Raw genomic sequence first — 128,319 nt, 5'->3', positions numbered from 1 at the left:
GATATTTATGCCTGATACGGCGGTGTGCAGGAGGGGCAGATTACAGCACAGCTCCCCACAGTGTGTGGACAGGCAGAATGCCTCATTACAAACAATTCACTTTTTCGCTTCATATCCAGCTTAAATCCCAATAAAGAGTTAAAACACACTAGAACACCAGTGATGGACAATGATTGGCTAGTCAGAAAAATACGCCCTCTGCTGGCTGATCGATAGTACTACACAGAGTCGGGAGATAATGGAGATCAGTGAGTGACTCTCTGTGCGCAATACGAGTCTCCGTATGTGTCGGAGGGGGCGTGTCTTAGTCACGACCCTCCTCAGACAGGATGGAGGTCTGCAGCAGTAGAGGGGAATACCATCAGGGAATCGGATATGACTAAACTGAGAGGAAAATTTATATCAGCACACAGGCTCCACCTATAATGCTTAACGAGACTTAATTAGGGGACAGTGGTCACCACTGTTGGGCCCCTGAGCAAGAATAAAAGCTGCTAAATGCCATAAATGTAATCATACTCATACTCAAGAGCACATGGTAAGGGATCTGTGAAGTCTGGTGGAGGAGGAATATAGATATGGGGTTGTTTTCTTGTTTGCTGTGTTTGATGTGAAGGAACGGACCTCAAAAACATCTACTGTTGGGGTCAATTGAAATGCAGATTATGAAGCAGGTACACCTGACTAGAGGTCCAGTGGAAGCAAATCCCCACAGTCATGTTGCAACATCTACTAGACAAGCTTTTCAGTAAAGCTAAACTCTATATTAATATCTGTGTTTCTATAGGATGTTTGAATGCGTATGGATGCACCTATTGACTGTTGTTATTTTGGCTCATGTTTTCGCACCCTCGCTCCTTTGTTCTCTGCCTCTTTTTGATGCTAGGTGCTCCAGGGAGCGCACACACAGCAGCTCGATGCTTCGCTTCCCTCTCATTACAGTCCGACCCCCCCCCCCCCACACACACACACACACCACCTCGAGCTATTGTGTTCGCTTGTTATTACAGCCTGAAATGTCTCTGACTCATCTACACTGGTGTGAATATCAGAATAAACTAAAATAATAAAATAAACGTTGTTGATAGAAACAAAGCAGCGTGTTTTAAAGCTCACTCTCTGGTGTGTACGCTGGTTTATACAGCTCCACAGACTCATGCAGACCGTATCTGTATGGATCTAATTCTAAAAGAGGAATGGGCCTTGTCCAAACTAATGAAAACAATTCTATCATTAAATTTGTGTACAAACTGATGTGGCTAAATCACCTGTACCTGTTAGTTTGAAGGTTTTTTTTCCCTACCTGAGAGCCCGTCCTGGTAAGCTTGTGCCTCTAGGAGCAGCTTGTTCGTTTACATTCCTCCTCCTGTATTTTCTTTGTGATTGATGGGTGTAGAGGCTGGACTGACTTTAGTTGTTCTGCTCCTATAATAAAACAGACGAGGTGAGAAAATCTGACTGTAAATATTTAATGCTGGTTATAATAAGACGTATTCATCAGTTTATCCTCATTACACTTTTGTATACGGACTGTAATGAACTTGCTGATCGTGCTCCTGTAAGCCGGCTGCTTTATTTAATCCTGTAATATATTTACACTGAAGTTTATCACTGTTCTCTCAATAATACAGTACTGTAATGTGAATAAAATAAAAGCTAAAATGACTGATAATGCTGAATAAAGGCTTTGACCTTTAAAACGGTTCCTCAGGTGTGGAACCTGACCTTTAAATCTCCTGTGCTGTTATATATAAAAGATTAAATATCCATGTGCTGACAGCTCGGGGATAATACCGTCCATTTTTTACTGACTGTACAGCATCCAGGACCCTGTAAAGGCTTTCATTATTCACCACACACCTTATTATTATTATTAACATTATTATTATAATTATTACCATTAATATCATTATCATTTATATTATCATTATTATTATAATTATTACCATTAATATCATTATCATTTATATTATCATTATTATTATAATTATTATCATTATTATTATCATTATTATTATTATCATTAATAGTATCATTTATTATTATTATTATATTATCATTATTTTTATCATTATTATCATTAATATTATCATAATTATTATTATTATCATTTACTATTATTATTAATTAAAATACAATGATTTAATGAAACTTCATGCACCAAAACAGCACAGTTAAATTCATTCATTGTTTTACCACGTCTTTATCCTGGTCAGGGTCTCTGTGTGGGTGCAATTCACTGGGCTCCAGTTCACCTGACTGCATGTTTTTGTACTGTTGGAGGAAACTGGAGCACCTGGAGGAAACCCACACCTTTCTTGCTGTGAAACAACAAATTGTAAAAGTCACAATTATAATCTATACATTAGGATTTCACTATTTGTACACAATTCGTTACACAGCACGTATTTTGAATTGTGATTTGTACACATTCTTAATTCATTTTCCCATAAGAAATCATGTAAACTGAATTAATCTGTTCCAGACCCCCAAATAATTACTTATTTAAACATTTTAAATAATACTTACCGCATAAAATCATACATTATAACTATTAAAGCAATAAATGTAGATAAATAAATGAGAGTGTAGCTGTACTGTACCTGTCCTGAGGAGATCTGATGATCTGAGGTAAAGATGGACACATGGAGAAACGTTATTTTTTGGAAAAGGGAGTCAGTTTCCATAAAAACATGAGGTAACGACCCCTCCGCTGTTCTTCCACTTTCATTATTTCAGCAATAACAGTCTCACCTCCTGCCACATCAGCTCCAGTTACTGCTTATATTACAGTAAAGTCGAATTGGTCCTCAGCATACTGACTGACTGAGGCACGAGCTCCACACAGCTTTTCATTAAACTTCTGAATAAAAGTTCTATTTTCAGCTCACTCGTCATTTAATTTTAAAGATTAATTGAATCGCTGATGTTTTAGACTCATATTTACTCTTATTTTCTATAAAAAGTAATAAAATAAAACGCTTCACTTGTACAAATATCGCGAGCTTTGGATAAATGCCGGGAATTTAATGTTTAAACTTAGCATTAGCTTCGTTTACGTTAATATTGTAATACATTTTACCTAAAATGTGCTTTTTATCATTTATTATTATTATTGTGTGTTTACTTCACACCACACTTTTTGCAGTTACAGTAAACCATGATATATTTATGCTTTCTGGTGTTTATTTCTGATTAAATATACTGCATTTACATTTTTAGCTTTTAGCAGACACTTTTATTACACTACAGTATACTGAATACGCAATTGAGGGTTAAGGGCCTTGCTCAAGGGCCCAACAATGGCAACTTGGCAGTGGTGGGGTTTGAACCAGCGACCGTTCGATTACTAGTCCAGTACCTTAACAACTAGGCTACACCTGCCCTAAACAATTTACGCTTAAAGACCTCACAGTGGTAACTTGGCCATAGTGGGGATTGAACCTACAACCTTTACAATTAATTAATACCCAGGGGGATTTGAGTAGCTGATACACCTTCTAAAAGGGTGACCACTTCCATAACCCCAAAAAGGAGAACATCAATCCCCAAAAAGGAGGAACATCAGATCAGAATATAATGACAAAACTAAAGAGATGCTTTTCTAATGTACTTATGTTATTATGAACTTCATAAGTCAGTAAAACTGACGGTATAAAAGCCACACTGACACAGGAAAACATGCCAAACTACTGAGCAGTAATGGACGCTTGGATGGTGCAGCAGTCTAATACAATAGCTTAGCACCGACGGATCTCAAGGTCAGCGCATTTAACAGAAACAGTTGGCAGTTGGCAGCAAAAGCAGCAGGAAATAACGGAGGCATTAATGTACGTTCTGAGGATATTTGTAGATGTTTTCAGCTCAGGGGGTAAAAATTTATAGTTCTTTATCACCAAGATCTTAGCTGAATAAACCGTACTGAACTAAAAACCTAAACACTGTTCTACTGTGCAGAGTAAAATGATTTTTTATAGCACTGCACCAGCAGGAAGTCTCAGGTGAGCTGAACCATGCTGAACCATGCAGGAAATCTATTTGTGGAACATGTAATGCAGCTGAGATGTATGGGAGACGTAAATGCAAGGTAACTTCTGGAATTAAATGACAATTTTTACTGCTGTAATAAATTGCTCATTGCAGGTCGCCTTTGTTTATGGACGCGGAAAATGTGGAATTTACATTTCATTTAAGCACTGAGCTGATCATTAAGGGTTTATGAGCTTTGCTTATGGGGCTTATAATGGCTTTCTGGAAGTGAAGTTCTAGGATTTAGCTTTAAAGCCATCCTGTCGTTAGCAAAGGATCCGACCTGGCTTCAGCTGAAATAAAAAAGAGAACTTGATTACACTGCATGACACTTCTTGTAACTTGCTTATTTATTTTTCTCTTTTGATTTTTAGATAGTAAAAAAGTTACCATTCTGTAGCAGCAACTTAATTATGGTCCAGGATGTGAAAGCCTATTCCTGAAACACCGGACGCGAGGTGATAAGGTACTCACACTAGGCGCCAACAACTGTAAGGCATTATGTAGAGTAATTACTGATTCACTAACTTATTTATGCCCAGGAGCAGCTGAGTCTTCTGTAACACTAACACAACGCTACCAACCTGGGAGGGTGAGGGCTAACATGTACTTCCTCCAAGACACGTGAAGCCAGCCATCTCTTTTTTCCACTCGATGTAACATCCCGCAGAACCAAATATAAGGGCCTGTTGCATAAACAGGACTCAAACTGTCGACCTCCTGACAGTAAATATAGAGAGGATATCTTGGGCAGTTGTAGGGTGTTTGGGAAATGTTGTAGCCTAGCGGTTAAGATACTGGACTAGTAATCGAAAGGTCGCTGGTTCAAGCCCCACCACTGCCAGGTTGCCACTGTTGGGCCCTTGAGCAAGGCCCTTAACCTTCAATTGCTTAGACTGTATACTGTCCCAGTTCTGTAAGTCGCTTTGGATAAAAGCATCTGCAAAATGCTGAAAATGATATTTATATATGGAAGCTGCTGAGATAGAGCTGTGGCGTTTTGCTTTGCTGCTTTTAATGCCGGATATGCACACACACACACACACACGCTCACACACACACACTGCTCATTTTTACACCTTCAGCTCGGCTGTGAGCATCACACCATGAGAAGCAAGCAGACAACTCACTCACTTGGTATTTCTGATTTGCCACTCGTGTTAGAACAAAAACAAACTGAAATGTTTTAATCCAGTCAATCGAAAGTTGAAAATGGCAGATCGGAGGACCGGTCTGTAAAGCTCAGACACATTCGATAAAGCCAGCTTTACTTTGGCGGCCCCCCATCGCTCAGACAAATGTACGCACTTGAAATGAAATACTGAAACACTAAAATCTATCTTTGCTTGTTTCTGTTGCCCTAAATCTATTTATATGAAGGGTACATACTGCGCCGCGAAGATAAATAGCTGCCCCGACTCTGTATGTATGAAATTGAAATGGAAATTACATGCTGTGGCAGTCTGCAGATTTTGCCTGAACCAGACAGCTAGGAGATGTTGGACTGATGTGTTGGACCACTTTCTATTTTCCACAGACCACCATCATTACAGCAGCAGTAAAAGGAACAGAATAGAAAGGTGTTCTATGTAGAATAGGAATAGAAAGGTGTTCTATCCCCCCAGCAGAGCTCCAGGGATTTGTAGGCTTCATAAAACGCTTCATTAAAACACTCATCGAAGGTTGTGATAACACACCGGCACTATATGTGTTGATTCCTCTCTGATCCGTATCTGCTGAACATTAACTGAGCGTCGGTGCTGTTTGCATGTTTCACCTTCATCATGTCGCTTTTATAAAGCAGCTACACGTTTCTTCTGCTAGGAAGCTAACGACCGGACGTCACTGGATTATCCCTAAAAGCATCAAGTCCATTAACGTTAGCTGCTCAGTGAAGCTTTTTAAACGTGTAAATGATTTAAACCTTTGCATCTTGCAAGCATGAATATTTTACAGCTTTTGCTTGATGCCTGCATGAAATTGCTTGTATTTAAATGACAGACATCAATCATCTCAAAGGTTGGACAGAAATCCAGAATGTAGCTCTCGGAGAGTTAAACAGCTGCGTGGTTATGGCGCGGGTTTCTTTATCTTCCGCAAAACACCTTCGGCTTCAGAACACAACAAACAGGACAACACACAGGCGCTGTGAAAATGAATAATTAATCGAACTCTATTCTCAGATTGACCTGATTATTAGGTTCCTCAAAACCCGTGACGCCACAGCGCAATTTTCCACAGGTCCCATCACAATGAGCATTATTATTATTAGATTGTGTGCAGCCGAGCACGATGCGAGAATATTAATCATTAATGAGAACGTACGAAGCCTGCTGGGTGATAAAATGCTGTAAAAAAACAACATCAGCCTCATATTATCATTAACTGTGCATAAACTGTGAGGAGCTCGGAACACTGTGAAATGAGCATGTTTAGGTTAATGCGCTCGTCTCTTAGCCTGAAATATTCATTTATGCACAAAAAGAGCAAAACATGATTAGAAAACGTACACGTCCTTATTTCTGTTTATCTGAGCTCTGCTGTATTAGATGCCTCAGGCCCTGCACTGCTTGTTTCACAGGTAACACAACCTTCCTCCGTCTCAAGTCTCAAATCTATAAAAAGTGGCATTTTTTAAAAAAGATTAGATAAAATAAATGTGCTCTGCAGATCCGCTGTTTTCTCCTGCAGTTGTGTTTTCATGATTCATCAGTGCCAAATTTAGCCCGCTCAGGTCGGATATTCAGGAAATTGCACCATTATTTTATTAAAAACACGTAGGACGGGAAGATTTGCCAAAGCCCTGAACTGTCAAAATATAATCAACAATCTTCGTTGCCACTAAGTGGATTGATGTGAACTATAAAAAAGTATGTGGACGCCCCCTGTTAGATTCCCTTTGCTTTAGCTTTTTCAGCAACACCCACTGATTACAGGTACGAGCATACAGGAAGTAAAGATTCGGGGTAGGATGGATCGTACTTTGTGACGTTCAGGGTCATACTGCTATAGACTCATCTCATTCAAATGCACACGATACGACCAAAAGTATTCGGACATCTGACCATCAGTGATTTGTGCCCTTTCAGTCAAAAGATGACAACATTTCTATAGCAGGGTGCTGCTGTTGGTCAAGAGAGTCTCAGTCGATGTTCCAGTTCATTGTTGAAAAATATACCACACAGAAATCTTCTGTCGTTGGTTGTAAAACGCACTAATAAATTCTAAACCATTTCTGGAAGCGAAGGAACATCAGCACCTGAAGTTTTCATTGGAGGCCTTATGGATAGATTTAGCACATTTGAACGATTGCACCCGAGCCTAAGATCATGCACAGTGCCAGGAGTCAGCTGGAGTGGAGTAAAGCACACAACCATTGAACTGTGGAGGAGGAGAAATGTGTTCTGTAATTACTGATTAAATTACTTTGCATTATTTAGCATCTGGTTGTCAGGTGGATGACAGGAGTGTGTTTGTTTCAGTGCTTTGTTGAAGGACAAAGATCATGTCAAGATCTTGGATGATTGTTTGTGGTTTAAAACACTTTGTTCCAGTAAAATCTTAAAGTGTTCAGTGACCTTGTAGAAAACCTTGAAGACCTCAAGTGCTTTTGCTTTTGTAGCACCGGTTTGAGAAACGCTTTTATTTGTTTCATCTTGATAATGCAACCGTACAGATCAAGAGAGATCAAACAAATAAAAAAAAACCCTTGGTGAGTTCGGTGAGGAGGAACGTGACTGGCCTTCAACCCAATCCAACACCTCAGGAGGGAATCAGAGCTCCGAATGGATCCTCAACACCAAAAACATCAAAGTCTGATCTAAATGGAATGGAAGCAAATTCTCCAGTTCTGCAGTTATGTTACAAAATCTTGAGGGAAGACGTCTCAGAGCACTGAAGGCTTTTACTGCAGTCAAAAAGGTATTAATGTGAGTGTGTACATGAGTGTCCATATACTTTTGCACTAGTTTCACCTACTAATAAACATAAAAATAATAAAAGATTTATTAGTTATTCAATAGTGTGGATGCTGCACTGCTCCAGGGTCCTGTGGATCTGTATTTAATCCCTGCTTCTGTTCACTGTATGTAGTACTCTTAACTGTCCCAGGCGTCAGTAAGTAAGTATTTGAGATGTGTGTGGTGCCCAGACGTGGATTGGCGTCCTGTCCAAGCATGAATGAATAAAACCATCTTTTAAAGTTCTATTTATAGAACTAAACTGCTTGCTCAGAGATTACATAAGTAACACAGACGTTCTGCAGGTATTCGCTGCATCTCGCCAAGCTTCATGGTGTCATTGCATCATTTCCTCTGGAGTTATCATTTAGCACTCCCGCTAATCCATTTCCCCCGTCTGACGTGCAGACTCCGAACCCTGAACCAGAAGCCAAATCTGCTTCTGCATTGGAAATTGGCGAGCATTAGCATGCAGAGCGCGTTCGGGTCAGCGCCAGCGTCTGCACAGAAAAGACCTTCAGAGAAAACGTCCGACGACAGCACGAGTAAATCGCACGGCTGTTTCGGCTGCCTGCCAATAACCTGTCCATGATCTTAATGAAAAAGACTGCAGAAATAAAAATGGACACCGGAGTAGAAACGTTACGGTTTTAATCTTTTTTAAAGTCTGGCATCGTTCCAGAGGCAACACTGATCGATTCTCAAGGGCCAAACACATTTACCTTCAGAAGAGTCCCTGCCATTTATACATAAATATCATCAATCATAAATTAATGTGTGGTCGATTCATCAGGAAGGTACATGAAGAAATAAAACTCATTTTAATGCAAACCCAACCAGAAGATTTGTTACGGTTCCTCTCTTTCAGTCTGAACTCTTACCTTCACGTTCAGAAATTCTGGATGTGATCCATTCTGAAGTGATCCTGTCCAGTCAAACCTGTTAAGATCCTCTCAGATGACTAACTTCAGATGAATTCCACTAAAATTTTACTACATATTTAATGAACATGTCCTGATTCTTGAGCTCTCACATCTCAGAATGAGTTTTGCTATTTGGATGATCCTCACGCTGTTGGAGAACCTCTGTAGAACAAAACAGAACAGTTGCTGAATGTGCATTGTGAAGTACACTCCGAATAATAACGTCTTTCTAGGATATTATGCTCACTTTTGGATTTAAGGGCTTCTAGAATTTCTAAGGGTTCTTTAACGCTGCTGGAAAATGTGACTCCAGGATCGAGTGGTTCCAGCAGGACTGCGCCCCTTCAGTACAAAGCAAGGTCTGTAAGGATGGTCTGGTGTGACCGGAACCTCGATGGACATCTTTGGGTTTGAATGGAATGTCAATTGTAAGCCGGGCTTGTCTGATCAGCTTCAATGTCTGACTTTGACTAAATGTCAAAAATAATCCACAATCATATGGAAAGCAAACCCAAAAGCCTTTAAATGGAGGGGGGAGCATATTAATAGCCAAGGATTTGATAAGATTTCCACATATTTTTGCCTCTAGGAGTTCATCTCTGCAACTCGGCATCTCATCATCAAACAGAGGCTCATCCTAATGCACAAACACACATGCATTAATGTAGAAGATTAAATCTGCATTACGCTTTCAGGAAATTCAGTTTTACGACTCTACCGATGCCTAACATGAGCGTTCTTTCATCAAAATCAACTTCCATCGGGCGGGTCACTCCAGAATAGATCACATCCATCATCTCACAGCTTTACTTGTGATACCGGGCTTATATCCTCCATCAAGGGTCATAATCAAGACTGAGCACTTGACTTTATACTGTAAATGAATGATTGTCAAGAATAATCATGAATTAGTTGTAAATAAAAATAATGTGGCCCTTATAAACCTCAGCGATGGACATTTACAGAAACGTAACCGGACATGTTTATAGTTTACAGTGTCTCTCACTCACGTACGCCGATCACAATCACGAGGATCCCGATACGCTCAACCCATGAATATAATTCTCAACCCTTTTTAATAGCTATATTTCCAAATGTACATCCAATGTACATAGAAATTATTATGTACAAAACAGTAGAGGACAGACGAGTACGGATTAAACCTGGCGTCTGGGTCGGGGCCGATCCCGTGTTCACGCGTTATCAAAATAATAAAAACAGAAATATGGCTCTCCCGTAAAATTGGTTCTGACTTTAAAGAAACAATCCCAGCAGAGCTGAGAGAATAAAAGGCTTTACTTTCATTATTGATCTTCTATCAGGTCCATGAGGGGAACCAGGAGCACGTCTGCCTCTGACTCCTAAATACATTTCTGCCAGGCCAGGGATTTTTCCACACCAGCATCAGCACTTGAAGTTAAATGTTCACATCATTTTCATTCTGATCTTATGGGTTTCCTCGGTCGGAGTGGCCTCTCCGTCGACTCTACGTGGCACATACTCGATCTCGATGTTTGGCTTGGCGTTACCTTTCCCTCGACTCCAAAGGAAGAGGAGAACAAGACAAAACAAAACCACTCCAAGGAAAGAAATAAATCCCATAGTAGTCGCAATGATGAGAGTCTTCATGTCGAAGGGAAATGGGACTGATCTTCCAGTCTCGTTGGCACCACTTTCATTGGGCTGGTTGGAGATGAAAGCGAATGTTTTATTTGGCTGATTGGGCCAGTTGGGGGAATAACTATGGACGTGTAAATGGGCGAGCTTGGTGTCGTTACCTCCGGCGTTGGTGGCTATACACGTATAAGTGCCGTTATCTTTCGTTTGGGCGTATCGCACCTCGAGGGTGCCGTCCAGGGACACCAACAGACGCCCGACACTTTTCATGGTGATGATTTGCTTCCTGGGAGTCTGCCACATGATCACGGGGGTGGGATCTCCGTCCGCTTGGCATGCGAAATGAACCGTTGTCCCTTCGTCCACGAATCTCTGGAGGGGTTTGTGGTCCCGGATCTTGGACTTCTGGCAGGTGAAGTAGTTAGCAGGGAGGATGTCTGGGAAGTCTTTAAACTCCTTGCCTTGCACGTACTCGGGCGTGGCACAGGACGGCTGCTGCTTGTTAAAGTTGAGCCTCCAGCGTCGACGGAAAACCCACAGCAGGCGGCAGTCGCATGCCAAGGGGTTGTCGTACAGGGCGAGCGTCTCCAGGTTCCCCACGGAGTGAAAGGCAGACTCCTCCAAAGTGCTCAGGCTATTGCTGGAAATGTTAAGCACCTTCAGGTAGTTCAGTCCCCGGAACGAGTAAGGCTCAATAGCGACCAGGCGGCCGCCTACCAGGTCGAAAACCTGCAGCCTCATCAGATTGTGCAGCTTGTTGCCCTCGACAGTTTCTATGGGGTTGAAAGAGAAGTTGAGGGAGCGAAGGTACACAAGATGCTGGATGGCCACATATGGAATGGCAGTAAGGTTGCAGTGTGTGATGCTTAAACTGGTAATGTTGAGCCCGTGCAGGGCTTTATCCGTCATGCTACTGAGGAACGGCCAGTTTGTGACCTCTAAGACTTTCAGCCGGTAGAGTCTCTTGAAGGAGAAGTCTTTAATGGTGTTCACATTAAAATGCCACAGCTTGAGCACCAGCAGGTTATGAAGGTGACTAAACGCCTCTGTGGGCACAGAGGTCAGGTTGCATCTCTCCATGGTGAGCTGCTCTAAACTACTGAGTCCATTAAAGGCTCTATGAGAGATGAAGACCAGCTCACTATCTCCCACCTCAAGCTCTTTGAGGTTGTAAAGGTCCTGGAACATGTGGTCTAAAAGGATGACTATTTTATTCTCACTAATATCCAGTTTGGTGAGGTTGCTCAGGCCGGTGAAGACCCCCAGCTGTATGAGCTTCAGCTTGTTGTTGCGCAGTCCTAACGTCCGTAACCCGAACAGATTGCTGAAGGCGCCCGGCTCGATGACGGCGATCACGTTCTCGTTGAGCTGCAGCTCCTCCAGGTGGGGGTAGTTGATGAACTCTTCGGGGTTGATGGCTTTCAGGCGGTTCTTGCTCAGGTCCAGCAGCCGAGTCTCGATGGGTATCCCCTCCGGGAGGGCGACCAGTTTCCTGCGGGGGCACAGGACCGAGCGCTCCTGGGCACTGCACTCGCAGCGGGACGGGCATCCTGTGGCTGAGCCTGAGAGCACAGTGCCCAGCATCAGGATGAGAATGGGCTGCCAGCATGCCACCAGGTAGCTGTGCCCACTCACCTCGCCAGCCACCATTCTGCTGGTTACCTGCCGAGACACAAGCCAGAGCGACATTTTAGTCTCGCTGAAGGAACTGGACCCCCAACAGAGACGTTTTAACATGCAATAAACACAGACAACAGACAAAATATCACCACGTCATGATGTTCCATATCTGATACAGGGTTACTGAGGTGTAATAAATTAATCATATCAAGAAAATATGCTTCCAACTTTGCTGCAACAGTTTAGGGAAGGTCCTTTCCTGTTCCAGCAAAGGAAAACTCAGTTTAAAAACCAAGCAACTTCAGTTTCCTGCACAGAGCCCTGACCTCAGCCCCACTCAGCAGCTCTGGGACGAACCGGAACACCAACTGAGCCTTTCTTGGGCACAAATTCCCATACACAGACACACTCCAACGTTTTGTCAGAAGCTTCTCAGAAGAGCGGCTGTTGTCACACAGAGGTATCTTTCGTTTTTGAAACGGGGCGTCCGACAAGCTCACAGTCGGGTGTCCAAATACTTTTGGCTGTACGGTGTACCTCGTATTGCTCTGTACTGCTCAGCATTTTTACACATTCAGTCCACAAAAAGTCGACTGTATTGATTTTGTAAATATAGGACGGCGCAGTGTAAGAAAGACTGAGGAACGATCCACAGCTGAACAGATTGTGACGTCATAATTGGCAATAAAAGAAGCATTAATAAAAGTCTCGGCTGTTTAGGAGCAGCGATGGGAAGACCTTCACCACTTTTTAAAGAGTCCAACGACATTTGCAAGGAATTTATGATTCCCTGTAATGCTCAGAGGTACACGTGCATTTTGGAGGAACATACTCCGATCTAGACGGCATCAGGACGTCCCTGCTCGTCTCAGCAATTATCTAACATTCATTAAAATCATGCGCTGTATTATGATGCATAATTTACCACGATGGAGAGCCCAGAATACTGAGCAGCTGAAGTGTTATCAAGCACAAACAGGGAGGAAAATCCACCTTCATAACTACAACCACCAGTGTCCTTTAGTTTCTAGAGTCCTGATCAGAGAGGATTTGGGTCACAAATTGCTTTCTGCAGACTGCATAGTGTCCCAATTATAATGACTCTATTGCTAGTGCACTATAGCAAGAAGGTCAAGAGTTCTTTCTGTGTGGAGTTTGCATGTTCTCCCTGTGTCTGTGTGGGTTTCCTCCGAGTGCTGCAGTCCAAAGACGTGCAGTCAGGTTTATAGGAGATACTAGAACTTACCTCGTGTGTGTGTGTGTGTGTGTGCTCTGTGATGGACCGACAACCTGCCCAGGGTCAATAAAACAGACCCACTGCATCCCTGACCAGGATGAATCGGTGGTAAAACAGACTGAATGAATGAATTAAAGATTCTGATCCTGAACCTGCACTTTGCTTTAATGGTCGGATCAATAAACATCAATTCATAATAAAATTTATATTTATATTTTAAATAAATATTTATGAGCTCTGGTCATTTCTAACATGATTAAGGTGTTTATGTTTGAACTGGTGTTTATATTCTTTCTATTTTTGTGATGATTTGAGCTCAAATGACTGTAAACATTCAGCAGCACACGGCCGGATCTCCTCACTGTATCTATATATACAGCAGCAGTATATATTACATACATATTTAATAGGAAGTGCATTTCCTGTGATGTGCTGCTGTTTTATATCTCAGGATCTGAAGTTAGAGGGAACGATATGAAAAATATCTGCTTGATATCAAAGCTGAGGTTTATATTAAACATCTAACAAAGTCTGAATGAAGAATAGATGTCAGATGTATACTGTATATATGATTAAAAAGCTGAATTTGCTGATCAGTCAGATCGGAGAACAGCCCGGGCATGGCCTGATTGATTGGCATCCTTCTGTCAGGGATAATGATATGCTTCAGATTTAAATTCTATTTAATTCTACACCAGCTCTGTGAGATGTGGCTGAACACAAGTGCATCCATTCTGCTGATCTGTCTCTTTATTTCATTTCATCTTCCATCAGGAAACATTGGGCACAGGGCAGGAAGACCCTGGTCCGGGTGCCAATCCATTGCAGGGCTTAGGACAGCCATTCCCTCTTAATCGCCCTTACATGCCTGACCGGCCAATAGCACAGATGAGATTCAGTCTTAGTGGTGGGTGGTGGGTGCCCGAGCGCTCAGTGCCCACATATATGAGGTGAAATCTCCTCCAGAATCAGATATTCTAAGCAGCTCTGTGTGGAGACGAGCCGGGAGAGAGGAGATATTAAATCCAGCCTGACTTTCACTCAAGGGTGTTTTTTTTTTACTTTCAAAATCCTTCAAGCTCCGCTTCCCAAAATCGATCCCACAATCCCCTTCTTTCTTTTCCACAGCTCTCGGGTTTAATAAAATAAAGATCTTGTGTCAGCGCTGCTAAAATGATTGATAAAATATTTAAAACAGTAATGTAAAACTACGACTTACTGCATGCAGCAGTTACTGCTAACGGCTTCAGATTCACGAGAGTCATTCTGGAAGATTGAGCTTTAATTTCTGCAGAATAAACTCAGAAGATCTGTGTGTGTGTGTGTGTGTGTGTGTGTGTGTGTGTGTGTGTCTGCACTCTGCATTCTAGACTGCTGGTCTAGAAAACTGTTTACTACTCATGTTGCTTTGCTAGTGACATGATTCCACTAATGGAATACACGTCTGTATTTACACACTACTGACTGATAACACAATATGAAAAGAAATAAATTGTGAACAGATGAGTTCTGTATAGAAACACTTCCACCTGGAGCGAATTAACACTTATTAAGATGGACTGACAGACACTATTGTCCACCTCTTGCAGGTGAAGAGAAGTGACCAAGTGTAGTCATTCAGGGCAGAGGGGGATTCAATCTACAAGTTACACTCAGGGAACTGGACATGATTAAATCTCATTTAAATAACTAGAAGTTTTTCTTCTCAATGGATGGACCAGCGTCTCAGATGAAACCACACGGGACCTCCATGAGAGCAGATCATCCAGAGATCATTTTATTTCCCGTAACACACACCGCATTCTCCTCAGCACATCATTAACAATATTAATACAAGGACACGATATTGATGTGAAGCTCCAGTGTTATACAACACCTCACTGATCCTACTGAGGAGCTCATCTCCATCTACATAATCTACATGAGTCTATCAGGTTTCACACACACCATCAGATCCACATCTAATAGATCCCTCACCCTCACACACACCATCAGATCCACATCTAATCACCATCAGATCCACCATCTAATAGATCCCTCACCCTCAAACGCACCATCACATCCACATCTAATAGATCCCTCACCCTCACACACACCATCAGATCCACATCTAATAGATCCCTCACACGCACCATCAGATCCACATCTAATAGATCCCTCACCCTCACACACACCATCAGATCCACATCTAATAGATCCCTCACCCTCACACACACCATCAGATCCACATCTAATAGATCTCTCACCCTCACACACACCATCAGATCCACATCTAATAGATCTCTCACCCTCACACACACCATCAGATCCACATCTAATAGATCCCTCACCCTCACACACACCATCAGATCCACATCTAATAGATCTCTCACCCTCACACACACCATCAGATCCACATCTAATAGATCCCTCACCCTCACACACACCATCAGATCCACATCTAATAGATCTCTCACCCTCACACACACCATCAGATCCACATCTAATAGATCCCTCACCCTCACACACACCATCAGATCCACATCTAATAGATCCCTCACCCTCACACGCACCATCAGATCCACATCTAATAGATCCCTCACCCTCACACGCACCATCAGATCCACATCTAATAGATCCCTCACCCTCACATGTACCGGTGCTGCAGAATAGGCGTCGCCCTGCACATTTTTGGGGGTGGTTTTAATGTTTTGGCTCATGTGTAGCGTTTTGACCTGCTCAGAATAAAGAACAGCGTTTCTAAGCTCTGTGCAGGTGACTGGATGACTGACTGGAACTTCAGCATCGATCTTCTCACTCAGTGCTCGATAAACAAAGATGTGAAAATCCAGTCCAGACTCGCTGAGTCTCTCAGACCGATAAACACCGCTCCGAGAGAAAGCACTCATTAATTTCATCTAACATTTATATAACTGTAGTGTCTCCACACTGAGAGGGTTTAATAAATCCCTGGAGGTCGGGTTAGGCTGGTTAGTATGTGGGAACACGTGTGTGTGTGTGTGTGTGTGTGTGTGTGTGTGTGTGTAAGAGTTAACCTCTCCTAATTAAAAGTGAACCAGTACCCACACACTGCTGCCTACAGCAATACGGTAAATCACTGTTCCACCCTGCAGCATGTACCCCCCCCCCCCCCCCCCCCCCCCCACACACACACCCCACACACCCCCACCCCTGCACCGTGGTAAATACAGTAAAAATTTGCACGCCTGTGCTCGTTACAGCATCGTTTCATTATTAAACATGTTTCCCTCGGTCGGTCGGGAGGGTTTCGCTCCTCGAGCATCGATCACAGTGAAGCTGAAGGAGCTTCTGAGGAGCAAAATGATGAAACGCTCGAACCGAAGAAGCTGCAGATCTGCAACCAACACCCTCCACATCACTCTCAGTACGACTGCTTCCATCATCCACAAGCCAACGGTTCATGAGACCGAGGTTTGCCTCAAAGTACAAACTTAAAGCGTCCAGATACTTTCCACACCAGTTATTTTACAACTAAATATATATATATATATATATATACACCGATCAGCCATAACATTAAAACCACCCCCTTGTTTCTACACTCACTGTCCATTTTATCAGCTCCACTTTCCATATAGAAGCACTTTGTAGTTCTACAATTACTGACTGTAGTCCATCTATTTCTCTGCATGCTTTGTTACCCCCTTTCACCCTGTTCTTCAATGGTCAGGACCCCCACAGGACCCCCACAGAGCAGGTATTATTGAGGTGGTGGATGATTCTCAGCACTGCAGTGACACTGACATGGTGGTGGTGTGTTAGTGTGTGTTGTGCTGGTATGAGTGGATCAGACACAGCAGCGCTGCTGGAGTGTTTAAACACCGTGTCCACTCACTGTCCACTCTATTAGACACTCCTACCTAGTCGGTCCACCTTGTAGATGTAAAGTCAGAGACGATCGCTCATCTATTGCTGCTGTTTGAGTCGCTCATCTTCTAGACCTTCATCAGTGCTCACAGGACGCTGCCCACGGGGCGCTGTCGGCTGGATATTTTTGGTTGGTGGACTATTCTTAGTCCAGCAGTGACAGTGAGGTGTTTAAAAACTCCAGCAGTGCTGCTGTGTCTGATCCACTCATACCAGCACAACACACACTAACACACCACCAAGGGATAACTCTGAACAGAAGGAAGCCCTTGGCAGCAGCGCTACCAGAACTCCACCGCCGTACTGACTGAACGCTTTCAGGGAGTCAGAGAGTTGGAGTCTAGATTTTAAAGCTATGCAGTGCAGGTAATGCATTCTGTCCCACTGAGCCCCCTTAGCATGGAGGGTCAGTACATTATGCACAGTCATGTTCCTGACCCTTCCAGTGAAGAGGGGCCCTCAACTTGAAACCAACATGAAGCCATTGCTAATCATAGCATGGCTGCAGAGACTCTGAATATGACTCCACCCAAACATTTCTGAGCCTGATGGGACTCGTTCCAGCGTCGGCGTGAAATGGAGCAGTTCACTCGAGTATCTAAGAAGAACGGCGCATTAGCACTACTTGGTTAGGCTCAACGAGGCGCCGCCGGCGTCCATGGTGCCTGACGGGCGTATATATCTGCTGAGTGTGATCGGCATGCATCTCCTGATCCTGTAGGGAGCGCTTCGACCGGCACGTGTGACTTACGGCATCGATTAAACGTCCAGAGTAGCAGGCGTGGTGGTGGTGGTGGTGGTGCGGTGGGGGGGTGTTGAAGGTCGTAAGGGAACAGACCTACTGCGCTGGTATCCACCGCTCATCTAACTCGCCATGCCGACACAAGCGTCGTAAATATAGCAGAGATATTTTGATTAAGCTGCTGTGTGATCGTCACTGTGATCTCCATCCTAAATAACTCAAACATCACTGCAGGGAGCCACGCCACACGAACACGGCCAAAAGTATGTGGACACGTGACCACGAGCTCGAGTTAGTAATTTGTTTCAAACAAGCATTTGGAACGTGTCTTTGGGAATTTGTGCACACTTAGTAAGTGTGAGTACTCATAAGGTCAGGCACTGGTGTTGATTGATGAGTCCTGGCTCACAGTCAGCATTACAATTCGTCCCGTGTTCAGGAAGGTTGAGGATCGGACGGGTTCCTCCACACCAAACCAATCAAACCAGACCGAGTCTTTATAGACGAGGAAACAGCTTCTCCTGAACTGCTGCCATGAGGTTGGAATGGTTTCGTTTCTTTTACTCGTTCGGCTGTAAATCGTTTCCAAAGAGACAAACAAACTAAAAAGCGTTTTATCTCTCCAGCTGGAAATAAATCCACATTTAGTTCATTTAAATTAATTTAGGCAGAAATAAACGGCGTGAACTCGCTCCAGAACAAGAGGGGACGTCTCTCTAGTGCAATCAAAAACTCTCTAATTAAAACCAGCCGCAAAATCCCAACCCTCTGCAATTAAGCACTTAGGTTTGCACCAAAACATGCGCCTGATTTACGCCTGATAAAAGCAGAATTAAAAAATAGTCCTGCCGCTGCTCAGCCTCTAATTCTCTCATTTACAACTTATTACGAGGCCAATCTGAACAGAAAGACCGAACGTTGACTGAATTAAAGACTCCATGTTTCCCTGCAGTAATTATTCTCTATAGCGTGAGCGCTGTAATCATCCAAATGATCTAGAATTCATCTCAATAATCTCAGGAACGGTTTTAGGCAAAATCGTATCAGAGTAAATGTATTCATGCTCATTTGGTTTCCTGGTCAACTGAAATTCTATTACTTAAAGTCTTAGATTTATTATCCAATTAAAAGATTAAATCGTTTTCCCAGAAGCTCTCAAACTGCAGAGTAGCGACTATAAATCAACGTAAAGATCAGTAAACAATCCCAAAATATTTCAATCACCAACAGCTCTTAATACTGAGGTCTGATCTAAATCATTCACTTTTATTATCATTTATAACAGAGAACACAGACGGAACGTTCCGGCCCTAGTTTATCCCACAGTGGAACTCTGATCTCTCCGAGTCGGCTGGGCACCCCCTAGTGGGCACAATCGCCAGTGCAAACAGTGCAACAGATAAAATGTAGCCACTAGTCTGCTGGGTGGGAAAAGACGGGACTAAAAAGTGGGTGGGGTCTTTGGCGCTGTGTTAGGACCCTGGTTAGTAGCCCGAGGCGCCTGTACAGAAGTGGAGGAACGTTGAGATCAGCGCGTGACTCTCCGTTATTTAATTATTATTATTTTTCTCTGTGGCTCGGCTCTACAGTATGAGAGTAATTATAGATGTGATTTATTTTCAGACGTCCCCGTCACCACAGAATTCCTGATGTGTGCAGAACTCTCAGGTCTGGTTGTTCTTCAGTACAGAATTAGTTCTGTGTTGTGCTGGAGCCTGACGGACTTAATGCATTTGTTTCCTCTGTATTTAAGAAGTAAATGAAGTGCATCGCCGGTCTATAGTCGACAGCACCGGCGGGGGGGCGGGGGACTCACTGGTAAATAATTACAAAACAGGAAAATCTCCAGCGATTTCTCATCGTCTGTGATTGTGTTTGCTACGTTACAGATCACGCTGAGTGGAATAAACGGCCTTTAAATGTCAAAAACACCCATTAGGTTTTACAATAAACGCTCTTCTCCTGCTCCATTAGTAAAACTCTGCTCGTTCTGGTGAGAGATCGTCTGACGGAGGCTTTAAACCGTTCACACGCATCTCTGAAGTAAAGAGAAATGATAGAAACCAATTTTTTGGTGTGATACTGAGTCTGAGAGAGATTCATGAATAACGAATGAAGCAGAACACCAGCAGCTCTCGGCGGCGCTGAGCTCTGGTTCAGGGCTGAAGATACGATTGAGAAGGTTCAGGTTGCACCAGAGCGCGTCAAGGACGAGACGTATTCTGGGTCCTGTTATATTATTCCTATTAATAATTTAAAAAATAAATAACACTCATCAAATGAAGCTACAAAAGCGTTTAGTGAAATTCATTTTAGCCACTTTGGCTTCTAAAATCGAAAAAAAAACCTCAGGTTAGATTCTCGAGCGCAGACAGAACCGATCGGCCGTGTCTGAGAAGTAAACGCCCGACTGGGTTCCACACTGCTGCTGCAACTGTGCCCTCTGAATCCACAGAGGAAATTTCAATCATTATAGTTAAGTTTAGAATAGAATTTAAAGGAGAGCTCAGCACTGTTTACAATGGACGTTGTCCTGGACCAAAAACCTTCTGATGAGCAGCCAAGGGCAACAGCGACAGGAAAAACTGCATTAAAAGTACCAGAAACCAGAATCAACTGGACCTCCATCGTCCTGGCCTAGAGGAGTTCATTAGAGAGACTGAAATAGAGTAGATGTGTAGAAATAAAACTAGAGAGGTGCTTTACCTCGAAATGCAAATGCAAGTGCATCTCAGCAGTGGTAAGTACAGATGTGTGATTGCGTGTATGCAAGCACGTAGTTGGTGGAAGTGTAAAAAGCATCCAATCTGTGGAGGTTTTATAACAGAGTCTCAGCTGCACGACTTCCCTCAGAAACAGAAACGATCCTTCTATTATATTACCGTCCACAGTACGAGGTCATAACCATTCATGCTCGCTCTGTAGCTGCGGGCGAGAGAGGAGCCGTCGCCGGTCAGCTCACATTTATTTAAACACGCCGTCCCTGTGAGACTCTCCTCCGCCGTGCTCCGCTCCCCGATGGATCGCCCTATATTTCCAGAACCCAACACTTCCTCTGTCATAGGAAATCTAACGACTGAAGCTGAAGGAAACCGGCACAGAGGAGCACGACCGACCCGCCAAGGTCAATCAGAACTGACCGGCCGTGCTGACATGGAATCATTAGGTTGATGCCGTCGCATGAGCTGAAGCCTTTAATTATCTGTTGATTGCGAGATTGACACAGACAGACAGACAGAGAGAGAGAGTGAGAGACAGAGAGAGACAGAGAGAGGTAATGAAAGTAAGAGAGAGAGACAGAGAGAGAGAGAGAGAGACAGACAGAGAGAGCGGTGGAAACTTAACGTCTTCGACACGTCCGCCGGTTTAAACGAGAAATAGATTTCTGTTAGATTAGCGCAGCATCACAACACTCAGGAAGTTCATAAGTGTGTTAGGTGTGGGATGTGTCCGCTTCCCCTCAGTTCGCTTCATCCAGCGCTATCAGTCAAGCCAGAGCGATAAATCAATTACAGCTCAGATGGAGGAAACGGCTTTTTTATTTGTTAAAGTGGAGAGAGCTGCGAGAGCAGAGGAAGCGAGAGATGCTTTCACTTACGCAGCCGCTCGGGCGCTGAACACACAACGTTACTCCTCTGTTTGAGTCCGGAGCCGCCCGGCGCAGCCATCCGAACACGCCCGCCTCTGTTATTTCCCACATAAACGACCAGCGGATTGATTTTTATCCGTCTACATTACGCCGCCCACGATTTCCAGCGCCAATCAGACAGAACTCCAGGCCTGCGACTGGAACTGGAACAGAAACCCGTCCTCCATCTCTCCCGGTTCTCCCGGTGATAACCTTGAGAGGGATAAACTCGCCCCGCTCGGCCCCGCTCGGTCCCGCTCTGTTTTGGCGAGTCTCCTCGGTTTCAGCGCCGGCTGTCGTTTCTCTTCTGACCTTGTAAGGCCTGAATGAAGCAGAACAGGAAGTGATGCAGAAATCTGACCCACATTCTCATTCCAATAAGAGAAACACGACTCCATATTTCAGACCAGCTCAGATCACCAGTTACCCTGCAGCGCTTTATAGTCCGAGCTGTGAGGGTGAGGGATCTATTAGATGTGGATCTGATGGTGTGTGTGAGGGTGAGGGATCTATTAGATGTGGATCTGATGGTGCGTGTGAGGGTGAGGGATCTATTAGATGTGGATCTGATGGTGTGTGTGAGGGTGAGGGATCTATTAGATGTGGATCTGATGGTGTGTGTGAGGGCGAGGGATCTATTAGATGTGGATCTGATGGTGTGTGTGAGGGTGAGGGATCTATTAGATGTGGATCTGATGGTGTGTGTGAGGGCGTGGGATCTATTAGATGTGGATCTGATGGTGAGTGTGAGGGTGAGGGATTTATTAGATGTGGATCTGATGGTGTGTGTGAGGGTGAGGGATCTATTAGATGTGGATCTGATGGTGCGTGTGAGGGTGAGGGATCTATTAGATGTGGATCTGATGGTGCGTGTGAGGGTGAGGGATCTATTAGATGTGGATCTGATGGTGTGTGTGAGGGTGAGGGATCTATTAGATGTGGATCTGATGGTGTGTGTGAGGGTGAGGGATCTATTAGATGTGGATCTGATGGTGTGTGTGAGGGTGAGGGATCTATTAGATGTGGATCTGATGGTGTGTGTGAGGGTGAGGGATCTATTAGATGTGGATCTGATGGTGCGTGTGAGGGTGAGGGATCTATTAGATGTGGATCTGATGGTGCGTGTGAGGGATCTATTAGATGTGGATCTGATGGTGCGTGTGAGGGTGAGGGATCTATTAGATGTGGATCTGATGGTGCGTGTGAGGGTGAGGGATCTATTAGATGTGGATCTGATGGTGTGTGTGAGGGTGAGGGATCTATTAGATGTGGATCTGATGGTGTGTGTGAGGGTGAGGGATCTATTAGATGTGGATCTGATGGTGTGTGTGAGGGTGAGGGATCTATTGGATGTGGATCTGATGGTGTGTGTGAGGGTGAGGGATCTATTAGATGTGGATCTGATGGTGCGTGTGAGGGTGAGGGATCTATTAGATGTGGATCTGATGGTGCGTGTGAGGGATCTATTAGATGTGGATCTGATGGTGTGTGTGAGGGTGAGGGATCTATTAGATGTGGATCTGATGGTGCGTGTGAGGGTGAGGGATCTATTAGATGTGGATCTGATGGTGTGTGTGAGGGTGAGGGATCTATTAGATGTGGATCTGATGGTGTGTGTGAGGGTGAGGGATCTATTAGATGTGGATCTGATGGTGTGTGTGAGGGTGAGGGATCTATTAGACGTTGATGTGATGGTGTGTGAGGGTGAGGGATCTATTAGACGTTGATCTGATGGTGTGTGAGGGTGAGGGATCTATTAAACGTTGATCTGATGGTGTGGTAAGTGTTTCTGAAGTGGTGTGGAATATCTGGAGCTTTCTGAACTGACAGGAAACATAATTAACAGGATAATAATTAACAGGAGTCCTGATTAGCTGAACGTTGGCAGTAAACATTATTAGTGTTTTTCGTCGGTTGGCAGTGCCCGGGGAGTCACGCAGCTCAGAGTTTCAACTCTGGTCATTTATTATGTTGACGCCCACCTGAAAGTATGAAGAACTTACAATAAAATATAAACCAAAGGGTTCTGACTTCAATCCATGATTTTACTTTAATTAAACACAGCTAAGAAAACCAGACAGCAGCGATCAGCAGCAAATCCTTCACAAAGACACGACATTTAAAGTTTCACCCACATTCCATCACACGCCACCTTTTAAACGTCCTTCTCCCGTTTGGCCCAGAGAATGTGCCATCCATCATTTCCAAAAACTGAAAGGTCTGCTCATCAGGTCACAGCATGCTTTTCTGCTTTGAGTCAGGCTGTCCTGGTTCTCGCCCAGTGAACGTCCCAGTACGATTCTTCTGAAGCTTTTTCTCGTGTTTCTGTGCATTTATCGGCTTTTAATCTTAATCACGGCTCGTGAGAAGGTGAAGAGTGATGGTGCTGAGCAGAAGAGGAAGTAAAGACGGAGATAATGGTGAAATATGAGAGCGGTGTTAGTGTTACTCATCTCACTAAGGAATACGTTGTTCCAGGATCAACCACGTAAGGAAACAATAAAGAAGTAAAACTAAAGTGCAGCTTTTATTGTATTTTTATTGATTTTTAATATTGATTTTAATTGTATTTGAGTGTGTTTATATTATATTTGTGTTATTTTCAGTGTTTAAGTATCAAAAACAACCTCATTATTTTACACGGGACCATGGACGCATTAACAGGTTTCTCATACAGTGTATCACAAAAGTGAGTACACCCCTCACATTTCTGCAAATATTTCATTATATCTTTTCATGGGACAACACTATAGACATGAAACTTGGATATAACTTAGAGTAGTCAGTGTACAGCTTGTATAGCAGTGTAGATTTACTGTCTTCTGAAAATAACTCAACACACAGCCATTAATGTCTAAATAGCTGGCAACATAAGTGAGTACACCCCACAGTGAACATGTCCAAATTGTGCCCAAAGTGTCAATATTTTGTGTGACCACCATTATTATCCAGCACTGCCTTAACCCTCCTGGGCATGGAATTCACCAGAGCTGCACAGGTTGCTACTGGAATCCTCTTCCACTCTTCCATGATGACATCACGGAGCTGGTGGATGTTAGACACCTTGAACTCCTTCAACTTCCACTTGAGGATGCGCCACAGGTGCTCAATTGAGTTTAGTCCATCACCTTTACCTTCAGCTTCCTCAGCAAGGCAGTTGTCATCTTGGAGGTTGTGTTTGGGGTCGTTATCCTGTTGGAAAACTGCCATGAGGCCCAGTTTTCGAAGGGAGGGGATCATGCTCTGTTTCAGAATGTCACAGTACATGTTGGAATTCATGTTTCCCTCAATGAACTGCAGCTCCCCAGTGCCAGCAACACTCATGCAGCCCAAGACCATGATGCTACCACCACCATGCTTGACTGTAGGCAAGATACAGTTGTCTTGATACTTCTCACCAGGGCGCCGCAACACATGCTGGACACCATCTGAGCCAAACAAGTTTATCTTGGTCTCGTCAGACCAAAGGGCATTCCAGTAATCCATGTTCTTGGACTGCTTGTTTTCAGCAAACTGTTTGCTGGCTTTCTTGTGCGTCAGCTTCCTTCTGGGATGACGACCATGCAGACAGAGTTGATGCAGTGTGCGGCGTATGGTCTGAGCACTGACAGGCTGACCTCCCACGTCTTCAACCTCTGCAGCAATGCTGGCAGCACTCATGTGTCTATTTTTTAAAGCCAACCTCTGGATATGACGCCGAACACGTGGACTCAACTTCTTTGGTCGACCCTGGCGAAGCCTGTTCCGAGTGGAACCTGTCCTGGAAAACCGCTGTATGACCTTGGCCACCATGCTGTAGCTCAGTTTCAGGGTGTTAGCAATCTTCTTATAGCCCAGGCCATCTTTGTGGAGAGCAACAATTCTATTTCTCACATCCTCAGAGAGTTCTTTGCCATGAGGTGCCATGTTGAATATCCAGTGGCCAGTATGAGAGAATTGTACCCAAAACACCAAATTTAACAGCCCTGCTCCCTATTTACACCTGGGACCTTGATACATGACACCAGGGAGGGACAACGACACATTTGGGCACAATTTGGACATGTTCACTGTGGGGTGTACTCACTTATGTTGCCAGCTATTTAGACATTAATGGCTGTGTGTTGAGTTATTTTCAGAAGACAGTAAATCTACACTGCTATACAAGCTGTACACTGACTACTCTAAGTTATATCCAAGTTTCATGTCTATAGTGTTGTCCCATGAAAAGATATAATGAAATATTTGCAGAAATGTGAGGGGTGTACTCGCTTTTGTGATACACTGTACATTCTTATGGGAAAAAATACCTCGAAACTCAACGTCTTTAAAACTCAACACCACTCCCAGAGCCGACTGACGTCCAGTTTCAGGGTACGGCTGTACTCTCCAGTCCATGTGGTTTTATTCATTACAGAAGCGTGTCGGGAGGGACGGTCAGAGCCTCAGTGCTGGTGTTCCAGATTCTATTAATCATTCAATAATATTATGGACTGTATATGGTGATGTTCCTACGCAGGGGCGTAGCTCCAAATTCTGGGCCCTATGCACAAGCAGTGCCCATGGGCCCTCCTCACCCCAGTCCAGACTCCTTCTAGACTCCTCAAGGGCCCTCCCCCGACTTGGGGCCCTGGTAACTCAGTCCCACTTTTCATTCCACTACGATGCCCCTGTTCCAAACTCAGCTGATGACGCTGGAGCAGAAGATCTGAGCAGCACGATTTCTTTAGGATCTCCTGATGTTCTAACATCACTTGGGGGGGGGGGGGACTGGTTGAGGACTGGTTGAGGAACACAGGAGTCAGCACTGGTTGGGTTCTGCGCTGCTCTCAACACAAAATAAGAGCATGTAAAGTGTGTGGAGGATCCAGAGTGGAATATGTTAATGTAATGGGCTCTAATGGTCTGTACTGGCCCAAAGGGAAGTATAACTTTTCCCCTCCTTCCATTAACCTTCACTCGTAACATCCTCCCTCGTCTCTGTCGGCTCTCCACACGTCGCGGGGCTAATAAACGCCGCGCCCTGGCAGATTTTTACACCACCGCGACTGTTTGCTAACTGCTTGCCTTATCCAGCTGAAGACTCGCGCCTGGTAAGTTTTACTGAATATTAAACGCTGGCGACCCCCCGTGAACCTCGTTCACTTCTCACGGCTTCGTAGACGCCGCAGCTCTGAATAAAATTTTATTTGCACGTTTTAAAGCTCATTATTTACTTTTAATAAGGGCACATTTTGTAGATTTTCCGTAATAAATGTAGTGCAGGGATGTAGCGTCAGCACTTTTTAAATTAGACGCTGTGGGTCCGAGCAGTGAAGGTGAAGTCAGGGGGGTCCAGCACTGAGGAGAAGAGTGCAGGTCCTAACGCTAAACATGAGGTCCAGGGTTCCGACAGTGACAAAAAGACCCAAAGCTCCACCCACGAGGTTCCCACAGTTCCTGTATTAATTCCACTTCACAATGACAGATCCAGCTATTTAAATCTGGTCGTGTTTATACTTGAAGTTCGATTCCCTTGGTCCAGACTAAACATGAAAATTATCCAAATGATTCTGATTCTAATATTGATTCTGATTCTGATTCTGATTCTGATTCTAATTCTGATTTTGATGAGTTATTTGCTGTTTGGTGATGATTTTGGGATCAGTTCTTAATTCCTCCCCTCAGTATCTCTTCTTGTTTGTGTTTTTTGGTCTGTTTGTGAAAAACGCTGCTTTATTCTTTTTTGCTCCTAAATTACGGTCAGGGTTCTGATTCATGTCGAAATGAAATGAGAGCGTTGGTGAGGCTACAAACTGCAGAAGCTGTTTTGTTTAGAAATCAGGCTCGAAAACCTGATCAGGGGGTTAAAATCCAGACAGATTTATAAGATTTAGCTGGGATGTGATTGGTGTGATGGGTTTGATTCAGGATTTTTTTGTTTACGTGAACGTTCGTGGCTGTTTCTGCTCACTGTCCTCACACACACGCTGTCTGAAGTGACGGAAACGCTCAGACGCTTAACACACGGACAGTAATTAGAGCTGCAGAAATCGTTAGGCTGATGATGAAGTCGTTACGTTAATCAGAAGGATTTACGCGGGAGGAGACGTTCAGAATGAAAGCGATAAACCCGGCCTGGTTAAGAACGGCAAATCCAGGAAGTGCCGTCCATTACAACATAAGCAGACGTCTTTATCTGTATTTACTACAGCACTTCATCAGGGACGATAGGGGCCCGATCAATAATCGCTCCCCTTTTCATTCATTTTTCTCCCTCCTCACACCACCCACAGAGGCGTACAGGAACCCGGTCCCGAAAATAAGGGTGCAGCGCTCAGGACTTTATTCTGTTTCCTTCAGCCGTCAGATCTGACTTCTGTTTCTACTGTAGTAACAGATCAGAGGTTTAGAGCACCGGGAATGTCAGACCTCACACGGTGGAAATATCATTCACTCTTTACTTATCCTGTTCAGGGTCACAGTGGGTCCAGTTCACCAGGCGAAAGCTGGGAAACACCCGGACGGGTCATCGGTCTAATTTTTATATCTCTTTGTACTGTGGGAGGAAACCGGAGCTCCCGGAGGAAACCCACACAGACACGGGGAGAACATGCAAACTACACACAGAAAGGACCTGGACCACTCCAGCTGGGAATCAAACCCAGGACCTTTTTGCTGTGAAGGGACAGTGCTACCCACCGAGCCACCGTAGCGTCCCAGACAAAGGCCACAGGAACAAACTCCTGCTTGTTCAAAGCCCCAACCTGAATCCCGTTCAACATCTATGAGATGAACTGAATACCAACCGTGACATCACTGCCCCATCTTACCAATGATTTGGAGCTGAACAGAAGAGCGGAGACTGTTATTGCAGCAAAAAAGCTCCAGACTTTATTGTAATACGTGCAGATTTAAATAAGACGGTCGGTCGAACTCTTTGCCACATAAATTCGTGTTTACTAATCCGCGAGACAGGACGAGGAAACGGCAGCAAAAACGCTGATTTATTTCGCCGCGCTCGGACGCCTAACGCGCTCATAAATAAAGCGAATCAGGCGCCGCAGCTAGCGCTAAATGTAATTAGTTTTGCGTGCTATTAATACACTCGGACTGAACGTCTATTCCGTGTAGCATCAGACCACAGGTTCAGATTAAACCGACGCCCGAGTGTCTGCGCTGACCGAACCACGTCCCACAGACGTTAAAATCACCGGACGAGCTCGCGGACGGGCCGCCGTAATAAAGACGTTAGTGCTGAGGTGCTGAATTAGCACCCGCCGTCGTCGCTCGTCAAACTTCCTGTCGCAGTGAGGAATCTAATTGGAAGCGGCTCGGCGCCGGACCGAAGCTCGACGGTCTGACGGTGGTTAATAAAACTCCCATAAACCCGTTCCTGGTTCCTCATTAAAGCTCCTCCAGATTCACTTGAAATTCACGGCTAGCGGTGGGACTAAGCCGGTAATTACTCCGACCTCTCCCCCCGCCGTACACACTGGCCTCTTTGTTTTGGTGTTAATTGAAAAAAGGAGAGGAGGAACGGACAGAGAATGTAGGACCCACGTAATCCCAAAAGCAATCTGGCTCTCGCCGCGCTGCCCGACGCTTCTTTGTCAAGGTTTCCATTATAAAGGATCTTATCTCACGAAATTAGCCAGGAGCTAGCGTGAGCTAACGGGAGCTAATCGCGCTCGGGCGTCCTGAATCGTCCCGGCGTCGTTCCTGCCACCAGCGTTCCATTTCAGTCGGATTATTTTATTACAGAAACCACGAGATCGATGATCCGTCTCTCCTTACACACGTGGAAACAAACGCACCCATTAACCGCGGCCCGGGGAACACGATCACCCCCCCCCCCCCCCCCCCCCCGGAGCAGGGCGTGTTATTTTAGGGTCCGTGTGCAGATTTAGAAGCAGATAATGGATGGATGGATGATGGATGGATGGATGGATGGATGGATGGATGGATGGATGGATGGATGAAGGATGAATGATGGATGGATGGATGGATGGATGATGGATGGATGGATGGATGAAGGATGAATGATGGATGATGGATGGATGGATGATGGATGGATGGATGGATGAAGGATGAATGATGGATGGATGGATGATGGATGGATGGATGGATGAAGGATGAATGATGGATGATGGATGGATGGATGATGGATGGATGGATGAAGGATGAATGATGGATGATGGATGGATGGATGGATGGATGGATGGATGAAGGATGAATGATGGATGGATGGATGATGGATGATGGATGGATGATGGATGGATGATGGATGGATGGATGGATGAAGGATGATGGATGGATGATGGATGGATGGATGAAGGATGATGGATGGATGGATGGATGGATGGATGGATGGATGATGGATGGATGGATGAAGGATGAATGATGGATGATGGATGGATGGATGATGGATGGATGGATGGATGAAGGATGAATGATGGATGGATGGATGATGGATGATGGATGGATGATGGATGGATGGATGAAGGATGATGGATGGATGATGGATGGATGGATGAAGGATGATGGATGGATGATGGATGGATGGATGAAGGATGATGGATGGATGGATGGATGGATGGATGAAGGATGAATGATGGATGGATGGATGATGGATGATGGATGGATGATGGATGGATGATGGATGGATGGATGAAGGATGATGGATGGATGATGGATGGATGGATGAAGGATGATGGATGGATGGATGGATGGATGGATGGATGGATGATGGATGGATGGATGGATGATGGATGGATGATGGATGGAAGGATGAAGGATGATGGATGGATGGATGGATGGATGGATGGATGATGGATGGATGGATGAAGGATGATGGATGGATGGATGATGGATGGATGGATGGATGGATGGATGGATGAAGGATGAATGATGGATGGATGGATGATGGATGATGGATGGATGATGGATGGATGGATGAAGGATGATGGATGGATGATGGATGGATGGATGATGGATGGATGATGGATGGATGGATGGATGATGGATGGATGGATGGATGGATGGATGGATGAAGGATGAATGATGGATGGATGGATGATGGATGATGGATGGATGATGGATGGATGGATGAAGGATGATGGATGGATGGATGGATGAAGGATGATGGATGGATGGATGAAGGATGATGGATGGATGGATGGATGGATGGATGATGGATGGATGGATGGATGATGGATGGAAGGATGAAGGATGATGGATGGATGGATGGATGGATGATGGATGGATGGATGATGGATGGATGATGGATGGATGGATGAAGGATGGATGGATGAAGGATGATGGATGGATGGATGGATGGATGGATGATGGATGGATGATGGATGGATGGATGAAGGATGATGGATGGATGGATGGATGGATGATGGATGGATGATGGATGATGGATGGATGATGGATGGATGGATGGATGGATGAAGGATGATGGATGGATGGATGGATGGATGATGGATGGATGGATGGATGATGGATGGATGGATGAAGGATGATGGATGGATGATAGATGGATGGATGAAGGATGATGGATGGATGGATGGATGGATGGATGGATGATGGATGGATGGATGGATGATGGATGGATGATGGATGGAAGGATGATGGATGGATGATGGATGGATGGATGAAGGATGATGAATGGATGGATGGATGGATGATGGATGGATGATGGATGGATGGATGGATGATGGATGGATGGATGAAGGATGATGGATGGATGGATGGATGGATGATAGATGGATGATGGATGGATGATGGATGATGGATGATGGATGGATATTAGATGGATGATGGATGGATGATGGATGGATGGATGATGGATGATGGATGATGGATGATGGATGGATGGATGGATGATGGATGGATGGATGGATGGATGGATGATGGATGATGGATGGATGATGGATGGATGGATGAAGGATGGATGGATGGATGAAGGATTGATGGATGATGGATGGATGAAGGATGGATGGATGATGGATGGATGAAGGATGATGGATGGATGATGGATGATGGATGGATGAAGGATGAAGGATGATGGATGATGGATGGATGGATGGATGGATGATGGATGGATGGATGAAGGATTGATGGATGATGGATGGATGAAGGATGGATGGATGATGGATGGATGAAGGATGATGGATGGATGATGGATGATGGATGGATGAAGGATGAAGGATGATGGATGATGGATGGATGGATGGATGGATGATGGATGGATGGATGATGGATGGATGGATGGATGGATGGATGATGGATGGATGGATGAAGGATTGATGGATGATGGATGGATGAAGGATGGATGGATGGATGGATGAAGCATGATGGATGGATGATGGATGGATGGTTTGTATAGTTTAGCTTCTTTATATTCCTGACCTGGGGTGGTGAGCACCCTGTGCCAGCTGTACCCCCCACCTGAGAAAATAGGAGTGACTGCATTACGAAAGAGGAACACTACACCCCCACGCAAAGATAACGAAGGGAACGATTCGGAAAGTCACAACAGAGCTCCTGGGTGTAACTGCGCCAGCTACTCAGTCCACCGGCAAGTTAGAACCAAAACTCTCACCAGAGGAACCAGACAGGAACCAAAGGAGGTAGTGAAGGAGAGTAAACATCAGGGGGTCGTGGAAGGTTTTCACATCAGTAATGTTTAATGAGGAGCAGGGAATGCACACACACACACACACACACACACACACACACACACACATGCCTGCTGACCAGTGTGTGCATGGCAGGTCAGCATGTTACACTTTTACTGATTTCTAAAACAGTATAGCCCTTCTTTAACCAAGACAATCTTACTCCTACTAATAATAATCTCCTTGCCTGTCTCCCTGTTCATCTCTCTCCCCGTCTCTCTGCCTGTCTCCCTGCCGTCTCTCTGCCTGTCTCCCTGCCCGTCTCTCTGCCTGTCTCCCTGCCCGTCTCTCTGCCTGTCTCCCTGCCTGTCTCCCTGCCCGTCTCTCTGCCCGTCTCCCTGCCCGCTCCCTGTGTCCCTCTAATTTTTTACATGATGGCGTGGTGATTAAATCGTAACATGGTGCTCCGGCATGGCCGAGTGACTCTGTGACCTTCTGTAAACAAGCGGGCGGCCGGATTATCAGCGTGCGGCGCCTGTGACGCGGTTCCAGCAGGTTTAGGAATCAGGGTGGGATAAAAACAGACGTTATGATGATAGGTGGCTTGTACACCCATCCCCCCCCACGACACCCTGCTACCTTGATTTGTCCCTGCAGGTCCCACCTCAGCCTGGTCAGGCACCCTCGTATGAGAGGCGCTGATGAGTGGGGAGGAATTCGGACTGGGATTGATTATCAGGGATCTGAATTATTATCTGGCGGGATTCATCTCGATCGGTGCGTCACTTCTGATTCCTGATCACGCTGCGGAATTATCATAACAGCTATTAGCACACACACACACACACACACACACACACACACACACACACACACTGGTGGTGACGAGGGGGGGGCAGAACTACGTTAACATAATCACCAGATCTCTGAACACATCCAGCGTATCGATTCTGTCCTAGTTGTGGATCGACTGATTGTAAGAATTGTTATACCGGTGTGAATTGGCACCGCGACGGCTCTGATCCCAAACCAAACATCCCCCCCCTCCCCGTCCCGCCCAACACACACAAACACACACACACACACAAGATTGGCGGGTACGCTCTCGCCGTGCGTCTCTCCGTCTTCGGCGGTCCTCCTCGATGCCAGCTTACACGCACATTTGCATTTATTATGTGGTGATGCTTGCCAAGCTCGGTGCCTGAAGTTCTGAGCGCTGTACCACCCGTGTGCCACCCCTGCCTTACACGCTGGATTGCCACATTCTCACTAAGGGAGGTAAACCGTTTATGGCACGGCGCTGTACCAGGCACCATACATTCATGAATGAACGTTGGTCTTTATGTTGGTATGAAACGATTTGTAGATGTTTCTGGTGCAGAAGTAGGAAGGAGGGAGGGAGGCGTCACGCCGACTGTTTATCAGAAACCATAATTATTATTCCTAATTCTTAAGCTGTTACTAAACCCTCGTTATGATCACCTGACCAGCTGAGGAAGCGCTTCCTGCTCCGATTCGCTCAGATTAAATATCAGAAAGTTGAAACGACCCCGGCGGTACCAGGATGTAGCCGTAAATAAAACCCTGATCAGGACTCGCGGACTGTTTGCAGCGTTCCCACCCGCTGCTAACGAAACAAATCTCTCTCTCCTGCAGCTATAAACAGCAACACCACCACCACCGTGCACACACACACACACACACACACACACACGAGTGAACATCATCCCGGTCCGGTAAGTGCCGAGCCGAGGAGAGCGAGGAGTGCCGGGGATCTTATACTGCGTCCGTTTATTTAGTACATGAATAATGATGTGAAGTGAATGTCGGGTGCAGGAGTGAACACAGCAGCATTATTCAGCATGTTCCACACACACACACACACACACACACACACACACACACACACACACACACACACACACTGACAGTAATCCTGTTCTATTCCTCTGCAAAAGCACCTTGGTTTTGGACGCGTCTGACCGCAGCCTTACCAGTAACGTCAGGCGCTGAGGTCTAATTTTAGCAGGTCCATCCCGCCAAGGCGATACGCAGATCCGAGCCAGGCCACACCGCCAGCCAGCGGGAGGAGAAGCAGAAGCAGAAGGATAAACAATTCCTGTACGTGTACGTGAGCCGAGCCCTGGCTAAAGGACGGAGCTATGCCGGTCCGGGTACGCGCGGTCCTGCCCCGGGTACGGGCGGCCATGTAAACGGGAGCGGAGCGGCCGGCCGTGCCAGAGACGCATGCCGTACGGAGCACAGCGGCCGAGCGATTGAGGGAGGAAAGGAAGGAAGGGAAGATGGAGAGGGAGGGGTTGCTGCTGCACGAGATGGAGGGAGGAGCGGTGGTGCATGGAGACGGGGAGCCGGAGATGGAGCAAGAGGAGGAGGGAGACGAGAGAGAGACAGAGAGACAGAGAGAGAGAGAGCACAATTCTCAAATCAGGCCCGATGTGAGTAATGAAATTCAATTCTGCTCCTCATCAGAAATCTGAGAGAGAAAGAGACACAGAGAGAGAGAGAGAGACAGAGAGAGAGACAGAGAGGAGAGAGAGAGACACAGAGAGAGAGAGAGAGAGAGAGAGAGAGAGAGAGAGAGAGAGAGAGAGAGAGGTGGTTGGGATGATGGAGATGAATTTCGCCCCTTGAGAAAGCAAAATTCCACACTTGCACACAAGACGAAGCCGCCAAACAGACAATTCATGCAGGAAAACAAGCGCCGCCAAACAACCTGGCGAAGGGGGTCGAGATGGAACCCTCGCTGGAACCCTCGCTGGAACCCTCGCTGTTCCCTTCATCTTGTGAAGAACTCTGGTTCTGGTTCTTGAACCGGTTCCGTTCAGGCTTGTTAGAACCTTGGTGCTTTTTAGAGAACCGGCCACGTTTGCACCAGTTTTTGGGAGCCGAGGATGCGTCATCAACGATGAAAGTTGTGCAACGGAAGTAAAGAGTACTAACATGATGGTGGAACTGTGGGGATTTGTGCTGCTGTTGCAGATGTTTGGTTGTATGCAAAAAGCATCGATCAGCTACTGGAATGCTACCACCACCGCACTACTGGAAATCTACTCTGTACCAGTACAGATGCTACAGAAGAAAACCTGCATACTGGGATGTGATGCAGGACACCCACGGCTTCTCTGCGTAACGTCATGCTAAATGTGATCTGGCGGATTTTAATGATAATGCTAGCAAGAGTCGTTTAGACCGAACGACTGAGGAGGAAGCACGTGTTGTGCAGAGAGGAATCAGATTAAAACAAGTTATTCACAAGGTCCTGGGTATGTAATACAGACACAATCATAAGTATGTAGACACTCAGAAAGTGTTTCTTGTACTGTAGTGTGTGTGTGTGTGTGTGTGTGTGTGTGTGTGTGTGTGTGTGCGTGCGTGTGTGTGTGTGTGTGGACAGATTCTAATCATTAATTCACTGTCTGTTTTACCCCCACTTCATTCTGGTCAGGGTCGCGGTGGGTCTGATTCAATGGACGAAAGGCGAAACACCCTGGATTGGTCGCCACTCCATCACAGGGCACACACACACACACACACAAACACACACAGACACACACAATCCAGCTGGCCTGACTAAAGGTCTTTGTACTGTGGTAAGGGAACCCATGCAAAGGAAGAACATGCAAATCAACACAGAAAGAACCTGGAGCACACCATCTGGAAATCGAACCCAGGACCTTCTTGCTGTGAGGCGACAGTGCTACCCACCGTGCCACCTACAGATTAATCAATTATTAAAAAGCATTAGTTGCAGCCCAGTAGATCAATCAAATCTATTCTTTATTTATTATGATTCTTGTGCAGTGTTCGCTCAGTGGTTAAGGTACTGGACTAGTAATCAGAAGGTCGCTAATTCAAGCCCCACTACTGCCAGGTTGCTGCTGTTGGGCCCTTGAGCAAGGCCCTTAACTCTCAGTTGCCCCAGACCAGTTTCCTGACAGGTTTTTATTATTTATGATGCAGTGAAAGTAAAGCTTAGCGTGATGATTTTCACACTCGGCTCCCGTTCTCGTCCCTACAGGATTATTAATAAATAAACATAAATATTTACATGCGTGTTGGACGAGCTTCAGAATCACTGTAGGAGGTTTTTAGGAGGAACCGTTTCCTTCCTAAACGATCGCTCGGGGTTTTCTGTGGGTGTAAAGCAGCCAATCCTGGACTCCTGAACTGCACGGAGCCCGGCGTTCCTTCTCTCAGTGATTCTTCTGCTCGTTAGAGCTCGTTAAAGCCGCTCGTTAACTAACGAGCCGACTCAGCAGGGCGGTCACCAAACCGTGATGGACCCCCGGCACGGACGTAAAAGTGGCCCTGATGGGATCAGGATTTACGGACTTCATTAAGGACCGGTAAACCCGATCAGCGGTGAAACAACGTCCGTTATCCGGCCCACGACTTTCACCCTAAACCCCGCCGAGCGAAACGTCTTGCTCCATATTTACATCCAGTGTTTCAGGAGCGTTTAAAGAACGTTTATTCAGTATAAAGAATAAACAAGGAGAAAATAATTCCACTTTCTGAAGCGCTTTTGTGAAGAACTGATAATAATAATAATAATAATAATTACTGTTTTTAATTCAGGTCGTTCGACCGTTTGTCTTGCGGTAGTCAGACAGTCTGAAGGTGTTTCTGTTATTATGACCTGAATTAAAAACCACAAAAAAGGAAGTAATGAAATTCTGGACTGTTGATTCTCTCCTTGCTGCAAAGATCACAACGAGAGCACAGTGAACTCACAGTGAGAGATTTAGGGGCGACGTTAAATCTCCCCTGACGTTTTTACGGACCGTCGATGCATCAGCAGACTTCCGATTTCCCGAGCAGTGTTCCGGGGCGAACGCACTTTTAAGCTCGACGTTTTCAGGAACGTTAGGTACCGGTCCACGGCGTGGATGTTTACAGTGCTAATGAGGAACCACACGAGGAGAACCGAACAGCGTACGGCTCATTACGGCCGATAAATCAAATGTATTATTTCTTTTTACAGTGCAGGCGGTAACATTCATTTCTCTTGAGAAATATCAGCACCAGGCTATAAAAAACATTCCTTACTGCTGAAATTATTAATATTTTATTACAAATATGAACTAAAATCATCTTATTATTAAAATTGCAACAAATAAAAGAATTACCCTGAAAAATACTGACTGTGCAGGTTTGGCGCCGCCTGGCGGAAACGATCGTCAGTGCAGCAGACAGAATCAGCCAATCAGGGTTCATACAGAGATCCGTATCGCGCACAGAGAGGCATGCACCGATCTCCATTATCCCCGTCTCTGTGCAGCACCTCAATCAGCCAGCAGAGGGCGTAACTGCAGCGTTTATGATGATTCCCCTCAATAACATCTCAAACCAAATAAAAGAGAGCAGTCAGGATTTCCGCCGGGTGCGTTTCCCTCACACACTGTAAAACGTTCTCTCGGATCATAAACGCGGCTTTTAAAGAGAATACACGAGTATTTGTGAGGTAAATGAAAGAGCACGGATTAGCTGAGCAGAAAACGCGCCGGCGATGCTAAACCGAGAGCTAAATAAAGTTTATACGCCGTGTCACATCGAGCAAATCCGCCGCCTTTAAAATCCTCCATCTGCTAAAAACAGCACCGGTCTGTGTAACTGTTAAACACGCGGCGGCGGCGGTGGCAGCGACGTAAAGACTCAATCGTGCCTAACGAGTGTTGTAGCTCCGGTCCGGTGGGACCAGACGTCTGCTGAGCGCCAGACGGCTCCAAACACGACTTCATTACGGACCGACGTTTACATATACAGGCCAGCTCGCTCGGTTCCTCTCAGTTCTGCTTTGGTTCCACTCGGTTCTGCTCGGTTCTGCTCAGTTCTGTCCTGTTCCGGGCAGCGGGACGGAGCATCAGGGTTCAGCTTAGTCATTGGTTAATAATTCATGGATCAGTGGAGCTGCACAGAGATGGGGGGTCATGGAGATCAGTGCCTGACACTCTGTGCACGTTACGGATCTCCATATGAACCCTGGTGCGGGTGAAAAGAAGCGGTCGGTGCTGCACACGTGTGTTAGTCACAAGCCTCCTCGGTCAGGAGTGGTCTGCAGCAGTAGAGTGGAAATGAAATACAGTTGAGGAATTGGATATGACTAATATAATATGATATAAAGCAGTGACTCACTCACCCTCCTCATGCCCGTCAGGAGCTCGTCTCAGTTGGCACCGTGTGCCAGGCTGCTGATGGCAGGAACCTGTGAACAACGGAGCAGAAATCATCAGCGGCGTGACAGGCGGTCATTAGTCCCGCCGCTCCGTCCACCCGCTCATTACCGGCCGGGTCCGCCGGCCACCGCCGCCTTTTGTTCCCAGACCTCCCGGCTTCAGTGCTTCAAAGGACGATGAACGAGCTCATTACGCGCGGGCTTGGATATATCCGTATCACCAAACAAAAGCTGCCACACACACAGTCTCTGTCAGTTCCTGTGATTTATGGTTCCGACAGGGGCTCCTGAGGGCCCCACCGGGCCCCAGAGGTCAGGGCTCTGTGAAGGACACCGGAGCTTTTCTTCACATCTACAGGACAGGACCTTCCCTAAACTATTGCTGCAAAGTCTGAAGCACATCATTTCACATCATTATTGATTACAGCTGTTAGTGACTGTTGTGACTGAAACAGATTAAATAATCAGAGGGGGCGTCCAAATGAATTGTCAGTATAGTGTATACACCAAGAGAATGGTACAGGACTGAATGCACGACCTCCGCAGTGTGTGAGTGATTCAGCAGACGAATCTGATTTGATGAAACGAATTGTCCTGATCCAGGGTTCTTTTTAAGGAACACTAAAGATCCACGTTTACCGGAGGAGAATCCTCATCGCTGCTGCCGTTACGCCCTCTGCTGGCTGATCGATGGTGCTGCACAGAGACGGAGGATAACAGAGATTGGTGATTGACTCTCCGTGCACTATACAGATCTCCTTTTCCAAACACTTCCAGTCATGTGATGTTTTTTTTTCAATGACTTTTAAAATTTTACTTCCATTTAAAACTTTCAGATTTTATCCTCGTTTCTTTTCTGTCGTAGTTTATCGATGGTATTTTTTGCGTGGTGTTCCACAGCTCTGGTGTTCCACAGCTCCGGTGTTTTACAGCTCTGGTGTTTTACAGCTCTGGTGTTCCACAGCTCTGGTGTTTTACAGCTCCGGTGTTTCACAGCTCTGGTGTTCCACAGCTCTGGTGTTTTACAGCTCTGGTGTTCCACAGCTCTGGTGTTTTACAGCTCTGGTGTTCCACAGCTCTGGTGTTTCACAGCTCTGGTGTTTTACAGCTCCGGTGTTTCACAGCTCTGGTGTTTTACAGCTCCGGTGTTTCACAGCTCTGGTGTTTTACAGCTCTGGTGTTTCACAGCTCTGGTGTTTTACAGCTCTGGTGTTTTACAGCTCTGGTGTTCCACAGCTCTGGTGTTTTACAGCTCTGGTGTTTTACAGCTCCGGTGTTTCACAGCTCTGGTGTTTTACAGCTCTGGTGTTTCACAGCTCTGGTGTTTTACAGCTCTGGTGTTTTACAGCTCTGGTGTTTTACAGCTCTGGTGTTCCACAGCTCTGGTGTTTCACAGCTCTGGTGTTTTACAGCTCTGGTGTTCCACAGCTCTGGTGTTCCACAGCTCTGGTGTTTTACAGCTCTGGTGTTTTACAGCTCCGGTGTTTCACAGCTCTGGTGTTTTACAGCTCTGGTGTTTTACAGCTCTGGTGTTCCACAGCTCTGGTGTTTTACAGCTCTGGTGTTTTACAGCTCTGGTGTTCCACAGCTCTGGTGTTTTACAGCTCTGGTGTTTTACAGCTCCGGTGTTTCACAGCTCTGGTGTTTTACAGCTCTGGTGTTTCACAGCTCTGGTGTTTTACAGCTCTGGTGTTTTACAGCTCTGGTGTTTCACAGCTCTGGTGTTTTACAGCTCTGGTGTTCCACAGCTCTGGTGTTTCACAGCTCTGGTGTTTTACAGCTCTGGTGTTCCACAGCTCTGGTGTTCCACAGCTCTGGTGTTTTACAGCTCTGGTGTTCCACAGCTCTGGTGTTCCACAGCTCCGGTGTTTTACAGCTCTGGTGTTTTACAGCTCTGGTGTTCCACAGCTCTGGTGTTCCACAGCTCCGGTGTTCCACAGCTTCGGTGTTTTACAGCTCTGGTGTTTCACAGCTCTGGTGTTCCACAGCTCCGGTGTTTTACAGCTCTGGTGTTCCACAGCTCCGGTGTTTTACAGCTCTGGTGTTTCACAGCTCCGGTGTTTTACAGCTCTGGTGTTTCACAGCTCCGGTGTTTTACAGCTCTGGTGTTCCACAGCTCTGGTGTTTTACAGCTCTGGTGTTCCACAGCTCTGGTGTTTTGAAGCCGTATTTTCTCTCTCTGTCTGAATGAGAACTGAGAATCGATGTGACCGTCAGTCTGTAAAGGTCACCGCTACAAGAAACTCATTTATTCTGCGCCGCTAAATAGTCGTTCACTCCTGCGCCATCATCATAGTGAGTCTGTACTAATAAATCTTAGATTAGTGATCAAGTGGAGTTTATTATGTTCTCCTCGTGTTTTCATGGTCTTCATCATTTCTATCACTTTTTAAAATGTAGGAGGACGGGCTGTTTCAGTTCCTGCTCTGGTCAGAATTGATGGGTGAGTCTGGAGGAGTCAAAAACAGGTGGAGGAGGAGCTGGATACTCTGTGTTGATGGTGGACTGAACAGGTATGGACGTCCTAAAGCACCTTCACGTGGGTTTTATAGCTCGGCTCGCTGGAGTCGCGGCTTTTACTATGATTAGAGGCATGTGCCACCGACACCCCCCTCCCTTACCGCCTGCACCCCCCCTATCTCAAAGCTCCTGGTTGCTCGGAGACGTCGTAGGCAATCATCACTTCCATCAGCTCCCGCCAGGACATAATCTGTAATCATCTTTACATTAAGTCCACTTCAGACTCCACATTCAACTCCGCATCATTTATTACTTATTCATCATACTGTTAGATCACAGCAACTCGAGCATTTAGGGGTTAAGGGCCTTACTCAGGGGCCCAACAATGGTAACTTGGCAGTGGTGGGGCTTGGACCTGCAACCTTTCGGTTACCAGACCAGTACTTTAACCTTAACACACGCACCATCAGATCCACATCTAATAGATCCCTCACCCTCACACACACACCATCAGATCCACATCTAATAGATCCCTCACCCTCACACGCACCATCAGATCCACATCTAATAGATCCCTCACCCTCACACGCACCATCAGATCCACATCTAATAGATCCCTCACCCTCACACACACCATCAGATCCACATCTAATAGATCCCTCACCCTCACACACACCATCAGATCCACATCTAATAGATCCCTCACCCTCACACGCACCATCAGATCCACATCTAATAGATCCCTCACCCTCACACACACCATCAGATCCACATCTAATAGCTCCCTCACCCTCACACACACCATCAGATCCACATCTAATAGATCCCTCACCCTCACACACACCATCAGATCCACATCTAATAGATCCCTCACCCTCACACACACCATCAGATCCACATCTAATAGATCTCTCACCCTCACACACACCATCAGATCCACATCTAATAGATCTCTCACCCTCACACACACCATCAGATCCACATCTAATAGATCCCTCACCCTCACATGTACCATCAGATCCACATCTAATAGATCCCTCACCCTCACACACACCATCAGATCCACATCTAATAGATCTCTCACCCTCACACACACCATCAGATCCACATCTAATAGATCTCTCACCCTCACACACACCATCAGATCCACATCTAATAGATCCCTCACCCTCACACACACCATCAGATTTACATCTAATAGATCCCTCACCCTCACATGTACCATCAAATACTTGGACTCCCTCTGCTGGTGAGTGTGGATCCCTGAATGATCTCCTCTCCCTCAGGCTCTGTGATCAGGATTATTTAGAAGCAGATGGGAGGAACCCAGAGCTGATTCCTTCACTGTCTGCTTTAATCACTGCAACATCATCTGATATAGTGAAGAGTTACTGAGGAGAGCAGAGTCAGGAGAGTCAGGGTGAACAGGGTAGATTTCCTTTCCAATTATTTTAGACTCTGTAAAATAAAAAATACTCACATTCCCAGATGTCGTAATGTCCCAATGTAGTAATGCTCTTTTAATTGTTCACAATATCGTTTCAATATCAGGAATATTTGGTTTATTACTAACAGCTGGCCGGGCGCCTGCGCAGACACACGAACCCTCAGCTGTAACGGGTTTTGCCATTGTAACAAGTGCGACCTCTGCTGGCAGGTTGAGGCACCTGCACAGGGGGTGAGGCTGATCATGGAGGATAGTGTGTTGCTCTCCATTTGTGATACTGCACTGTGCTCTTTTTACTGATATTTGTTATATATTGATAGAATACATACACTGTCTGTCTATCTCTCTATCTATCTGTCTATCTATCTGTTTATCTATCTGTCTGTCTATCCGTCTGTCTGTCTATCTATCTATCTATCTATCTATCTGTCTGTCTGTCTGTCTGTCTGTCTATTTATCAGTCTATCTATCTTTAGGAAACTGAGATCTACCGTTTTAAATCATATTTGTTCTCTGAGTCGGGTGAGAGTTGAAGCGTCCGTGTTTGTTTGCTTGTTCACGATGACCTGTTCTGTTCCAATCACCAGCACAAAGTCTGCTTTTCTCCACCGCAGTGTGGTACTAAATCCACCAGAAGACTATTTTCTCTGGTGTCTCGGTGCTGATGGAGTAAATTGCCCGGCTTTGTTCACCCTGCGGGTCTCCTCACAACCTTTCTTACCTTTCCTATTGCTTTTGTAGGTAAGAGTTATTGGATCAGGATTGCTGGCTGTCATTTGCAGTCGAGTGCTTCAGGGTTCAGACTTCTTGGATCTCTGTTGTTCTTACAAGTAGACTGGCATAACGGGCACTGTTGTGAGTTTTTAAATCGGTCCTAGCGGGCTGAACACAATTCGTGTCGACGATTCGAGCGGGCCACATCACTGCAGCCAACGTGATAATAATCAGAGTAATAAATAATGATAGTAAGCAACATAACAAAATGCTAAATCATTTAAAATACATCATTTATTCTGTAGTTGTAGGCTTTCCTGTCGTGCTAATGTTCAGTGTGAGTTACAATAAAGCATTAAAACAGATTACACAGCCTGCCAGCGTGTTCACCCAGCACGGCTGAATTACACCTGAAAAAAACCCAGTTTACTGAAAAATTTGCCTTCATGTGTGATTTATTAAAGCAACACACACACACACACACACACACACACACACACACACACATCTCTACTTATTTATTAACACCCCTGACTTATAAACTCTGGGTTCAGAGAAATCAGTTCCCTTAGTAATTGTGAGATTGTGGAGGCGCTTAAGTAGGAGCCTCCAAAGATCTCACAAAGCTAGCAATTGCTCTACATAACGTTTCCTGAAGGTAAAACCCTTCAAACTGAACACCTAAACGTCAAGAAATATAAATCCACCAGCAGGAGAAAGTGTCCACTGATAAACGACTAGAGGAAGATGAAGAAACGTTGTGTCTGTAACTGACCACCTACAACCAGCACTAACAGGGTACATGTCCTAATGAAGAGGATTTATTCATCCCAACAACACTGCTGCATCTGCTACCATGTCATGACCATGTTAGTGTCAGTGCAGAGCTGAGAATCATCCACCACCCAAACATCATCTGGTCACTGCGGGTCAGACGGTGGCCCCTTTTAATTAATAGCATCTGATAGGCTACAGTCAGTATTTGTTTACTCACAAAAGTGCATCTATATCATACGTGTAGTTTTATTTAATGGCTAATACATATACATGTACAGTTTGTGTGCTTTTATATTGTGGTTATGCTCAGGGAGGGTGGAGGAGGAGGAATCGCTCGTGACTGAGAGACGCTTATAGTCCTGATTTATCTCCATCTGATTTCCACCTTTTTGGAGGCTGAAAGAAGCTTTAAGGGGAAGAAGATTTTCATGTGATGATGATGTGAAAGCAGCGGAGCATCAGTGGCTACGAGCTCAACCCAACACATTTTTGCTGACGGCGTTAAATAGTTGGTCTGAAGCTGGAAAAATGCATCAGAAGGCGACGATGTAGAAAAGTGATGGAGTTTGTTTTTATATTCTTAATAAAAACACACATGAAAGGAGTGCTATGTTAAGCATCTGTGTTGTTGTGTGTTGTTTTCTTTTTATATGATTCATGTTGAGAATAACAGACAGAATTAGGTTGTACTTTGTATAAAGACTAATAAAGTGTATTTCCATTCTAGTGGAATTACTATTACCACCAACTACTGAAGTACATGCGCATTTCTTGCAGTAATCTGATGCATGTGAATGCACTCAGTGCACCAGTGAGTGAACTGCACACCAGTAAATCAGATCTAATGGAACCAGTTCCAGCAGCTCCATGCTGAACGTTCACGGCCATCACTGGGCAAATCGACATGACTCCGCTTATAGATGTCTGATAATGATATACTCCTGATAGCCAATAAGATTATAGAACTTGCAAAACTGACCAATAAGATTTTCCAATGGGCGTTTTCTTTTCAATATGGGCGTCTTTTTACCAAAATCAACCAATAGAATCGTTTGATGGGCGTTTCACCACCCAAGGCCACGCCTTCTGTTTAGAGACTCGCACTGAGAGGTTGTTTTCGCCCCCGATGTTAGCCAATTAGCAGGTTAGCATGTTAGCAGAGCTGCGGCGCGTCGAATGGATGATTTTAAACATTAAAGTTTTGTTTTTACGTGACAGACATTTGTGCGAACGCACCGGAGTGATTACACGCTAGCTTATCGACTATTTATCACATTTGTTGTCTGCGGTTGAGGTGAGTTTTCTGATATATTTACACGCCAGCTGGACGCTTTATATCTTACGTTACATTTGGGTCGTGTTTCAAATTGCACCCTGATACACTACGTACGGTGCACTTTGTATGTGTGTTTGACTGTGATAGTGCGCACTACTTAGGGCGGTAGGGGGCGGTTTGGGGCGGAGCTCCGAGTTGTGTTAAGAGAATGAATGTTAGTAGCATGTTAGCATGTAACTCACACAGTGTGTCAGGTGGAGATTTGTGTAGAATGTAACGAATTGTTTTAGACATGTTTGTCACCTTTAAAGGAAATAAACAGGTTTGTAAATAAACAGTGTAAGGTTAGACAGTTAACCTTATGTCTGACTTATGCCCAGCGAGTTAGCCAACCTAGCTGTCGTGCTAACACCGTGTTAGAATTTCCTGACGAGAATTTTTCCAATAAGCTGCAATAACTATCAAATAAATGACAGATTTAACTTACCTTGATTTTTGAGCTACTTAATCACGTGTAACTTGATAGTCAGAGTTGTTTTTAGCGGCGCGCTAACGGGTAAAGTCATTCCTGAGGGATGTGTCCTAAATTGCCCATGACTTTGCGAGGTAGTGTGCACAACGAGCACGAGGTGTATTGGTGAAGTGCACACTATGTAGTGTTGTACTGAGCGGTTTGGGACGGAACCACTCTCCGAGACTTCCTGATTGAATGGAGTCGTCAAGAATGTAGTTTTAAAGTTCGAATATAATCACACATTTATCACCCACAGTTACAGAATCACAAAAAAGTCATTAGTAACTGGTTAATTAGTTAGTAATAAAAAGTCTAGCTCAACCAGCCTTTTAAACTAACGTTTGTCATTGGTTGTGATAGCACTTTATTAGAAACACCTGTCTGGTACCTTGCTGTCATTGGTTATTATATGAGCTTCAGCTACAATACAGATGAACTTTGTGGGTATACAATTACTGACTGTAGCCCCTCTGTTGCTTTATACACTTTATCGCCCTCCTGTATCTCATTTATCAACTTAAAAACGATGTGTGGGTGGTGAATCAGTCTCAGCTCTGCACTGACTAACAGGGTACTGTGTGCTGTTCTGTGTGTGTATGATAGTAGCAGGTGCAGCAGTGTTGTTGGGATTAATAATGTCTGGACGTGTTCCCCCTCAGAGTTCTTTAACAGATCTTTTTTGGGGACACTGTTTCTCTACACAAGATGCACAAGGTGCCAGTTTATTCCTTCAAAACCTATGTGCGGCGTGTCATTCTCCATAACATGATGCTACCTCCATTAGTTGTTGCAGGCGAGAACAGAACTGACTGTATTTTATTTATCAAGACTTACTGTATAGAATAACATTTTGAAATATTTGATGGTTTGATGGTTTTTGGCTCCTGTCTTGCTGTTGCAGGTTGGGTTGAGTTGTGGAGTATGAGTACATAATGAAGCGGCGCTTGGAGGATCAGGATACAGTATTCGGAACTCAGCGGCGGCTCCCGGGAGGTGCTGAAGGTTTTCCGCACCGTGTCGTTACCTCTGCATCTTCCATCTACGAGGCCGCGTTAGACAACATGCAGCCTGCTGCTGGAGTGCAGTACTCTCAGGTCTCTCAGACCTACCAGGTACGTGAACATTTTCACCCCCTATAGGAATCGTTATTAGGTGTACAGCAAGTTTATTTTCCCCACTGCGCTCTCAGGTGCCCTTGACTCAGAGCTCTGGAGGACACGGACACAGCGTCGCTCCTGCAGTTCACGCTGGCGCCCATCATCATAGTCCTGTGGTAAACCCAGCGGGAGCTGCTGCAGGTCCCGGTCACTCTCACGCTCCTACTGTTCCTGCTCCCACTGCAGGCCAGCAGTTCCAGAGGCTCAAGGTACGACCTTCATGTGCTACAGATTTACAGATTTAGTCTTCCAGGTCTATAAGAGGGATCTATTAGATGTTGATCCGATGGATGTTCTTCATAATTCACCACTTTGTCCGTATCTTGACAGGTTGAAGACGCTCTCTCCTACCTTGATCAGGTAAAGCTCCAGTTTGGAAACCAGCCTCAGGTCTACAATGATTTTTTGGACATCATGAAAGAATTTAAATCTCAAAGGTCAGTGTGACTCGGCTTTATTCGCTTTAAAAATATTAAGTCACGTTGTCACGACGATCGGTAGGCGTGGCCCTGTATTATTTCCAGCTAACGTGCGTGTCCTGTGTCTCTAGCATCGACACGCCGGGTGTGATAAACAGGGTCTCACAGCTATTTAAGGGTCACCCGGACCTCATTATGGGCTTCAACACCTTCCTGCCGCCCGGCTACAAGATCGAAGTGCAGACCAACGACCTGGTGAACGTAACCACGCCCGGCCAGATTCACCAGATCACGCCGCACGGCATTTCCACCCAGAACATCCCCACCGCTCAGCAGAGCCAGCACCAGAGCCAGGCGTCGGCCCCCGCCAGCACTGCTGCCCTCAGCATGCCCAGCCAACCCACGCCTGCCAAGATCAGCAAGGTAAACACACACACACACACACACACACACACACACACACACACACGTAACCCTCACCGTAACATCATTTCACGTCGTCCTGTGTTCTCTCAGCCCATGCAGTCTCCGGCGCTGACCCCAACCAGCCAGCACAACCCGTCCATCCCGTCCTACGCCTCGCCCCGCTCCCCCTCGGTACAGTCACACACTCCGGTCAGCAGCACGCCGGCCGGCGGCCCACCGCTGCAGAACAACCAGCCCGTGGAGTTCAACCACGCCATCAACTACGTCAACAAGATCAAGAACCGCTTTCAGGGCCAGCCGGATATCTACAAGGCTTTTCTGGAGATCCTGCACACCTACCAGGTAAGAGAACGGGCGGAGCAATGTTTTAAGTTTTATATCCTAAATTTGCAATTAGATTAATGTGCAGGACACTTTGCTCTATTGAAAATGCATTTTAAATGTAATTGTCATCTACATTTAGACATATAATGTCCGGGGGACAGAAATAGCATGGATTTGGCGGATCGTGGACGGTTGTCCTTTAGATGTTGGTGAATGTGAGTTTTTTATTTTGTTGTGCAGAAGGAGCAGCGGAATGCTAAGGAAGCCGGTGGGAACTACACCCCGACCCTGACCGAGCAGGAAGTGTACGCTCAGGTGGCTCGACTCTTTAAGAACCAGGAGGATCTGCTGTCTGAGTTTGGACAGTTCCTGCCGGACGCCAGCAGTTCAATGGTAAGAAGCAACTCTGTCTGCAACAGTAGCACTGCTGAGATTTCATCTTATTTTAATTCCCTGTTGTTCTAAACCGGCCAATCACGACATTTCATTTTGTTATGCTTATAAATTTGAGCGTGATTAGGAGCGTAGCAATGTGCTGTAATGTGCTCATGTTCCTTTATCTGTGCAGTTGCTGGGCAAGACGGTGGCTGAGAAGGCCGAGACGGTGCGTCTGGACCCCGGCGGCGTGCTGAAGAGGCCTCAGCTCAACAACAAGCAGCGCTTCAACCAGAACGGCTGCCAGATCCGCAGGCACTCTGGACCCGGCACTACACCCCCCTTAAAGGTGATTTTTATTCCCTGCAGTATAAGGACGTTCTGCATGTGCTTGTGTTTTGCTGGGGAGATCTGTACCGTTTACATGTTAGGATGTGAAGTGTGGTGGAGGTGGTGGTATCACCTTGTGTAACTCTTCCTTCTCCACAGAAGAAGCCGAAGTTTATGGGGAAAGAGCATCCGGTAACCGAGGGCAACAAGTTTGGAACAGGCACAGAGACTCTGTTTTTCGAAAAGGTAAGTCAGACATGCGCTACATGCTCAAAGGTATTGGGACGCCCCTTCTAATTAGTGAATCCATGTGTTTCAGACACAGCAGTCATTAACAGGTGTAATAAATCAGTCATATAAAGGAAATTACATGCTTTTGACATTGCAGCAACAGTTTAGGGAAGGCCTTTCCCCGTTCTCTCTATGAAGACATGATTCCCTGAGCTCAGCCCCACTCAACAGCTCTGGGATGAACCGGAACACCCACTGATCAATCGGCACCCAGCCGTATGCTCCAAATGCTTTGTTGTGACTGAATGTGCACAAATTCCCACACACAGAGACACTCCAGAGAGAAGAGCGTCTTTTAATTCCATTTGTTTTTTAAATGGAATGAACAGCATTCACACAGTCAGGCGTCCAAATACTTTTGGTCATACAGTACAGTTTTTTAAATCCTTGTGTGGGTCACAAGCCAAAAAAAATAAACAAAAATAATAATTAAATGAACGTATTTTAACAGGCACATAAAATAACGAACTTGTACACAAACGCCCCCTTGTGGAGGAACCAAAGTGTGTAAAATATGACGTTACAATCCTAATAAATAAATGAAATAAAAATGTTTGGTTTCAGGTGAGGAAAGCACTGCGGAGCTCGGAGGCCTACGACAACTTCCTGCGCTGCTTAGTGCTCTTCAACCAGGAGGTGATCTCACGAGCAGAGCTGGTGCAGTTGGTGCTACCGTTCCTAGGGTAGGTGGGAATAATGATGCCCCATTTTGCTTGTGATTGTTATTCTAAACGTGATTAAATGCTGGATGTCCATATAAACACTAATGTAGACATTTATTAGAGAGGAAATTTGATTTAATGGATTGAAAGAGGGGAGCACTGGTGTGTAAAATGCAATAGTTTCATAAAGTCCACAAAAGTGCTAAACATGTGCAAATGATCAACAGTAAAATGTCATGTAAAACCTGTAAATAATTATTAAATTTGTAAATCTGTACTACTGTAGAGAACAGAGCGAGCCTCCTGACAAAATAAAGCCTATAACTCATGTAAACAGAGACATGCGCCGCCTAGTGGACAATTACTGCACTACTGGTGTTTTTACTGGGAATTTTAAACAATCAGACCAGACGTTCTATTTTACAGATTTTGTCCGTTAAATCAGAAATCCCTTAAATGGAGGTTCCTCTGTACTTCTTTTATCTTTAAACTTCATAAACACGTTGCTGAGAACTCATTTCTGATCATTTCTTCTGGCAGGAAATTCCCCGAGCTGTTCACCTGGTTCAAAAATTTCCTGGGCTACAAAGAGTGCGCCCAAATGGAGAGCTTCCCCAAGGAGCGTGCCACCGAGGGCATCGCCATGGAGATCGACTACTCGTCCTGTAAGAGGCTGGGTTTCAGTTACAGAGCTCTGCCCAAGAGCTACCAGCAGCCCAAGTGCACGGGCAGGACTCCGCTCTGTAAGGAGGTGAGTGGGTTATCCTGGACCGATGGTGGCCGGTGCCCGGTTGGCATGGTGGTCTAATGTGCTAGCCCACCACCACAATCAGCCTGTTAACCTGGCTAGGTGGCCAATAGATGCTGTGCAATTGTGCCCTCTGCTGTCTGGTCGAGGCGCCTGCACTGAAAGTATTCGGACGCTTGACATCTCAATAACTATGCTGATATCTCTGTGATCTTTTCATCTCAGAAGCTTCTCACAGGACTGTGGAGTGTGTCTGTGTGTGGGAATTTGTGCCCATTTAGTCAAAAAATGACGCTGATTGATCAGTTGATGTTCCGGTTCATCCCTGAGCTGTTGAGTGGGGCTGAGCTCAAGGCTCTGTGCAGGACACTGGAGCTTTTCTTCATGTCTTTGCAGCAACAGTTTAGGGAAGGCCCTTCCCAGCAAAGTTGAAAGCATCTCATTAGCTGACATGTAATGGCTCTGCTGGCTGATTGAAAAACATGCATTCAGAAATTAGTCAGTTGTAGCTTAGTGGTTAAGGTACTGAACTAGTAATCAGAAGGTCGCTGGTTCAAGCGCCACCACTGCCAAGTTGCCACTGTTGGGCCCTTGAGCAAGGCCCTTAACCCTCAAGTGCTTAGATAGTATACTGTTTAAGTACTGTAAGTCACTTTGGATAAATGCTGAAAATGTAATTTAGACGGGCGTCCCAATACTTTTGACCATATAGTGACATTATTCTGACTGAACGTTTGCGTGTGGAAGCTCCTCATTGGTCCTTTTGTTTCGTGTGAACCCTCAGGTGCTGAACGACACGTGGGTTTCGTTCCCGTCCTGGTCTGAGGACTCCACCTTTGTCAGCTCCAAAAAGACCCAGTATGAGGAGCACATATACAGATGTGAGGACGAGCGCTTCGAGGTGAGTGCACACACACACACACACACACACACACACACACACACACGGCTCTGTGTTGCCGGCGTTTGGGGCGTGGTCTTGCCATCTTTTCATGCTTCTACAAAAAAAAACCTGTATGTCGTGCTGTCGCAGCTACTAAATGTTTTTTCCGCTGTGTGTCCGGCCAGCTCGACATGGTGCTGGAGACCAACCTGGCCACCATCCGCGTCCTGGAGACGGTTCAGAAGAAGCTCTCGCGCATGTCAGCAGAAGACCAGGCCAAATTCCGTCTGGACAACACGATGGGAGGCTCGTCTGAGGTCATCCATCGCAAAGCCATCCAGAGGATATACGGCGACAAAGCCGCCGACATCATGGACGGCCTCAAGCGGAACCCCGCCGTCTCCGTCCCCATCGTCCTGAAAAGGTGAGCGCACGGAACTTCTGGGTCATTCAGCTGAATCGGTGCCATTACTGTCCCCAGGATATTATGTGTATAAACTGTTGAACAAAGATAAATAATGAAGTTACTACACGTCAATGTGTCGTGCTGAATGATGGTTAGAACGTTTTTAATTCTGTGTAATAGCGGTACAGACACGTTGGTGCTGAGACTCTCTTATTTATTCCCAGGTTGAAGATGAAGGAAGAAGAGTGGCGCGACGCTCAGAGAGGCTTCAACAAGATCTGGAGGGAGCAGAACGAGAAGTATTACCTCAAGTCGTTAGATCACCAGGGCATCAACTTCAAACAGAACGACACCAAGGTGCTCCGCTCCAAAACTCTGCTCAACGAGATCGAGAACCAGTACGATGAGGTACGTCGACTCCCCACAGGGTCTGGTATCCAGTCCGGACCGTTTTCGATACTGTGCTCACTGTTCCGATCCTAAACGTCTCGTGTCATCTCTGTGTAGCGACAGGAGCAGACGTCTGAAGAGAACGGGCCCCCCACGCTGGGCCCCCACATGACCCTGCCGTACGAAGACGGCCAGATCCTGGAGGACGCCGCCTCCCTCATCATCCACCACGTCAAGAGGCAGTCCAGCATCCACAAGGACGACAAGTACAAGATCAAGCAGCTGGTGTACCACTTCATCCCCGACATGCTGTTCGCCCGGCGCGGCGAGCTCTCCGACGCCGAGGAGGAGGAGGAGGAAGAAGACGAGGAGGACGACGCCGAGCCGGACGACGAGGGCGCCAAGAAGCCCAACGGTACGGCCGCTCCCAAGTCCCGGCTGCTGTTCGGCCACGCGGCGGCGGCGGCGGCGCAGAAGCTGAGTTCCTGCGACGAGGCGTACAACCTCTTCTGCGTTAACAACAACTGGTACGTCTTCCTGCGCCTGCACCACATGCTGTGTTCGCGTCTCCTGCGCGTCTACAACCAGGCCGAGAAGCAGATCGAGGACGATGCCAGGGAGCGCGAGTGGGAGCGCGACGTGCTGGGGTTCAAACGGGAGAAGAACGACAGTCCGGCCTTCCAGCTGCGCCTCAGAGAGCCACGTAAGTCCAGCTCGGGTGGGACTAGCATGGTGTGGTCAGGGTAGGTGTGTGGCTGGTCCTGTACACCTGTCTCTCTTTTGCAGTGGACGTGGACGTGGAGGACTACTACTCTGCCTTTCTGGAGATGGTGAGGAACCTTCTGGACATGAACATGGAGACGTCTCAGTACGAGGACCAGCTGAGGGAGATGTTCACCATCCACGCCTACATCGCCTTCACCATGGACAAGCTCATCCAGAGCATTGTGAGACAGGTGAGGAACACTGGGGATTATCTTTATCAAATCTAGTTGTACAGTGCAGTTCAGACTGCAGCAGGTGGATTGAGTTGAGTTCAAGATATGTCAAGCATCAATAAAGCAAACAGGATGAACCTGAGCATGGTCTGGAGCATCATTCTGGATGATTGAGAGCAGATTGATGTTATAAATAATGATTAAATCCATTCGACATCAAAGTCGAGGGGTGTGAATACTTTCTGAGCCACTGATTCATCTGTCTGGGTTCGATCCTGCAGCTCCAGCACATGGTGAGCGACGAGATCTGCGTTCAGGTGACGGACCTATACCTGAGCGAATGTTCTAATAAAGCCACCGGCGGGACCACGCCCACCCAGTCCTCCAGGGCCGCCGCCGAGGCCGCATACCAGCGCCGAGCCGAGCAGCTGATGGCTGACGAGAACTGCTTCAAGGTATGGAGTCATACAGATCACACACACGTGTATGTATCTCTGCGCAGCGCCGTCGATCAGCCAGCAGAGGGCGTAATTGCTGCAGTTATAAGGAATCCCCTCTGGCGGATTACGCCCTCTGCTGGCTGATCGACGGCGCTGCACAGAGACAGGGGGTAACAGACTAAACTGTGTGTGTGTGTGTGTGTGTGTGTGTGTGTGTGTGTGTGTGTGTGTGTGTGTGTGTGTGTGTGTGTGCGCGTGCAGTTACTGTTCCAGAAGAGTAAGGCTGGCGTACAGTTGGCGGTGGAGTTACTGGACTCGGAGGAAGACAACTCTGATGAACCCATGGAGCTGGAGGTACTGAACTTCAACACTGTGTCCCCCAAATTTAGTCATATCCACTTCTCAATCTGATCAAATACACACCGTCCCACCTTCCTTGCATGAAACACGCCCGATTGTGCCTGTGTGAGCGCCCGGCTGGATTGAAATTCAAACTCAGTTCCGAAGTGTTCACCCAATCTGGTTCTATTAAGAGCTTTGACAGCATGTTTGATGTTCCTGGGGCAGCAGGTGTTACAACCAGAGGGCAGTTAATCAGGAGGTCGCTAGTTCAAGCTCCTAATCAATTCCTGTCTTCCACCTAAATATTAAACCGTGTCTTTTTGATTGTAATATAGCAGCTGAAAAGTAAGAAAATAAAAAAATCGAATGTTTTATTTTTGTGTTTTCTCCTGCAGCGTTGGTCGGATTACGTGGATCGTTACCTGAGCTCAGACTCTGCGTCTCTGGAGCTGAGGGAGCAGCTCTCTCAGAAACCCGTGTTTCTGCCCAGGTAGTTCTTAACCCTCACTTCCTAAAACAAAAAATAAATCAATAAACACCCCCAGCCTCGTAGATTCACTCGATTAGGGACTAGATGCCAGCCTGGCTAGCTCTGACCGTTAGTTTTGTTGGTGAAGAGAAGCGGGTGGGGCGATGTTTAAATGTTAGGTGTGTTTCAGGGTGTGTGTGTGTGTGTGTGTGTGTGTGATTTTTTTCTCCTCCTAAATGAACAACGAGGGACGAGCTCTTTCTGTTTCTTTTTGTGTTATGATCGTTGGAGCTGTTAGGTTGTTTGTATCTGCTCGGGGGATTTTCCGGTCCCGGAGTCTGGCACAGTTTGGTGATTTCCAAAAGAACCGGTTTTGTAGCACTGATTCTGAAATGAACAGCATTGCTACCCTGTGTCTGGAACAGTCTGGAACATTGGGGGTTGTTTGATGGCTAATAATCCAGGTTTTCAGCTACCCTGGTCATTCTTACACTTTCAAGTGTCCCTTGGTGTGGATGAGAGTAAATAGCCTATAAAACACTGGTGCCAGGCTGGGGTGTGCCCCGCCTTGTGCCAGGTATATTATAGAGGTATTTTAACTCAGTACTTTGGACTCTTAGTGCTGAACCTAGTCTGATTGCCACGACGGTTCACACCAATATACATCATCAACTGTCTATGTGCAGTACCATCGATCAGCCAGCAGAGGGAGTATTTGCAGCAGTTATGAGGAATCCTTCCGACCCTGCCTCTCCCCAACAGGCCAGTGCCCACGCCCACTTCCATAATGCTGCCTGTTTAACTCCCATTTCTTTGTTTTTGCTTTATTATTATTATTATTATTATTATTATTGAGAAATGGCTAGAATGAAAGTGTGTGAAACATGACGTAATAATCCTAATAAATAAATAAATAAATTATAGAAGTGGGGAAATGAAACGTTAGCTTGCCGTGAATGTGACCTAGTTTAGTGACTCTGTGAATGAAGCGGAGGGTGCACCGCACACTATGGGTGTGTTGGAGAAGCTAGCGCTCTCTCTACATAGACGCATTTGAGGCTGTTCGAAATCCTAGATGCCTTAAAATCCTCACTACTGAGGTATCTTCATATTTCAATGTTATTTTGGCTCAAGAACGAGGGAGCATCCGACGCTGCCTTAGTGATCGAGGCAATCCCAGCATTCATTGCGGGTCGGGTGCTCTTCTCTCACAGAAAAATAAACATGGCTGACTGGGTGGAGAAACGAATGGAGTTATTTTCAAACGTAAATAAAATATCACAGATTTTTAACTTGTATAAACTTGTACCGAGTGTTTTTATTTGCAAGTTCGGGCTCGTCAGGAAATGTAACCGTTATCGGTACATGAAGGGAGATGTTATATTGACGTTAGCGTGCTGTGCTACCTCATCCATTGGTTTTAATGGCAAGATGCGAAATGCTAAACCCGATGGAATCGCTGTCTAAGTAGCACGTTCGAATAACCTGACTTATAAGTCACTGACTTATTAGAATCCTCTCTACTGAGGCAGCTGCTTGTGTAGACAGTAAGACAGCAAGGCAGCTCACTAGGTAGGTTTTCGAACACACCCTGAATCTTCTATCTAATCTATAATCTATCGTTTCTGATTGGCTGATTCTTACTGGTCACATGCATGCGTCTTGTGCGCATCACTGTGACGTTTTTCTTTCCTTTTTTTTTGTTGGGCAGGAATCTCCGGCGGGTCAGGAAGTGCCAGCGTGGGCAGCACGTACAGATGAGGGAAGCCAGTCAGGCGTCTAAGAAATCCCCGGATGGCGCCGAGGACCCTAAGAAGGAATGCTTGTTCAAGCTCAACTCCTACAAGATGGTGTACGTCATCAAGTCCGAGGATTACTTGTACAGACGCACGGCTCTGTCCAGAGCACATCAGGTATACACTATATATGGTCAAAAGTATTGGGACGCCCCTTCTAATGACTGAATTCACGTGTTTTAGCCACAACAGGTGTAATAAATCAGTGATATAAAGGAAATCACATGCATCCAACTTTGCAGCAACAGTTTAGGGAAGGCCCTTTTCTGTAGACATGAAAAATAGCTCCACTGTGCTGCATTAATGCGATTTCTAAAGCCACGCCTACACGAGACGTGATTGGAGGGTGGAATTCGCCATTTCTGCTGTAGATACGAGGTACTGCACAGAGATGGTGAATGATGGAGAGCAGTGTGTGACTCTCCGTACATGATACTGAGGAGATATATCTGGGGATTTGGATATGACCAGTACTGGTCTGTAGACTGGTCCCCAGTACGTTTTATTAACCACCGCTCTTCCTGTGTGCAGTCCCATCAGCAGGTCAGCACACGGCTGCACCAGCGTTTCCAGAGCTGGCTGGACGTGTGGAGGAAGGACCACGTGAGCGAGGAGCAGGCCGCCCAGAACGGGAGGTGGCTGATGGGTGACCGTCTGGAGGATCTGTGGCCCTGTAAGACCAGCCGTGAGCCTCACATCCTGCACTTCCAGCCCGTCAACAGATACAGGGTCACCTACACCAGCGCCCCCTAACCGACCCGATATTTAATGAGGCGCAGTGCTGACGTGTACCTGCTGGTTGCCATGGAGATGTTACACTTTTTATCTGGATCAGCCAGCAGAGGGCGTAATTCAGCAGGAATGAGGAGGGTATAACTCCGCCGGAGGGGATTCCTCATAACGGCTGTAATTACGCCCTCTGCTGGCTGATCGACGGCGCTGCACAGAGACCCTCAGACTCACTTTTATCCTTTTTTTTAATCCTTTTAAACAGGAGCCGTGTTCTTTTCTATCAACGTGGAGAATTCTTTTGCTAATAACGGATATTTTTGTGTAATTAATCGGGCGGCGACGCCCGGGCCGCGTGTGTAGACGTACGACGAACGTTTCAGGTCAACGTGTAGAGTTTCCTTTTCTTTCTTTTTTCTTTTAAATTGTGAATTATGAGTTCAGTGTTAATCATGTCTTCACACTTAACACCATGGTTTATTGATCATGTAGTTACGATCACGGAGCCTGACGTGATCTTATAAGGTGATATATGTTCTCTGTGCTCACACCCACACGCCCTCACAAGGTGTATATCCACTGTACGGACACCTAAATGTGTGTTTATTCAACATCACATCCCAAAACAACAGGCATCGCAGCAGTAACAGCACTGATGCTGAATGAGGAGGCTTGATTTTTGGTCTGCAAGACACTGAGGAGGATACACAGGGTCCGGCATGGTCCACTCCAGTCCAAAAATAAACAGAAACCTAAAGACTGATGCAGGCCACACAAATCTCAGTGAACCTAAAAAGCCCGTTCCTCAAACCATTTTTGGGCAAAACCAAATTCATCAGCCTGTGAGAAGGTGAAGAGCAGTTCAGTACTATGTTATGAACGTTAAAGGTAGAGTCCACTGGTGGTGTTCCTTACACCACTTAAGGTGACCCTAACAGGCCGGTCATCGTAAGCCATTCCTGGCTCGGCGAGTCTGAAGAAGTCGTGTGGGTTCACCTGAGTGAATAAAAGCCCTAATAAACTATTGTGCAGTAACGGAGCTCCGGTGCAAACAGCAGGACAAGAGAAGCCGCAGGATTGTAAATATTGTACATTCATGACTGTTTATAACTGAAAATATTAGAACCTGCTTCACATTTTAGACTTTGTAATGTTAGTGGAGAGGAATAATGCTGGTCTGTATATTACAACTTATCTACTTTTTACCAAAGTTGCTATAATTCTATCTGTTTCTTTTCCTTCTCAGTCTCGTTATCACTGCGTGGTCGTAACTCGTCTGAGATTCCAGATCGTTCTGTATGTCCCGATGCTTTTTCATGTCATGTTTGAAGGATTTTTACTCGACCTTATTATGGACGTTTGTGACGCTGCCCATGCTACTATATTATCAATAGATTAGAGAGAATTTACTCTTCCTGTCCTGTTTTACGTCTCCACTCGTCCAAATACAGAAAAAAAAGTGATTTTAATTTGTGTGCTGGACGTTAATAAGTGCTGGAACGTCCAGTAAGTGAAGGCGTATTCAACACCATGATGGCATGTTTCTATCTTCCTGTGTACAGCCTTTTGTATTATTCATTGTTTTAGATATTGAAATAAAAAATAAATTGTAGTAAACTCAGCAACTGGTTTTCTGTTTTTATTTTTGTGGATTTTTCATTTTATCTCTTAATTTAGTCATATCCAATTCCCTATTGTGAGTCTATTGATTGTGAATCCTCTACTCTAAAATGTACTTTGGTGTGAGTAAGTAAATGTGTGCAGGATGTGTTCCTGCATTACACCCAGTGTTTCTGAGAAGGAGTCAGACCCGCCGCGACCCTGATTATAAAAGCATTAGTTACAGATGAATGAATGAATTGTGATGTTTGTCTATCAAGGCGTGTCATTTAGGCACGGATTTGATTCGTCGTGCTTCGATTCAGGACTCGATTCTTCTATTTCAGGCGTTCAGAGCTGAGTCGACTCAGTAGTTTGGGAGCCGATTCTGCAGGATTCGTTTTGGCTGGTTGTGAGGAACGTTTCCTTCACGAATTCCCGACTTTCTCCTCACAGCAAGAAAACAGTGTAAAAATACAAACTTTTTAAACACAAAAAGTTTAATAAACCAATGTTTTTATTGTTAAAGCATGTTAAAATAGACGTAAAGTCGACAGCGAAGAGTCAGATAACAGGTTTAGCATCGTGTTTACTGTTACTTAGCAAATACACTAAACTAAGCAAATGCTTCAGTTTGTTATTAATATTTAAGTTTAATTAAAACGTTTTCTGTAATTTTATAAATGAACATCTTTCTGTACTAAGGTGGGGTGGGTATAATATTAAAAATGCTTTTAAAACCCTGCAACAGTGATGATAAACCTTAATACCGTTCCAGTTATCCAACACGACCAATTCATAATAGACAATATTTCATTTGTTTCATAATTAGGAATTGGCACTTTATTTTTTACTAAATACATTTGCTGTAGGACAGTTTTGCATAATAGAATTTTAAAAATCGACGATAGTTTGCTTGTAATTACTAAACCGACTTAATAGAAATACAAAATCGATTATAGTTTGCTTGTAACTACTAAAACGATTGTTATTGCGAATGCCTTATTATCTTTATTCTCAATATCTTACGTTTATTTTCTCATCCAAAACAGCATATTGTGGTTTATTTTGTTTTACAGTCATTAATAAAATAAAGTAGCCAAAATGATCGTTATTTTAGTGTAAGATGAATTAATAATGATGTAATAATGTAATAATGACAGACATGCAGTTACACGGCTTTACCAGCAGAGGTCACCAAAGCAGCAGAAGTGACCAACCCTTACTGTCTGGTGTTATCTGACTGAAAAGCAGTGGAACAGTTTACCCTGTGATATTCTATATTATTCAGAAATAAAGAAAATTAAGTGCCGGAATAAATCTAAATGTCTAAAAATAGTCACTAGTTTTTATAGCCGGTAATTTAGACTGTATGTCTTTTGGATTTAGGTGTTTGAGAATCAGTCAGGAAGACAGACAGGATCAGCAGACAGTTGGACCTCCTGAGATAGAAAGTGTAGAGAGGCAGGTAGGAAAAGGAAACGTCACCAGCTTTTTGTTCTGGTAGATAAACCTTGGTGTAGGGCCTTTCATCCTCAGCTGCTTGCATTGTAAGTCACTTTGGGTAAAAACCTGCACTAAATGTCAGACTGCTGGTGTAAGTTCACACTCCTGAGATCCAGGATCCAGGAGTCCAGACTCGTTCCTCACCCCTCCTTTAATTGTTATGATAGCTGGATTCATTCCCAGAAGTTGGGAGGGGAACTGATGCTGACCTCCAGACAGAGACGTTTCAGAATGTGTCGACACATCTGCGTTCAGAATAAAGTACTCGGTAATCTAACCCGGCTTCAGACGCCACCAAACACCCACACCTCGACTTATGGAATCCAAACCGGGACCACCCGCACCATCGTAACCCAGACCGCCAGCGGGAGCGCCTGTTTGAGAGCTTTTCTGCTGTGTTCCTGCTCCGGTCGCTGATCCTGGAGCTCTTCAGTCTGGGTTGCAAATCTGTTTATTTGAATAATTCACAATTCATTAGCTCATGAGCCACCGCGGGGAGGAATCGTGGGGTCGGGTAAACAATAACGTCAACACAGAGTCTCCAGAGCTCGTACAGATCTCATCATGTGGAACAGCAGCCATTACTGAGCCATTATTGTCTTTCTGTGCAGTTTTATGAGAGAGCAAGGGTGGTTTGGATGATAGTGAGATACAGTGATTAGGTACAAACTGGGTCTGGTGGGTACACTGGTCCTCCTCCAACCTTCCAAAAACCTCCTTTCTAAAAGGTGGACGTTGATGTACATTAGACTAGGTGCACTTGCATATAATAACGTAAATATGTGAGTGCATTCTTGCATGGTGTAGGTATACAGTTACTGTTTTACAGTTAATAGGTATACAGTTAATTTTTAAGGACGTTTCTGTATTTTAATCTACATTAATATTCATGACCTGATCGGTGCTTTGCCATAATTTGCCAGATCCACAGATCATGGTTTGGTTTTGGTCCTGACAGTACAGTGCAAACCCACATCACAATCATGTCAGAAAACAGTGGACGGGTGTGAATACTTTCTGAACCACATGTGTAGGATATAAAACATCACATTATGCTACATGATATAAACTGCTGTAAACTAGAATAAAACTCAAATAAATAAAGTATTTCTGAAGACGTTTATTATTAATAGAAACGTTTCTGGATCAGTTAAATACGAGGAGAGGAATGTGAGGATGACAGGACAGGTTACACCCACACACAAATTAAAATCTCATATTTACGTCCCGATTTAGTTTTATTCTGTGCAAATTTTTATTAAATTTAAAGTAAAAGCACTTCAGAGAACCAGGAAGGTTCCAGCGGCGCCTCCTCTCAGGAGCAAAGACATCTCATCAACTGCTGATTTCAAACAAAAATAAAAAGTGGGAATGACAAATGGTCATGAACTGTCAGTCGTGGACGTGTTGGGCGTGGACGTGTTGGCGGGTTCTTCCATCTGTTTCTCGTGGAGCTTCAGTCCCGGACGTAAACCCTGGTGCACACCACGTCATCGGCTCCAAACGTCTGAGAAATCCAGACAGAGAAGAGAAGAGGTTTAATATCACAATTCTGATGGACATTTCTCAGAGTTCTGTTGTAGTTCTGAATGAAGAACATGCTAAACGTCATGCTCATGCTGTATATTGCATGGTAAGGGTGGGAGTAGTAGTAACTGGTTGTGTCTGGGAGAAAGAAAGAAGCTTTAAGGGGAAGAAGATTTTCATGTGATGATGTGAAAGCAGCGCTGCATCCTGAGCTATGATGGAATTCTTTGAAACCTATAAAAGGAAGCGCTGGAGGGAGTAAAAACTGGGACGGCTCGGCGGCTTCTCAACTAACAATCAGAAGGTTGCTGGTTCTAGCCCCACCAGTACCAGGCTGCCACTGTTGGGCCCTTGAGCAAGGCCCTTAACCCTCGATTGCTTAGACTGTATACTGTCTCAGTACTGTAAGTCATTTTAAATAAAGACGTCTGCTAAATGCTGTAAATGTAAACGTCAGCACCGAGCACCATCTGCATCCCGGAGCAGGACAGGAGGGCTGAACCCTTTTAAGAATGGAGGTTAGGAGGGGCCGCCCGCCCGGCGCACCGCTGCCCCGGGACACATTAGCCGGAGGAGCGTCGGAACCCCGTGTGCCGTTAGCGCTCCCAGATGAAACGTGATCAATGAGGCTCATTAGCGGCGCTCGAGTTCAGCTGCCGGCGCACCACCGATGAGCTCGTTATGGGAACGGCCTCGTTCTCGACCTGGATGAGTCTTTTGGGTGATTGTGCGGAAAAACAAAATGGGTCGGGGGGTGTGTGTGTGGGGGGGGTTAATTTAAATTTGGATAATTTCCTAACACATTTCCCCAAACGTTATGAAAAACTACACCAATGTTCTCCAGATAATGTGATCTGACGGTGAAGGAACAGGCCAAGCTAGTCTGGTTCTTATTTATGTCTTCATGTTTCTGAAGACTCACTTCCTCAACAGCGAGGAACAGTAGCAGTGATCTCTGCAGCTTCTCTACTGGCCCACAAGCTTTTCACCTGATCCGTATAGCGCACTGAGAGGGGATTCCTCATAACTGCCGCAGTTATGCCCTCTGCTGGCTAATCGACAGCACTACACAGAGACCTGAACGCAGAGCTGTAAAGCACACCATTGTTGGACTCTGGAGTGAATGATCATGCTTGGGAATCTGGGCTTGGTGAATACATGGTTTGAGCTGCACCATGAACCTTGATCCTTCAGCCTTTAATAAAACCCTACAAACTTGGCTGGATGGAAAAGAAACGCTTGGTCAAGTTTCTTCTCAAACATCAGCGACACCCCTCACCAGCACTTGCTCCGAAATTTATGGGCAGATGTTGGTACTACGTCTGTGGAGCTCCTTCATTTCGGCTTTATCTCAGAAATTCCATTCCAATTCCAGACACTTCATCAAGAGAAGAACGTGCACGACATTCACGAGAGGCCTCAAAGTCAGTTGAAAGGAAAAGCGCCTCACCAGTAAAGCTTTCTCATCAGTTATTAGTCCCATTTACTGCTTTTCATCTGGTCTATAAACCCAAACCGGCCGGACGTTCCTCCTGACACATTCGTGCATCTAATCCAGCAAACGGAGGTGTTCCTGATGGACCTGTTGAAGGACCTTCACGGTATGCACCCTAACCAATACCTCATGTGTGAGTTACATGATAACCGGAGGTGCACAGATTGGTCCACCTTAAAAACCACACACAGCCAAGCACCACGGCGCAGGAACGCCTGGAGAGTTTTACACGACGGGGTTTGATCACATATCCTACGTCAGTAATTCATCAAGTCTCTCTAGATGACCTACAGTCCTACAGAGCATCTTGGGATGTATGGAACACTACTTCAGAAATGAAGATTTCAGATAGTCTTTCTTTACCAGGATCAGCTCGTCACCCCTCAGCTCCCGTGTCCAGTACGTCTTCGGTCCATTTCCGTTCAGCAGGGTCTGCCTGCAGGCGAGCTTATTCTCCGTCTCCCAGGTTGCCAGACTCTACCAAGAACATATGAGGGAAATCAAGACCTTTACTCATAAACTGCAGTTCCTTCATGATGGAATGTTTTGCCTGTGCAGTCACGACATCTGTAAAAAAAAAAAAAAAAGACTTTGCAGATGTTTTATCAGCACATCAAAGGCTTCACGGCTATTGAACGTAGACGTGTGGTTTATAAGTCCCTTGAGTAGAGGGCACCGTCACGTTGACCCCACTGTGTAATTTTATAGAGGTTTTGAGTCACTGCAATATTTCTTTGTCTATAAAGTTCAAGAATCTCCTCCCCCCTGCCTTTTGAGTCTTCGGCTTGTCAGTGTTCCGCCAATAAAATCGTTTGGTATGAACGTTACCCAGTGCCCCTCTGCCCACCATCTAAAATTGTAGTCAGAGACCACCCTGTAGTTCTGACATGAAGGAACTGACTAACCTTCGGAAACGAACAACTGGCTCAACAGGAAAACCTTCCCGAACCCTAATGTTCGATACATTCAGGTGTCCGAATACTTTTGGTCATGTTTGCGTGTGATCACCTTGCATTTGCGTCCATCCACGGTCTCCTCGTGGAACTCCTGTCCGATCTGGAAGTTGATCTCGGTGGTCCTGACGGTGGTGGAGGTCTTGATGTAGAACTGCTCTCCGTTCTGACGGATCTCCACCGAGGGTTTGGAGGCCGCGGCACACGCCACCTTCCTCAGCATAGCGTTCACCCCTACAGATGATGAAGGTCGAGTTAGCATGTTTTTTGTGAATTGAGAATAGAGCGCTTCTCTTTACAAGCTGGAGAACTTCCTACAGTCTTACACAAAATATATATCATCAAGAATCATGGAGCTGAGAGGCTTCCGGAAGATGGCGAGAGTGGCGGCGTAGTTCAGTTACTCCTCCGACATTTTTTGATTTCTTTTCATTTTGCCCCACTTAAAGTTGATTATTAAAGTAGATTTTGAAGTTTAAAATAGCGGTAAACAGTGGGGCGACAATGACCAGAGAGAGAACCAGGAATAAAGGTGCCACGGAGATGTTTGAAAGCGAGCCGAAAGATGCGGCTGACATGGCAGCAGAGGAACAGCATGGTGGCCAACAACAACTAGATGAGCCAGAAAACAGTGAAGTAAATTTAAAAACGGTCCTGGAAGAGATTCAAAGCTTTAGGAAGGAAAACAACCACCAACTGAGTGACATTAAAGCGGAGTTAAACAAAACAAATCAGCGAATTGGTAAAGTGGAGGAACGTATCGAAACTTTAGAAACACGAGTACAAAACATGGAGGATGTGTTGCGCCGAATGATAAAAATACAGTCTCAACAGGAAAGAAAGCTGATGGATCAGGAAGGACGATCAAGAAGGGAGAATATAAGAATCTATAACATTCCTGAGAACGCCGAGGCAGGTAATGTGTGTACTTTTGTGGAACAACTTCTACACGATAGACTCGGCATTTCCATCACTGAATTGAAGATTGAACGTGCACACAGAGCGCTTGTGTCACAGCCGGTGAGGCACGACAAGCCGAGATCTATCATAGTGAGATTCGCTACGTTTAGAATGAAGGAAGAGGTCATTCGAAAAGCGTGGTTGAAAAAAGAAATTCATGTAAATGGACAGAGAATTTACTTTGATCATGATTACCCCTCGGAGGTGGTGAAAAAAAGACAGGAGTACGCAGAGGTGAAGCGGGTCTTAAAGGACAGAAAAATAAAGTTTCAGTCCCCCTATCCCGCACGGCTACGGGTGTTCTATGAAGATGGGACACAGTTATACAACACAATTGAAGAAGCCGAGAGGGGTATGGAGGCGAAAGGTTTTCATGTCAAAAAGAGTACCGCTGTAGAAAGCCCGGCGGAGCAATTACAGCGATATGCCTGGGAGATGATTGGACAAACGGAAAAGCAAGGAGAAAAACGACCAACGAAAACTGTGGGCTTTAAAGAGAAGCTACGTAATTACAGGAGACAGGCAACTCCGAATGATTAATAATTCATAAGTCAAATTGAGGATTAATAAAGACATGGATATTTTCTGCTCTGCATGGAAGTGCAGGTTAATATATATGCTGTGGTTTCTAAACTCGGGTTTGACCTATTTCTTTTCTCAGGACAGTGGTGATTATACTGACTGATTTTCTCTCTCTGGGTGTGTGTTTATTTATTATTATTATTTTTTTCCTTATACAACAATAAGAGTTAGGGGATGTCGGAGGGTAACGTTATAAATGCTATGCTGTGATGGAGAGCCCTTTGGAAAGGGTTTCCCCTCCACAACTATGGACCATCAGTAGTTCGCCTAAGGGTCATTTTGCAAAGACCCCTTCATTGGAAGAAAGTTATGTAAGAGATTTTGTTACTGTTTATAGTTACCACAAGGTCAGTTACTTTTTTCACAGGGAATATACTTGCATAAAATTGATTTATTTTTTAAGCCATGATGACAAAATTAAACAATTATAATGGGTCGTGGAGATATAAAATTTGTCTCCTTTAATGTCAATGGTGTAGTAAATCCAGTCAAACGAGCTAAAATATTATCTAAGATGAAAAAAGAAAATGCCCAAATTGTATACTTACAAGAAACACATCTATCTGATAGTGAGCATAAAAAGTTAAGTAGAATGGGATTTAATCAGGTTTATTTCTCTTCATACCATTCGGGACATAGACGAGGAGTAGCAATCCTGATTTCTCATAAGATTGTTTTTGAAAAAATACACACATGCGAAGACAAAGAAGGAAGGTTTGTTCTAATAAGGGGAAAGATAAATGATACTTTGGTTACTCTGCTTAATATACAGTGTATCACAAAAGTGAGTACACCCCTCACATTTCTGCAGATATTTAAGTATATCTTTTCATGGGACAACACTGACAAAATGACACTTTGACACAATGAAAAGTAGTCTGTGTGCAGCTTATATAACAGTGTAAATTTATTCTTCCCTCAAAATAACTCAATATACAGCCATTAATGTCTAAACCACCGGCAACAAAAGTGAGTACACCCCTAAGAGACTACACCCCTAAATGTCCAAATTGAGCACTGCTTGTCATTTTCCCTCCAAAGTGTCATGTGATTTGTTAGTGTTACTAGGTCTCAGGTGTGCATAGGGAGCAGGTGTGTTCAATTTAGTAGTACAGCTCTCACACTCTCTCATACTGGTCACTGAAAGTTCCAACATGGCACCTCATGGCAAAGAACTCTCTGAGGATCTTAAAAGACGAATTGTTGCGCTACATGAAGATGGCCAAGGCTACAAGAAGATTGCCAACACCCTGAAACTGAGCTGCAGCACAGTGGCCAAGATCATCCAGCATTTTAAAAGAGCAGGGTCCACTCAGAACAGACCTTGCGTTGGTCATCCAAAGAAGCTGAGTGCACGTGCTCAGCGTCACATCCAACTGCTGTTTTTGAAAGATAGGCGCAGGAGTGCTGTCAGCATTGCTGCAGAGATTGAAAAGGTGGTGGGTCAGCCTGTCAGTGCTCAGACCATACGCCGCACACTACATCAAATTGGTCTGCATGGCTGTCACCCCAGAAGGAAGCCTCTTCTGAAGTCTCTACACAAGAAAGCCCGCAAACAGTTTGCTGAAGACATGTCAACAAAGGACATGGATAACTGGAACCATGTCCTATGGTCTGATGAGACCAAGATTAATTTGTTTGGTTCAGATGGTCTCAAGCATGTGTGGCGGCAATCAGGTGAGGAGTACAAAGATAAGTGTGTCATGCCTACAGTCAAGCATGGTGGTGGGAATGCCATGGTCTGGGGCTGCATGAGTGCAGCAGGTGTTGGGGAGTTACATTTCATTGAGGGACACATGAACTCCAATATGTACTGTGAAATACTGAGCAGAGCATGATCCCCTCCCTCCGGAAACTGGGTCGCAGGGCAGTGTTCCAGCATGATAATGACCCCAAACACACCTCTAAGACGACCACTGCTTTATTGAAGAGGCTGAGGGTAAAGGTGATGGACTGGCCAAGCATGTCTCCAGACCTAAACCCAATAGAACATCTTTGGGGCATCCTCAAGCGGAAGGTGGAGGAGCGCAAAGTCTCGAATATCCGCCAGCTCCGTGATGTCGTCATGGAGGAGTGGAAAAGCATTCCAGTGGCAACCTGTGAAGCTCTGGTAAACTCCATGCCCAGGAGAGTTAAGGCAGTTCTGGGAAATAATGGTGGCCACACAAAATATTGACACTTCAGGAACTTTCACTAAGGGGTGTACTCACTTTTGTTGCCGGTGGTTTAGACATTAATGGCTGTATATTGAGTTATTTTGAGGGAAGAATAAATTTACACTGTTATATAAGCTGCACACAGACTACTTTTCATTGTGTCAAAGTGTCATTTTGTCAGTGTTGTCCCATGAAAAGATATACTTAAATATCTGCAGAAATGTGAGAGGTGTACTCACTTTTGTGATACACTGTATATGCCCCTCCGGGGAGTGAGATTAGTTTTTTCCAGATTATATTTGATATTATTTTGTCAGAAACACAGGGGGTACTGATATGTGGGGGGGATCTTAATGTACATCTGCAACCTAAACTCGACTTATCAAATAAGAAAACACCCTACCCAAAATCTCTTGTTCAGAAAATTAATCTACTTATGAAGGACATTGGGCTCATTGATGTATGGAGAGATCTTTTCCCCAACACAAAGGACTATACATATTTTTCAGCGCGACATTCAGTATATAGTAGGATAGATTATTTTATAATGTTTAGCAGAGACAGAACAAGGGTGAATGCCTGTGATATAGGCGTAACTGATCTTAGTGACCACTCTCCAATATATTTAACAGTGGATTTGGGGTGTAAACCTAAAAACACAACATGGACATTTAATTCAAGCTTACTTAATGATCCATCTTTTGTAACACAAATTAAGGAGGAAATTCAACAGTATTTGAAAGACAATGACAATGGGGAGGTGCCTCCTCATGTGGTCTGGGATGCCGCTAAAGCAGTTTTAAGAGGCAAAATAATTTCTTTGGCCTCATTTAAGAAGAAAATGAGAACACAAAAATTAAATGAACTACAAAATGAGTTAAAACAACTAGAGAAAAAGCATAAAAACAACCAAAGCCAGGTTATTTTAGAACAAAGTAGAAAAATACGAAATGAAATTAATAGGATATATGCCCAGGAAATTCAGAAGAAGATGATGTTTACTAAACAGAGATATTATGAAAGTGGCCCCAAATCAATGAAGTTATTATCTAGACAATTAAGAAAGCAACAGACCAATAGTTCAATTCATAAAATTAAGGATCCTGAAAATAATGTTACACAAAATAAACAAGAAAATATTCAAAAAGCATTCGAAAAATTTTACTATAAATTATACTCCAAGCAGTGTGGGGGGAGGGAATCAGACATTGATACATTTTTGGACACAGTGGACCTACCTGCCTTGACTGAAGGCCAAAACAATGCACTGATTTCGGAAATAGCTATGGAAGAGATTAGGATTGCTATTGGTAGGTTGAAGGGAAATAAGTCTCCAGGCACTGATGGATTCACAACAGAGTTTTATAAAGTTTTTCAAAAGGAATTAATCCCTATTTTGCTATCCACTTTTAATTGGACACTAAACAAGGCTGAGACCCCCCCCTCCTGGAGAGAAGCTATAATATCAGTCATACCGAAGGAGGGTAAGGATAGATTAGAATGTGGATCGTATAGACCTATATCAGTATTGAATGTGGATTACCGCCTTTATACATCAATAATAGCTAGAAGATTGGACAAATTCCTACCGAATCTAATTCATAATGATCAAACAGGATTTATACCTCAACGACAAACACAGGACAATATCCGGCGTACATTACATGTCATGCATAATATTCAGCAGAACAAAGTAGAGGCAATTATTTTAAGTTTGGATGCTGAAAAGGCATTTGATTGTGTGAGATGGGCCTATTTATATAAGGTTTTGGAAAAATTTAATTTTCATGAAACGATAATTAAAAGTATACAGGCACTTTATTATAATCCAACAGCAAGAATTAAAATTAATGGACATTTAACAGAATCTTTTACTTTGGGGAGGGGTACTAGACAAGGTTGTGCCTGGTCTCCTTCACTTTTTGCACTGTATTTGGAGCCTCTAGTCCAAAGTGTTAGACAGAATAAAAATATACAAGGTATTACTATAAACCAAGTGGAACACAAGATTGCTTGTTATGCAGATGATGTTTTGGTTTATTTGACTAACCCCACTAACTGTTTACCTGAACTTATGAATCGGTTTCAGGAGTTTGGGCCCTTATCTGGGTATAAGATAAATATAAGTAAAACAGAAATCCTTGCGTATAATTATAAACCAACCACATGTATTACTGATAAATATCCCTTAAAATGGAACACAAAATCAATTAAATATTTGGGGGTTAATTTGACAAAGAACATTTCCAAACTATGGGAAAAGAATTATGGACCATTTCAGACAAAGATTCGGGAGGATTTAAAAAGGTGGAGTCTCATCCCTTTTCTTGGGCTCAGCTCAAGAATGAACTCAATCAAAATGAATGTATTACCAAGATTTCTGTACTTGTTTCAAACACTTCCGATTGAAATTGACAAGAAATTTTTCACGGAATGGGATAGAATGCTTTCACGATTTATTTGGCAGGGGAAAAAACCTAGAGTACGTTTTAAAACATTACAGCTATTAAAGGAGGAGGGGGGTTGGGCTCTACCATCACTGAGAAATTATTATCAAGCAGCACAAATTCGAGCAATAGTGTGCTGGTGTAATCCAAATTATCAGGCACAGTGGAAATCAATAGAGAACTTTACTGTACATGATACTCCTCTACAAGCAATAATGACAGATAAAGAGATACAAAAATATATAGATGAAATCAATAACCCGTGGGTAAAATCCACACTGAAAGTGTGGAAAAACGTTATTAGAGAATATGGTTTGGAAGATTGTGTTAAAATCCTCACATGGGGAGCATATGATTCGGAATTCCCACCAAATAGATTGGATAATAGATTTAGAACTTGGGTGACGAAAGGAATAACAGCCATGTGTACTATAGTTGAGGGGGGAGAAATCATGAGCTTCCAAAAACTAAAAGAACATTTCCAATTAGAGAACCAGGATTTTTACAGGTATCTTCAAATAAGAAATTACTTTGATCAGAAAGTGAAGAAGGGATGTAGGGTTAAACATAATGGTATAGTAGAACTACTAATTAAAGCATATGCATCCAAAGATGAAACTTGTTATAGAACAATCTCTAAGATTTATAAAGCCCTTTTAAGCATGAATATACATTCAACGGATTATGTCAAACAAAAATGGGAAAAGGAAGGAGTAATGATAATTACAGAAGAGGAATGGACAAGTATATGGAGATTTCAATGGAAAAGTACCAGATCTTTGAAATGGAAGGAATTTTGCTGGAAAAATATTATTAGGTACTTTATTACACCACAGCAGACAGCTCACATGAATGCTACTGCCCCAGTGTGTTGGAGGAAATGTGGATGCCAAGAGGCAAATCATTATCACATTTTTTGGGAATGTCCAAATATTAGAAAGTTTTGGGAAGACATAAGGGAAGCGCTGCAGCATATATTTAGAAAAGTTGTGCCCATGTGTAGTAAGGTATTATATTTGGGATATATTCACCCTGATATGGGACAAATAGATGAATATTTAATGGCAGTGCTTTTAGCAGCCAGTAAAAAGGCATTGACCAGGAAATGGTTACAATTAGAGGGACCAACTATAGATGACTGGATTGAATTAACTAAAGAAATATATGCAATGGAGAGGATCACTTTTTCAATAAATATTAAAATGGATGTATTTAAAAATCATTGGAATAGGTGGATGCAGTACTTAGCAGAGATGAGGCCAGATGTGATGGAAACAATGTGTTTAGACAATGACAGTTGAATGGATTATAGTTTGTGGCTCACAATGGACCTTAAAGGCATAACAGTTTATTTTAGACTCTACTTATTTATTTTAGACTGTATTTATTTATCTATTTTTTATTTTTTTTTGTATTGTTGAGAATGCAAGATATTCCCTGAATGTACATAGTTATATGTTTATTTTAAAAAATAAAATGAAAAAGCTAAAGGCATTGTTAGAAAATGTTAAGAAAATCTTTGATGTGACTTGCTTGTAATGTCTTCAAAAAAAAAAAAATTATAAAAAAAAAAAAAAATTAAAAAAAAAAAGAATCATGGAGCTACACAGTATTTCCTTTAACAATATCTGCTGCAAGACTTTCTCGTGTGATACACTACATGGTCAAAAGTATTTGGACGCCCGATCATAGCTTGTTGGACACTATTAAAACAGACTGACCCTCTGTGTGATCTTTACAGCTAGAACAACAGCCGCTCCTCTGAAAAGCTTCTCACAAGTCTTTGGAGTGTGTCTGTGTGTGGGAATTTGTGCCCATTCAGTCAAAAGATGACGCTGATTGATCAGTTGGTGTTCCGATTCATCCCAGAGCTGTTGAGTGGGGCTGAGCTCAGGGTTCTGTGCAGGACACTGTGTTTCTTGTTTTTTAAACCAACCTTTACTTTATAGAGTCATTAGAAGCGGCGTCCTGATACTTTTGATCATGTGGTGCATGTTTAGAAGCGTTTCATGGCAGTGCAGATGGTTATCAGCAGATGTTGCCAGTGTGCCGGTGCAGTGACAAGGTGCTGAGTGGAAGGAATGCCGTGGCTCTTGGTCGTGTTTGTTTAATAGTACAGCTGTAGATCTCCCTTAAAGTGGACGTCATGATCCACATTACAACAAAAAACGGCACAAAAAAGAAAGCGTCCATATTTAAAGCTGTTTTTGAATGATTTTGTAGGAACTATTTGCTGTTTTCCAACTAAAGACGAGTAAGCAACCGAAAAAACCATCTCAACCCAGAACCAGTCAAGATTTTCTCGTTATTCAAACCAAAACTTGAATTAAAACTTGAATTTTTGCTAAAAAAAACACAGGAGCAGAAGAGGGCGTGGAACAGGTCGAGAATAACCCTGATTTACTCCTCACACCACTTCAGTCCTTAACGTTCTCCTGAAGAACCAAGAGGAACCTGAATATCAACAACCAGACGGTGGAACCCAGCGACTCCACACCATCACACAGCACAACATGTTCAGCACTTCACTCACCGAGGGCTTTCAGAAGTTCCTCAAAGTTCTCACTGCTTCTCATCTTCCAGGTTCCTGCAAAGTTGGGCATCGTTTCCTTCTGACAGGTTCGAGATACGTGTAAAAAAAAAAGCAAATGTAGAAGATAGAGGAACAGTTCCTAGACGTTCTTCTGAGTTTTGTTAAAGGATGGAGATGAAACCACTTCACTTCACTGCGTCTCTTCAGTCCAGTCTTCTCTTTCACCCTCACGCTTCCTCACTGTCTCTCTCTCACCGCGTTGCCTTCATCATCTGAAGAACCAGCTTTGTTCCCTCCCTCTCAGACTGATGAACCTCCTCATCCATCCCTCCACCTCTCACATCTCCCATCATCTTCACTCCCACGCTGAGATGCTCACTCGCTTCCAAATCGACTTACAGTTCTGACCAAATACAACACAAGCAATTAAGGGTTAAGGGCCATGCTCAGGGGCCCAACAGTGAAAACTTGGCCTTCGCCTATAAACTGTTGTAAAATGTTGTTGAAGAATCCTGCAGTTCTGTTTCATTCTCAGCTACATTTTTCAGTACGTTCCTCACAAACAGTTCATCTCCACCTGCACCTCCACCTTCACCTCCATCTCCACCACCTCCATGTTGATCCTTACCTTCAATGTGAACAGAAACTGGTGCCTCAGGAAACATATAGAAGAACACAGATGGAGGGGAATCCCTCACCCCCCTGTACCCGCCCAGCCCGCCCGCCCGCCCGCCCGCTTGCTTCTACGCTCTGATTCCTTTCTTCTCTAACGGTGCTTCATTTATCTCCTTCACAAAGTGGCTTCAGGACAAACGAGAGAAGATCTTCCATCTCCACATGTGTATTACACCCCCTATATCTCCACCTCCACCTCCACCGCTCCATCCATCAGTCAGCTCCTTGCAGGATGAGTTTCATCATGTTCTTTTTTTTTTGTCTGGTTATAAAGAAGATCAGGAGACCTACAGCGAGTGACTTTCTGCTAGACTGCTGACCTTTATTATATAATAATATGGACACCCCTTTACTTGATGGAATTCTGGTCTGTAGTATTTATCCCTAAAGTATGTGGACACCTGACCTTGCTTGCTGGACGTCTCATTCCAAATCCGTGGTCATTAATACAGAGTTGCCGCTCGTCCATGTTGCCTCCTCTTTTCCCTGAAGGCTTTATTGGAGAGTCTCTGTAGAATTTGTGCCAATTCAGTCAACGGTGCTTTTTTGTGGTCAGGCATTGCTGGAGCATGAATTCAGGCACAATCAACATCCCAATTCATCCCAAAGGTCTTGATGTCAGGGCTCTGAGCAGACCACTGATGTTCCTCCACAGCAAACCCAACAATTCATTTTAGAAAAATCGATTGGACGCAAAACATACAAGCTGGGTTTTAGGAGGGGTGTCCCTATTCTTTTGTGTATTGCATACGTCTTCTAAAAGCTATTAGTCATATCCATGCCCATCAGACAGGTCTCAGCTGGATCTTCAAATGAACCCACAACCTCATTACAGACTAATGACAGGTATCAATCACCCTTAATTGTCCAGGACCTGACCTTCTGTGTCAGACTCTTTATCTTCTACAGCACATTTATTCAGTGTTCTCTTTAGAACATTTGCAGTGGACGCTGGTGTATGTTCGTCTTTAGAAACGCTTTTAGAGGTTGTTATTGGTTTCCCAAGTGGACGAGACGTGAGCCCTGGTCTCTCCACAGTGCACTCGCTCGTTTATCAGACGAGTCCTTAATTACAGTCCTTTTTATATTCTGTCCTCTAGACAGGAACCAATTTACCAAAGAAACAGACTACGTCTGGAGGAAGCACAGATTTCTTCTTCCTAACAGAGCTCTAAATCAGCGCCAACTGAAGGTCCGTTCAAAAGGGTTCAGCACTTTCATCAAGCAGTCACTCGGAGACGGACGCCGTGACTCTCACCGACCTCAGTGTGACTGGAGCTGGAGTCCATCCCACAGAGACCCTTACGCACTGATCATGTGATCTCGACTGTAAGGGAACTTCAGCCCTGTGTCAGGGCGTGGTGTTGACGCTGATCTTTGAGCGTTCCTTTGCTCTCTGCAGTTACTCCAGACTAATGAAGCTGGGCCGTGTATCATATTGTGTGTGTAATAGGGGAATAAAAAAACGTTGGTGAGGTTGTATCAGCTGCAGTAGTGTTACGAGGATTTTTAAAGCCCATACAATCACTGATCACTTTATTACAAACAGTTACTTTGAGGGGTGCAGCACAGTTTCAGTGATTGACCTTTTTTATTTTTAAGTGTGTATGAATCTCTTTAGGTTTTTTCACATCCAAAAACATGCTTATTCTCTATTATCTATTAATCATCTAAAAACATAGGCTTATTTTCAAGACACCATGTTCTAGGAATGGGCTCCGGACCCACTGAGACCAGATGAAGAAGCACGTGGTGCTCAGGAACAGTTTATACACTTGGGTGTGTGGAGCAGTGAGTGTAATAATAAATTAAACAACGCTGCCATCTACCGGATATTTATGAAACTACAATTACAGCTAAAAAATAATCCACTCACCCTCTGGCATTATGGAACACTTAATGCTTGATGTCTAAACAGAAATGATGTAAATAAATCCACACAGACAGAGAGTTTTTTTTTTTTACATGTGACGTGTTTATAGTGCATTTAAAGACAATCACAATCTCAGCGCTGTGCATTTATCCTCACAGAACATGTTCAAGCGGTGCAGGACAAGACGCCATCCTAAATAAATCCAGAACAGTTTAAAAACAGACAGAATGTTCACACATCTGTAGAAAAAACAACAATAAATTAGTCCTAAAATACGCACTATTAAGTCTCCCGTTTCCTCCTGAGCAGCAGTTCCACTTCCACAGCACTGATCGTTTACAGGGTGGGTAACGTGACAGTGGTTATAAAGTCAGAACATTTTTTAATTAAATCTATTTTCTGACTTTAGAACATCAACAATAATCTAAAAACAACATAATCTGCAAAAGAATAAGAATTCAGTAATGAGCCACTGTCCAGACTCAAAATCAGTCAATAATTGTACCAACGTTTTTTTAATCACTTGGTCTGAATAAGTAAGTCTGGACCCAGTTTAGATTCTGGGATAATTTGGGGAAGGGCAGATTAGTTTTTATAGACTAATTTAAAATATAAAGAATATTTAAATAAAGTTTCATTCATTTGATTTTCAAATAAATCTCTACTGTTAAAAACCAGACATCTGCACCTTATAACTGCTGAAGTTACGCCCTCTGCTGGCTGGTTTAGGTGTTGCACAGAGACGGGAGGTTCAGGTGAAAAGAAGCGGTCGGTGCTGCACACGTGTCGGAGGGGGCGTGTGTTAGTCACAATGCTCCTCAATCAGGAGTGGAGCGCTGCAGCAGGAGAGGGGAAATACCATTGGGGAATCGGATACGACTAGATTTTTCCCCATTTAAAGCCCTAAAACAGCACATTTTCAAACAGAAACCACATAATAGAACCAAAACCTGATCTGCTCATCAGATTATTTATCTGCATGTGAACTCGTGTTCGCCAATCATCCATAATCAGTTAAAATAAAACACCTAAACATTTAGGACAAGTCCGGCATGATAAAAATACAGAATCTGATATAAACTCATCAGCACGGACAGATAAAGAGTCACGGATGTAAAACCAAAGCACGTTCTCCTCTACCAGTGCCGGGAGTCCACCAGCTCCGGACGCAGGCTGAGCTTTTTCAGAGTTTCGTAGCCGACTACCATGACGATGGCTGTAGGGGCGGAGGATATGATGCGGGCGGAGAGGCCCTTGGTCATCCCCCAGAATCCCTCTTCTCTGAGCAGCTCCTTGAAGGTCTCGACGACCGACGTCCTGCCTTCCACCTGTCAGTGTGGGACACGGCACGTTAGTGTATGTTCTATAGATTACCTGCTCTTGTTGCTAATGTTTTGGTGTGTGTACGTTACCTGAACTCTGGCTCTGACCACGTCCATGGGGTTGGTGACGGTAGAGGCGGTGGCAGCCGCGAGTGGTCCAGCCACGGCCTGCAGCAGTAAATGTGGGCAGTTACTTGGGGCCATTTTGGAGAGCTGCTCTGTGGAGAAGCACAAGTTATATTTTTAATGATGAATTTTTATTACGATATGAATATCTGAGTTTCTCGATTTCGAGTTGTATCTCATTTGGTGCTGCAGTACCTGACCCTGACTGTAGAGGGCGGTACCTAACACACGCCCTCTTGGTACCGACCGCTTCTTTTCACCGGCACCAGGCAGGTTCACACACAGTCACGCACTGCTCTCTATTATTCATCGTCTCTGTGCAGTACCTCAACAGCTATGAGGAATCCCTTTGGCTCGCCCTCGCTCAGACACAGCATGTGTAGGCACCCAGCTGAACAATAGCTTTGCTAGCATGTTTTTCCACTAGCCTGCTTCCTGCCACGTACGCTTTTTAATATCGTTTGCAAACAGAAAACGAATGTACGTTTGAATAAAACAGTCTTTTTTACTGCAGTGAGAATGTGATATGACTAAGCAGACTGTTCGAGGTGCTTTAAGATGTGCAGCATTATTCGGCAGAGCATGAAATAATCTGATCTGATCATCTTACCTGCGTAGAAGTGATAAAACGGCCACCAGACTGCGCTGTTGGGTATGTACGTCAGAAGCGAGGCCACGTACCCGCGGTAGAACCCGCGGAACCCGTCCGCCGCGAATATCTGAGCTATAATGTCTCTGGTCTGTCCGAAAGTTACGGCGTGCTTGGCTCCCGTCGCCGCTTTGACCCTGAAGCGTGTGAGATGCTCGCCCTGGCCCTGCATCATGAGCTGCTGGGAGATGACGTCGATGGGGACCGTAATGCTCTGGGCCACCAGCGACGCCGACCCCCCCGCCACCAGAGACTTCAGCGTGTTGTCCCTGGAGTAGTTGGAGACGTACTTCCTGACCAGCTCGTATGTGGTGATGTACGCCTGCCCCGATATGAGCGTGAACGTGTTGACCATGAAACCCCGGTAAAGCCCCCGGACGCCTTCGGCTCGCAGAATCTTCCGGAAGGCGTCGTAGGTTCCTGTGTAGAGCGACTTCCCTTTCTGGACCTGGAGCCTGGTACGGATGAGCATGGCAGGGTAGACCGTGGCACGGATGGTCATGGTCATGAAGACTCCAAAGGAGTAGAACTTGCGTTTGTCCAGGTCCTCCCATTCTATGATCTGGATGTTCCTCTTCTGCTGCATGGTTCCTAGCTGGAGTGCCTGGCCACGCCCTCGGCCCCACCTTTCGGCCTCTCCACCTGAGAAGACAGTAGTTTAAAGGTTAATGACCTTGACTGCACGTGCTTCTACTGCGGTAAAGAGCTTGTGAATGATTATCTAACATTGATTAGATTATCTACATGAAATTAAATGACTCTGGATCTACAAATTGTGCTCTTGTTGTGAAATTTGCAGAACTGTAGCGTCCTCCTATTGGCACAGAAAACACTTACTTAATCACCCATAAGGGCGAAGTTTTTTCCCCCCAATAAAGAATTCAGACCCTTTGCTGTGGTGCTCCAGATTCTGGTCCACCTTTTTAGATTTGAATGAATTTGACATAGTTTGAAACACAAGGACCCACAATTTACACCGAACTGTCAGGACAAAAAACAAACCACAAAGAAATGGTCTGTAGATTTCTGCGATCAGACTATGTCAAGGGATCGTTTGGAGCAATAATACATAAATATATAAAGATATAAAACAACATTAAGGCTTTTTGCTCTAAAATGGCTGTCCGGCTGAACTGTACATCCGAGCAAGATGGGAGACAAAAATAAAACACAACTGTCGATCTAAATGATCTTTAAAAGTCCTGTGCAGAGTTGGGAGAACCTTACAGCATTCCATACATCAGGACCTGATGGAAGAGTGGCAGGATGGAAGTGACTGCTGAGTTAAAGGCTGTAGGAAGTCATAATAAATGGGATAAACTGCCCAAATCCAGGTGTGGAAAGCTTGTAAACTTGCAGCAGTAATTGCTTTCACACTTTTGTGAATAAAATGATTGTTATATAGGGTCTGGATTGAGAAAGTAGTAACTGTATGTATATAAAGAACAGACTGACTCTACTACTGTACTGTTTATTACTGTAGGATGAACGAATCTAGTCAGCTAGATAGCTAAATGTAATGGTGAATGATCCGCTCACACTGAATCAATACTACATGTCTGTAATAAAAATATATATATTATATATATAATATATTAAGATAAGTATATCTTTAAAGTGAAATGTATTTAAATAAACAATTAAAGTAGATTTTAGCCGGTTGTGGTTAGCTATATGTTACGTCTCACACAGCATACTAGCACCACACATAGTATGTAAGTATGTATATGAGCGAATGTGTAGTCCCTTCTCTGTGCATACTATTTAGTACAGTAGTATGTTAGTATGCGGTGTAGCATTCGCTAGCTAATGCTAACTAGCTTCACGGCTAAACTGTAACCCGGTTATACGTATTTACTGCACAGCTGTATCGGCCACAACATAAATTAATAAATAAACATCTCACCTAGCAGCAGAACAGCTTCATTAAACCATAATGTGGTGTTTTATGTTCTGTCAATGCAGAAAAGTTTGTGTCAATTATTCAGTAGAGTTGTAGACCTAACGTTCCTCCTGCCAGTACGTGGATTAATCCCAAATCACCCCATACTGCCTACATAGTGCACTACCTAGTGATGGAAAGAAAATATGTTTTACAGCATTAGCAGCAGATGGAGCTAAAAAGACAACAAAAGTCTCTCTGCCAGCGAAAAAGTCTCATTTAATAAGTGGGTTCATGACAAATAGAGGTGAAAAAGATTTTTTATTAAACAAACTACTTTTTTATGAGGATTTTCTGAAATTCTGATGTTAAAAGTGTAAATTGTGCTGAACTCCTGGTGTTTAACACTGATCTTTTCTTTTTCCAGCATTTTCTTCACTTTTCTCACAAAGAGGAACAGAAACTGTCCTGCGGTGTGACATCAAAGCCAAAAGCATTTAGAAACACGTCCAGCTTCTACTGATTTATTTCATCCTTTATATTTTATACTTCATTTTTATTACCGTCACACCGCAGGAGATTTTGCATGTTCACCTTACAATAAAGAAGCTAATAAAACACGTTGTCCATCTAAAAGTAAAACTGCTACATATAACATTCTGTTCTGCACTGAAACACGTCTTAATAAATATTTTTTATTTTATTTACAGTTTGATCAGGAGTCGTGTCACCCACCCATGTAAATGCTATATGTGAAAAATATATTTGTCCCTTTACCCAAGTTTTTCTATATTTGCTTCTTTGTTTCAAAACTTCCAACTAATATAAATATAAGATAAACACAACATGCAGCTTTTAAGTGATCTTTTATCACAGATAAAGATGTATTTAACTGCTGGTGCCACCCTTGGTTGCAATGAAACGTTTGTGAGAACTCTCGATGACTTATCGAACCACAGATGAGTCTCTGTAGAGGAATTTTGTTTGGCTCTTCCATGCAGAATCGTTTTAATTTGGCTATTTTGGGGGATTTTCCAGCAGGAACTGTTTGTTTAAGATCTCACAGCATCTCAGTGTGAATCAGGTCAGAACTCGCAGCTCCAAAACCTTCTTTAGTTTCTTCTGCGCCGTTCAGTGGTGGACCTGCTTGTGTGCTTCAGATCAACGTCCTGCTGCACGCGGCGTTCGCTTTACTCCAGACATAACAGGACCCTCATCCTCCAAAACGCTCCACCTTTTACTCATCAGTCCACAGAACATTAACCAGTAGTCTCGAGGGTCTGGATGTTTGGCACTGTGAGTCGAGCATTTGTGATCTTCTCGGTCTGCAGCTGTTTGTGTTTTGTGACTCTCTCACGGACGCCATTTTCAGTTCACAGTTTCAGTAGCTCTGGGTACATTAACCATCTGGCATGAACAAGCTGTGTCTTAGTGGCCACGCCCATTACATCAGCTGTCACCAACTGGAAAACCAACACACAGCATGAACACACATGTCTGGACCTCCATGTTTAAACAAACCTAACCAACCCTAACCCTAACCCTAACTAACCCTAACCCTCTCTAACCCTAACCCTCCCTAACCCAACCCTAACCCTAACCCTCTCTTACCCTAAGCCTCTCTAACCCTAACCCTAACCCTCTCCAACCCTAACCCTAACCAACGCTAACCCTCTCTAACCCTAACCCTCTCCAACCCTAACCCTAACCAACCCTAACCCTCTCTAACCCTAACCCTCTCCAACCCTAACCCTAACCAACCCTAACCCTCTCTAACCCTAACCCACTCAACCCTAACCCTAACCAACCCTAACCCTCTCTAACCCTAATCCTCTCTAATCCTAACCCTCTCTAACCCTAACCCTCTCCAACCCTAACCCTCTCTAACCCTAACCCTAACTAATTCTAACCCTAACCAACCCTAACCCTCTCTAACCCTAACCCTAACACTCTCTAACCTTAACTCTCTTCAACCCTAATTCTAACCAACCCTAACCCTAACCAAACCTAACCCTCTCTAACCCTAACCCTCTCTAACCCTAACCCTAACTAACCCTAACCCTCTCTAACCCTGACCCTCTCTAACCCTAACCCTAACCCTATCGCGCTGAAGCAAAAATGCTTAGTCAACCAAACATCTTTCCTTGATCATCTTCACTCTTACAGAATGTAATAATTTTTACATAGATTTTATTTCCTAAAAATCCCCTGGACACATTTAACGCCGGTCGTTTGTGTTTGGTTTGTTGGTGTCCATATTCACCCTGAGCACAGTATGATGTGGTGGTGGGGTCGTTTTAATTTGGGACGTGGGTGTAACCGACCCTGAGACTGAAGCAATGAACTCCAGAACCTCATTACTCATGTTTGTTTGTGCTCAGTCATCACTGACGGTCGCACCACAAGCCGAGCTAAAAGAAACACAGAGTTCAGCTGCTAGTCACACTGACGGAACAGTAAACACTTTAGGGATCGATGGGTCAAGGGATTGTGTAGTCATAGTCAAGGTGAAGCCTAAAATGAATATTATTAAAACAGACTGACCTCTGTGTGATCTTTCAGCTAGAGAAGTAAGAAGTGTCCGTGTATGGGGATTTGTGCCCGTTCAGCATTTTTTCAGCATTTGTTTGTGTGGGCGGTTGGAAAGCGTGAGGTTCTGCTGGTTGGTGTGAGGTTCTGCTGGTTGGTGTGAGGTTCTGCTGGTTGGTGTGAGGTTCTGCTGGTGGTGTGAGGTTCTGCTGGTTGGTGTAAGTACAGTGAGGAACAGGGAACACCAGGAACACATGCTAAGTGCTCCGGAGCTCCTTGATGCTGATGGGTCAGGATGGGTTCAGTGAGGCGTAGGGTGGAGGAGTGTGGGGCGAAGTGGCTTTTACAATGATCCTGCTCTTCTCTGACAGAACAAGTCCTCATCAGAGGCTCTAACATCACTGTGGGGCCTCTGTGGATAATGAGGAGATGACACCAGAACTCCACTGTGGGTAGAATTTCCTCTCAGCACATTAACAGAACTTACATTTGCATTACAGGTTTGGATTTAGCTGCTGCCTCTCCCAGGTGGAGCACTCTGGGTCCCTTCTGTGTGGAGTTTGGCATGTACTCCTGTGTCTGTGTGGGTTTGGTCATGTCGGTGTTTAATATTGAACATGAACTGATGAATCATGGGTAATCATGGGTATCTAAAAAATAATAAATAAATAAATAAATAAACATAACAGACAATAATATTTGTACTATAACTGCAGGGCTTGCCATCAGATTTTGGAACCCTTTCCTGGCATGTTTATTAAACATATTTTGGAGAAAGTGAAGAAGGTGCTTCAGACCCAAATAGTTCCACCCAGTAAATTTGGGAGGTCAATTAGTCCAACCTGGCAACCCAGCAGGGGCTGCGCCTCTCCCCATGTGCACCAGCTGGAGCTCCTCTGGTCCTGATTGCTGCGTTTGGATGCTCTGCGCTTCTCCTGCACTCGGGAGATCCTGATTGGTGCAGAGGGCTGAATGGCGCAGGTTTTATCAGCTGCACTTGTACAACAGCACTAGATGTGAAGAGCAGTAGAAACTCCACCACGTTCCCCACGTTCTCCTCCCCCCAGTGCACCTCCTGCACCACGGTTCTTCTCCACCGGAGCACCTTCAGTTCCTTCAGATCACCCAGGCACGGACGCACCAGACCGGCGCACTTTAGCACCACGGACGCACTTCAGCATCCAACAGAAGGAAGTTCTTCTGCTTCTGATCTTCTCTAAAAGTTCCAACATCATGATGAGTGTTAAAAACGACAACGAGCAAAACAACAACATCAGCAGCCCAGGAGAGGAGGAGGTAAGAACTTCTGCAGAACAATACGTGGGTTCCTTACAACCACCTCAGTACAATCCTGCAGGAAATAATAATTTATAATTTATAATTAATAATTAATAATAATTTATAATTAATACTGAGAGTGAATTTTAAAGCTCACACTGTGTTACTGTGCAGTCCTGATACTCTGCTGTAGGTTTGTTAAGCTCAGATTAATTACAGTTCATTTTAGGGTCTCTTTTCTTTCTGTTTTAAGTTCGTTTTATTCTGATGAAATATTTCTGATCAGTGGTTATTTAAACCTCATTAAATCAGTCTCACTTTATTAATCTTACTGGTTTATTGAAATGGGATTACTGGTGAGGGTATTTTAGACTCGTGTCCTGCATTAATACGAGTTTAACAGCCTGAATCCGTGATTTTTTACTTATTTACTCAGACGTGGCGTCATAACCGAATCCCCTCACCGGTGTGACTGGTTACTGGATGAACTTTGTGTTGATAATAATAGCTAAAAACTGGTTTCCAGTATGGAGAGGTTCAGGAGTGTGTGGTGGTAGTTTAGCTCAGTGATGACTGGATTAGTAATCAGGATGTTGTTGGTTTGAAACCCATAACTGCTTCAACTGTGAGCTGTTTTTAGATAAAATATTGTGGCTCTAAATGTTTTGATGTTTTAACGTTTACCTTCTCGCTTTATTAGAAGTGTTTTTATTTGTCCATAATTAAGTGCTGCTAACTGTACATTCAACCACCATAAGTTGTGCTTAGACTGGTTATTTACTAGTTTCCTCATCACGGCTGTGGTTGGACCAGTTGATTTACTGGTGTGCTGGGAGCTTTGAATCTGTTGTATGCTGGTAATTAACATGGTTCATTGCTGGTTTCCAGTACAGAGCAGCAGCTGCAGGCGGATCTGATTTCAGTCATGAACTTTCTGTAAACCATCAGTGTTGGTCATGAACTTCACTCACTGACTGGTGGTGGAGCAGAACTGGTAACACTGGTTTGGGTTAAACCAGTAACCTTCTGATTACTAACTACTGCTGCTGCCCTGAACATCCATCATCACTGAACTGAATCATTTATAATAATTTATTAATAATTATCATGTTTAAAAAAATCTCAGGAATAAAAAGGGGACATCCTTTCTAATTAGTGATGGTCAATCTAAATAGTAATAAGCAACAGTTTAGGGAAGGCCCTAAACTAAGGTAAAGACGTGAAGAAAAGCTCCAGCGTCCTGCACAGAGCCCTGACCTCAGCCCCACTCTCAATTTCAGCTCTGAGATGAACCGGAACACCAACTGAGTCTTTCTTGGGCACAAATTCCCACACACAGACACACTTAAGTCTTGTGAGAAGCTTCTCAGAAGGATTAGGATCAGGATGGTTCCTCTATAATAAATATTTTGAGTTCTAATCCCGCTCTGTGTTTCCTCTCCTCAGGTACGGACGCTCTTCGTCAGCGGCCTGCCAGTTGATATTAAACCCCGTGAGCTCTATCTTCTCTTCAGACCGTTTAAGGTGAGGCTGATTGGAGGAACGTGGGTGGCTCTCCTGTGTTTCCACTGCATCACTGATGAAGGAAGATGTGTTAGATGTTTCCTCACTCGCCCGTCAGTGATTGTTTATAATGACAGTATAAATGTGCAGGGATGCACCCCTGTAACCAGATCTGAGGGTCGGTGTTTGGCTCGTCTCCAGTTTATCCCTGTTTATCCCTAACTGGAGGGAATAAAATTCATTCTGTTAAATTTCATGTTACTGAGCAGTGATTAGTGATTAATCCCAGTGGTTTGTGTGGAAATATCTATAATGTGCTGTATTTTTATTCTTCCCTTATTTTCAGGGTTATGAAGGATCTCTGATTAAATTAACATCAAAGCAGGTAAGAAATATTATTTATATTAATAACAGACTGATTTTAGTGTGGATGTGCAGCTTCATTTTGCTTCATTTAATTATCATCTGTAACGATAAATAAAACAATCAGTTCACAATGAGTTAATGAATTAATTCTTTAATAAGAATAAAGTGATTAAGCCCCAAACTATCTTCAGTTTTTATCCATGAGGATACAGGACTTCATGTTTATTTTATCATTTAAAATAATTTTTGCCATTTTATTTCTATTGTAGATTTTACTGGTATTATTTTAACTACTTTTATTTTTATTGCCGTGTTTAAATTATTTTTAGTATTATCATTGTTGTGGAAATTATTAATAATGTTATCATTATTATTGGTGCTATTTATTATCATTTTTAAAATTGATTCTTTTTTGCATTTCCCCCAATTTTTCTGTCTAGTCGTATTAGATTCCCTGAACTAATAACAGGGCCAATGATAGCTCAGTGGTTAAGGTACTGGACTAGTAAACAGAAGGTTCCCGGTTCAAGCCCCGCTACCACCAAGTTGCCACTGTTGGGTCCCTGAGCAAGGCCCTTAACCCTCAATTGCTCAATGTGTAAGTCGCTTTGGATAAAAGCGTCTGCTAAATGCTGAAAATGTAAATGTAAAATGTAAACTAATTTCGACTCTACTGCTGCAGACCTCCACTCCTGATCAAGGAGGGTTGTAACTAACACACAGTGCAGTATCGACCGCTTCTTTTCACCTGCACCAGACGGATTCATACAGAGATCTGTACAGTGATTTTGATTATTCCCTGTCGCTGTGCAGTGGCATCAGCCAGCAGAGGGCGTAATTGCAGCAGTTATGAGAAATCAGTACAACAATCAACCCAGCTGATGCCGATTGTTGCTCGTATAGGTGCCTGGCCTAACTGAGCACCAGTTGTTATTATTATTATTATTGTTATTGTTATTATTATTGTTAATATTATTATTATTATTATTAGTGATTAGGAGGAGGAGGAGGAGGAGGAGTAGTAGTAGTAAGAGGAGGAGGAGGAGGAGGAGGAGTAAGAGGAGGAGTAGTAGTAGTAAGAGGAGGAGGAGTAAGAGGAGGAGGAGTAAGAGGAGGAGGAGTAGTAGTAAGAGGAGGAGGAGGAGGAGGAGGAGGAGTAAGAGGAGGAGGAGGAGGAGTAGCTCCTGTACTTGATATTTAAATCAGGACACTGATCTAGTTTTTTATCCTGCAGGTTAAATGGCTCTGTACTGATGAGGTTCTAAACTCCTGCTCTGTGTTTAAACATGGACGTGATTCTGATGATTCTGCTTTTTCTTTTCCAGCCTGTCGGGTTCGTAACCTTCGACAATCGTTCAGGTGCCGAAGCAGCAAAAAACGCCTTAAACGTGAGTGACGATAAATGTGTTGAGTTATTGATGTATATAATAATAATAATAATAAAGCTTTAAATCTATACATTAGAAACATCATTTTTATTTGGTTTTGTAGAAAATGACTGAACACTAAATCTGCTGATTGGTGCTTTTTTAATAACTGAATGTTTGGGATTTTGTAACACTTGAACTGCTGTAAGGATTTCTCCCTTCATAGGGACTTTTTTTTTTAATCTAGAGGATTCAGAAAGTTTTTACAAGTTTAATGGATTTAATCTCCATTTTACCATCAATCTGCCCTGAGGGGTGTGAATACTTTTTGACTATATTAACTATGATGGATTCAGAAAGTAATTGGAGCTGAAATATTTAGGATGAAGGGTGCACCACAGTTTCATGTTTTGGTGCTTCCTCACGTATCTTCCGGTCCTGCTCTGGTCTCTTTCTGTCTCACCAAACCCTTCCCTTGCATGTGGGCACCGCTCTACTGCACCTTCTGCCAGTCTGCCAAACACGGCCCACCACCGTTACTGTGTCCCCCCCCCACCTTGTGTCTCCAGGGGGTTCGATTTGACCCTGAGAACCCGCAGACCCTTCGCTTAGAGTTTGCCAGAGCCAACACCAAGATGTCAAAGAGTAAGCTGATGGGCACGCCCAACCCCACAAACGTCCACCCGGCTCTCGGAGCGCACTTCATATCGCGGGACTCATGTAAGTCGGCGGCCACACGCTAGCGCTAGGCACGCTGCTAATTCACATGTTCAGCACATGCATGCACTTAGTTATGACCACCTCCCATTCACACCCCAGTAACTTTCACACATTCACACCTCTTGCTGTTTAATATGATCTAGCTCTGTTTACTTGGGAAGGGGGGGGTCCTGCGTCAGTCTCGGGTCCCAAAGATGTGGGTGTGTTTTCTCAGATGACCTGATGGGGGCAGCACTCATCCCAGCATCTCCTGAAGCTTGGTCTCCGTACCTGTATGCGGCAGAGCTGAGCCCTGGTCTCCCCCACACCGCCTTCACCTACCCTGCCGCTGCAGCCGCCGCCTCCTTCCACGCTCAGGTGACTGAACAGACCGAGCTGGAGTCTATCCCAGCCTTTCAATGGGCACAAGGCACACAGTAACACCCTGGACAGGGCGCCAGTCCATCGCAGGGCAGACACACACACCCTTACCACCTATAGGGCATTTTAGTTTCTCCGATTAACCTGAATGCATGTTTTTGTACTGTGGGAGGAAATCGGAGCTCCCGGTGGAAACCCACGCAGACACGGGGAGAACATGCAAACTCCACACAGAAAGGACCCGGACTGCCCTGCCTGGGACCTTCTTGCTGTGAGGCGACAGTGCTACCCAGTGCTATAGTGATACAAATGTTCTGTAAATGTAGGGTTTTAATTAGTTTTTATTATTACTGTGATTAGATGCGCTGGTATCCTGCCACCACTGAGTCGTCCCAGTCTGGATGGAAATCCCGGCAGTTCTGTTAGATGTGGTAAGCACTCCAGCACAGTCACGGCTTCAAAATACTCAAGATTAAAGAGTTAAAGTGAAATAAAATTACGTTCTTTCTGATTTCTCCTCACAGGTATGAAGAAACGTTCACTTTAAATGGAGTGAACTCATCGCAGCTTTGTTCCACCAGGCCTGATGTCTGAGGCTGGGATGCTACAACCGTGCTAGCACTTACGCTATTGGTCCCGTTACAGAACGTTCTGAAGAGCGAGTCTGTAACGCCGCTTCCGTTATCGGTTCAGATTTCAGGGGGTGTGGTATTAAGGTTATTTTTTTATTTGATTTATTTCCTCTAGCATACGCTAGTTAAACAGGGCGTGTCCTTTATGTACTTAGTCTGACTGGGTGTGATTCTCACCGTTTGTGTTGGTTGGTTTAGGATTTTTTGTTGGCTGTACGACGGAAGCAGAGTGAATATTTTGATGGGGTTTGTGAAAGCAGTGATTGTGCATAAATTATTATTTTTGTGCCCTATTAGAAATGCGAAAGAAAGTCTTTGTGCAATAGAATAAGTAACCTAAGTTATTCATGTTTGTTTAATTACTGATTTAATGTCCTGTACCGTGCTGAAGAGCTGTAATATTATTATTTTGTTTTTTTTCTTTCTTGGATTTGTCGTGCTGACCGAGATTGGATACTTTGGGTGACGGGTTGTGCTGTTAAACATTGTGTAAAGTGAAGAGCTTAAATCTGATGATGCATGATGGAGGTTTTTAATGTGGAGACATGAAAGATTGATTTATAAAACAAGCATCTGTAAAAAATGGTTATTGAAGAATATTAAAAGATGTGACCATTATATTTTGTTCCGATTTATTTCTCAGGTATCGAGACACTGACTTTGTTTTCTTGCATCATTACCAATTTCAAAAAATGGACACCTAGTGACAATGTGTTTCTGTTATTTTGTCCCATTCTTCCTGCAAACATATAAGGTGTGAGACAGTACTGGGTTGGAAATTCTCCTCACGTCCTCTTTTGGGGACAGGTCCAGCACTCTTGTTCTTGCCACGGCTTACTTTACAACCTCAAATCAGAAAAGTTGGGGCGGTAAGAAAAATGCAAATAAAAAACAAGTTCTTTATGCTAAACAGACTTTTTTTTTTTTTTTTTTTTTTCCTCCTTCTCTCTCTCTCCCCTGTTCCTGCACCCCAACACTTTCTATACATGAACTTTCACAATAAACAAGCTCAAATGCATCAACACGTTAAAATATAATGACTGATGCATATTGCTGGTTAGTTTTCAATCATTAAAATCCTTTAAAACTTGCTTTACTACCATAAAAATTAGTATTTAATTAGGTTTGATCTTGACTCTTTGACTCTGCTGACAGAACACGATCTCCTGCAGGCTGAAGGTCTTCAGTAACGTCCAGAAGGGCCGAAAGTCTGAGAACACTGAATAAAATCAATCCACTGTGCATTTTTCTTTAATTTCATACAATAGTTTTCATTACAAATATCAGTACATCTTTGAATCTATGTTCTTCCATTCACTGTAATGCTGCATGGACTCTACACTATCCCACAACGTTCCACAGAGCATCTTGTGATGTGACTATCAAAATTTGGATCAGTGGACCGTGGAGGAAAGTGATTTAGGATAAACCTTGTACAAACACCAGTTCCAGAAAAGTTGGAACGTTTAGTAAAACAGTAGAAAGAGGAATCTGTGACGTGTTAATTCTCCTCGATCTTTATTGAACTGATAAATGAATTAATAAATGATCAGTAAAACATTGGAAATCTTTTCTTTCTACTTTTATTGTCTGTTTAGGATTGCAGTGGGTACAAATCACCAGGCAAAGGGTAAAAAACACCCTGGACATGTCACCAGTCTATCACAGGGCAGAAACACACACACTAGGGCAATTTTAGTAGCTTCAACTAACCTAAGTACATATTTGAACTGACACAGGGAGAACATGCAAACTCAACAAAGAAAGGACCTGGATAGCTCCACCTAGGAATCAAACCCAGGACCTTGCTGTGCAAGCAATACAATCAATGACGGGTTGTTGCTCACCATTGTGTTCAATTTATATGTAAATGATAGTATTCAATTAATTCAAAATAAATGTATGATGGTCAGTGAATAATGGTTTAATTAATAACAAGTTTTAGGCTGCAAAAATGTTTAAGAAGCCCTGCTGTGCATTATTATTATTATTATTTATAAAATGAGAAGCATTAGGGGTGTGTAAACTTTTGCATGAGTCCGTGTGTATACATGTGATCTGTTATCGATCTATTAGCACGTCGTTTTGACCATATATGGATTTGGTACCCAGCCATTCCAATCACGTGCACGGTGCACGGTACTAATTAAACGCAGGCTTGTGATTGGTCAGTGCAGGTCCTTACAGAGCGGTGCTAATTAAGCTGCAGTGCAGGAGTCAGGTGTACTTATAGATGACTGAGTGAGTCCGGAGCTTCTCCTGAGAACCTCCGTCAGGAACCTCCGTCAGGAACCTGCTCTTCTCCTGCTACCCTCTCAGTTCTGTCTGCCATGGCGTTTTCTCTGGTGAGTTCGGTTCTACAGGGTTCTGTTCTGGTTACCTGCTCCTCAGAGAACCGCTGAGAGAACTTCTGTTAGTACCACAAACTGAGGAGCTCTGAGAGGTTCGGTGTTTATGACTGAATTGTTTGTAGCCCCGGCTACCTTCAGTTTGTTTGGTTTGCTCAAACGGGTTAACTGAGGATTTTAGGCCTCGACTGTCTGTCATCAAAGTTTATTACGTTTAAAATAAAGAAATAAAGTTCCTCAAGCTGTAGCTGGTGCTTCATAGCAGTAGTTCAGGTTTAGACTGAAACCTCGATATTAACCCAGGTATCGGTTCTGTAGGCCCGGATTAAGACTCGTTGGAAGTCCTGTTCTGTTTTCTGGACTTTTCTCTCCATATTAGAACGTTTTGAACACGTTGTGCTTAAAAATGCAAAATTAGTCGAAACTAAACGATTTGATTGTGTTTTAGTGTTTGTAAGAATTGTATCACGTTGGACCGCGATGGTTCTCACAGTAGTGTTTCATATTTGGGGAGAAAGTTGGAATTAAAAGTGGATGGTTTGAGTAAACGTCAAATTAGATGAACTTTCTGATCACCTAATACACGATTATTTGGTGTTTTTAAACTGTAAAATTCGTGTAAAAGACGTTTAAAACGATAATAAAACTACTAGTTTTATAGTTCTACTACTACTTAGTGACGCCTTTAGGTTGAAATGAGTTTGATTTCAGTGATTTGTATTGAATAATTCCAGCTTTATTAGTGAATTGTGGCCTTTCTGAAAATCGAAGAGTCGAAAGTATACAGACACCAACACATGATGGGTTTGGTGTTGAAATTTTATGTTTTCATGGTCTCCTTATTCCTCATTAGTAATTGACTCCACTTTGCCAATTTAAATAGGTCTAGTTTGACTTTACTCATTACAAACTACGTACATTGTGTTCTGTCAAGGTTTTAAAGTCCAAACTGTCCCCAAATGCTCAGCATTAGCCTGTCTGACCCACTTTGATTCATTTACTGCAGTTTTAACTAAGTCTGAGCCCACCAGCATAATTTAGTGCCAAATCCTGTTCTAGACCAAATTTCTATAGTCTCTTGGTGTATTTTACATCAGCCACATCTAGACTGTTAAAACTGACCTGAATTAATTCATGTTTCCTTCCTAGAGAGACAATCCAAGAGCCATGAACCGCTGGGACTCGGACACTCCGGCTCTGTCCACTTGCAGCAATGCAGACATCTTTCGCAGGATGAACACCATGCTGGGTAACTCCTTGGACCTTACTGGTGTATGCTCCACTCCAACGCCCAGTGCCAAGGCCAAGAGGGACTCCATAATGGGTACGTTTCAGTGCTGTTTTTACTGTTGCACCAGTTAATCCACCTGACTGTGAAGATGCTTGATTTGGCCAACTTGTGTTGCACATGTTCGCTTAGGGAGTCTAATTCTAACAATATTGTGTGTTTCCTGTTGGCTGTGCACTTTACAGGTAGGCGTATTAATGTTCCTACATTACTTGGACAGCACAAACGTGTTCCTTCAGTCATGTGCACTATTGGTGTCATTAGTGGATTAAAAACCCCTTATTTGTTCTTAAACATCTAGCAGGATGCATGATACCTGCTCTGTGCAAAGGATGGGTATCGAAGTCCTTGAGTGCTGCTCTTGAGATTCAGGCATGCAAATGTTCTCGAGTGCTGCGTCGGTCATGCACCGTCAGACAGCACTGAGGCTGCTGAATCAGGCCTGGAACCGCTGGATGGTGTCCAGCTCAGGAGCAGCAGTGTGGCTCACAGATCCTCCGGCACTTCTGTGATAGTCCAGGAATACCTCTCGTTCCTCTGAACTCGGGCCTGCTGATCCAACCTCCCTCCCTCAGGCGTCGGGGTACGAGGACCAGAGCCAGCAGTGAGGGGAATTTGACAGGAATTTGGTGGTAAAGCAGAGGACTGAGAATGAAATTAGCGGTGGGGTGTGAGGCTGTCGGCAGCGTCGTCACAACAGCCTAGTGCTGCCCGGTTTGCAGATTCGTTCTGTGACTGTTCGGAGGCGATCAGGTTTTAAACACCCGGCGTCTGATGCACTTTCTGTCTCTCTGCTGTCTGAACAGATCGGGCCGACTCTGATCTGTGTGCTGCCCGGAGCAGGATGCTTTTCTCCAGTAACGGGCAGGAGTCGCCCCGTGCTCTGCCCGACGTGTCTGAGCTGGGTCTGGGCCTGCAGTCCCTCAGCCTGTCTGGTTGGGAGAGACCATGGAGCAGCCAGGACTCGGACTCACCTGGCCAAAACGGCAACACTTCCAGTGAGTGTTCGTACCTTTCTCTTCAATACTGTGAATATTTTGGCTGTGTTTAGCCTTCCATTAAAAGATTTCCTTGTTTAAATACCTTTTTCTAAGGGTTTTGAGATCTAAATTAGTTTATTAACTCTTTAGGTAATGAATTAGTGTTATTTAAAGTTTATTATTATTTCGTTTTGATTCTGTAGACTTCACTATGGCTTCTGTGAATCGATTTAGTGATGCTGGAAGTTTGAAACGGACCTGTGATCAGAACTTGGGTCAACCCTAGATGTGATTTCATTTCCTGCTTCATGGAAGCTGGAGTTTCTGCATTTATCTAATTGTGATCCAACACCAATATTTCCTAACATACATTTTCTTAACTGCATTAGGTCATGATGCTTTATAGCCTTTGTGTAAACAGGTTTGTGTCTTTAGGGTTCACGTTACAGTATAGCTCAATTTAATTGATTACTCTCGACAAATTGTTTGTGGTTCTGCAGTGCTGGGGATGATGGGAAGTCCTCTCTCCCAACTTTTGAACAAGCCTCAGAATTACAGCTCCAGTGAGTCCAACACCGGAGCTTCAGATTTCTTTGAGAAGTTCCCGACGCTGGCTCGCCTGAACTCGCGCTCGCTGCTCGACTCTCACTCCAGCAGCCCGGTGGACTCTGAGACCAGTGGCTTCAGCTCCAGCTCTGATCACCTCTCCGACCTGCTCGTGAGTCCTAACACCTACTGCAGCGACAAGTAATCCACGTGTTTCCTCTCTGACCCCTTCTGTTTCTCTGCAGTCGTCTCTGAGGATCTCGCCCTCCCTGCCCTTTATACCCAGCATGCCGAAGGACCCGCTCAAATTGAGTCTTGGTGCTCGTTTGGACCATGACGGCTCTCTTCTGACCCCCTCACCCAGCACTACCCCAGGCAGCGTGTCCCGCCGCTGGCCTGGAGCCTCGGTCTGGCCTAACTGGGACCTGCTGGAGACCCCTGACAATCTGTTCAGCATTGAGAGAGAGGCGCGTCTCCACAGACAGGCTGCAGGTAAGTTACACCTGATTATCCAGAAGCTCCAGTAGATCCTGACTGACTTTTCTCTTGTTTACACTTTAGTTAAATTATCCTTTTTAATTCCTCAAACTGTTGTACAGTAGTAGATTTGATTGTATCTGACCTGGTTTTTTGACTATTACTGGACTGATTTCAGCCATAAATGAAGCCACGTTTACATGGAGTGGTCAACTGCCCTCCAGGAACTACAAGAACCCAGTTTATTCATGCAAAGTTTTCCTTGGTGGTGTACCATGGGACATTACTGAAGGTACATTCTCATGTTTAAACAAAATATATATATATATAGTGTCGTATGTTTAAATTGTTTTAGTGTAATTTAGTTTTTGCCGTTTTTCCTCAGCTGGTCTGATCACCACTTTCAACTGCTTTGGCTCTCTGAGTGTTGAGTGGCCTGGTAAGGATGGTAAACATCCTCGCTGCCCACCCAAAGGTAGTATGCCTAAAGGTAATAGCATGGGTATGTTATTTACTTCATTCCAGGGATTTTGGAGGAGGTGGCACCAGCGATTGGGTGAGATGCACCAGGGTTCTAAATAAATGTGTGTGGTGGTGGGATTTAATCTGACATGTTATAATAGGAACCTGCATGTTTGAGTCTCATCTGTGCATGTGTTTAGTTTGTGGTGTTGGTCAGTAATTCAGAAGGCTTGAATTTAAAATGAAGGAATTTGAGTATAGCAATTCCACATTTATATGAAATCGGCACCAATTTGATCTGCTTGTACAAAATTTAATCTATGACCTTAATTTATTAGCAAAGCCAAGTGATTATCCATACCCTCCCCACTTCCAGCTCCAGTTTGCATCTGTGTAACTGGTTAACCCATAACTAACGAGTCCTTGTTGATTTTAAATGACATTTTAAACCAATTGCATAATTCATTTTGAGAAGCTGATCTATTGAACTGAGGGTGGCGCTACGCCTCTCTACACACACCAAAGCTTCAGTACGTTACATCTTCTATTAACATCATGTTTATGAATCCATGGAGTTCCTGCACCGCTTGTATCCCTCGGCTCAGTGAAACAGGGTTTTGATTTCAGAAACTCTAAACGTTTGTGCTTTACACCGTGTTCTCTCTCTCTCTCTCTCTCTCTCTCTCTCTCTCTCTCTCTCTCCTCCTCTCCTGTGTAGGGTACGTGTACCTGGTTTTTGACTCCGAGAAGTCTGTGCGAGCTTTACTGCAGTCCTGCACCCAGGATCTCCTCCATCCTGAGGGGTACAGTGAATATTACTTCAAGATGTCCAGCAGGAGGATGCACTGCAAGGACGTAAGCACCACTGCATCAGCTCACTGTAATACTGCTTCATATAAACACTACAGCGCTCCACAAAGGGGACCTGTTGGAACAGTTAGTTTTATATTCTAATTACTTTTATTTGTAAGATGTCTGACGGTCCAGTGCCCCCCCCCCGTGTCTTGCAGGTCCAGGTGATTCCGTGGGTCATATCTGACAGTAATTATGTGCGTGGCTCTCAGAGGCTGGACCCCACCAACACCGTATTTGTTGGAGCGTTGCATGGCATGCTTAACGCAGAGGCACTTGCGAGTATCATGAACGATCTCTTTGGGGGCGTCATCTACGCAGGCATAGACACGGACAAGCACAAGTACCCCATAGGTAAGAACCTCGGGTGTTACATTTTATTCTCTTTGGTGATTGACGGTTCCAGTCTAGATTGGTGGCTCGGACCTCTGTGGATGGGGACTTACAACAACTGCCTGAGACGTCACGCTTTTTCAGATACTGGCTATAATCTGGTCCTGATCAAAGCCCCTGTGTGAGGAACCTTCATCAGCCTGAACCTTTCCTGTTCCAAGTGGAAGAGACTCATCAGCAGTGTCTCTGATTTAGAAAGTGATTGGGCTCAGTTATTAAAAGTCGACCTCTAGTTCCAGGTCTTATTTTTGTTTTTAATCTGCAGTGTCTTGAACTTCTCTCTTATTCCAGGGTCTGGACGAGTCACGTTTAATAATCAGCGTAGTTACCTGAAGGCTGTGGGGGCGGCATTCGTAGAGATTAAGACGCCCAAGTTTACCAAAAAGGTATTTCTCTTCACTGCTTAGGTTTTCACAACATAAAAAAACATTGTACAGGAACCAGTCAGATCTCTGTCCAGTTCTATAAAGACAGGGCAGTGGTAGCTCAGTGGTTAAGGTACTGGATTATCAGAATTCTAGATTGGGAGTAAAACTGACTTTGGTGTCATTTGAACTTCTGTTTACAATTGTAGGTTCAGATCGATCCCTACTTGGAAGATTCCATGTGCCAGGTTTGCAGTCGCCAGCCCGGACCCTTCTTCTGCCGAGACCAGGTGAGGAACGTCTGAAAGGTGGACAGAATACTGGAAAACTTTAGTTATAGAAACAGGTCATGGTGAACTTGGGTTGAATCGTTTGCGTTATTTGTGCTCATGCTGGTTTGCTTGCTTGCAGGCGTGCTTTAAATATTATTGCCGCTCCTGTTGGCACTGGCAGCACTCCATGGACATCCTGAGGAACCACCGTCCTCTCATGAGGAACCAGAAGAACAGGGATTCCAGCTGAACGCCTGGTACGGGACAGCAGCACCGTTTCTGCCTGGACCACGCCTCCCGGGCACAGTTCCGGCGCCAGGCCCGCAGCAGGCGCCCCCTGGAGCGTGGAGCTGCTCACATGCTGTAGAAAGTTCTCGGGCACGTCTTTATTTTTTTGGCTTGTTCACTTCTGCACTTTGCACAGTGAGATGACGGGTTTGCAGGGGGTCACGGTTTTCTTTCTTTTCTTTTTCTGAAAGCCGCCCTGGATTTTTTTGAGGTGAGATGATTAAGGCCATATTTTTGTTTTTTTTCCTCTTATTTTTCTTAGTTTTTTCCTCTTATGGAGATTTCTTAGTTGCAGTCTTTGAACCGTCATGCAAGTCTCATCTTAAACTAACCGAAGCCACACGGTGCCTTTACTGGTCTCCTCTATTTTCTAGCTGCTTTTACCATTGTAGTTAGCTGAGGGGTTTTACTTTAAATATGCAGATCCGTGATGAAGCCCAAATTTCATCGTCCAGACATTTTTACGCAGTTCTTTTTACTGATTTTTACATAAAACCGTTTTTAAGTCATGACCTGAGGAACGTCGAACAGAAGTCTTATCCTACCAGCTTCTGATTAGCTTTTTTTTTCTTTTTCTTTTTTTTTTTCTTTTTTTTTTTTTTCTTTCCCCACTTGATCCGACTTTATTTTCAATAAAACAAGGGGGTTTGTGTGTAACGCACCACCAACCCAGATCATTTTTAGTGCATGCTGTGAGGAGGCATTGCTTTTACTGGGTTGCATCTCGTTTTTTGGATCAACTTGATGTATTAATCGGACATTAATGGCCAGAGATTGCACAGTTTTATTGTTGCACTTGTTTATTTGCACTTTAATAAGGGGAAGGTCACTTGCTGAATATAAAATGCCGAACTTCACTTGTAGGAACCTTGGTAGACTGAATGCAGAATCGTGTCAGTTTCTCACCAACATCTGGACTGTTGATGGCGTTCAGAACCTGGACTATTCCAGATCTACACACCATTTCTCTTCATATTAAATCCACCCTGAGCTGCTGCTTCAGTCGCTCTTGTTCTTCTACCTCACTGTGATCTGATGTTTCCTAATGCTGTGAAGTTTTGAGTGTTTTTGTGACTGAGCACAATAAAGGTGTTTAAGCATTCAGTCCTGCTGGAGTTTACTGTCTCTTACAAACATTTAAATCTTTAAAGCTCTTGATGATCACACACACACACACACACACACACACACACACACACACACACACACAGCCATCATGTGAACAACACCAATCTAAATCTGATCACTAATAATCTGTAGGGTTTCTGTCGGAAGGTAAATTTGGTCTCTTAATTTGCTGTTCTGTTCTCTACCATTGTGAAACTGGTCAGTGTCATTTGTCTGTCTGAACCTTTTAATAATGAATGTTTTACTTGGTTTTACTGATGTCCTGTTATTGGAATCAGATTGATGGATACATCTTGGTATTCTGCTCAGCATGCACTGAATTTAGGTTCATGTTAATATTTTTGTTATCTGGTACTTAAGAATCAAAATTAAAAACTTGATTTATGTAATGCACTAATCACCTGAGACGCTTTGGTTTCTCTTCAATAGTTTAGTTGTTCCAGTCATGTGTTTTTATTCTCAAAAGAGTAACTTCTCATATTTAAATAGTATTTGTGCATTGCAACGTTTTTTATTTGTTCCTGGTAAATGTCCCAGAGTTTGTGAAGTTTGTCACGTACCAATAATCGTAAACACGTCCTGAATAAACACCCAAAATACAACAGTGAAGGGTAAAGACTACACAACACCCAATACATAAAAATAACTCCCAAGATAATACAGAAACGATCAATTTCCTTGATTAATATGACAAACACAAACATATACAGTATATATAATAGAAGACCAATAAATCTAGCATTAAACACCAATTCTTCCGTGAATATAATATAACATGGTGTTATTAGAACAAACAATATTCATGCAGATTTAAATTTCGCAAAATCAGCTTGAAAATATGTGGTTAAGCAGTAATATAGATAGTGTACAGTGGTATTTTATTGCTGTCCAAACATTTTGAATCTCTAAGCAGCACCAACAAGCTCAGGTTAGAACTCAAATATTCGTAACTGACTAAGGTGGAGGAGTTGCTGTTCTCACAGTTGTCCAGCAGGTGGCGACATTTCATCATGTTAGAACTTGGCGCTAAACGCGATTATTCACTTAATCTGCAAATTAAAGCAGCTTCGTTTGCAGTTCATTAAAAGAAAAGCTTGTTACCTAAACCACTTATTTCTATTCATGTAGACACATTAAAACTGTAGAAGAAGTGGAGTTGAGGCTGTTTGCTTACTTTTCTAGATACAAGTGTATTAAGTTGATTCATTTTGTTAATCCAGCATCACCGCTGGCATGTTTTTAAACCAGAGTCCTTTGTTACCACACTAACAGGAGCTGAGCCGTCCTCACAGTTCCACAGTCAGCAGCAAGTACTCGACACTTCCAGCTTGTCCTGATTCATCCACCTTCACCTGTCGCCCCCAGACTGGATCTCGTGTTCCCGTGTGGATGAGTGGAGCGTCGTACCAGGGTGAGATGTTTCTCAGGCAGTGCTGAACCTGTGACGTTCCTGTGATGGTGCATTATCGGTTCCAACACTCCTCCTCCACACGTGTGGAAAGAACACGGCGTCACTTCCAACCCGAGACGAAAGATTCGTCAGAGAGGCCGGTAGAGATGTGACAGAAGCTCGGAAGAGGTTCTGAGTCAGTGTAAATCAGACACGACTCGATCTCCACACATCCCACTTCTGTCTGGAGTGACCGAGTCTGCACGACATCCTTCCCACACTGCCGCGTCAGACATGACGGAGGTTGGCGACTCCGTGCTATGTTGTTTTTCAGTAGACGTGTTGGAGAGAGAAATTCTTTCAGTCGTGTTCCAGATTAGGGTGTTCCCTAATCCCAACCCTAACCCTAACCCTAATCCTAATCCCAACCCTAACCTGTGTGGCGTGTTTATCTTCTCTGTACAGTTTGGTGTAGTCTCCTCTCAGAAACATGACAGAAGGTTTGAATCATTTGCGTTTCACCTGAATTCCTGAGCTGTGCTTTAGGTGCAGTCCTTACTCTACTCTCCATGTGCCAGGAGTTAAAGTGGAAGTACAGCCAAATGTTGGATGTACCCCCTTCCCCCTCCCACTGTATTTGTAAACCTCAGCGCTTGTAGGAAACGGTGGGTTAGGGGGTCAAAGTTCAGCACCGTCTCTCTGCCCGAGCTCTCGCGCCAAGAATGGAGGGCAGCTAGCCGAGCGTGGGAAAGAGGGCGGACGTGAACAGGATGTGCCAGTCTGACACAGAAAGGCATGACGGACTGGTTTCGGCTCTCGACTGGAGGAGAGCGGGGTGAAAAACAACCCCCCCCCCCCCCCCCCCCCCCCACCCCCGGAGCTGGCACAGTCCCAGAGTCTGATTTATGAGCGCCTGAGTCGCAACCGGTTCCCACTGGAGACCAGTTTAAAGGTTCCATCTTGCCTGTTCCTGGTCCCAGTACCCTCAGGATCTGATACTGGGCTTAGTGGTGTGCTGGTATACAATTACTGACTGACTTGTCACCCCCCGTGACCAGATGATGTTGGGTGGTGGATCATTCTCTGAACTGCAGTGACACTAACATGGTAACAATGTGGTAGTGTGTGTATTAAAGGGGTATGGGGGTGTGATTGTGGGTATACAATTACTGACTGTAGTCTGTATGTTGCTCTGTACACTCTATCATCCCCTGTACCCCTTTAACACACACACACACACACACACACTACCACGTCATTACCATGGTAGCATCACTGCAGTCTAGAGAGTGGTCCACCACCCAACATCATCTGGTCAGAGCGCGTCACAGAGCTACAGTCAGTAATTGTATACCCAATGTGCAAGTTCATCATGAGTTTCCAGCTCATTGTCCCTAATTGAGGAGGTTGTGCGTAAGGTTTGTGCACCCGGTGCTGTAGGTTTGAGCCACGTCCTCACCTCTGTACCTCACATGTACTGATCTGGAACGCAGAACCGATCCTGTCCGCCCACGTCGTCTTTGAAGTGCCTGAATGAAAGTGAAACAGCGTCTTATCGGAGGACTAAACCAGAGAGGGAGGGAGAGGGACCGACCGAAAGAGAGGAAGCGCTGGAGATGTGGACCGGCATGCTGATGATGGTCCAGCGTTCCGGCCGGTTGTCATGGAGACTGGTTTTGGCAGTGAGGCTGTGGGTTTGTGATCCTATAAATCTAGAGGAACTGAGACCCCGAGACCGACGGTACATCCAAACCCAAATTCCTCACTGTCTGAGGGGTGCGGTATGTAAATCCAGAAACTCCAGTGTCCTGCACAGAGCCCTGCCCTCAGCCCCACTCAACAGCTCTGGGATGAACCGGAACACTGACTGACTGGATGGTGATTAGCATGTACGTGTGTGTGTGTGTGTGTGTGTGTTTGGGTAGAATGAATGTTAATCCTCTGATGTTTTTGATGAGTGTTTGATGGTTCCGGAGCGTCTCCGTGCCCCCCCGGTGTTTTAGTGCCGCCTCAGTAACTGGAGCAGAACTGATGCCGTCTGATGGCTGCAGGCGTGTACAGACCTACATTCAGTCACATGACAGGACTGAGGCGGAGGGCAGCGAGAGTCCAGCAGGCAGCTGATGGGCAGAGAGGGCAGGACGTGGGAACATGCCAGTAGGAGTCTTGGCTACATTCTTGCCCAGCTAGCACAGCTAAAAATTAGCGCATACCGAGGAGTCAGATTCCTCCCTAAAGCTGTCAGTTAGTCATGGTTAATAGGTCCCTAAAACCCCACTGTATGCAGAGCATGTCTATTTTGGAACAAGTGCCTATAGGCTCTGGAATGACGCCCTCAGGACTGTCCTGTAATCCAAAATATACAAACCTTCAGTTCCAGAGTCGGGACGTTTAGTCAGACGCGATAAACTGAAGAATCTGTGATGTGTTTATTTTTTATTTAACTTATAAAGTGAATTACAGATTTAATGGGTGTTTAGTGATTTTAATAAACGCTTCTCAGATTATTTCCTTATTTTTGGAGATGCTGTCTGTAGATAAAGGGATTGAAACTCGCTGCTGATCCGCGGTTACGATCCGGAGTCGGTTAGCAGCGAGTGCTCACACATAAAGACTCCTGTTGTTCTGAGGAATGAAAGCTAATATTAGCGCCACACGCGACCCCCTGGCCTGACGCTGATCCGGACCCGGTGGCCGGACGGAATTATGACGGAATTGTTTTTCATGGCCGGACATTTTGGTTTCTGCTCTCGGTCTCGTCTCGGCGGTCTCGGCGTTTGTGGAGTGAAGCCGAGGTTTGTTTTGGCTCATCAGGTCTGAGATGTTTTCCCGTGAAGGTTTCACACGTTCCTTCATCGGCGTTGTGATTTTATTCTGGTGCAGTAACGTCTCGGAGCACAGACGCCGCTTGGAAACGTTTTTTCTTCCTCGTTCGCACTGGAACAGGAGAACAGAGGTTCTAAACCCCTTTTTTTTTACTCTTAAATCCCTCTGTGTCCAAAAGAATGTTCTCAGACCCCTTGGACACGGGTTATGATATTATTGTTATTCTTTCAGCAAGGACGACAGTTTTGTTTACAAACAAAAGTTTATTAGCCTGAATCCATGATGAAGGTATAAATCTCGATACTTTCTGATTGTAGTTGATGTTGTGGGTTTATTTCTGGTGAGCTGATGGTAGGAGGTCCCTCACCTGGACGACTGATTCAGAATCATTTGTAGTGACCATTTATTGACCTTTGGGGTGAACCATTCTCAAGGACTCACCAGGACCCCTCTCTGGGCTCACCGAGGCCCCTTGGTGGGCCCTGACCCCCGGTTTAGAACCCCTGCTGAAGATCTGGAACCCAGTTGTACCAGAATCATGAGTATGATGGTCAGCATGGGACCAGGAGCATCTGGTTCAGTTTATTATCGGCGTGTCCTGTATTAAGATCAGATTCTGTTTGAACTTTTTACTGGAACTGATGGGATGTCATTTCCAAGTCCAAGCCAGGTCCGCTGACACGCCCGCGCAGGGTCACATGGTATCAGATAGCAGTGTGCTTTAGCGTCAGGGCTAAATGTCAAGGCTGACCTTTAACCTGGTATAAAATTAACGCAAGAGAAAAAGAGGAAGCCGACAGTGCTGGTGTGTTTGTGTGTGTGTTTGTGTGTGTGTGTGTGTGTGTGTGTGTGTGTGGTGCTTTATGTGAGGACCTGGATTACCGTTAATAAAGGAACAATTATATTATCCTTGTTATTATTATTATTATTATTATATCTATTATTTATTATTAATATATTTGTTATTATTATTATTATTATTTTATTATTTGTATATAATCATTATTATTATATAAATTATTTTTAATTTTTTGTATATTTATTATTATATTATATTAAATTATTATTATTATTAACGGTTATGCGCGCTCCGTTTCTCCGTGCGCGCGCGTGTCTATGCGGGTCTCTATGTGAGTGCGTGTACCGATGCGTGAGTGTGCGCGTGCATGTGCCCCCCCCCCCCCCCCCCCCCCCCCGCACTCTCTGGCCCACGTGACCAGCCCTTCCATTCCTATGGATCGGATTACCGGCGGTGTGTGAGAGCTGAGAGCGGCGGCACCAGCAGCAGCAGCAGCAGCACCGCGGTGTGTCGCGCTCCGGTTCCGTTCCTCGGTTCTCCTGTTCGGTTCGGTGCGCGGTTCGAGAGGAGGATGGCTGTGGTTCCTGCAGGGCTAAGCTCCCCCCGGGAACAGAGGGAGTGAATCTGTCCGCGTCTCTCTGTCGACGCTGCGCGCTCGTTCACCTCCGTCTGTGCGCTGTTTATTTTCTTATTGCGCATTTTCCTCACCGCGGAATCCGCACCGTCACCCAAACGGAGAGGAATTAACGGGAACGGGTGGGGGTCGCGGTTTTCCTTTGTGGAGGCTGTAATGATGGAGAACGTTAATGTGGAGACGGTGGAGAGGGAGTGCGGCGCGCTCGGCGGACTTTTCCAGGCGATCGTTAACGACATGAAGGTGGGTTACATGTGCGCTATATGTGCGCTAATTAACATGCATTATTAAATGTATAGCACTCGCGTGTGTGCGTGCGTGTGTGCGCGCGCGCTGTTTCGACCTTTGCATGCAGATCTGCCATGCAAGATTAGAAATGGTGGAGATGCATGCAGCGTTGCAGCCCTGCATGAGGCGCAGGTGCTTTGACGCATCTTGCAGTTTGGATCGAACCGTCGTTCTAAATGTGGTTTACTGAGGATGTTTGTTCTGGATGGATCTTCTAGATCCGGTCATTAAGCATGAAGGCCAGTCTGTAGAACATGAAGGTCTCCTGCTGCCACAAATGGTTCCTTACGCTTCCAAAAATGTCCTAAAATGGGGCAACACAATAAAAAGAGGAACAAACTGAGGAGCCATTGAGTGTGTTCAGCCAAAACATAATAATAGTGTTGTTTTATTTATTCAGTTATTAATTATAAATGGAGCGGCACGGTGGCTCGGTTGATAGCACTGTCACCTCACAGGTGTCACCTTTCTGTGTGGAGTTTGCATGTTCTCCCTGTGTCTGTGTGGGTTTCCTCCGGGTGCTCCGGCCTCCTCCCACAGTACAAAGACGTGCAGCCAAAACAAATGGAAGAAATTACCCAAAGTTTGTGTGTGTGTGTTTATCTGCCCTGTGATGGACTGGACTGGAGACCTGTCCAGGGTGTTTCCTACCTTGCACCCACTGTGACCCTGACCAGGATAAAGCGGTGGTAAAACCGACACTGAATAAATGAATGAATGAATAATTATAACTGCTTGGTCCTGCTCAGGGTCTCTGTGGTGGCACCGGCCTCAGGGCAGAATGCACCCCGGTTACTCTTGTCAGTTCATCTCAGTGCATCACACACTCACTGAACCTTAATCCTCGAGGCTGTGTGACACCCACACTCCATGCTGCTCTCTGCTAATGACATCATAACTTATGGCTGACAAAACGTTTGGATCCATGACTTAAAAAGGAGGAAGGAGGAAGTTCGATGGTTCCCTAATGAAACAGCGGAACCTCTGCTGCTGTACCAGCAGATTCACCATACAAACAACTCCTCTCACATTCCTGAGTCCTACACTGACTGTACTCTCACTTAAAGTCCTGTGTCGGTGATGTGGTAGGACGTGTACACTATACGGACAGAAGTATTGGGACGCCCGACCGTGAGCTTGTAGGACTTCCCATTAATACACCTGATCCCCTGCAGAAGGTGCTTACAGAGAATCCGCCATGTGAATCTGGAGATTGAAACACTGAATCATTCATCAGAATCAGAATCATTTATCAGAATCCAAATCATTCATCAGAATCAAAATCATTAATCAGGATCAGAATCATTAATCAGGATCAGAATCATTAATCTAAATCTGAGTCTGAATCAATAATCAGGATCAGAATAATTTGTCAGAATTAGAATCAGAATCAATCAGAATAATTAATGAGAATCAGAATCATTCATCAGAATTATTAATCAGAATCAGAATCATTAATCTGAATCAGAATAATTAATTTGAATCAGAATCATTAGCCAGGATCCAAATTAATCAAAATTAGGATTATTAATCAAGGTCAGAATCATTAATCAGAAACAATTATTTGAATCAGAATCATTTAGTGTGTTCTGACTCTCTGAAGGTTGTGGTCTAGATGTTTTCCTGATGATCTGGATCACAGTCGTTTTTCTCGTTGTGGCGTCTCTGGTTCTTTACGTGAGTTCCCGGATCGCTTCACGTCACACCGCGGTTATTACGAGTCTTTTTCCGGGCTGCTGAATATTTCGGTGGTTGCTCGCAGAACTGAGTAATGAGGCTCTGGTTTGTCTGGATGTTTTTTTGGCTCTGTGGCAGCCTTTCTGTGTTGCTGGAGGTTTGTTGGCACCCTGTGGGCATGGCCGCTCACTCTTCATATGATTTTGACAGTTAGCACATGCTGTTAGGACGGCCTTTGTTCACTGGGGTTCACTGGAGCTCTTTTATGTCAGATCTACTGAAAACGGGGTCATGGAAACCCACAAAGGAAGGACCCGGACTGGACCACTGAGATGTGGGTTTGAATCTCAGCTGTGCTGTCGACAGACTGGACAATTATGCAGAGACGAAGGTGGGAGGTTTCATCAGTACAGTCCTTCATTCTAACATCTCCCGTGCAGCGGCCTCTGCTGGCTGGTCGACGCGTCTGCACGGGAGACGGTAGGATGATGGACTGTACCGATTCATCTGATTCTGAATTGGCTCTTCGGATCTTTGAGGTTTGGCCCCCACTGAGCCACTGTAGAGGGTCCCGGGTTCGATTTCTTTCTGTGTGGAGTTTGCATGTTCTCCCTGTGTCTGTGTGGGTTTCCTTCGGGAGCTCCGGTTTTCTCCCACAGTCCAAAGACATTCAGTCATGTTAATTGTTGTATGTGTATGTGTGTGCTCTGTGATGGACTGGCGACCTGTCTGTGGTGTTTCCTACCATTCGCCCAGTGAGTCAGACCACTGACCAGGGTAAAGCAGTGGTAAAACAGACCATAAATGAATAAATGAAGTGCTCATGAACTAACCAGCATGTTTATATTATTGTGCGGCGCTCGGGAAGTCCACTACTGCTCAGATCTGAGAATGCAGGGTTTGAATCTCAGTGGTGCTATCAGCCGGTCAGGCGCCTGCACGGACGTGATCGGCTAATGTCCGAGCTATTGGGAGGTGCACTTGTCAGTATGCTCTCAGTGCAGGTCACAAGCCCCAGGGATATAATAGGAGGGTTGAGTCAGGAAGGGCATCCAAGTCTGGAATGAGGACCAGATCCACTGTGGTGATGCCCAAATACAGGAGCAGTTTGTGTTACTGGATGGTACAGACTGGGCGCATGACCACCCAGAGTTTCTTTTATGATGCTGTTAATCTGGTGGGATGGTGGAATGGGTTCCAGGCTGATGCAGTTCCAACAGGACAGAGCAGAGAAAAGAAGTGGTACAGTCAGCTATTCACATTAGTCCATAAAAGTCTCTCGGGTCGCTCAAAAGCTTTTCATCAGGACTGAAGCGCCTCGTTGTTCCAGGACGATCAGTGATTGTAGATTTGAGCTTTTCTGAGGTAGTGCGACACGGAGACGGACAGAACTGCAGCATTAAAACTGTAAAATAACTATTCATCATAGAATATAAACACACACTTCATCAGGATCGACGTCTGAGATTAACACAGAAACGCTCATGTGCAGCGCGAACAGTACACACTCCGAAACAGCAGCAGGATTGTGTTTACAGCCGCGTCCTTTATAAACGTTTTATTAAACAAGAGACGCATTTTCATGAGGATTTTATAACATTCTGATGTTCTAAATCATTCTGAACTGCTGGTGTCACCTCTTATCTTTTCTCTTCTGACAGAGAGGAACAGAAACGGTCCTGAATCAGTAATAATAATGATGTTATAATAATGATGTTATAATAATGATGTTAAATCTGGATCAGAGCTGATCAGAGTTTAACTCTTTATATAAACTAGAATGAAGATTTATTACGTGTTTATTATTCAGAGCTGATTTTATTTGAATTCTGTTCTTTACTCGGAGCTTTTTTTATCTCTCACACGAGTGGAAGCGTCTTATAAACCCGTCACATCCTGATGATAAATTCTCTCTTTTCTTTTATACTTCAGTTACGCAGCGATTTAAATCAAACACACACCAGGATCAGATCAGAACCCAATAAAAGGGGTTTAGTTTAGTTTGGAGTGATGAGGTCACACCATGGGCTATGATATCACACCACAGTACATGACATCACACCACAGGACGGCGTTTTCATCACGGTTCTTCATGTACTGGGATTATTACTGCAGGATCTCCAGCATTTTAAACCTTATAGAGCAAAATAAACTAAATCTGTATAAATAATAAAGCTATTTATAATAATAATAAAAGATTTTATACTTTTATTTTTATTACCGTCACAATGCAGGAGATTTAGCATGTTCACCTTATAATAAAAACACTAATAAAACACGTTTATCTAAAAGTAAAACGGCCACATTAAACATCAGATTTCTGGAGGAGAAACACGTCTTAATAAATAATAAATATTTGTATTTGATGTAAAAAGTAGTAAAATCTGGAGTCGTATCACCTCCACCCCCAGCAATGATTGTTACTGGAGTCACCTCATGATTATTAGTCAGTCAGAGGAAGATTTAAACAGAAGTGTTGCCTTCACAACCCCCCCCCCCCCCCCCATCCTTCCCAAAATCATACTGGTTGAGGATGCCCCCCGACGGCTGTGAAGCCACCCCCCATGCCCACTTGAACCCCTCCACTAATACCCTGTGCAGGTATTTAGAGGGCGTGGCTGTACCGGCTGATACAGGCGGGCGTGCTGAGTCCCTACTTGGTTAGATGAGCAGATAATCTGATCGCCGTCGGGTTTACGGGGTTTGTGGGGTGGTGATCTCTCGGCCCAGCGTGTGTGTTTTGCTAATCGCTAGGACACGCTGAGGTGCTGCAACCCCGCGCGAGACGTCACAGAGAGCGTCGTGCCCGCTCTGTTTCCGTGGTAACAGGGCCAGTTCTCATCATGGGACTTTAACTGCTGCAGGGCGAATCATCCTCTCAACACACACACACACACACACACACACACACTCACACACACACACGCCTGTCTAACGTCTCCCTCTGTTCCCCTGCAGTGTTCGTATCCGGTTTGGGAGGACTTCAGTGCCAAGGCGACCAAGCTTCATGCCCAGCTCCGGTGAGTGCCATCTGTACGTGCCATCATCAGACGAATGTGTGTGTGTGTGTGTGTGTGTGTGTGTGTGTGTTTGTGTGTGTGTGTGTGTGTGTGTGTCCTTACTGCATGCTGAGAAAATCTAACGTCCACGTTTATTTCCCCAGAACCACCGTGCTGGCAGCCGTGGCATTTCTGGACGCCTTTCAGAAGGTGGCAGACATGGCAACCAACACACGAGGTAGGACTGGGGTTCTGAGACCAGGGTTCTGAGACCAGGGTTCTGAGATTGGGGTTCTGTAACCAGGGTTCGGAGATTGGGGTTCTGTAACCAGGGTTCTGAGATTGGGGTTCTGTAACCAGGGTTCTGTGATTGGGGTTCTGTCAGTCCTGGTACTGTTACTACATCCCTCATGAATAACGTATAAAGTTCCAGCCCCATATCATGATGCTCCCACCTGCCTTGTGTTTTTGGGATCATGCATTCTAACAGGAACAAGAAGGTTCAGCTCGGTTGTGCGGTTGGTTTCCTTTGTGGTGGCTTAGATTACATGCTTTGTCCTTTTTCTTGGTGTATTTTCTCCACTGGTTCCAAGTTACCTGATTGGACTTGTTAGGCAGCAAGAGATCAGAAGAACTTTGTACCTACAGAACTTAGTAAAAGGTGCGGTGGGTAGCACCGTTTCCTCACAGCAAGAAGGTCATGGGTTCGATTCCCAGGTGGAGCGATCCGGGTCCTATTGGTGTAGAGTTTGCATGTTCTCCCCGTGTCTGTGTGTGTGAATAATCAGAACTGTGAACTGTGATGAAGTTCGTCTTTGTTCTGCATCCTTTATGGGAACCAGTGGAAGCTGGTGGTGATAAAAACCCTAAACCACCCCCCACAACTGTATCCTGTCCCTGTGTGTGTGTGTGGTGTGTGTGTCCAGACCTCCTGAAAGTTTTAACAAGCTGACAGGATTTTGTGTACTGCCTTTTAAACTCGGTGTGTCTCGTCCCACCCCCCCACTGCAGACCTAGGTTCATATGGAGATCCATATAGCGCACTGATCTCCTTTATCCCCCGTCTCTGTGCAGCGCCGTCAATCAGCCAGCAGAGGGCGTAACTGCAGCGGAGGGGATTCCTCATAACTGCTGCAGTTACGCCCTCTGTTGGCTGATCGACGGCGCTGCACAGAGACCCTCAGACGAGCCGTACATTTCAGCTTCCATTTACAGCGGCGGTTTACCCGACCCGTCTGCCAGCTCAGCCGTATGGTGTGTGTTTACGTGGGCGGCTGCGGTCAGGGGGGGTTCGTTTCTCCAGATGTGAGCTCTGGATGTGAGTAAACGCTTTACTGTTAATCTTCATGCAAATCAGTATAAACCCATGAATTCAGTATTTAAAAAAGCGTCCCGATACTTTTGACCGTGTGCAGACTGAGATGATGACAGAGGAGGGTTGTTGAAGGGCTGAATATGTTTCATTTCAGATAAACGTCCTGCTGTTCTGGTACAAACGGACTTAAATGAAGCGGAGATGCTCAGAGCCGTGTCCCAACCGTCTCAGTACAGAAGCATTTAGCGTCGTCACCGAGCGCCGTTATTTTTCCCCTTCAAGCTTCTCGTTGTTCTCCAGAGAGAAACGAATCCACTAGAGTCACCGAACGCACTCCGTCTTTATCCCGACACTCCGTCACCGCCGCGTTGTGTCCCTGACCCACAGAGAAATGATGAAGGCCGAGAACAGGACGTTCTGGACGCTCTGGAGCGAGTGAAGGTCGGACGGAGAGTCTGGAGGTTCCCTCTCATACGTCTGCATCATTTTCTCTGAGAGGAGAGAGGAAGTGAAAGAGCAGAGTCGGCATCTGAGTCAGCATCTTTACTTCTGCTTCATCACAGCTCAGGAGGAGGAGGAGGTGATGATGATGATGCAGCACTTTATTGCTCCTTCTGGATAGTGGAGGTGTTTGGAAGCTCATGACTCCTGCAGTTCAGGTCACCTGGTTCACCAAGAAAACATATCTGATGTTACAGTCAGAAGAGTCCCAATACTTTTGGCCACACAGTGTAAGTTGTATAAAGGATAAATCGATCATTTCTGTTATGACTTGTGACCAGAGTATTTTGGGTTTATGGTCCCGTGACCCCCGCTGCTCTTGGTGTATGATGAGGCTCATGGGACCCCAAACACCCGTCCCAGGACTCCCGGATCCGTCTGAAGGATCGGCTGAGCCACCAGCTCTTTCATCGATGGTCTGATAAATTATTCATTTTTGGATTTATGTGCCTAATTAGAGTGTCTGGGTTTGTAACCCCTTCAGCCCCACGGCCCCGGGACCCCCGGGAGACCTTCCATAGGGACCCGAGCTAGCAGAAATCCACATTTTGATCCTCTGACGGGTTTGTTCGGCCTCCTCTCCTGCCACGTTCGCCGGCGTTTCCGGTTTTCTGTCTCTTCGTTTCTTCCTGACGGCTCGAGCAGGCGGGCGTCGAACCCATCCGACCGTGTAGGCAGGCATTCCGTCAGACCCAAATCGCTCGGTACCCTCGGTCTGGGTTCAGATGTTTCCATACGGACGCTCTCACATTGCCGGGTCAGTTCTGTACCACGGTACCAGTCGGCTCCAGGTGCCGGGAGGTGAATCTCTGTGCTGTTGCTTAGCAACAGAGATGGACGTGCTGCAGTTGCTTGTAGTGTTGCCGGGCGACCAGGGACGGGGTAGCTGTGGGGTTCGGCGTGTGGCGGCCGGTAGACGCACTTCAGTCTGGGCGAGTGACCTGGTAAAAAATATTTGCCCTCCTCGTCCTCACTGCCTTTCTTAATGCATAGATTTAGTCATATCCGATTCCCCTCTACTGCTGCAGACCTCCACTGGCCGAGGAGAGTCTTGACTAACACACGCCCCCTCCGACACGTGTAGAACTGACCGCTTCTTTTCACCTGCACCAGGTTCACTCTGAGATCCGTATTGTGCACAGACAGTCATGCCCTATCCTCCCACGGAGGGGATTCCTCATAACCGCTGCAGTTACGCCCTCTGCTGGCTGATCAACGACACTGCACAAAGACCCTCGGACCAGAACTGAGCTGAGATTCGAACCCATATACTCATGGAGGGGGTCATTTAATTTTTAAAGCACAGCTGTGTGTGTGTGTGTGTGTGTGTTCCAAACAGCACCCGGTTCACTGTTCTGTTCAGTTTTGTCCTTGTTGTGCAGCCCACACTCACTCACCCACACACACACACACACACACACACACACTTATATACACACACACACACACACACACACACACACACACACACACACACACACTGGTCTCATTATTATGGGGATCCTTGGCGTTGGAGGCCGGTTTGTGCTGCTTCCCACGTACTTACTGCTCGGCCACCGACACAAAGAACGCTTGTGACATTCGGAAGTGTCTTCACACACACACACACACACACAGAGTGTGATTGAGTGTGTGTGTGAGAAAGGAAGTATGCAGATAATTATTGTGACTGAAGCTTCATTAAAGATGATAATATTGTTTTTGTTGCACGTTATGGAAAATAAAGAAGTGTGTGTGTGTGAGTAAGTGTGTGTCAGTGTATTTTTTGTATGTGTGTGTGTGTGTAAGTGTGTGTCAGTGTATTTTTTAATGTGTTGCCGTTTCCCATGAGGAGCTGCTGTCTGACCAGCGTGTGTTTAATCTGAGACGGGGTCTTCCAGATCCGGTCTGGACCCTCAGAGTTCAAAAAAGAGGAACGTCTTTATTTATCATATAGACACATTCACGTGTACAGTATAGTCAGTCGTTGTATGGCTCCCCTGGAGCAGACAGGGTTTAGGACCTTGCTCAAGGGCCCAACAGTGGCTGCATAGCAGAGCTTTGAATTGAACCGACAAGCTTCCGATTGACAGTCCAAAGCTCCACCCAGCAGGCTCCCACTGTTCCCTACGCATTGATTGTTAATCAAGAGAAACCGATTCGTCAATCATGTGCGCCTCCGTGCCCCCTCTGCTGGACAAAAAGGGCAGTGCAGAAGGACACAGCAGCCGTCAGTTCATCTCAGATGTGTGTGTATTTAAGTGTGACTGAAGTAATCCTGCTCTATCTCACCTCACACGGAGGACTGGAAGAAAGTCGGCAGAGCTCACAGAGGAACTGAGTATGTCCAAGATGAGACTAGGTGTTTAAATCTGTGATTTATTATGATTTTAGGTTCTGGTCTCTCACTGTCCGTGTTCTTGACCCCTGGAGCAGAGACGTTTTATTTATAGTTCCTTTATCGTTCAGGCTGGAAGACGGCTCTGTGTTTTTCTTCAGCTTCGTTCTGTTTATATTTCGTCTTCATCGTGTTTCTGTTCTCTCTCACTCTCATCATGACCTCCTTTATAACCCCCCTCGTTCCCTCTGGCTACCCCGCTCTGTTGTCTGCATGGTGACTATGAGCGGTGTGAGCGGTTTACTTTTATTATTCCTGATGAAAATAAAAGAGGTTTTTAAGCATAAATGGAAATAAAAAAGTTTCTTTGCTACATTCGGATTTGGATCTTCTGCTTAGTCCACGATAACGAAAAGCTGAAGCATCAGTGCCGACATACGACCAGAGGTGTTCTTCATATCGCTAGGTATACCTCAGGGTTCAGTTTTAGGTCCTTTAATGTTTTCTTCTGCTCTTTCGCTCTGTAAGCTTCCCGCTGTAAAGGGTCAGCGGGGGCCTGGACACGTTTACGTTTACAGAGCTTTCCTGTCCAGGAGGCCTTTCTCACACTCCGAACACCGAGAGGACCTGGACCGGGGCCAGACCAGCCACTCTGTTTAGACGTTCTCAGGGATCCACTTGAATAGTCTGGGTTGATTTGGGAGATTTTTCGGGACTGAAGGTTTGGGAGAGGATCCAGGTTTCCGATCTGAGCGAGCGAGGGGTCGAGCGGCCCCCTCTGAAGAGCTGAAGTGGGAACCTTCGAGCAGTTTCCCACCGTGGGTGCCGGGGATGTCCAGGCTGGGGACGTGTTTTGGACCAGTTTGGCTTCCAAGTGACGCAACAGTGAAGCATTTTTTTTTTTTTTTTTTTTTTTTTTAAATTCTTTTTATTGGCTTTTTTCTTTTTTAACATAACATCACACATTAACATTATACATACTTACACATCTACATACACATCTACAACAAAACAATAACACAAGGAAAAAGAAATAAATAATAATTAAACAAATAAAATAAAAAAATAAAAAATGCAGTGATCAAGAAAAGTACAGAAGCGGTATTACATCAGAAAAATTCACAAAATCAGATATCATTAGCATATATTAATTATCCAAGAACTCTCTAGTTGTCTCCTTTTCCAAAAACTGGTAAAATTTACTCCAGATCTTCCAAAATTGATATAACTTCTTTTTCTTTGCAAATGTCAGTTTTTCCATGGCCATACACTGAGAGAGAGATTTCAGCCACTGACCCACTGTTGGTGGTTCCATGTTTTTCCACTTACAAGATATACTGTGTTTTGCATGGAGGAGGCATATATTGATTAGTTTTTTGTTCACACTCGATATTGTTGTATTTTCTGGGAATAAACCCAGAATACATAGTTTTGGACAGAAAGGCAGCTTAATGGAGGTAACTAGAGACATAATTTCTATTACACTCTTCCAAAAATTATTAATATAACTACATTCCCACATACAATGAAATAATGTTCCTACCTCCACATCACACTTACTACATGTATCCGGGTTATTGTTATTAAACTTGTGCAACAGATATGGGCAATAATATACTCGCATAATCCACTTGTATTGTATCAGTCTAAGTCTAGTATTTATAGAGTGTGACTGTGAATCATGACACACCTTTTTCCATTCTTCATCTGCAATCTCTACCTTCAGGTCTGATTGCCAAGCTATTTTTTTCTTCTCTGAAGATTCTTTACAGTTATTATTTAAAATATTATATATAAGAGATATCTGACCCTTGCCAGAGGAGTATTCCAGAACTGTTTTTTCAAGTAAAGACAGCGCAGGTTTATTATCAGATTTTATTTGCGAGGCTAGGATATAACTTCTAATTTGTAGATATTTAACAGTGAAGCATTTTTAGTTTAAATTTCAACAGTGTCGTACTCTTAATCACAGGTTCTCAACGTTTCTTCCTCTCTTAGACCCCCCGTGTTCAAAAACAATTTTTGGGACCCTCTAGACATGGGTTATGATGTTATTCTCACACTTTCAGTGAGTATGATGAAAGATTTTGTGTTCTTGCTCATGGAAAATTCGATGAATCCATGATGAACGGTTGATGGTTGATGTTGTTGGTTTATTTCCGGTGAGCGGATGGTAGGAGCTTCCTCACCTGGATCTGCTTCAGCAGGATCTGCATCAGCAACTAAATCTGAACCATTTGTAGTCACCATCCGCTGACTTTTGCACTTTTGAGACGAGTGTATCGAATACGTGTTCGTTCTCAAAGATCCACTGTAGACTATAGGTTGTTTAAAATGGATAGTTATGACATCACAAGATCTGTCTATGCTATCAGCCTCACTGAGGCCCCCTAGTGGGCCGTGGTTCCCCCTGTGCTAAACCCTGGCAGCCGTTCAGATGAGCGAGTTCCAGGCCGGTGCGCTGGCGTCCCCGGAGTGTTGTTTCGACTCTACACAGCCATGATGTCAGCGTGATTCCATAAATACTTTAGCCTCCGTTCCAGAATAAGAATCGAGTGTGTGGCCCAGCCGGGACGACGTTCGTTCCTCGTCTCAGTTTTTTCTTCATCTGATGCAGATCACGTCTGGCCTCAGCGGTTCCGTCTGCATTTTGTTTTGTCACCTGTCATATTTTTTTGGCTCGAGAGAACCTCGAACCTGCTGCCTAATCAAACCCGCTCACCCTGATGGCTCAGTGCCCAGCTGATGCCAGTCTTCCTCACTGACTCTTCCATTGGCTGCCTGTCCTTCTTTATTGGCCTGAGGACCAATCGTCTGTCCCATCTCACGTCAACACGGTCAGACTCAGGTTACACACCTCGCGTTCCTCAGTGTTGTTCCAAAATGCTTTCATGACTTCCTCTTCCTCTGCTGGAGACCCCGATGGTGTACGCGGAGGGTATATTCTCCTGACACGCCCTCCCTCTGACGCGTGTGTGCTCCACCGACCCCTTCTTATTCACCCGTACTTCGGTGGATCGGCGTGTGAGGTAGGACTCACTCATGGAGAGTCACGCGCTGATCTCCACGTTCCTCCACTTCTATACAGGCACCTCAGCCTACTAACCAGGGTCCTTACACAGCCTCGAGGACCCCACCCACTTTTTAGTCCCGTCTTTTCCCACACAGCAGACTAGTGGCTGATTTTGCCGAACGCTAGAGGGCGCCCAGCCTACCGGTAGCAGAGCTGAGATTCAAACTCAGTGGAATATCCTGCTGCGCCACCTGGGCGCTTATTGTAGGTGCTTTTAACAGTGTACAGGAGTTGCATGGGCACTCTAACTGGCACAGAAGGGTTGGATGTCCCTTATCACCCTTTCTCTCTCTCTCTCTCTCTCTCTCTCTCTCTCTCTCTGTGTGAGTGTGTTCATGTTGTTGTGCACTCGCAGCTCTCAGCGGTACTGAACGGTTGCTGGGTAGAAGAGTCCACATAAGGAAGGAATGTCTTCATTATTAATGGATCCTCTGTGAGTGTGTGTGTGTGTGTGTGTGAGAGAGAGAGAGAGTGTGTGTGTGTGTGTTTAGTTGTGAGTGTGTGTGTGTGTGTGTGTGTGTGTGTGTGTGTGTGTGTATAGGACAGTGGTAGTTCAGTGCTTAAGCCCCTCCACCTCACTGTTGCCCCTGAGCATGGGCGCTCTGTACCCGTCATGGTTGGGGTCCCGGACCCACCACTGTCTCCACCTGATTGTGTTGGACGAGTTTCCAGCTGCAGATCATCGGCGCAGAGTTTGGGTTGTAAACGTCTCTGGGTTCCTCACACAGGTTCCTCACGTAAACACCCGGTGGAACCGTTAGAGCTCTGAGCTCCTTGTTTGGAAGAGAGGCGCCATCTCACCCAAACACCGAGCTCAGGAGCTTCCAAACATCCATTCCAGTCCGGGCTAAATATAGCCTGATGTATGTTCCTCATCTCTCTCTCACACAAAAATAGCGGCAGGGTTTGGATTTTTGGGTCATGGCTCCAGCTGGGTACGTTTCAGGTCAAAGACGGGGTCATGTGTGGGGGTAAAATATTAGAACGATAAGAGGCACCCAAAAACTCCTCTATAGGTGGAGAACAGTGTGAATCCTACAGATCGCATCCCCTCGGACCTTCTACACTCTCATCTTCCTCTTCTTCTGTGTTCTGGGTGCAGGAGCCACCAGGGACATCGGCTCGGCGCTGACCCGGATGTGCATGCGGCACCGCAGCATCGAGGCCAAGCTACGCCACTTCACCAAGTACGTCTGCACCCCTCCTATCACCCCCTGCACTGAACCGTAACCAAAACGTACCAACGCTACAATAAAAACATCAAACCTTTATTTATTATTATTATTATCACATCATACCAGGATCAATTCATTAGTCAAATTCATTATTTGACCAGAAGGGACCAGAACAGCTTCATCGTTTATTTTACCCAGTAAAAACCAGTTCCAAAAAGTTTGGGACGGTAGTAAAAAATACAAATAAAAAAAAGCCAAATCCTTTTGGAAATCAAAAGGAAATTATGCTGTCGACCTGTCAGGCAGTTCCTCACTTCTGGACCAACTAATGCTAAACTATAAAAACATCAAAAATGATTTATTTACTATTATAATATTATACCAGGATTAAATATTTCTTCAAATTTTTTTATTTGACCAGAAGGGGGCATTAAACAGCTTCATTTTTTATTTTACTCAGTGATAGATTACAAACCCAGTTCCAAAACATTTTGGGACGGTGTAAAAAATACAAATGAATGAAAACGTGGTGGTATGTTTTTTTAGACAATGAATCTGAGCTGTCGACCTGTCGGGCGCCTTCTCACTGCTGCAACAGCTAATGCAAAAATATAAAAGATCAAAAATGATTATTACCATTATATTGTACCTCTAATTTCTATATTTCTATTATACTATATCTCTAATTTCCTTCGGGATCAATAAAGTATCTATCTATCTATCTATCTATCTATCTATCTATCTATCTATCTATCTATCTATCTATCCATCCATCCATCCATCCATCCATCCATCCATCCATCTACTAGGATTTATTAATTAATATTTCACCAAATTCATCATTTGACCAGAAAGGGCCGCCAAATAGCTTCATTTTTTATTTCACCCAATTAAGGTAGATTAAAACACAGTTCCTAAAAGTTTGGGACCGCAGTAAAAAAATACAAATGAATAAAATGCTACTAATAATAATACTGCTAAAATATAAAAGGACTGAAGAAATGATTTATTAATTATAATATACCAGGATATATACAACAAAGCACTTTTCTGAAGCGAGGCAGGTTTGGACTGCAGGCAGGCTGATACAGGCTCGCTTTGTACAAAGCCATGCCACCGTAACCCATGCCACCTTCTACATGGGTTACAACAGCATATGCTCCGAATGCCGGGCGTCCACACAGACGTAATGGGCGGCATGTTTATGCAGTATTGTTTTCGACAGCGCCCTGATGGAGAGCCTGATCACGCCCCTCCAAGAACGGATCGAGGACTGGAAGAAAACGGCCAATCAGCTGGACAAGGATCACGCCAAAGGTTCCTCAGATCGTTCCTGTAGCGCTACTGCAGATGATCACGTCACATCTATAAATACTCACATTCTGATCTGTTTATTTTCCGGTCGGTGCTTTAGAGTATAAACGTTCTCGTCACGAGATCAAGAAGAAATCTTCAGACACCATCAAACTGCAGAAGAAAGCCAGGAAAGGTACGAGAAACCTTCATTCTACAATACAGGGATTAAAAATACATTTCAGGAGTCCTTGGAACTTTGGTATGTTCTCCCTTCTGCTGTAATGACAGCGTGCGCTGGAGATGATGGACTTCACACATCGGTAGAGGATAACCCTAACCCTAGACAGACAGATAGACAGATAAATAGATAGACAGACAGATAGGCAAATAGACGTTTAGACAGATAAACTGATAGATAGATAGATAGATAGATAGATAGATAGATAGATAGATAGACAGACAGACAGACAGACAGACAGACAGACCAGACACTCACCTTTCTGTGCCTGAGTGGCTCCATAAACGCTGACACTCGGTTTAGATCAGGGCACCGTGGAGGAAAATCTGTGTTCATAATACAGTGGACACCAGTAGAGGAGATGCAACTGAGTAACTGGATACGACCAGACTGGAAGATAAAATAGTAAAAACAGATAAAAAATGACTGGTGCTGTACTAGTGACCACCAGGTTACCACTGTTACTGTTGGGCCCTTAATTAGGTGTTAGGTGTTAGGCTGTGTGTTTTGATTAGGGGCCTCTGATTGCTCACAATTGTAAGTCACTTTGGTTAAAAGCGTCTGCTCTTTTTCCTCCTGAACAGAATACGCTGTGGGTAAAGAGGACATAATTATCACCTTACAGAAGCACTTGTGGACGCTGCTTGATATTTTTTCTACATTAGCTCGATTTTTTCTGGCTCTAAAATGGACGTCATTGTTTTTTGGGGTTTTTTGGTGGAGGATCGAAGTGAATATTTGTGTTATCTTTGTCTCCCTCTGGAACTGCAGCTTCCGGCTATTGGTTGTTGGGCTTTTAGCGAGAGAATAATAAATAAGGAAAGATTAGCCGGGTGTATTTTCTACCATCTTATTTCATTTCCATTAGTTTTGGGACAGAATAGTTTATTTATATGTTTACAGTGTTTAAATTAAGAGGTCAGGCTGATATTTTTGCTCAAACTTTCCCTCTAAAGTTCTTTTGGCTGTGAACTGATTTGTGATGGCTTTTTATACTAACCCTAACATGGAGCTCTCACTCCTCTCTCTCTCTCTCTCTCTGTTATTATCACAATCCTCCTTATATTTCACCCCCGCTCACCCTCTCCTGAATGCCTCCTCCATTCTCTCCTCCTCTCTCTTTATGATCTCTTTTTGTCCATCCTGGTCTGTAGAGCTGCAGGGTGAGTATGATGGTGACCTGTGGATCGTCTGTTCTGTTGCTCGCTCTGTTCGCTCTCCGATATGTTTTTGGCATGTTTTTAACCACTTCTATTCACTTCTGCATACACGTACACACACCAGTTTGAGACGCAACACCTACTGGCATGATTTACGCTGTGTCCCAAACTGCTCAGTATCATACAACAGGAACAGGACAGTGTCAGCTTAGTGGTTAAGGTACTGGACTAGTAATCAGAAGGTTGTCGGTTTAAGCCCCACCACTTCCAGGTTGCCACTGTTGGGCCCCTGAGCAAGAGCCTTAACCCTCAATAGCTTAAAAATTTTATTCAGTCATAATTGTAAGTTGCTTTGGATAAATGCTGAAAATGTGAATGTAAACAGGAAACACATGACGTGTTCATACGCTGTACTTTTGTTAATCTGATACACGTGTGATCCACCTTAAAAACAGATGTAATTACATGACATTAATGTAATGGATGTATTACAAAGCCTCTGTTGGTAATTACAGCTCTGCAAATTGTTTAAATTCCAAAATAATCACAAATAACAATAAAACGTTCACTGCTGCTGCAGTTGCTCCCTCTGCTGGCTGGTCGAAGCGCTTGCATGACGGGGAGATGGCTTAGCATGTCTCTCTGTCAGCTCTTTTTGACCAGCATCGAGTTTGCAAAACTTATTTTGAACCGTTTGGCTCATTATTATTAAAATAATCATAAATAATAAATAATAATCATAAAAATAATGTCAAAAATACTACTGGCATGCAGAACTAGCACCCGCCGGTCTGTGTGGTCTTCGTCTTTACTTCAGAGATGCCGTCGTACGGAAACGCTGAGCATGTGACCCGTCACACCTAACTGTAGTGCAGTAGTGTCGGTTCTCTCTCAGTCGGTCTTGCGCTTGCATGAGTAGCTGCATGTGAAGATGCGTCGTGAGGTTCTGAGGAAACGTTCTAACCATCGACACTAACGGCATGCATGATCCTCACATCCCATCATAAACAGATTTCATTTCATGTAGTCGGAGAGGAAGCGCCTGTACTCTAGTCCGTCGGTTCGTCCTCTGTTAGCTGTGTAGATGCCGCTCAGATTCAGTCTGTGTGTTTTGGTTCTGAGTGAAATATCTCTGTGAACCGCTGTGGTTCCTTAAATGTTCTGTTCCCGTGTCGGGCATGGCAGGGCGCGGTGACCTGCAGCCTCAGCTGGACAGTGCCATGCAGGATGTGAACGACATGTACCTGCTGATGGAGGAGACCGAGAAGCAGGCGGTGCGGCGCGCCCTGGTGGAGGAGAGGGGTCGCTTCTGCACCTTCATCAGCTTCCTGCAGCCCGTGGTGGTGAGAACCTTCCAGATCATCAGAATGATTTCAGATTTCAGTCCACTTTATTAGGAAGACCAGTTTAGTTGTAGCCAGTTTCTCTTCCTCTGCTGGAGACCCTGATGGTGTACGAGGAGGGTGTATTCTCCTGACACGCCCTATCTCCGTCTTAATTCTGCTTCTGTCTTTCATTCGCATCAGAACGGAGAAATCGCCATGCTGGGAGAGATCACACATCTACAAGCCATAATCGACGACCTGACCGTCCTGACGACCGACCCTCACAAGCTGCCCCCCGCCAGCGAACAGGTACAGGAAGCACCACGCCGCACCACTTCTCTTCACCCTGTTTTTGTTGTGACTGAGGTACCAGGTGAGACCTGAATTTAAGATATTAGGGGAGGAACCCAAGTGCAGGAAACGTAACCAAGGCAAAAGAAAAATAACTAAAAAATTTAGTTTCACACTGCGCTCAGGAACCACAAAAATCCACAAAGGAACAACCACCAGCTACTCAATCCACCAGTGAATCACAACCCTTAACAACCCCACGACCCCTATAGATGAAACTTAAAAAAAATAGGTGTCCATGACAGATACATAATCCAGAAGGGAAGAACAACAGCAGGAGCACTCACGAGAGAGCCAGAAAGTTTGAGGACTAGAGTAACATCCTCCTCAGATGCAGCCAGAATCACGTCATTTTATGTTCTAGTGAAAGGTTTTAGGGTTCATCAGAATTCTGTGTGGGAATATGTGCCCCTTTGTGTTCCGGTTAATTCCAGAGCTGATTTTGAAGCTGGCTATGAGTGTTTTTGGTGAACATAAAAGCAGTTTTGGGACGCGTCCCGTTTTATAAATGTTTCTCATTTCAGGTGATAAAAGATCTAAAAGGCTCCGACTACAGCTGGTCCTACCAGACGCCGCCGTCCTCGCCCAGCAGCTCCGGTTCTAGAAAAAGCAGCATGTGCAGGTGAGAGCTGTAGGTGTATGTGTGCCCTCCGTGCCAGGGCCATGCCTGATACTCTTTCAGTCCATGTTTAGGTCTAACCCTAACCCTACCCCTTCTGTCCCCGTATTCATTCACCCGGGGCACTTCCTTCACACTTTTATTTCACTTAAATTTACTTATACCCAAAATTCTGTGCCCACCCTCCCCTCCATCACATTTCATCTCTGTATGTCGATGATTGTTTTTTTCCCGTCACCCCTTTTTTAAACCACTTGCTGAATTCTGTTACGTCTGATCCTTAGTCAACCCCCGCCTCACCTGTGCCCTATTTACCCAGCAGCAGTGTGAACAGCGGCCACAGTAGCGCCTCGCGTTCATCCGGAGGCTCTCAGACCCACTCGCCCAGTTCGTCCTGCCGCTACCGCAGCCTGGCACAGCCGCCGCCGGGGGGCGCTCATCGCCTCAGCAGCGTCTCATCCCACGACTCGGGCTTCGTCTCTCAGGATGCCAACGTGTACTCCAAACCCCCCTCGCCCATGCCCTCAGAGATCACCAGCCAGGTGAGTGCTCCTGCCCCGATGTACAGAGGATTACACATTACACTGCACAGGCGTGGAGAGTCATGTGATCAAACAGATCTGCCTTTGATCTTCTTTGATCTTTGTTTTGTCAGAAGTCGTCAAGTTCAGCGTCATCTGAAGCTTCAGAAACCTGCCAGTCAGTCAGTGAATGTAGCTCCCCAACATCAGTGAGTACACACACACACTCACACACAGACTCACTCATATATACACACACACACACATTCTCACACACACACACACACACACTCATCAACAACCTAACAAAGGGGTGCACAAACTTTTGCTTACAACTGTACAAACTGGGGAGCCAGAGCATCACCCCCACCCTCTGGGTTAAAGCGTCTCCCAAACAGCGGGGGGCATCACAGGCGGGCGTGGTGGTACCAGGAACCACATGAACCCTCAGAAGATGAGGCAGGTGGTTGGGCGGGTGTGGTCCTGATGTTTTGGCTCCTTACATCCGAACGTTTGCTTCTTAGTGTTGTGTGTTTGTGGATTTTGTTCCCTCTGCTCTCATCTCATCCTGCTCTGTGCCCTCTAACCCTCATGCACTATTTTTTGTGAATTGTGGTTACCCCCTCGCCCCCGGGTCGCAGGGGGTCGCACGGGGGGGCCCTCAGCACCCGCTTTCACCTGCTTTCGCTCTTCTCTCTTGGTTCCACAGTTGGGCTTGTCCTTGGCTACCTTCCGCCCTGCTTCCTCTCACCCCGGCTCCATCAGGCCTCTCTCGGTCATAATTCCTGCACCCTCACCCTATAGTTGCTCCCCCGGATCCGATTGTTCCTCCCCCACATCAAAGCTTCTGCGCTGGCAGGTTCGTTTTCATTTCGCTTATCGGCTGGAGTCAAAAAGTATTCGACCCCCTCATAAGTATTTTTCGTCGATCAGCCAGCAGAGGGCGTAACTGCAGCATCCCTCCGCCGGAGGGGATTCCTTATAACTGCTACAGTTACACCCTCCGCTGCACAGAGACACTCGGACGAGAGCCGAGCTGAGATTTGAACCCATGAGCTCATGTAGGGGGTCGTTTACTTTTTTGTTTGTTGTCTGTCCTGCTTTTATTGCATCTCCTGCTTCCTTCATTCTCTCATTTTGCCGCTTAACACGAGCTTTTAATGCACCCGAGCGGGCACAGGGTGTCACCCGGCACTGGCGGGTGGGACGTTGTTTGTTTTGCAAAATAACCCAACCCCGCCTCCTTAGGAATGGTCCAAGGCCGGCGGTCAGGAGCAGCCGCCGGCCGGCACGCTTCAGAGGAGAAAGGAGTCGGTGGATCGATCCGAATCGTCCCCTCAAGCGCAGGGTCACGCCGGAGCGCCACCCGACGACCCTCAGAGAGCCAGGATGACCCCCGCTACCATCGCTGCTAAGGTAATGCCTATAATTCTACCACAAGTACTGGGACACTTAAACAAAAGCCTTCTTCAATCTAGGAAAGATTTACACTACATTTTGAAGTGTGTCTGTAGGGATTTGTGCCCATGAGGTGCTGTAAGAGCATCTGTGAGGTAAGACACTTATTCTGGATCAGAAGGTTTGGCCTGCAGTTGATGTTCTGATTCCTTCCTAGCATGTTCAACAGCCTTGGGATGAACCAGAACATCAACTGATCAATCAGCACCCAGTCAAAAGTACAAATGCTGTCATGTTTTGACAGAATGGGCACAAATTCCCACACACAGACACACTTCAAAGTCTATTGAGAAGCTTTTCAGGAGAGTGGCTGTTGTTCAGGAGCAGAAATGTTCTTCCAGTTTAGTGTGTGTGTGTGTGTGTGTGTGTGTATGTATACATGTGTGTGTGTGTGTATGTGTGTATACATGTGTGTGTGTACAGCATGGTGAGGAGGTGTCTCCAGCAGCCAGTGATCTGGCCATGGTGCTCAATCACGGTCTCAGTATGGAGCAACAGAAGAGCAGCAGAGACTCGCTTCAGTACTCCAGCGGATACAGCACACAGACGACCACGCCCTCCTGCTCCGAGGATACCATCCCTTCCCAGGGTCAGAACTCACACACACAAACTCAAGGCACTCAGAGGCAACAAACAGCCCCAAAACATTTTTAAGCCTCCATGTTTTATAAGGTCTGGGTGTAAACCTAGCTTTCTCTACTCAGACTCATCCTACACTCCTGAGAAGAGGACATGTCTAAATTTTTAGATCCCTTAAAATGCTCCCAATTGAATAACGAGGGAGCGTCCAACGCCTCCTCAGCGCTGAAGGCAATCCCAGCATTCAGTGTGGCACTAATCCATATGCATTCTCTCTGTCTCTTTAGGCTCAGACTACGACTGCTACTCTGTAAACGGCGACACTGACGCTGACGGCCAGTCTGATTTCGATAAATCTTCCACCATCCCGCGGCACAGTAACATCGCTCAGAACTACCGCCGCATGATCCAGACCAAACGGCCCGCCAGCACCGCCGGCCTGCCCAGCGCCATGGGTGCACAAGGAGGCACTGGCGGTGGAGGTGGGAAAGCAGGTATGCCGGGTACTGCCACCATCCGCCGAACCCCCTCCACGAAGCCCGGTGTGAGGCGCACCCTCTCTAATGCGGGCCCCATCCCAATCCGGCCACCCATAGTCCCAGTTAAGACTCCCATTGTGCCCGACTCGCCTGGAGGCTACCCGGGTCCTCCTGCACGGGTGGGCAGTGAGGAGTGCGTCTACTACGCGACCGACGATGCCACTCCGGCTGCTCTGGAGTACGTGAAGGCGTCGCCCAAGCGCCTGAGCCTGCCCAACGCAGCCTGGGGGGCGGCGGGCATCGAGATGAGTGTGTACGGGCACCAGGGCGAGGAGGACCAGCTGCTAGCTGCCAACCGCCACAGCCTGGTTGAGCAAATCGGCGAGTTGGTGGCCAGCGCACAAGCCCTGGGAGACGGTCAGTACCCGTTCCCCTCGCCAGCACCGGAGGGACAAGCCGAGAGCAGAAGTTCCCGGCAGGACGGAGAGGACATCCTGGTGTCCATCCGGCGGGGCGTTCGTCTGCGCAAGACCGTCTCCAACGACCGCTCGGCTCCACGGATCTTGTGACGGAAGAATGAGGGCGTAGTTTAAAAGAGAAGAGCTGTAGAGAAACAACTCACGAAAAAAAGAGAATAAAAAAATTCAGTGTTTAAAAGAAGTCGTTAGTAACGATCACGAAAAAAAAAGAAATCTAAATAAGAAGCGGCTTATGGCCGCCGTAACATGTAGAGTGTCTGGACGCATGTTTGTCTTGTTAACACCACCCATCACGGCAGGATAGCGCTAACGAGACGCCAGGCGGAAATAAAAAATGAGAAACGTTTGACTCCAGGAATTAGTGCTGGAAAAGCTCGAGTGAGGAGATGAGGCAGCGTGATTTCACCTCACTGTCACCTCCAGCTCTCTGACATCACACCACCGGAACAGCGGGTGCGGTCGGTACGGCTGGAGGTGAGAGGGGTTCTGCTGCAGGTCGGCGTGTGGTTCTGTTTTGGAAATGCTCGACGCTCGTCTGTTCTTAGCGAGTCTGTGTTAGCGTGTGTGTTTTGTAGTAACGACGTAAAACGCTAATCTAACGGAGCAATAATGCTTTCTGTCTGTCTGATGGTAAAAGTTTGGTGAGATTTGATTTGAATTTGAAAGCGCTGTAGGTCGTGGGTCCAGCGGAGAGAAGCAGAGAGGAAGTTGGAGCACTTTGGGGATGAATTTTTTGGGCACTTGTTTAACTTGAGGAGGATAAAGGAGTGATGTGAGGAGAACGAGAGTCAGAGGTAGTACGAGTGAGGAGTATTTGAGGTATTTGAACCTGTTCCTAAGTATTTTTTACAGAATTTGTACAAAATTTTGGATTTGGTTAGGTGAGGAGAGTGGGACCACGCCCCTGAAAGTGGTTCTGAGAGCTGAGATGAAGGCACAAACCTGGAGATGGGAGAGATGATGATGATGATGATGATGGAAGGAAAAGCCATTGGGTGCTTTATAGTGTGAGCGTTCCACTGCCTGATCTAGAACTTAGAAGAACTTACACACGTGGTGTTTTAATAACGGCATGAACACGGCGGCTTCCCGTGGGGATCGGTTGGTCAGGGAGGACACGTCCGAATCGGGAGCGGGGTGTCTGTGGCCGAACGGCTCTTTTAGTCCTGTAGTATTTGTTTGTGAGTGACCCTCTGTGCTCCCACCATTTACTGAAACCACGCCTAGTTCTGTCGTTCCAAATGACCACTACACGTGTGACTGGACAGATGCTTAACACTTCATTGATATTTTCTGTTTAGGGATTATTTATTTTGCATTAATAGAGCACTCTGTTTTAGGAATGCCTGTAGCTAACTTAAAATAATAATAATAAATGTGTACCTGCTTTGCAATAGGGTTCGAGACCAGAGTCTGGGACAGGATAGTGGTGGAAGGGTTAAAAAACTGCAGTGACAGTGATGATTACTGTATATACATCCAGCGAGCACTTTATTAGGAACATCTATCTAGTACCCACGTCCATAAATTCATTTATAAGCTACAGCTACCATACAGATGAAATCTGTGGGTATACAATTACTGATTGTAGCCCATCTGCTGTGCCTCATTTATCAGTCAAAAGGGACCCCCATAGGACCCCCAGTGACCGACATTCTTTTCACTCTTCACTAGTATGAGTGTAGCAGGTGCAGCAGTGTTGTTGGGATGCTGGGAGGAGAATCACGCTCCAACTGAAAATATAAAGCCAGCAGCATCTGTACTGTTATCAAAAAGCATTGGCTTATAAAAGAGTAGAGGAAGATGCTACAACGAGCCCTAACATTAATCCCAACAACACTGCTGCACTCATACATACACAGAACAGCACACAGTGCCTCGTCGTTACCATGTTTGTGTCAGTGTGGAGCTGAGAATGATCCACCATCCACACATCATCTGGACAGTGGAGATGTATAGAGAAATGTCAACAGCACACAGAGAAACAGATGGGCTACAGTTGGTAATTGTATACCCACACAGTTCTTATAAAGTAATCAGTGAGTATAAGTAGCAGATAGTTGTTCCTAATAAATATACACATATACTGAGTCTATAATACAAGCAGGCTGAGGAGGGAAATGTCTATAACAGCAATATAATCAGAACAAGGTACCCAGTAAAATGTTTAAATGTGCTCAGTAAATGTGATTCTGCTCTTTTCATGCCGGTAGGGAGATTGACAAATCAGTAAACGTATACCGTGCAGTTCTGCGTCCCGCCACCACAGTACAACCATTAAAAGAATTCGAATTTTTAAAGTTTATCAGCGTCCACAATATTTTGACACATTTTCCTTTACTGTGAAAAAAACCTACAGAAAAGCAGTTTATTTACAGCTGAAGCCAAATTCACCTGATACATGTGGTAAATAAATATGTGAAATTTAATTTAGTATATAATAAATAATGTGATTTGCTGCTCCCTGGATTTTAATGTATATTTTACATTCAAAGCCTCACAGATTTTCAGTGGGATGTTACCACCAGAATGACATTTACTAATGATTATTTTTAAAATTTTTTAATTATTGTTCTTTTTTCACTACGGAAGGGAAATGTGTCTAAATATTATTGGTTCTCCTGCAACACATGCGTTTAATACAGATTATTAAACCACATTCTAATATTCAATTCATCTGATCATTTCTCACAAAAAGCAAGCAAGGGTTTATTAATATATTTATATTTATTTATTTTCTTTCTTTCCTAATCTGTACACGTCTGTGTCATTCAGTGCATTGTTCATCATTTCATTGCTCTTTTGGTGGAATCCTCTCACTGTGCATTATTTATCGACCATTTTAACGCTCTTATTTATTATTTTTACTCTGTTACATGTAAAAGGACACAGAGGCTGGAATACGAGATGAAAATAACGTTTCATCTCGTGTACAGGCCTGCACACCGGGTCTGCAGCACTTGCTGAAGGTAACGCTGCAGTAGCTCAGGCTTTGGGTGTCTTTTCTTTTTTGCAAACTCAGTACGAGCATAATGAGCTTTGAATAAGAACTTTACCGACATATTGTGCGGTAAAAGAACTAGGCAGAGCATTCATCATCAGTGATGCATTATGGGAGACACATTAGCCATTTTATTCTGACTAAAGGCCTAATTCAAAATAATTCTATATGGTTAGCATACAAGCTTTCACCCTCTCCATTACAGCACTTGAGTATTTCTGCTTTAGAATGTTTTTTGCAGCTTTTCCATCAGTGTTCCTAATCACTAAGACCCCGTTTACATTTGTGTACATTTGAAATGCATATGTGTCCCTAATTGGACCTTAAAGACTAATTGGTTATTGTGCCATGGGGAGTTAGTCCATCAACGTCTGAACTAAAACTAATGTCCACAAACTCGCCTTCTTTATGTGTTCGTTTGTACTGAAGGATTAATCTACATGTTCACTGCGCGCTCAGTTTTATGAATATTGCAGAGTGGTGTAACCTCATACAATTACAACACAAGCACACACACCAAGAGTGTTTTAGTATTTAGAAGACATGTGAACATCTCCACCATTTCCTCTAATGGAACCAGTAAAGCTACAGGTGCTCTGATGTTTTTCTTCCTGTTTATCTCCTCTTTCACTCTAAATCATTGTG

The 128,319-nt window shown here is 44.8% G+C and overlaps 7 protein-coding genes and 2 long non-coding RNA genes across 16 annotated transcripts; 6 read left to right on the top strand and 3 right to left on the bottom strand.

The window, feature by feature from the left end:
- Positions 1 to 8,622: 8,622 nt before the first annotated feature.
- On the bottom strand, positions 8,623 to 45,669 carry lingo1b (leucine rich repeat and Ig domain containing 1b). Of its 4 annotated transcripts, XR_010007837.1 has the most exons (4): positions 45,584 to 45,658; positions 38,387 to 38,452; positions 9,159 to 12,190; positions 8,623 to 9,073 (listed from the first exon to the last, which is right to left on the bottom strand). XR_010007837.1 is itself a non-coding variant. In XM_062989986.1 (3 exons), the coding sequence occupies exons 2-3, from the start codon at positions 38,393 to 38,395 to the stop codon at positions 10,337 to 10,339; spliced, it is 1,863 nt and encodes a 620-aa protein (XP_062846056.1). In that variant the 5' UTR covers positions 38,396 to 38,452; positions 45,584 to 45,658; the 3' UTR covers positions 8,623 to 10,336. The 4 variants fall into 4 exon arrangements, 3 of the variants coding, with proteins under 3 accessions (XP_062846056.1, XP_062846057.1, XP_062846058.1); XM_062989986.1 differs by having other exon boundaries at positions 8,623 to 12,190; XM_062989987.1 differs by lacking the exon at positions 38,387 to 38,452 and having other exon boundaries at positions 8,623 to 12,190; positions 45,584 to 45,669.
- On the top strand, positions 40,337 to 44,488 carry LOC134304332 (uncharacterized). The gene is made up of 3 exons (XR_010007818.1): positions 40,337 to 40,717; positions 40,823 to 40,935; positions 44,131 to 44,488. It is a non-coding gene; the product is annotated as an uncharacterized LOC134304332 (long non-coding RNA).
- Positions 44,984 to 58,356, top strand: sin3ab (SIN3 transcription regulator family member Ab). Its single transcript, XM_062989985.1, has 21 exons — positions 44,984 to 45,114; positions 46,512 to 46,722; positions 46,800 to 46,976; positions 47,098 to 47,204; positions 47,318 to 47,609; positions 47,703 to 47,954; positions 48,177 to 48,329; positions 48,505 to 48,660; positions 48,801 to 48,887; positions 49,497 to 49,615; positions 50,135 to 50,345; positions 51,127 to 51,243; positions 51,411 to 51,649; positions 51,856 to 52,039; positions 52,139 to 52,724; positions 52,808 to 52,977; positions 53,241 to 53,414; positions 53,661 to 53,753; positions 54,137 to 54,231; positions 55,922 to 56,123; positions 56,538 to 58,356. The coding sequence occupies exons 2-21, from the start codon at positions 46,543 to 46,545 to the stop codon at positions 56,757 to 56,759; spliced, it is 3,816 nt and encodes a 1,271-aa protein (XP_062846055.1). The 5' UTR covers positions 44,984 to 45,114; positions 46,512 to 46,542; the 3' UTR covers positions 56,760 to 58,356.
- A 392-nt stretch (positions 58,357 to 58,748) lies between these two features.
- On the top strand, positions 58,749 to 74,638 carry LOC134304371 (uncharacterized). Its single transcript, XR_010007836.1, has 3 exons — positions 58,749 to 58,802; positions 59,724 to 59,802; positions 74,269 to 74,638. It is a non-coding gene; the product is annotated as an uncharacterized LOC134304371 (long non-coding RNA).
- Positions 60,989 to 64,077, bottom strand: crabp1b (cellular retinoic acid binding protein 1b). Its single transcript, XM_062989893.1, has 3 exons — positions 63,871 to 64,077; positions 63,226 to 63,339; positions 60,989 to 61,347 (listed from the first exon to the last, which is right to left on the bottom strand). The coding sequence occupies exons 1-3, from the start codon at positions 64,075 to 64,077 to the stop codon at positions 61,297 to 61,299; spliced, it is 372 nt and encodes a 123-aa protein (XP_062845963.1). The 3' UTR covers positions 60,989 to 61,296.
- A 491-nt stretch (positions 74,639 to 75,129) lies between the features above and the next one.
- Positions 75,130 to 79,149, bottom strand: slc25a44b (solute carrier family 25 member 44b). Of its 3 annotated transcripts, none has more exons than XM_062989650.1 (5): positions 79,045 to 79,149; positions 77,100 to 77,780; positions 76,454 to 76,581; positions 76,137 to 76,369; positions 75,130 to 75,877 (listed from the first exon to the last, which is right to left on the bottom strand). In XM_062989650.1, the coding sequence occupies exons 2-4, from the start codon at positions 77,722 to 77,724 to the stop codon at positions 76,178 to 76,180; spliced, it is 945 nt and encodes a 314-aa protein (XP_062845720.1). In that variant the 5' UTR covers positions 77,725 to 77,780; positions 79,045 to 79,149; the 3' UTR covers positions 75,130 to 75,877; positions 76,137 to 76,177. The 3 variants fall into 3 exon arrangements, with proteins under 3 accessions (XP_062845720.1, XP_062845719.1, XP_062845721.1); XM_062989649.1 differs by having other exon boundaries at positions 76,182 to 76,369; XM_062989651.1 differs by lacking the exons at positions 75,130 to 75,877; positions 76,137 to 76,369 and having other exon boundaries at positions 76,477 to 76,576.
- A 3,636-nt stretch (positions 79,150 to 82,785) lies between these two features.
- On the top strand, positions 82,786 to 87,575 carry rbpms2b (RNA binding protein, mRNA processing factor 2b). Its single transcript, XM_062989843.1, has 7 exons — positions 82,786 to 82,845; positions 84,274 to 84,351; positions 84,677 to 84,715; positions 86,022 to 86,084; positions 86,633 to 86,783; positions 86,998 to 87,140; positions 87,504 to 87,575. Exons 1-7 carry the CDS (start codon positions 82,786 to 82,788, stop codon positions 87,567 to 87,569), a joined length of 600 nt encoding a protein of 199 aa, XP_062845913.1. The 3' UTR covers positions 87,570 to 87,575.
- A 2,530-nt stretch (positions 87,576 to 90,105) lies between these two features.
- cpeb1b (cytoplasmic polyadenylation element binding protein 1b) lies at positions 90,106 to 96,174 on the top strand. 3 transcript variants are annotated; one of them, XM_062989667.1, is made up of 12 exons: positions 90,106 to 90,120; positions 91,273 to 91,447; positions 92,218 to 92,409; positions 92,892 to 93,109; positions 93,183 to 93,429; positions 93,593 to 93,706; positions 93,800 to 93,904; positions 94,595 to 94,731; positions 94,887 to 95,082; positions 95,413 to 95,507; positions 95,696 to 95,776; positions 95,898 to 96,174. In XM_062989667.1, the coding sequence occupies exons 1-12, from the start codon at positions 90,106 to 90,108 to the stop codon at positions 96,006 to 96,008; spliced, it is 1,686 nt and encodes a 561-aa protein (XP_062845737.1). In that variant the 3' UTR covers positions 96,009 to 96,174. The 3 variants fall into 3 exon arrangements, with proteins under 3 accessions (XP_062845737.1, XP_062845739.1, XP_062845738.1); XM_062989669.1 differs by lacking the exons at positions 90,106 to 90,120; positions 91,273 to 91,447 and having other exon boundaries at positions 92,241 to 92,409; positions 93,800 to 93,889; XM_062989668.1 differs by lacking the exons at positions 90,106 to 90,120; positions 91,273 to 91,447 and having other exon boundaries at positions 92,256 to 92,409; positions 93,800 to 93,853.
- Positions 96,175 to 102,719: 6,545 nt separating this feature from the next.
- mtss1lb (MTSS I-BAR domain containing 2b) lies at positions 102,720 to 127,202 on the top strand. Its single transcript, XM_062989396.1, has 14 exons — positions 102,720 to 103,066; positions 107,747 to 107,808; positions 107,952 to 108,025; positions 116,096 to 116,180; positions 117,394 to 117,485; positions 117,583 to 117,657; positions 120,048 to 120,205; positions 120,389 to 120,496; positions 121,063 to 121,160; positions 121,480 to 121,699; positions 121,813 to 121,887; positions 122,927 to 123,094; positions 123,560 to 123,725; positions 124,003 to 127,202. The coding sequence occupies exons 1-14, from the start codon at positions 102,980 to 102,982 to the stop codon at positions 124,761 to 124,763; spliced, it is 2,229 nt and encodes a 742-aa protein (XP_062845466.1). The 5' UTR covers positions 102,720 to 102,979; the 3' UTR covers positions 124,764 to 127,202.
- The last annotated feature ends 1,117 nt before the right edge of the window (positions 127,203 to 128,319 follow it).

The sequence above is a fragment of the Trichomycterus rosablanca genome, chromosome 27 (genome assembly GCF_030014385.1).
Source record: "Trichomycterus rosablanca isolate fTriRos1 chromosome 27, fTriRos1.hap1, whole genome shotgun sequence".
Classification (NCBI taxonomy): Eukaryota; Metazoa; Chordata; class Actinopteri; order Siluriformes; family Trichomycteridae; genus Trichomycterus; species Trichomycterus rosablanca.
Note: the sequence above shows the minus strand (reverse complement) of the source record. Positions and strands in the feature narration are given on the sequence as shown.

What these genes read in the sequence shown, in the direction of transcription:
- mtss1lb (XM_062989396.1), top strand. Translation starts at nt 102,980, where the DNA reads ATGATGGAGAACGTTAATGTGGAGACGGTGGAGAGGGAGTGCGGCGCG. An exon ending in AAGCTTCATGCCCAGCTCCG is followed by an intron (nt 107,809 to 107,951) that starts GTGAGTGCCATC and finishes TTATTTCCCCAG; the next exon opens with AACCACCGTGCTGGCAGCCG. An exon ending in TGCCCCCCGCCAGCGAACAG is followed by an intron (nt 120,497 to 121,062) that starts GTACAGGAAGCA and finishes TTCTCATTTCAG; the next exon opens with GTGATAAAAGATCTAAAAGG.
- sin3ab (XM_062989985.1), top strand. Translation starts at nt 46,543, where the DNA reads ATGAAGCGGCGCTTGGAGGATCAGGATACAGTATTCGGAACTCAGCGG. An exon ending in AGCAGTTCCAGAGGCTCAAG is followed by an intron (nt 46,977 to 47,097) that starts GTACGACCTTCA and finishes GTATCTTGACAG; the next exon opens with GTTGAAGACGCTCTCTCCTA. An exon ending in AAAGAATTTAAATCTCAAAG is followed by an intron (nt 47,205 to 47,317) that starts GTCAGTGTGACT and finishes CTGTGTCTCTAG; the next exon opens with CATCGACACGCCGGGTGTGA.
- slc25a44b (XM_062989649.1), bottom strand. Translation starts at nt 77,724, where the DNA reads ATGCAGCAGAAGAGGAACATCCAGATCATAGAATGGGAGGACCTGGAC. An exon ending in GTTTTATCACTTCTACGCAG is followed by an intron (nt 76,582 to 77,099) that starts GTAAGATGATCA and finishes GCTTCTCCACAG; the next exon opens with AGCAGCTCTCCAAAATGGCC. An exon ending in TGGTCAGAGCCAGAGTTCAG is followed by an intron (nt 76,370 to 76,453) that starts GTAACGTACACA and finishes CCACACTGACAG; the next exon opens with GTGGAAGGCAGGACGTCGGT.
- crabp1b (XM_062989893.1), bottom strand. Translation starts at nt 64,077, where the DNA reads ATGCTAACTCGACCTTCATCATCTGTAGGGGTGAACGCTATGCTGAGG. An exon ending in TGGATGGACGCAAATGCAAG is followed by an intron (nt 63,340 to 63,870) that starts GTGATCACACGC and finishes TGTTCTTGGTAG; the next exon opens with AGTCTGGCAACCTGGGAGAC. An exon ending in GGGGTGACGAGCTGATCCTG is followed by an intron (nt 61,348 to 63,225) that starts GTAAAGAAAGAC and finishes TGGATTTCTCAG; the next exon opens with ACGTTTGGAGCCGATGACGT.
- cpeb1b (XM_062989667.1), top strand. An exon ending in CCAAAACGGCAACACTTCCA is followed by an intron (nt 92,410 to 92,891) that starts GTGAGTGTTCGT and finishes GTGGTTCTGCAG; the next exon opens with TGCTGGGGATGATGGGAAGT. An exon ending in CGCCCAAGTTTACCAAAAAG is followed by an intron (nt 95,508 to 95,695) that starts GTATTTCTCTTC and finishes TTACAATTGTAG; the next exon opens with GTTCAGATCGATCCCTACTT.
- rbpms2b (XM_062989843.1), top strand. Translation starts at nt 82,786, where the DNA reads ATGAGTGTTAAAAACGACAACGAGCAAAACAACAACATCAGCAGCCCA. An exon ending in TTAAATTAACATCAAAGCAG is followed by an intron (nt 84,716 to 86,021) that starts GTAAGAAATATT and finishes TTTCTTTTCCAG; the next exon opens with CCTGTCGGGTTCGTAACCTT. An exon ending in CTTCATATCGCGGGACTCAT is followed by an intron (nt 86,784 to 86,997) that starts GTAAGTCGGCGG and finishes GTGTTTTCTCAG; the next exon opens with ATGACCTGATGGGGGCAGCA.